Source organism: Beta vulgaris, chromosome 7, assembly GCF_026745355.1.
Source record: "Beta vulgaris subsp. vulgaris cultivar EL10 chromosome 7, EL10.2, whole genome shotgun sequence".
Lineage (NCBI taxonomy): Eukaryota > Viridiplantae > Streptophyta > Magnoliopsida > Caryophyllales > Amaranthaceae > Beta > Beta vulgaris.
The window spans coordinates 53254113-53390275 of record NC_079208.1 but is presented as its reverse complement, the minus strand read 5'-3'; the positions used below and the strand labels follow the sequence as shown (position 1 = coordinate 53390275).

General features: G+C 35.3%; 8 protein-coding genes and 1 long non-coding RNA gene across 17 annotated transcripts; 5 read left to right on the top strand and 4 right to left on the bottom strand.

Moving 5' to 3' along the window:
* The first annotated feature begins 32441 nt into the window (after positions 1–32441).
* On the top strand, positions 32442–37422 carry LOC104899764 (hypothetical protein). The gene is made up of 4 exons (XM_010687025.4): positions 32442–33353; positions 33773–34189; positions 34303–34353; positions 34936–37422. The coding sequence occupies exons 1-4, from the start codon at positions 32444–32446 to the stop codon at positions 36393–36395; spliced, it is 2838 nt and encodes a 945-aa protein (XP_010685327.2). The 5' UTR covers positions 32442–32443; the 3' UTR covers positions 36396–37422.
* A 14551-nt stretch (positions 37423–51973) lies between these two features.
* On the top strand, positions 51974–53667 carry LOC104891333 (uncharacterized). Of its 2 annotated transcripts, none has more exons than XM_048648237.2 (3): positions 51974–52136; positions 52860–52976; positions 53468–53667. In XM_048648237.2, the coding sequence occupies exons 1-3, from the start codon at positions 52064–52066 to the stop codon at positions 53524–53526; spliced, it is 249 nt and encodes an 82-aa protein (XP_048504194.1). In that variant the 5' UTR covers positions 51974–52063; the 3' UTR covers positions 53527–53667. The 2 variants fall into 2 exon arrangements, 1 of the variants encoding a protein (XP_048504194.1); XR_007276314.2 differs by having other exon boundaries at positions 52026–52136; positions 52881–52976.
* A 49-nt stretch (positions 53668–53716) lies between these two features.
* On the top strand, positions 53717–54544 carry LOC125499537 (uncharacterized). The gene is made up of 2 exons (XR_007276433.2): positions 53717–54190; positions 54314–54544. It is a non-coding gene; the product is annotated as an uncharacterized LOC125499537 (long non-coding RNA).
* A 6632-nt stretch (positions 54545–61176) lies between these two features.
* On the bottom strand, positions 61177–72689 carry LOC104899763 (developmentally-regulated G-protein 2). Of its 2 annotated transcripts, XM_048648083.2 has the most exons (13): positions 72501–72689; positions 72247–72343; positions 71837–71925; positions 71346–71413; positions 70563–70639; positions 69782–69962; positions 69601–69657; positions 69241–69315; positions 68522–68641; positions 63505–63675; positions 62706–62819; positions 61958–62128; positions 61177–61855 (listed from the first exon to the last, which is right to left on the bottom strand). In XM_048648083.2, exons 3-13 carry the CDS (start codon positions 71904–71906, stop codon positions 61760–61762), a joined length of 1200 nt encoding a protein of 399 aa, XP_048504040.1. In that variant the 5' UTR covers positions 71907–71925; positions 72247–72343; positions 72501–72689; the 3' UTR covers positions 61177–61759. The 2 variants fall into 2 exon arrangements, with proteins under 2 accessions (XP_048504040.1, XP_048504039.1); XM_048648082.1 differs by lacking the exon at positions 72247–72343.
* Positions 72690–79402: 6713 nt separating this feature from the next.
* On the bottom strand, positions 79403–80097 carry LOC104900410 (uncharacterized). Its single transcript, XM_048647811.2, has 2 exons — positions 79909–80097; positions 79403–79813 (listed from the first exon to the last, which is right to left on the bottom strand). The coding sequence occupies exons 1-2, from the start codon at positions 79915–79917 to the stop codon at positions 79490–79492; spliced, it is 333 nt and encodes a 110-aa protein (XP_048503768.2). The 5' UTR covers positions 79918–80097; the 3' UTR covers positions 79403–79489.
* A 928-nt stretch (positions 80098–81025) lies between these two features.
* On the bottom strand, positions 81026–92601 carry LOC104899762 (hypothetical protein). 4 transcript variants are annotated; one of them, XM_010687022.4, is made up of 9 exons: positions 91966–92600; positions 90903–91066; positions 86218–86392; positions 85794–85894; positions 83506–84294; positions 82916–83047; positions 81690–82004; positions 81514–81570; positions 81026–81421 (listed from the first exon to the last, which is right to left on the bottom strand). In XM_010687022.4, exons 2-9 carry the CDS (start codon positions 91029–91031, stop codon positions 81260–81262), a joined length of 1860 nt encoding a protein of 619 aa, XP_010685324.1. In that variant the 5' UTR covers positions 91032–91066; positions 91966–92600; the 3' UTR covers positions 81026–81259. The 4 variants fall into 4 exon arrangements, with proteins under 4 accessions (XP_010685324.1, XP_010685325.1, XP_048503767.1 ...); XM_010687023.4 differs by having other exon boundaries at positions 85824–85894; positions 91966–92597; XM_048647810.2 differs by lacking the exon at positions 90903–91066 and having other exon boundaries at positions 91966–92601.
* Positions 92602–99275: 6674 nt separating this feature from the next.
* Positions 99276–104167, top strand: LOC104899760 (hypothetical protein). Of its 3 annotated transcripts, none has more exons than XR_008970471.1 (9): positions 99276–99538; positions 100765–100848; positions 100938–100996; positions 101925–102020; positions 102133–102210; positions 102300–102362; positions 102854–103027; positions 103099–103368; positions 103827–103964. XR_008970471.1 is itself a non-coding variant. In XM_010687020.4 (9 exons), the coding sequence occupies exons 1-9, from the start codon at positions 99337–99339 to the stop codon at positions 103908–103910; spliced, it is 936 nt and encodes a 311-aa protein (XP_010685322.1). In that variant the 5' UTR covers positions 99281–99336; the 3' UTR covers positions 103911–104167. The 3 variants fall into 3 exon arrangements, 1 of the variants encoding a protein (XP_010685322.1); XR_790993.4 differs by having other exon boundaries at positions 99279–99538; positions 103231–103368; XM_010687020.4 differs by having other exon boundaries at positions 99281–99538; positions 103273–103368; positions 103827–104167.
* An 830-nt stretch (positions 104168–104997) lies between these two features.
* Positions 104998–121095, bottom strand: LOC104899759 (serine/threonine-protein kinase GRIK2). The gene is made up of 12 exons (XM_010687019.4): positions 120791–121095; positions 120285–120615; positions 119444–119518; positions 119315–119359; positions 118539–118613; positions 109545–109632; positions 109329–109453; positions 108221–108316; positions 106011–106077; positions 105795–105910; positions 105620–105698; positions 104998–105448 (listed from the first exon to the last, which is right to left on the bottom strand). The coding sequence occupies exons 2-12, from the start codon at positions 120609–120611 to the stop codon at positions 105258–105260; spliced, it is 1284 nt and encodes a 427-aa protein (XP_010685321.1). The 5' UTR covers positions 120612–120615; positions 120791–121095; the 3' UTR covers positions 104998–105257.
* Positions 121096–129309: 8214 nt separating this feature from the next.
* On the top strand, positions 129310–133552 carry LOC104899758 (ubiquitin-like protein ATG12). Of its 2 annotated transcripts, XM_010687017.4 has the most exons (6): positions 129310–129445; positions 129585–129643; positions 130660–130728; positions 130821–130883; positions 133033–133127; positions 133231–133552. In XM_010687017.4, the coding sequence occupies exons 1-5, from the start codon at positions 129412–129414 to the stop codon at positions 133090–133092; spliced, it is 285 nt and encodes a 94-aa protein (XP_010685319.1). In that variant the 5' UTR covers positions 129310–129411; the 3' UTR covers positions 133093–133127; positions 133231–133552. The 2 variants fall into 2 exon arrangements, with proteins under 2 accessions (XP_010685319.1, XP_048504435.1); XM_048648478.2 differs by lacking the exons at positions 130660–130728; positions 130821–130883.
* Positions 133553–136163: the final 2611 nt, after the last annotated feature.

Sequence of the window (136163 nt, the reverse complement as noted above, 5' to 3'; positions counted from 1 at the left end):
TGTACGTTCTAATTAGAGTTATAGGAATATTTGATTAGAGTTATATGAATTACTAATTAGAGTTACATGAGTATTTGACTAGTCATAAGAGTTCCAATTATAGTTATGTCATTACTAATTACAATTATGGCAACACTTTCTTAGAGTTAGTGAATAGTTAGAGTTATATGAAATAATTATTATAGTTATAGACACTCTTGATTAGCGTTATATGAATTTTATATTTTGCAAACTAATGTTCACCTTATAATTAGAGTTGTAGCAGTATTTAATAAGAGTTACACGAATTACTAATTAGAGTACAGGGGTATTTTGAGTAGTCATAAGAGTTATAATTATAGTTATAGCATTATTTGGTATGTACGTCTTATTTAGAGTTATAGATTATAGTTAATGTTCACCTTGTTGATGTGTGCATTTTCAGGGGTTTGTGTTTTGTGTTCGATGTAGAGAGAGGATAAAGAGGAGCTCTTGTTGATGGGTGGTAGCGATAACTTTGACATAGACGTTGAATTTGTTTAGTGTTGTATTCAATATTGACATTCTTAGCATTAATTACTTCACCATTGTTTGTATAATTTTTTACCAGTTTGGAGCTTGAGACTTTTTTTTACCTCCTGTATATACTCTCTGGAGCTTGTAATTATCAATCATCTTAATGATAATTGATTATAACTTTTAAACTGTATTAGCATCACTCTAATAGGTTTTCTGTAAAGTTAACTATTCATTCGTATAACTCTAAAGAGGATTGCCATAATTCTAATCTGTACATCCTATAACTCTTAACAAGCATTGTTATAACTCTTAACTCTTAAATACTACTACCTACTACTCTAATTAATTGTTGTCAGTACTCTAAATAGTATTTCTTATAATTTTAAATAAGTATTGGTGTACTTCTTCACTATTATATCCTACAACTCTAATCAAGTGTTGCCATAATCGCAAATGATAATTGATGTATACACGTGGGGGTTACTTAATGTCATGATGTTTTAGTGATGGTTTAATTTGTGTTTTATCTATGTGTTACTCTTAACTTGGACACCTGTGGCAAACATGATTATATGATATCACTATAATCGATATTTTATGTTTTGAATATTCAATTCTGGTTGTATGAATGTGTGATTAGTTTATGTATGTGTATGTAGATATGAACATTGTCGAGGTTGGTAATGTGAACGGTAAGCGTAGTGCATGTCAAAGTATGGATTTGGTTGATAAGAAAGGGGCCAAATTACTTAAAAAGGATAGTACATCACATGTACCGAAACAGAAAAAAAAGCCATCAGAGTTGTCTACTCAATGTAGACCGAATGAGTTGGTAAAGCTTATAAAGGACTTATCTTCACAACAAGTCCAAGATGTGAATGACATTGGTTTTGGAGGTCTTTGCAGTTTGCATTTGACTCAAAGTCCTACTACCATGATCCCTTTTTTAATAAAGTCTTTTAATCCTGGCAGTTGGGTTTTAGAATCGATGCGGTGAATAAATTTGTGGTAAGTAAGTTTGATGTGCATGAGGTCTTTTTGCTTCCCATGGGTGATTATGAGGTTGAGGAGATTTCCACTGGTAGAGGATCTAAGGAATCTGATAATATCTTGAAAAGAGAGTTTCGATTTAAGTTTGATGTTGTTGATGACAGACAAGGAATTTCTTTGAAGGATGTAGCTGCTAAGATTCGATCGAATGAGATGCAGGCGGGTGGAGATGAATTTAAAAGTTTGTTTGTCCTTTATGCTATGGGTAGGTTTCTTGCTCCTACGTCGAACAATAAAGTGGATTTGAAACTTTTAAAAGCCGTTTCTCAAGTATGTAAAATTAAAGAATTTGATTGGTGCTCATATGTGCTGGAGAAACTTTCTAATGGATTTGGAAATATCATGTAGATAGTTTGGCTAATCTTGGAGGTTGTGTTATCATGTTAGAAATTATATACTTCCATAGGTTAGTTTTCAAATCTCAGCGTTACCTAGAGATCCCCCACTTGTTCAATTTTGGACAGATAAAAATTCCAAAAACGTATTCATGATGAGTTAGGTTCTGGAAGTTTTGGGAATGGGATTTTGGATTTGGAGAGTCATCTCTCTTCGCGTCTTCGATGTAATTCAGTACCTTCAGTCCAGGATATCCAAAGGAAGTGTTTGGCTGATATTTCTCACTGCAAGAAGGTAATTAGCTTTGAGATTCCAGATAGCTTGCCTTCTGACGAGGAGATACATAAAACTGCAACAGATGTATGTCCTCCTATAACTCTTATCATATATTTTTATTGCTTTTTCATGATATCCTATTATGTTTTTAATCATTATTCATGATATCCTGCAGCAGATGAAATGTATTTATTGGAAAATAAATATTATAGTTTAGATATTTTCGTCCAAACTAACTAAATACAACTAGAAGTCCCCCTCACAAAAAAAAAATACAACTATAAGTCTATAACGGAAATGTAACACATGTTATCAACTCTAATAAAATACTCTTATAACTCTAATTAGTAATTGCTATAACTCTAATCAAATACTTCTATAACTCTAATCAAATACTTCTATAACTCTAATTAGTAATTGTTATAACTCTAATCAAATACTTCTATAACTCTAATCAAATACTTTTATAACTCTAATCAATAATTGCTATAACTCTAATTAAATACTTCTATAACTCTAATCAAATACTTCTATAACTCTAATTAGTAATTGCTATAACTCTAATCAAATACTTCTATAACTCTAATCAAATACTTTTATAACTCTAATTAGTAATTGCTATAACTCTAATCAAATACTTCTATAACTCTAATTAGTAATTGCTATAACTCTAATCAAATACTTCTATAACTCTAATCAAATACTTCTATAACTCTAATTAGTAATTGCTATAACTCTAATCAAATACTTCTATAACTCTAATCAAATACTTTTATAACTCTAATTAGTAATTGCTATAACTCTAATCAAATACTTCTATAACTCTAATTAGTAATTGCTATAACTCTAATCAATACTTCTATAACTCTAATCAAATAATTTATATAACTCTAATCAAATACTTCTATAACTCTAATTAGTAATTGCTATAACTCTAATCAAATACTTCTATAACTCTAATCAATAATTTATATAACTCTAATCAAATACTCTTGTAACTTTAATTAGTAATGTATATAACTCTAATTAGATACTCCTGTAATTATAATTTCTCAGTCTAGTCTATCATATATGTATCTTCATATATTTTAAGATTTTTTCCTTTCCTTTTCACAGGGCCTGCATGAGATTTTGTTGTTAATGAAAAGAGACTTGGACGTTGTGTCTTCCCATTATATTGATCGATTGTCAAAAGCAAAGAGTATGATCAATAACACAGAAAATAAAGGGAAAGATAATACATGTTTCCGATTCTCCTACTTTGTCTCCTACTCCGGCTTTTGTTCATGAAGATGCATGGCAAGTATATATCGATAATGTCACAAATTCTATTTCTGCTATGAAAAAAGCTGCTGATGATATGCCAACTTTCCAATTACTCTCTCAGTCTGAAAACGAGTTATTAATTGGTGCCAAGGGTCCAGATGTTTCTTCCCCATCCTTTGTTGACATTTCAATTATTGGAGATGAGTGTGTTAAGTCGTGTTCTCATGTGGACGAAATCAACAAAGAGAAAGATGGTTGCGTTAGATCTCCAATGTCTTGGTTGCGTACATCTTCTAATAGCCATAATGTCAACAATGATGGTCTTGGTTCTACATATAATTGTGGGATTCAAAATGTCCCTGTCACTTTGGTTTCAAAATTTATGCGCCAAAATGTAGCACTATTATCATACATGCCATCCTTCCGGAAACATGTAGTTGATTATTGTATGGTAGATCACAATGAAACTTTGGCACAGAGGTAAACATTATTACCTACATCATACTTCATTATTTTCTTTATTTTATATTATTTTTGTTAACTTTCTATATATACTTTTTACAGTCAAATTATTGCGTCTTTTGGAGAAAACCACTTTGTTACGCGAGAGGATTTTTTAAGTTTGGCAACCAATGAAATGATCACCACAACTGTTATTGAGGGTTGGAGTTTGTTGATGAACTATGTGGAGTCAACCGAAGATTCTTCACCTCGACGCATATTTTTCGGCCTTAATCATGTGGTAATCTCTTCAATATTCTCCTTTTAAAATCCTTAATTAGAGTTATAGGTTTATTTGATAAGAGTTATAGGAATTACTAATTAGAGTTATAAGTTTAATTGACAAGTTTTATGTGATATTTTTAGGGTCCTTTGATAAATATTACGGAGAAACATGACGAAATTGAAGATGTTGCATTATTGAGTGAGCTATTTTCTTCATGGGATATTTGGATCTCATGTAACAAAGTCAAATGTGATCTTCATAATGTTGATTTGGTATGTCTTTCGTACTTCTTTTTATAATGTTCTTTCTATATTTAATTATCTAATAACTCAACTTGTTCAATTTGTGGGTCGCAGATATTCGTTCCACTCTTGTACATGGAACACTACTTTATTGTTGTGATCAACTTCATACAAAAAAGAGTGGATTATCTGGATAATAGAGTCTACGGAAATTGGGATGATTCTCACTTCAAGAAGCTTGCCATTAGTATAGTAAGATTTACAATATTTATAGGTCTTTTGTTCTTATTTGTTTTTAGTACTTTTAAGCTTTATTGGTTCGTTATTTTTCTCTATAGTTATTTATCTTTTTTTTTTTTGCAGCGCTATAACATGAGTGATTATTTGGATAGATTTGAGCATCCATTGGCTGCTGATTTAGTTTCATATGATATCATTAATGTCAAGTTTCCATGGCAAACAAGTAAGCCAACCTTGGATTGTGGTGTTTTTGCAATGGTTCACATGTTGAACTATGATGGAGAAATATTTGAGTCTCAGCTTGACAACGCCAAGATAAGGCGTACAATGAGAGCTGAAATCTGTGCAGCCCTTGTTTTGTGTGATATCAATAATATTAGGAAGGAGATCATCCAAAAGATTCATGAGTTCAATGAGATAAAGGCTTCTATTCGAGACAAGTTGTGGATGATTTACAAGGAACAAGACAATATACGGAAAGAAACAGCTCGTTTAAAGGTGTAGAGTAAACATATAATTCATGAAGTTGCAGCTAAATAATTCTCACATATTTACAAGTATTTTTTTCCACTTTTGTAGAGGGATAGTGTTAGGGAGGATTTATTAGAATCAAAACTACTATGTGCTGATATTAGTATTTACTTATTTCAACTTTTACTAGCATTATTTTTTATATATGTGCTGATCACATGTGCTATTTCGCTCGCAATGTTTCCCTAATTAGTAATTTATATAACCCTAATAAAATACTAACGTACGTAACAAGTAATGCCATAACTATAATTAGAATTCTTATGACTAGTTAAATACTCCTGTAACTCTAAGTAGTAATGCATATCAACTCTAATAAAATACTCTTATAACTCTAATTAGTAATTGCTATAACTCTAATCAAATACTTTTATAACTCTAATCAAATACTTCTATAACTCTAATTAGTAATTGCTATAACTCTAATCAAATACTTCTATAACTCTAATCAAATACTTTTATAATCTAATCTAATAATTCTATAACTCTAATCAAATACTTCTATAACTCTAATATAATTGCTATAACTCTAATCAAATACTTCTATAACTCTAAATTAGTAATTGCTATAACTCTAATCAAATACTTTATAACTCTAATCAAATACTTCTATAACTCTAATTAGTAATTGCTATAACTCTAATCAAATACTTCTATAACTCTAATCAAATACTTTTATAACTCTAATTAATAATTGTATAACTCTAATCAAATACTTTATAACTCTAATATAATTGCTATAACTCTAATCAAATACTTCTATAACTCTAATTAGTAATTGCTATAACTCTAATCAAATACTTCTATAACTCTAATCAAATACTTCTATAACTCTAATTAGTAATTGCTATAACTCTAATCAAATACTTCTATAACTCTAATTAAATACTTCTATAACTCTAATTAGTAATTGCTATAACTCTAATCAAATACTTCTATAACTCTAATCAAATACTTCTATAACTCTAATTAGTAATTGCTATAACTCTAATCAAATACTTCTATAACTCTAATTAGTAATTGCTATAATCTAATCAAATACTTCTATAACTCTAATCAAATACTTTATAACTCTAATCAAATACTTCTATAACTCTAATAGTAATTGTATAACTCTAATCAAATACTTCTATAACTCTAATCAAATACTTCTATAACTCTAATCAAATACTCTATAACTTAATTAGAACTTACATAAGAATATCATAACAATAATTAAAACTCTTATAACTATCAAAACTTCTATAACTCTAATTAGTAATTGCTATAACTCTAATCAAATACTTCTATAACTCTAATTAGCATTCTTAATAATAATTCATAATTAGTATTCATATCTCTAATCAAATACTCTATAACTCTAATTAGTAATTGCTATAATCTAATCAAATACTTCTATAACTCTAATCAAATACTTTTATAACTCTAATTAATAATTGCTATAACTCTAATCAAATACTTCTATAACTCTAAGTAGTAATTGCTATAACTCTAATCAAATACTTCTATAACTCTAATTAGTAATTGCTATAATCTAATCAAATACTTCTATAACTCTAATCAAATACTTCTATAACTCTAATTAGTAATTGCTATAACTCTAATCAAATATATCTATAACTCTAATTAAATACTTCTATAACTCTAATTAAATACTTCTATAACTCTAATTAGTAATTGCTATAACTCTAATAGAATACTTCTATAACTCTAATCAAATACTTCTATAACTCTAATTAGTAATTGCTATAACTCTAATCAAATACTTCTATAACTCTAATCAAATACTTTTATAACTCTAATCAAATACTTCTATAACTCTAATTAGTAATTGCTATAACTCTAATCAAATACTTCTATAACTCTAATCAAATACTTCTATAACTTTAATCAAATACTCCTATAACTGTAATTAGAACGTACATAAGAAGTAATGCCATAACAATAATTAAAACTCTTATGACTAGTCAACAACTTCTATAACTCTAATTAGTAATTGCTATAACTCTAATCAAATACTTCTATAACTCTAATTAGCATTCTTAATAAGTAATGTCATAATTAGTAATTCATATAACTCTAATAAAATACTCTTATAACTCTAATTAAGTAATCTTATAACTCTAATTAAGTACTCTTATAACTCTAATCAAGCTTGGAGTTCTTCATGCAACAACAACAACAATAAAAGAGAAGGGTAAGAATGATTTTACTTTCATAATAATAAAGTTTGCAACATCCTATTTCATTTTTATTCTAATTATAATAACAATAATACATTAATATGTAAAAAAACACCGACTATCTATATTAGCTATTAGTTCTTCACCACTTTCAGCTGTGTGAGCTATCATTCCCACACCGCGCAACTTGTTTAACTGCATCACCTTGGCAACTCGAGCAGTATCTCCTCTGTCACATGCATATCACCATTATTCCTGCGCCATGAAGTGCATGCATGTAAATAAAAATGGTGCAGGTATTCAAAGAAATTGACACTGCAGAGATTAAAAGACAAGACCTTTATACAATTTCTGCATTCTCATATGAACTCACTTCGTCTTTCCCAATTTTTTCATGTATTTCCTATAACTCTAATTAGTAATTCCTATAACTCTTATCAAATAAACCTATAACTCTATATAAGACGTACATAGCAAATTATGCTACAACTATAATTTTTCTTATGACTACTCAAAATACCCCTATAACTCTAATTAGTAATTCGTATAACTTTATTAAATACTACTACAACTCTAATTAAAAGGTGAACATGAGTCTGTAAAATATGAATTTCCTATAACTCTAATTGGACATATCATGTTATGAAGACTACTGTTTTTTGTGCATTAAGGTTTTGTTTTCTTGAACTTAAACTTATTTTGCTGAACCTGGCCCTTTCTTTTGCGAAGTTAGTTGCTGAACAGAACTTACATCTTCACTTAAGCTTATTTTTAAAAGTCTAATTAAAAGAAAAATATTCTAATTGTTACCCAATGTTCTCAGGTCACTTGTATATGAACAGTGATGTATATGGATTAGGAGTTGTGCTGCTTGATGCTAACTGACGAATACACAATATGCGTAGCATTGAACTGAGAGGCATCATCGATCCAAGAAATACTCCTAACATGCGTGGAGCATTGAAGAGTAACTGATGAAATCCTCCACGAATACACAATATGAATTATGCAGCGAATTTTAATTTAACTTTTTTTAAGAAGCGAATTTCGTTCCCATGAAGCGAGTTTCCTTATATAATTATTAACTAATTTTCGAAAAAAAAAAGCATACATGTTCATGAATATAGACTAACCTTCATGCGATGCGGTAATGGATTCCATGAAATTTCTTGACAAAAAGAATATCACAGGAGAGATATGTAGTTGGAGATGGGAGGGATCATACAGACGTTTTTGGAAGAGAGAGAAAAGAGGAGAGAGAAAAAAAATTAGGTTTTGCATGGAAAGGATGAAAACAGGTAGTTTAAAGTTAACATTAGTTACTTAATCTTGGCCCTTGACAGGATCTAATCTAAGGGTAGTTATTCTTTCTCATTTCTCACCTAATTTCCTTTCTCACCTGATCCTGCCTCTATATATATACATATATATATATATATATATATATATATATATATATATATATATATATATATATATATATACATATATATATGTATATATATACATATATATATGTATATATATACATATATATATGTATATATATACATATATATATATATATATACATATACATATATATATATATATACTATCATAATATATATATATACATATATATATACATATACATATATATACATATACATATATATATATATACATTATATATATACATATTATATATATATATATATATATAATATTATTATATATATATATATATATATAATATATATATATATATATATATATATACATATATATATATATATATGAGAAATGAGAATGAATTTTACACGCTATAACTCTTATGAATAACTTATGTAACTCTAATGAAAAAGTGATGTAACTCCAAAAACAAAATATTTGAAAAAAAAAATTCAAAAAAAATAAATTTTTTTTTGAATTCAAAATTTTTTAGAGGGATATAACTCTAATAAAAAAGTGTTGTAACTCTAATATATGTATATATATATATATGTATATATATATATATATATATATATATATTTATATATATATTATATATATATATATATATATATTAATCTCTCATATGAATTAATACAATAAAGTTCCCAAATTCCCATATGCTTGCATCAATCTTCCATACAAGCATAATATAAATCTCATAATCAACATGTTCCACACAAGAACATAAAAGATGCAAATCCAACTTAATAGTAATTACATATGAACTGAAAATAGTTCCCTGTACATGATACTACATAATTTTCATCCTTAAAATCATGATACTAATCTAATCAGCACATAGTTATGTACGTACCTTGTATAGGCAAATCAGGTGGCCACTTTCACAACCTTAAAAGTCGCCTAAAGAGAATTTTTCGCCTAAAACAACCAATATAAATTCACAATCAATCCTTTATGAATTTAAAATAAAAATAAAATACTTTAAGTCCTTCTTAAAAGTAAAAATCTTTCCCATCGTCAAAACTTTAGCATTAAAGCCTCCTAGTATAGTAGTGTTATACTAGTTGTTAAAAACTCTCAAAACTCATGTTTAAAATCATAAATCTCCATCAAAAAATACTCTATTCAAATTTCCAGTAACGTATAATATATTAAAAATCTTTTCAAACATGATTAAACATATTTAAAATCATAAGAATAATCAATTTCATAAATTATAATACACTAATATAATTTTCCAATCTTTAGAACCCTAAAAATCCATGCTTTGATAATTAAAAATCCAATTCAAGCCTAATATGTAAATCTAAATTTTTATTTCTTCAATACATAAATTATATAAACTTAGATTCATAAATAAATCATCAAACTAAAGCTTTTAAACATAATCATACTAAAAACATAAACCTTGAAAACTTAAGGAAGAAAAGTAATCAAATCCAAGGAAAATGGAATGCCGCCGGGAATCAGCGACTTGAAAACATAATACAATTTAGGATTTTTTTTTTTTTGAAAAACCACCTTGTATAACTTTTTTTTTTGCAAAAACAAACCTTAAATAAAAAAATTTGTCAGAACAAACCTCCCCCCCCCCCCTCCTTTGTTTCATCCCCTTCACCTCCTGCATGTCTCTCTTTCGTATCTCTCTCCTGCAAGATATTGAGGATATGATCAATCCAATAAAATCTGTTGCAATTCTTCAATTCATCCCATGGAGTAATTGAAATCCAACCATTGCTCTAATTACAACGTAACTTCAACTAGGTAATTATTTTGTTATTTTAATTTAGTAGAGTAAAGCTAGGACGATCTAATTTGAGCAGCCGCCCTCCTTCTGCTCCAACTAAAGGGGTGTATTAGAATACATATATTGTAAATATGTTTAATATCTCTTATACTCTAGTATATACTCCTTAAGAGAGCTGTATTTTCCAATCTTATACTAGATCTTCTACTTTTTGCAAGCTCATGCGCTTCAGTCACGCCAATTCTATCAACCTTTGTAATTCAGCACCATTTAAAAGTATAAGCTGTCTCGAATTTCCAAGATGGTGTGGCGAATAGAAATGTCCATAAATCGCTGAGATTGTAAATGTTGCACCATTAATGTAGAACATGTCTTAACTGCAACTCTCAAAACCTGAACACTTTAGGCCCATTGTAGCACCCCAAAGGCAAGCTTGAGCCACAAACCAAGGAAGATTCATTGTGTGGGGTGTGGGGTGGGTAAAGTAGGAGAGATAATGGGAGTAAAATTGAATTAATAATGTAATGGTGGACCATATGATAGTGACATTAGAGGGTAAAAAGGGAAAAAAATCTAAATAAGGAATAAAGTAAAAGAGAAAAGATCTTTTTGAAACGCACTCAAATGGAAAGAAGGAAGATCTTTAAGAAACGAATGTAGTACAAAATATATTGGAGTCAAAAGCTTGAATTATTATTATTATTAAATCTAATTTAGGTAGGACTAGGAAAACATATTATCGTAAAGTAAGTATAACACGTATCATAAAAGATTATTTCTCATAAGGTCTAACAAAACTAATTTTAGGTCTAATAAGTACAGATAGGTTTAGATAAATTCAAATAAGAATTATGTTGGAACACAAGGTGACACTCAAGAAAGGGAAGTTTGAATTGAGTGACGAAATCTAATCGATTTTCGCAAAACCTTGGTTATGGCACTGTGCCAAGCACTGTGCGAATTGCTCGTAAATCACTGATTCGTATTTTGCGAAAACTAAAACGTAACAAAATGTGAAATTGAAGATCAAACACAAGATATAACGTAGTTCAATCTCACCTCTGAGATCTACGTCCACACAAACCAAACTCTTTTATCATTTGAATCTAAAATATCAAACCCTTGATACAATAAGATTCCCCCACTACTAACCCTAGTAGCGCTCCCCAACACTTAACTCTAAGTGTTGCCACTCTCTATAATGATGAAATTGCAGAAAGAAAAGATCCTCAAAAGTGTGCTTATTATTCAAGCAAATTAGAGGACAATTACAAACGTTATTTAGTTTCCTGACCTGACTAGAACTATGCCATACTATGTGCCTTAGGAAATTGTTTTCAGCTCTTATAATCTCCGATTTTTTTCTCTCTGAAAACGTGAGTTATGAATCTAATTTTCAATCCCTTTATAGCATATATTCTGATTGAAAATCCTTCTCTAAGTTATGATTATCTTTTACTCCTAAGATTAAGGGATAAAACCTTTTCTTTTTAGAAAACAAACTTTATCCTATTTATCTTTATCCTTATTTCAAAAAGATAAGTTTTCCTTAAATCAATGTTTATCCATAATCTTGATAACCAATTTGATTTCCTTTTTATCTCATATTCCTCATTTATTTCGAAATCCTTTTTATCAAAATAGTTTATCACAAACTAGTTTTCCTTCTTTCTTTTTCTTGAAAATCCTTTTGCTTTCGAAATTCTTTTATAAAATATTTTTTCTTAAAATCGATTTTTACAAAATATTTTTGAACTTGGTTTTTCTAAAATTCTTTTGTAAAATCTATTTTTATAAAATCCTTTTTAAAAACATTTTCTTTAATATCTTATATTCGAAACTAAGATTTCCTTTTTACATAGATCAGATATATGAAATTAATATGCTTACCTATTTTCTTAACTCTAAGAAAATGAATAACCATTCTAATTTCATATTTCTAATTTTTAGTACAAAGTTTAGCACAAGGTTCCAATACTTTACATTACATAATTAAGAGTACAACAAAATCGTCTAAGCTTCCATATCTTCAAGTTAATTCTTCAATCTTTCACGAACGTCCAGTCTTCATGGCTTTCTTAGATCACTGTTACACTCATACAAGTTATGGCACAATTCGTTTATCATCAAAATAACATGTGTTTATCATCATCAAAATAACATTGAGTTAGAGTCACAACAAATTAATAAGTTATAGTAAGTTCAAATAAGTTTAAATAAATTCATATGAGCAACAATAAGTTAAATAACACATGCATGCCTATATAGATTATGAGGTGTGTAAATTTGTAAGTTTGAATGGAAAGTTTACATATTTATGTTTTTTTTTAGTAAGTTAAAACTTGTTAATAGTTAGTGAATTATAATATGTGAACTAGTGAGTAATATACGAGTCATGATACTATAAATTTGTAAAGGAGTTGTGAAGTTCCTTTTCTTAATCTTTATTTATATTTGTCTTCTCCTAACTTCTTGTACACATTCGACCTTTCGACTGTTACAAATGAAGGAAGTATTTAAACTTTCCTTCTACTGGACCACCATGTTGTTACAGATGCAATTAAGGATAGCAAAAATAATAAATAATCGACACAAGAATTAACGTGGTTCACTAATAATGTGTTAGTTACGTCCATAGGTAGAGGAGAAACAATTTTATTAGATTTAGGAGATAGTACAAAATAAATAATAATGAGGCGGGGGTTAATAATAGGGTGTATATATTACCATACTAATTAACGTAAACAGATGGGCCTAAACCCGGCCCGAAACGAGAACAAACCCGATATATTAAATAACTTAAACAGATTCCGTGCAAGGTTATTCCTAACACCAGATAAATAATTCAAGCATATTTCAACACACCTAGACAACGTAATTCCTCTCTACAAGCCATACGACTCCATCTTAAAATTGGTACAAAAATATGAGAACTTGTCATTGATAATTAATTGTAATTTTGCTTTTTTTAAAGTACCATTTAGTTGTATTTGGATTTTTTTTATGTTTTGGTTATAGTACTCATGTATTAGTTTTTTTTCGTATTTGATACTGTTTTAGTATTTCGCTATCCCTGATTGGAAATCCTAGATCCGTTCCGAAATGAGAATTTGAGACATGATATCGGTGATCTCTATTATATAAGCCAAGGGAGGAAGTGTGGTGTCCCCATTTGAAATGATTAGAATACCCTCCAATAACTTAAAACATTATTTTGTTATAATAAATTTAAAAATGAGAATCAATGCAACTTGCCATATGGAATAATTCAAAAATGGAATATGCGATCACCATTAATAACTTGATTAGATTGACACAATCATCAATTCACGAAATTAATTAGAGTCTTCAATTTAAAAAAAAGTTAGTGATGATATATCTTGACAACATAGTACTTCGTATTTAGAAAGTTCAAACAATATGGTTTATTAACATTTACAATCGTTAAAAAACTATACTAAAGCCGCTGACAAATAATTATTTAATCTCGACCAAAATTTTCTAACAATTAAAAATCGGTCACCTTTAGTTCAAAGGCTAATAACATCTACAAGAAAACCTCAATAATTTAAATCACTATCAAAATCATTTTAGATTAAAAAAATATATATCTATTCGTACATAATATTGTCGACGCACGCATCAAGTGCATATACGGCTAGTTTTAATAAGATAATCGTACGCTTGAACAATCTCTTCTCTTTCTTACTCAAATGTAGTGAAAAGTGAATAAATAATGAATGTTTTTTTATCTTTCTTTTCATGGCATGGTTTTAAATACACCTTCCGTACGTCTCTATTTTCCATTTACTTCCTATCCTTCCTAACAATCCTTTTTGAATATATATATTGAGGGTGTATTTTCTAACTATAGTTTCTGTTTATTTGGCTGGTTTTCTATGAGATGCATGCAAAAAGACAATGAAAGAGGACATTCATATATGTACAGGGCTATGTATAAAGTTAAGTGATCTGATTGACATATCAGATCTTATTTATTGCATGAAATGTATTTGCAAAAACCTAACGGTTTTCTGAAATTTAAGGGCGTTTCTGGGCAAAACGACAATGATCGAGAAAGGAACGTTTGACCATGAAAGAAAGGTTACGTACAGAAAATTATGTGAAATTTAAGGGTGCTTCTATGCAAAAGGACAATGAGAAAGGAACGATTGATAATGAAAGAAGATTACCTACAGAATTAATTTTTTCGTCTTTTCAAACAGTTGATCTACATGCATTTTGCAAGAATCAAAAGCTGTTTTTTTCTGCAATCTGTGTATGATATTGTTGAAGCTATAATGTATACCCACAGTGCCACAATACATGTAAGTGTTCCACATCGATAAAAGAAAAGATATGGGCTTATTTTATATGCACAGGGGTTACTCCGCTTAATGGTCATATGGTTTTAAGGTGGGACCTACTTACGCCTTATTCTTTTGAAATGAACTGAATTTTAGAGAGAAACTGAAATGAATTAAAAATAAGTCCAAAAAAACATGACCTAAAGTCTTGTGAAGTGGACTTTCTCTACTCCCATATTTAACAAATATACTACCTCTTAAGACACTTTATGAATCCATACTTTAAAAAGTTTGAATTAGGTATTGACTTCATTTAATAATTAAAGATGTGTTTTCTTCATCATTTTATAATTTCGCTAAAATGGGTTACTGGTTGATTAAAATGGATTATAACAATGCAAAGTGCTCTTATATTCTCATATAAGGATTATTCTCATGGGAATCCAATGGCCAATAATATATAGAGAGATATTAAGTGTGCTAGAGATATAGATGGTATAAAAGCGAATTTGTTATATTTATTTTTGCTACACATAGAGTGACTTGAAGTAATTTTGTTAAGCTTAAAATGGCAATACAGGCTCAAGACTGATTGATAGTACAGAGAAATTGAAGAGTTTATACTCTGCGAGAAAGGATCATTTGGGCTAATTAAAATTGTCTGAATTATTAGGTATTCTCATAAAGATTCATTAGCTATTTTAGGCATTTGGCAGCCACAATGTACCGCATCTAGCTTCTATGTACTTTTCATTCTATTCATCTTTTAATTAGAAATAGAATAAAAACCCCCTAAAAAAATGAAACAAAGTATAACTCTGAACAAATAGGAAATACTTCCTCAGTTTTATGTTACTTGAAATATTTCACTGGACACGTTAGTCGATGTATAACTTTAATTAATTCATATGATTTTTTATAAATATTATAATTTAATTGATATTTTGAAATTTAGATATCGAGGTGAAACTAACAAGCTAAAATTCCACAAAAATATATTTTTTATAATTCACAAAATACGATCAAAGATCAGATAGAGTGTAAAAGTTAAAATACTTCATATTTTTTAAAATAGAAGAATAAGTGCATGGTTTGATTACCAGAAATAAGTATTATTCAGTTGATCTGTATAGGTTACAAGGCTATATGTCCATCAAGTTTAGCTCCTATAGATTTCAATGGTCCTTACTCCTTACTCCTTTCTACTTCCAAGTACTTCCTACTGTAGAAGGTTGTACAAATGTTGATTTTCTGAATACACCTCAAAATTAATCAACAAAACTAGAAAGGCAAGAAAGAAGAAAGAAGAACTAGGAAGTATTTTCCGTACTCCATGAGTCCATATTACCTTTTTTTTTACGCCTTATTACGTGGTCGTGTCATGTGACAGGTATCTGTGCATGCTTCATTGCTTCTCCTTAGTAGCCAAAATGTCATTGGGTAGAAAAAGCGATTCTGAACATGTGGATAGTGAAAACCAAGGACAATTACTACCCCTGAAATAGTGATAATACCTCCGTTTTTAATATATGAAATATTGACACTATTTCAGTACTACTACTAACTTTCACTGCATATTGAAACTAATAACTATATAAACACAAATGTTGTTATATAGTAATAAAATAATTATTAAATGAATCCCAAAATGTACTTTTGACTGTATATTCAGACTACGGTTTTTTCACCAAGTATCCCGAGTTTTCAGAATATTCATTCACAAGATACCCCCAACTTTTCAAAATATACACGAAATACCTTTAAGTTTTATAATAATACAAATGCCCTTAATGACTAATAATGGCGTTAACTACCGTTAGTCTTAACCCTAAACCCTAAAACCTAACTCCTAAATTAAACTTCAACCTCTAACTTCTAACCCTAAACCTAACCCCCTTCCCCCACCCTCCCACTACCCCCCGAAATCCCCCGCCCCAGCAGGCCCCCCTCCCCCCACCCTCCTTCCACCTCGTGGCAGCCCCTCCCCCACCCTCGAATTACCCACCTCCTCCCCCCGCCCCCGACGAATATGGCACCCCTCCCCCACCCTCGAAGAATTCCGCACCCTTGACGAATTCTGCACCCCATCCCCCACCCTCAAAAAATTCCGCACCCCATCCCCCACCTTCGACGAATTTCGCACCACTTCCCCAACCCCCGTCGAATTCCTCAACTATGCTCTACTCCAGTTCGAAGTTGAAGGCAAGAAGGGTGTCAGGTCTGATATCACTGCCTAGAGAGATTGTAAGGTCGAAGGCGGTTAGGAAGGGTGTCTGGGAGCGCACGCCACAGCGGGAAGCCTAATTGGATTTGAAGCTCGCCGGCGACTAGGTTGTTCAAGGCTCGCGAGGGGAGGTGGGGTTCTAGGCTCGCGACGGCAGATGGAGGAGGGGGGGTTGCAGGGGTGGGGGGTTGTTAGGGTGGTGGGAGGATTAGGGTTTAGGGTTAGGGTTAATGGCTTGGGGCCTGGTTAGGGTTAGGGTTAGGGTTAAGAGTTTGGAGCCAGGTTAGGGTTAGAAATAGGGGCTATGATTAAGGTTAGTATTAGGAGATTAATTAGGATCTAAAACAGAAAATTAGAGTTAATGACTAACAATGGTTAACACCGTTAGTCATCAAGGATATCTGAGTATATTAGTTTGAAACTTAGTGGTACCCTGTGTATTTTGAAAACTTGTGCGGTACCAGGTGAATTTTTTGAAAACTCGGGGGTACCAGGTGAAAAAATAGTTGTAACTACAACATATAAATACAAATGGTATCATGTTATATACTGTTAGATAAGTTTGAAAACAATTTTTTAAAACACTAATTTTTTTAAGTTTTACTAATCGGCAGTTAATGATATTCATAGTGAAAATAGCGTATTACATGTGAAAAATCGATATGATGTATATATTTAGAAAGGGAGGAAATATATGAAACCAAGCTAAACTCGAATGTGTGGAAATGATTGTACCTTTCAACCTCAAGGTTAGGTTTAATCTCCACTCGAGATACTTTTGAGGAGGAGTTTAGCCTCCGATTCCTAAGTCTATTTAAGGATAGATATCTAAGACAGAGACAATTGTGTAAATAAAAAAAAATAGTTTGGTTGTATTTTAAAATGGAATTTTTTTGGATAATAATATCTTATGTAGGATTTTTTATACTGTTAACTTATACATTGTGGTATAGGTTAGAAAAATCTTTCATATATATGCATCTTTTTACATATTTTTAACTCATGTCTTGCCCACGTTTAAACGCTAATATATGATAGAATTAGCAAACAGAATCTAACTTAGATTGCCCGATTAAAAAAGACTTGAATAAGAGTAATCTATATTTGACTCCATTTTGTATATATATATGACTATAATTCAACAATGAAACTGAATTGTTGTGATCAGATTACACTCGGTTCACCCCTAAAAGTGAACAAAATAACTTGTTACTTATTAAAATATGTGTTGTGCATATGCATGTTAAGTTTTGATGATGAAAAAATAATATAATATGTTATAGTATGAAAGTTTGTAACAGATGGTTGAGAAAGGAATAAATAAATGAAGACTTTGAAGAAATGAAGAATCAAGATTGAAGTCCAAGTTTATATTCCAAAGTGTAGTTACTTTATGCAAAGTTGAACTAGGTGATATATTATGTGCTAAATATAGAAATATAAAATTAGTATAATTATTATTTTCTTAGAGTTAAGGAAATAAATAATTATGTTAATTCTGTATATCTATATAAAAGGAGATTGAAATTCGAAAAGCAAGTTTATTAAAAATGATAAAGTTTTAATAAAAACGTTTTATAAAAGAATTTTCATTAAAACGTGGTTTTAGTAAAAAAACCGAGTTAAAAAATGTTTTTATAAAATATAAGATTTTCGAAAATTGTTTTTAAGAAAAAAGAATTTGAGATAATAAAAGAGTATGAGATAAAAAAAAAAATCTATTGGTTATCCAAGATATAGATAAACATTGATTTAAGAAAAACTTATCCTTTTAGAATTGAAGATAAAGATGAAAAGGATAAAGTTTATTTTCTAAAAGAAAAAGGTTTTATCCATTAAATTAAGGAGTAAAAGATAAATATTTTTGAAGGATTTTCGACCAGTCCATGTACTATAAAAGGGATTATAATTCAGTTTTATAATTCACGTTTTCAAAGAGAAAAAATCGGAGATTTTAAGAGCTGAAAACAGTTTCCTAAGGCACAGAGCATAGCACAGTCCTAGTCAAGTCAGGAAACTAAATAACGTTTGTAATTGTCCTCTAATTTGCTTGAATAAGAAGCACGCTTTTGATTATCTTTTCATCCTGTAATTTCATCATTATAGAGAGTGGCAACACTTAGAGTTAAGTGTTGGGGAGCACTACTAGGGTTAGTAGTGGGGGAATCTTATTGTATCAAGGGTTTGATATTTTAAGATTCAAATAATAAAAGAGTTTGGTTTGTGTGGACGTAGATCTCAGAGGTGAGATTGAACCACATTATATCTTGTGTTTGATCTTCAATTTCACATTTTGTTACGTTTTTGTTTTCGCAAAATACGAATCAGAGATTTACGATCGATTCGCACAGTGCCTGGCACAGTGCCATAACCAAGGTTTTGCAAAAATCGATTAGATTTCGTCACTCAATTCAAACCCCTCCTTCTTGAGTGTCACCTTGTGTTCCAACAATATGACCTACAGAAAAATAAACCATTATTACTTACCTAGTTCAAGTCGATCGCATTACCAGTTCGGAATATCTTTAAACCAGATTCAGCTCTACAAGGGAAAGGATAAGGGGAATCCACAGCCGCAAGAACCGCCGTTCGTAGGAATCGAACTTGTGACCTCAAAGAAATGAGAAGAAGCTCCAACCAACTACACAAAATACAACTTGTATAGTTCTCTATGTAATATTGGTAATATGTAAAAGAAATATTAGAGACGGTTTCAAAAATCCGTCCCTAATTTAGAGACAAATTTTTAAATCCGTCCCTAATTTAAAGACGGATTTTTAAATCCGTCTCTAATGTAGAGACGGATTTTTAAATCCGTCTCTAATGTAGAGACGGATTTTCAAAATCCGTCCCTAAATTAAAGATGTGCAATAAAATAATCATATCTAAATTTAGAGACAAATCCGTCCCTAAATTAAAGATGTGCAATAAAATAATCATATCTAAATTTAGAGACGGATTTTTTAAATCCGTCCCTAAATTAGAAACGGATTTTTAAAATCCGTCTCTAAATTAAAGAAGTGCAATAAAATATATGTATTTAAATTTAGAGACGGATTTTAAAAATCCGTCCCTAAATTAGAGACAGATTTCAAAATCCATCTCTAAATTAGAGACGGGTTTTAAAATCCGTCTCTAAATTAAAGAAGTGCAATACAATATTCGTATTTAAATTTATAGACGGATTTTAAGAATCCGTCCCTAAATTAGAGACGGATTTTGAAAATTCGTCCCTAAATTAGAGTCGAATTTTCAAAATCCGTCTCTAAATTAAATAATTACAATAAAATATTCATATTTAAATTTAGATACGGATTTAAAATACCCGTCCTTAAATTAGGGCCTGTTCTCCCCAGCTTATTTTCAGTTCAGTTCAGTTCAGTTCAGCTCCAATAAGTTCAGTTTAATTCAGTTCAGTTCAGTTCAGCTCCATCCTTTTATAATTATTTTGTTAAATATTATTATTATGTTGGTATAATTTATTTTACTTATTATTATTATTATTATTATTATTATTATTATTATTATTATCATTATTATTATTATTATTATCATTATTATCATTATTATTATCATTATTATTATTATTATTATTTAAATATATATCATTACTATTAAGTATTATTATTATTATTATTGTTGTTGTTGTTGTTGTTGTTTCTATATATTATTTTGTTTATTATAGCTTTACTCATTATTATTACTATTATTATTAAGAGGAACATGATTTAGGTCAAAGCACAAATAAACCCACTTTTTTTAGCCCATAAACCAATCAAATCGCGTCAAGACGGTTTATGATGTAATTTTTGCGGTCCAACCCAATCATTATTATTGTTACTAAATATTTTTATATCATTAAATCTAATTATTAAAATAGTAATATTAATTTACTTATTAGATATTATTGTTATTATATATCATCATCAAGTATTAATATATTAACACAAATAATATAAAATAATAATTATTAATTATCATTATTATCATTAATTATTATTATTATTAATTTATGATTATTAATATTATTTATTTATAATTATCATTTAAAAATATCCAAAATACTATTATTATTATTATTATTATTATTATTCATTATTATTACTTATCTTTATAATTATTATTTAATATTCATATTATTCTTGTTTAAAATATTATTTATATATTTATTACATTCAGTTTATTTCAATTCAATTCAATTCAATTCAGTCCAGTTCAGTTCAGTTCAGCTCCAATAAGTTCAGTTCAGTTCAGCTGTTTTATGCCGAAGAGAACAGGCCCTTAGAGTCGGATTTTTAAAATCCGTCTCTAAACTAAAGAAGCGCAATAAAATATTTATATTTAAATGTAGAGACATATTTTTAAAATCCGTTCCTAAATTTAGAGACGGATTTAAAGATCCGTCTCTAATTTAGAGACGGGACTGAAAATCCGTCTCTAATTTGATTAGCAATATTCCGTCTCTAAATTAGAAACGGATATATATCCGTTGCCAAAAATCCGTCGCTATATGAGCTTTTTTTTGTAGTGCAAGTATATACATTTCTAACACTCTTATTATGTCACTTACAAGAGAATATTGATGTCATATTCTCTTACCATAACCTTTCAAATTTTTTTACTTATCAAGTCGTGACGTGAATTTTTCAATTTATTAATGGACAAAAAATACGAAAAGTAGCTAAATAAATTATAAAATTTAAAAATAATAACATATTTGTTTATTATAACTGACTCGAGGTATCGCTGGGAAAAAAAAACTAATTATATACCAATAGAACTTCAATCACATGGTGTTTGCTTTTGTCTTTGCATTGTCAGCTCCAGATTTGAGGAGAGTATTGCCACTGATTATTCATCGAGTCTACATCTTTTTCAATCATCGACCTGGAGAAGAAATAGACCTAGCTAACTAAAAATAAAATATGCATTGTTTGAAAAAGATTTTTGAGTCCATAGTTTGGATATACACAGTACAAAACTAGAACAGTCATATTCAGTACTGTTTCCACAAACTTTGTCGACAAATTTATTGTGCCAAAATATAACGGGTTACACATATTTGCGTAATTTGGGGGGAAAGCCGTTTATGAGGGCGCGCAAAGAGGTATGTAGGCTACAACACAAGGCCTACTAGCCTTTTGTGCACGCGATACGTGCGATGATATTTTTTGGCCTAATACTAAGTAGTAAACAAACTGAAAATGCAAGTTAGTATTTAAGTTCACCTCCATTTTGTGAATAAGATTCTTTCATGTTCTTTTTATGTTGTTATTCATTTTTGTGATTTTGAATAGTTTTTTGTTTCTCAAGTCTTATATGCGCATGTTCTTTTATAATGAGTATGATGTTCTTTACTAAATATCGTCATGTTTCTTTTTTTTGGTTTTATTCATTTTTGTATTTATAATAGTTTTTTATATGGATTTCAGTAATTTCTCTATGATCCCAAAATTGTAACCGAAAAGTATAAGACAATTTCAGTTTTTTTTTCCTTGTCTAACTTCTAAATTATGATTTCACAAATTGATATTTAAAAATTTTTATCATTTTTATTTTTCTCCTTTTCTAAATGTTCACACTTTGAGTTTTAATTATATTTGAAATGAAAATTTAAGTTTTTCAAAAGTTGTTCGCAAAAAGGTTTGATATTGTTTTGTTTTTCAAAATTTATTTCTGAACATGGATATTTTGCAAAAGTTTTGAGCAAACATTTATATTGGAATTTTAAAAAAAGAACTAAATTTGTAACCTTTTCATCAGTGTCATAAATTAATCAAATTTCATACACATCTTGTTTTCAGATTTTATATGAAAATGAATCAAATTTAAGTCTAATTATATAAAAGCCCTTTTCAACTAATTCCTATTATCTCTATTTTTTCAACTACATAACAGTCGACTAATGTGAAATAACTTTGAAGATTAAAAGAATTATGTACATGTTTGAAAGTTCGCAAATTGCCGATGGACGAATGTGTGATGTCACTGTCAAAATCTTATGTTTTTCTCAAATTTATGTTTATAGGTAATTTTTGTGAGTATGTAATTGTGAATGGTTATTGAGAACAATGATTTGTAAGTGAAATTTGTGAATGTTTTTGTATGTATTGACGTCCTAGTATATTAGTTTTAGTTTGTAAGTTAATGTTTAGTTTTTGTAAAGTTTCCTGATCATTTGAGTGATTTGCGTGATTTTTACAACGTGATTTTCTCAATTCTATGAGTGATTTGTTAATTTTCCTCATATAAGTGATTCCTGAGTGATTGTTGAAATTAATTTTCAGTGGCTTTGTTTGACCCCCATTTTGGTATTGAGATTCCTTTTGTAATTTAGAAAGGGAAGGGGGTAAAATAGTCAATTCAAAAGAGGACACCGTTGCTCCCCCCTTCCCTTATGTAATAGAGATGAAGAGGAATTTTTTCCTTCAATAATGTTAAAATGGGTATTAATTTCTCACATGTATCAAAGTTCAAATTAATTTCATAGATACCGTTTAGAACAGCTCGCGAGAAAATATTTTTTCCGTTTTCGGCCAAATAAACCGCTACTCAGAGTAGTGGTCCACTTTAAAATTAACCGCTACATGAATTAAGTAGCGGTTTTACTTAAGTACAAAAACAAAACAAAACAAAATTATAGCGTGCTGGCCTACCTGGAAGGTACTCATGGAATTAATATCAACTTTGGCACATGTGAGGAATTAATACTCATTTTAAAATTATTCATGGAAAAAAATTCATGTTAAGAGATTCCCAAAATTTAAAATTTATTATCTATTTTAGTCATATTATTCTTGTACTCAAAGTTATTAAAATCGCGATTCACATCTTAAAATCTTACGGTTTTACAATTCAAAATATGGTAGATGATTCGATTCGCGATTCTAGACGATTCTATACATTTCTGTTGACTAGCGAAAACCTCGCAAGTTTAAATCATGCTAACAAAGAAAATAAGATATATATATATATATATATATATATATATATATATATATATATATATATTGTTAGTTATTGCCAATATAGTGGGTAAACAACTATTTTTTCCAATTTTTAGGTCTTTTAACTTATAATTTTAGCATATTCAATTGAGATTGAGTGCAATATCTTGATTATACATGTTTGTAGAATCTTACGATTCTACGATTCGATTTTACGATTCGATTCTAAAGGTTGTTTCCGATTCAAACTAGAATCTCAATTTTAACAACATTGCTTGTACTCTTCTAATTATTAGTATTATATGATAATTTTATATAAACACTTATATAATAATTATACGTAATAATGTCAATAATTAGCATTGACCCCCAACAATTTAAGACGGTCCTAAGAAACACTACAGGTATTAGGTATTTGGAGATTTTCCAAATTAAATAAGTAGGCGGGAGTTTTGGATAATTTTCTTCATTTTCAACAAAAAAAAAATCACAAAATTGTTATCATGATATGTTCTTGCCGCTGCTCTCGTCTCCGGTCTTGGCTCTTTCCGGCGCTTTTGGGGCCGGGGCCATTTTCTAAGAGAAAAAGGCATTCGAATAGCGAACGAAAGACCAGAAGATTGTATCTAGGCACTGCACTTAAAAGGGGTTGACGGCTGTGTGGCCCTCATTCAGCTGGAAATAGGAAATCAATCCCGGCACGACCGATGACTTAGTCTCCTTCTACGCTTCGAAAAAACCACCTTTTTTTTTATATAAGTTGAGGATGTTATTATTAAGAGGCATGAAAGTTTGCTTATTCAGTACATGGGGAGCTGATTTGAGTTACATAAGTCTTGACTATCAAGTACCAAGGTGAAAATGAGCCACTAATGAGGACTTAATACACTGACGCTATGTTACATCCATGCCAAGAATTCATTTTCCCTCCTCAAGCCTTGCTTAGCAAGCGCATCAGCCACCGCATTTGATCCTCTCCCCTTATGAATGATTTCTATTTGGAGATGTGAATGGAGAATTTCCCTGATGGAGTTCAAAACGAAGTTCAGATTCCATGGCCCCGCTTTGCTTGCATTGCACCAGTGGACTGCGTTCTTAGAATCAGATTCGATGATGATCGGGCGAGATTTAGTTTCCTCGCATGAAAGGGAGATCTTTAGCGCACGACGGCACGATGGATGGCGTGAACCTCAGCTGAGTTTATCTCCATTGTCGGGATGGGGCTTGAGAAAACACATAGGAACACTCCCTTGTCATCCCGAAGGACGCCCCCAATAGCACTAAAATTAGAAATTGGATCCATTGAAGCATCAACGTTCCATTTTATCCTTGTTGAGGGAGGGGGTCCCCATATATCAATTTTTCGAGAGCCTGGACATTTCAGTTGAGCGGAGCCAGACCATTTGAGGCACATGGGGTTTCGGCTAATATCTTCCGAGGTGTATGGGAAAGTATCCCCCTACTCTTTTATCCATCAACTCAGACGCAATTAAATGAGATCACACAATTGAGAGAGAGAGAGAGAGAGAGAGCAGGAAGTGTTGCTGAAGAACTTGGAGTTACGTTCCTTCCATATTGTCCAGATGATGATGAAGAAGGCTGCCATCCATACTTTCTTGAAAAAAGGAGAGGCACCGTGGAATTTCCACTGGAAGAAAGCTTCCTTCAGAGTATGGGGCATGATCCAATGGAGGTCCCATAATGAGAGCCACCATGCCCATATTTTGCATGAGAGATCGCAGTGGAGAAATAAATGATCATTTGTCTCTAGCATTTCACAGAATGAGCATTGAGACGCAGATAGAGTGATGATACCCAGCTTGAGTAATTTTTCTCGTGTGTTGATTTTGCCCAGTAAAGCAAACCAGACAAAAATTTCAATACGATGGGGGATTTAGCCTTGCCATATTTTCACCAAGCTCTCATCTTGCTTGAAGGGGGATAATTTATCGAGCTCCATCGTGAAGGATTTTACAGAAAATAACCCAGATTTTACCGGGGTCCATACGAGTTTGTCAGTCCCATTGGAATCAAGAGTGGCCTGTTGAAGTACACCCATTAATTGGGTCAATTCGCAGCAGTCCTTGGGCCTGAGATCCCGCTCCACGCAGGCCTCCAGATCCATGCCAGCCCATCCCAAAACCCCATTGATGATATACAGGTGTTTGGGCTGACTGATAAAAGAAAGAGGCGAGGGAATGATGCTTAGAGGGGTATGGGCCCAGCCCAAAGATCGTGCCAAAAAAGGGTCGAGTCTCCATTTCCAACCAATTTCCTCACACATGATTTAGCGATTCGTTTGGCACTTGGATTGAGCAGAATACTTGAGCAAATTTGTTTCCAAGGTCCCCCCATTGATGGGATTGAGAAATCACTCCAAGAAAAGGGGGAGTGGTACCCATACTTCCCTTGAATAATCTTTCGCCACAAAGCATTGGGCTCAGAGAAGAATCTCCACCACCATTTAATCAGGAGAGATAAATTTGGATTGAGCAGGTTGCCCACGCCTAACCCCCCCAATTTTTTGGGGAGTTCTATTGTGTCCCACGAAACCAAAGGGAAGGACTTCTTTTCATTATTCTCACGCCAAAAAAATTGCAGTTGAATTCTTTTTATTTGTTCTGCAATTCCTTTTGGAATTGGGAACAAAGACATATAATAGAGAGGAAGGCTCGATAGCGAGGCTTTGATGAGAATTAAACGCCCCCCAATGGACAGCATCCTCCCCTTCCAAGATGCCAGCTTCTTCCTCATTTTCTCAAGGATCGGTTCCCACGATTTTAGGCGAGAAGCATTGCTACCAATAGGTAGCCCTAAGTACATGAAAGGCAGTTCACCTATTCTGCGTTGGAGGGATTTTGCAGCAAATTTAATCCAATCCGGTTCCAAATTCATCCCTATGATTGAGCTTTTAAAGAAGTTTACTTGTAATCCCCAAGCGAGATTAAAAAGTAACAATATCTTCTTTATGTTCATGAGATAATCAATGTTTTGAGGGCAAAACATAACGGTGTCATCCGTGTATTGTAGGTGAGTGAGCTTGAAACCACCCCTTGATACTTCGATGCCTTCCCATAATTTCATGGATGTTGCTTGTTGAATCAGCAAGTTCAGTGGTTCGACCGCAAGGTCGAAAAGGAAGGGGGAGAGGGGATCCCCCTGCCTAAGCCCCCTTTGTAATCTTAAAATACTCGTTGGGGAACCGTTGATGAGAACTGACGTAGAGGCAGACATGATACATGATTTGATCCAATTCATCCAAAGCTTCGGGAAGCCCATTTGGGTAAGAACCCAGTCCAGATAACTCCAGGATATACAGTCAAAGGCTTTATTGAAATCCAGTTTAAGAATAACCGCTTTCGTCTTCAATCTCTTACATGTATCTATAAGCTCGCCCGCAATAAGGGCCCCACCCAAGATTTGCCGGCCCTTTATAAAAGAGGTTTGAAAGGGGCTTATAAGGGAGTCCATGACTCTTTACAGCCGACGAGCAAGGATTTTGCCACAATCTTGTAAAGACAGCCCACCATGCTGATGGGCCTGAACTCTTTGAGGTGCTTTGGATGGTCAACTTTTGGGATGAGCGTAATAAAAGTACTGTTACAACCACGGGGAAGTCGGCTGCTCATCCAAAATTCCTCAACCATTGCATAAATATCTTCCTTTATAATCTCCCAGGAGCTTTTGATAAAACTGAAGTTGAAGCCGTCTGGCCCAGGGGCTTTCTGTCCGTCGCATGAGTTTACTGCTTCATCAATTTCCTCTCTTGAGCAGGGAGCAATAAGAGCAATACTATCTTCTTCTGATAGTTTCCGAAAATTCAGATTATCAAAGGTGGGACGATGAGGAAATTCTTCCTTGAAGATGTTTTGGAAGTAATTTACAGCCTCGTCTTTGATTTCGTTGGGCTTTTCAATTGCGGCCCCATCAATGATTATTTGCTCCAGTTGGTTTTTCCTCCTTCTTATATTGGCAAGAGTATGGAAGAACCTTGTATTTTTGTCGCCAGCTTCGATCCATTTTGCTCGTGACACTTGGGCCTAATAAGATTCTCGCCGTTTTTGCCAGTCCCATACCTCAACTTGGGCAGTTTTGCACTCCTGCAATTCATTAGTAGACAATAAGCATGAATTAGCAATATTATCAAAGAAGGATACTTTATTCTCACAAAGTTTGATCTTATCATCAATATGGCCGTATTCGTTTGAATTCCAGATTTTTAGATCTTCTTTTAGTACTATCAGCTTATCAGGGATAGAGAGACCGTGCACTTTGACCCAGGCGCCTTTGATAGTCTTCAAGCAATGGGGGTGTGACAGCCAGCAGTTGAGGAAACGCAAGGGTTTAGCCCCCCAATTTTGATCCTTTGAGGAGACCAAGAGGGGATGGTGATCGGAAAGATTCTTGTTTAGAAGGGAGGTTTTTATTGACGGGAAGGGAGTAAGACAGTCAGGGTGAATGAGCACTCGGTCCAGTTTGGTCTTGGACTGGCCTCTAAATCATGTGAATTTCCCATTGGTTGGAGATATCTCAATTAAGCCGAGGTTGTGAATGAATTCTTGGAAGTCACTGCTTCCTTGGGAAGATATAATACCGCTGCCCCTGTCAAGAGGGCTAAGAACCTCGTTGAAATCTCCCATGATAAAACATAGGTATTTTTCTTTAGAGCAGAAATCAACAATTTCATTCCAAACTATGGCTCGATGGTCAGTCAAGTACGAGTTGTAGATGTTGATGAGGACACATTTGAAGTTGATTGGTAAAATACTGCCACCCAAACCAATCCAATGTCGTTCAATATGATAGGATGAGATCTGGAAATAATCGGGTTTCCAAAATGAAAGCAGTCCACCTGAGTTCCCATTAGCAGGACTATGGAGCCATTCAAGGTTTGCATCCCCCCATAGTGTATTCAGGGATTTCTTGTGAATAGCTCCTAGCTTGGTTTCCTGAATAAATACAAAGGAAGGTTGATGAAGGAAGATGAGTTTACGAATCGTGCTTCTTTTTGGTCTAGCACCGAGACCTCTAATGTTCCACGAAAAGGCTATCATTGATCACGATTGTGGGGGTTCATGATTTATAATCACTGGCTTAAGCCTCTCTAGATTGGGCCTCCACCCAGTCTGATTGTTGTCTTTTGAGAATGGAGATGACCCTGCTGTGAAATTCTGACAAGGGACCATTGAAACTTATCCCCAATTTAGTTGCTAGTTTGATGGTGTCTGCTGCTGTTATTGATAGAGGGTTTGGCAGGTCAGTGTTCTCTTATGGAGGACAAAGGTACTTTTGGTGGGATTTTTTTGAAACTTGGTGGGCTTTTTTGAGGTGGGAGGTTTTTTTATTTTTGCCGAATTTTTTCTTAGCGTGGGATTGGGCCTAACTAGAGGGGCGAACTTGTTGTGGATAGGAATTTTTAAAAGTGATGAGGGCTTGGGCTCAGGGGAAATTTCTTCAGTTGGGCTGAGAGATTGCGGCAGTATTTTAACTGGGGAGGGCCCATTGGTGGTGGAAATGGGTGAGGGAGATGGGGTTTTTTTTTTTTGAGTGGGTAGATAGAGTAGGCGAAAAAAAGCCAGCTAGACTTTTAATGATTGATGTTGGGGAAAGGTAATTTTGGTTCTTGGATTGAGGCATTTTTTAAGTGGCACTGGTCTCAAGGTTATTGGGACTTACTGGTGTTTTAATGATTGGTTGATGATTGGGAGAGGATTGGGCTTTTTTTTCGAGGTTAGTTTGACAGTGGCTTTCCGGATTCGAGTCTGCGTCGTCTGAAAAATTTTCAGGGAATGTTTCTGGTGGAGCAGATTTTTGATTGATTTTTTTGTCTTTATCTGACAAGTTGCCATTGGATGGCCCATCTTCAAAGGTGAAGATTTTGAATTTCTGTCCTTCCACATCGAGGAATAAGGAGGTATTTATTCTGAACAGACAATCCGTGTATACTAAGACACTTGCATGGTCGAAATTTGAGTGCTCAATTGATAAGACCCTGCCATATATGCATCCAATGTTATAAAAATTTTCATAGCTCCATGCTGCTAGCGGGCATCCGTAAATTTTCATAGTTGTTTCCCTCCATAGAGGCGAGCATGTTTCATTGACCTCATGTATCTTGATGAACCAATTATCCAACCATTTGCTTGCGAGCATTGCTTCTTTGTCTTCTAGGGATTCAAAAATGACTAGGTGGAGCATCCCACCCATTGGTCGCATTGTTAGGCAATGAACTCCAGCTGCTAGTATTCCATCAAGGATAATATGTGAGGGTGAGGACGATAAAGCTAGGGCCACAATACTTCGGCTGAACAGTTCTTTATTTTCCGGATTTTTCTTTCCCTTTATTATGGCAAAGCATTCTTCCTCAATCTCTGTTGCAAATATATTATCTCTCATGTTTTCAGTGTCTGGACCCAGTGCTCTAGAGCTCATCCTTCTGCGATATGATGGTTCAAAGTGAAAGAAATCCGGTTGGGGGTCAGGTTCATTGGCGATGGGGTGGGATATGATTTCTAGTTTAAGTAGGTTTTGGTCTATGGCCATCTTTTTTGCCGCTTCAGGCTTGGGAGTATGATCTTTCTGAGGTGAACTGGGAGGCACGTGAAAAGGATTGGTACGCTAGGTTTATTGACGCTATGTTACATCCATGCCAAGAAAAAACCACCTGCCCAACCTCTTAGAAAAGATTCGATAGAAATATGCACTATTCACGTATCAATCCTTTTCAATCCGCTATTTTTCTTGGCTTGCATTTCGTGACCTTCGAAGAATTATTAATAATTTTTCCCAATGATTACTACATTTATTTTGACGTTCACACTTTATTGTAACCTTAACCATATACGTACTTCCTCCTCCTCTACTTCAAAAAGAATGCAATACTTACCTTTTCAATAAAGGTGGCTATCAGGTCGTCTTGCCTTTATTGCCTTTTCAAATGAATAAATTAGCCACCGGCTTGAAATTAAGAAATGGTATTGGTCCTATATAAGTTTATAATTAGGACATAGGTGGCATAAGTCATAAAAAGTTGGATTAATTTCATGTTGACCCAATCCGAACCTAACCCAAATAAAATCTAGTTGTTTGATTATTTTCGGCTTCAAAAAGTCAACTTAAACCTAACCCGTTAAGGTTTTAGGTCGGGTTGGGTAAACCCATTTTCAATTTCAGGTCAAAAATATATCAACCCAAACTCAGAAATTTCAAATTAGATTCAGATCGAGATATCAGGTTGGGTCAGTTTTGTCAGCCCTAATTTTATTTCAAAGTCAAACTTTGACCATGATTTTCCAGTTCTATATACTTTCTCTTTTCTATTATACTTCCAACACTTTAACAAAAAAACTCTCACATTTGTGGTCAAAGTGTTGCGGGCTAATTGACCAAATTGGTAAGGAAAAGTAACCCTCAATGACAATTTGATAGAAAAAACTTGCTCAAACGGTAACTTGGTAACAAAAAATTGAGCCCAGATGACATTTAGGTAAATAAAATGAGTTTTGACGATAATTTGGTAAATAAAATGAATTGCTAACAACATTTAAGCCATATTTTTTAAAAAAATTTCAGCTTGATCAACATTCAATGCGTGCATTTACATGCCTTTTATATAAAAAAATTTGTGTTGTTATCTATTTAACTCCTCTTGTCACTACATACTATTTGGTATTTACCCAATTTGAAATAAAATCTTGTAAAGTGCACGTTTTGATCAAATTCGAAAATTATAGAAAAAATTGGCTTAAATGTCGCCGGAGCTCAATTTTTTTTATCAATTTGTTGTTAGTGGAATTTTTTTTTTACCAAATTATCGTTGAAGGTCACTTTTTTTTTATCAATTTCATTAACTGGCCAAGTGTTACAAGTAATCCAAAACAGAGGAAGTAAATAATAACATGATCATGTGAAATTTTGTTAAATTTATGTTAATGTATAGTTTCAAAATATAGCCTTTTTACCATTTTTACTGATCTAATATGTATGGTCAATGTTCTGTAATAGCAAACATGAAGTAAAATCATTTCGATTATAAAAATAAAACGAAGCAAGCTTTACAAGCAAACCTCTTCCGAACCCTAGTGGAAGAAAAACATCCCCCAAAAAGAGTGGAAGAAGAAAAAAGCTTACTCCCTCCATTTCACAATATAAGGCACGCACGAGGTTCGAGGTCGAACTTTGACCGTTAATTACTCTCAATTTATGTTGATAAAAAAATTTTAAAAATAATATTATTATATTATTTTTCAAGACGAATACAACGGTATAATTTTTATAATTTTTACTTATCGTATTTGAGAGATATTTGTGGTCAAAGCAAATTTTCGTAAAGCGTGAATGCCTTATATTTTGAAACAGAGGGAGTACTTTCTTTTGTATATATTTTCTTGAAAGTTGAATAATAATAGCAATATAATCATCATAGAATAATGAGTGACAGCAAAGATGAGAGAGAAACATTATCAGCAACATCCCAGAAAATCAGGGAAACTTCTCCACCTCCATTATTTCTTCCCACCACTACAACTTCACCTTGTTTCTCACCTTTTGAGTTCGAAGCACAAGCAGTGAGTAGTACTAGTAACACTATAAAAAGAATAAGGTACACAACAACACCAACTTCAGTTTCTCAAGTTCATCAATGGAAGCAGCAAAACCCAATGGGCCAGGCCCTACAAAACCCAGTATCAAGCCCATCTAATCTTTCTAGCCCACAAGCTCATCAATTGATTACTTCACCAGACTCTTCTTCTTCCCCTTCTCTCTCTACTATCCCATCATCATCGGCTGGGAAAGAAGATCAAGTACAGCAGGTGATCAGAAAAGGGAAGTATGTAAGCCCAGTTTGGAAGCCTGATGAAATGCTTTTGCTTGCAAAGGGTTGGAGGATCCAATTCCAAGGAGATGATCCGGGTTCGGGTTCGAGTTCGAGTTTCGATGTCGAAAAAGGGAGAGGGAAGAATAGGGCAGACAAGGATAGAGAAGTGGCAGAGTTCTTAAACAAGCATGGAGTATATAGGGATGCTAAAACAGCAGCAACAAAATGGGATAATATGTTGGGGGAATTTAGAAAAGTGTATGAGTGGGAAAGAGGGAGTGAAAGACTACAAGTTGGGAAGAGTTATTTTAGGCTTTCACCTTATGAAAGAAAGATTCATAGATTACCTGCTTCTTTTGATGAACAAGTTTTTAAGGAATTATCTCAATTTATGGGTCCCAAGATGAGACATTCTCATATTTATTCTCCTCTTCATCATATTCCAAATTCAAGATCATCATTACCTGCTTCTTTGCTTCCTCCTCACCCTTCTAAGGATGATAATTCAAGTATCTTTGTAGGTATGCATTTTTTTAGATCTCTTATTTCCATGTAGCACGAAAACAGTTAAGATCCCGAAACATAAACATTTCTATACAAAATATAGCAACCCTATAGCTTCTAGCCACTTATAGGCTTCATTAGCCTGTAAATGGCTAGCGGATTTTTTTTTAAACGAAAACGTTTCAGAATCAAGGTTACTTCAATTCTCAAAGGTCTCTGTATTTCATAGGTATTAATATTAGTCCATTTGTCTTAAAGTTACTCCATCTATCCGTTTTCTTTTGTTGTTCTTATCTGGAATATTATGAGAGGAAATTGGTCAAAATAGTAAGAACTTTTGAAAATGGATAGAGTATTTTATTAACATGAAACGCATGTTAAATTGGTAATGTAACAATTGATGAATTTTTTTTATTATTATTATATGTCTTTTTAGAAAGAACGAGGCAAATGCATTCTTACTTGATGCATAACCTAAGAAACCCTTCTCTTGGACTTGAGCCTCATTCATCACCATTGAATGTGGGGAGCTCGATAGGCGGTGGATCGCCGAGAACGGAGCTCCGAAGGATAGGGAGAGCAAAGATGACATGGGAGGAGTGGGTAAGCTTGTGGGCGGAGGAAGGTGAGTACCATAAAGGAAGAGTAAAAGTACAAGGCTCTAGTTTCTTAAATGTGGATGAGCTCCTTTACTTAGATGATTCTATGGTGGCCTCATCTTTAGAAGCCTTTGGAGAAGGCCAACTTAAGGGTTTTTCCGTCGATCGATTCGCCCCGGAACAACAGCTCAAGGTGTTTGGAAGGAGAAAACTTACTTCTTTTTCACCACCTTCACCTCCTCTCCCTTCTTCTGGTATTGTTAATTATGATATTCCCTATGAAATTTTTAGTTTTAGTCTAATGTTTCTTAACATGCATTATGTATCATAATGCATATGATCATGTGTCTTTTTCTTTGTTCCCTAGATCTTAATGAGAGAATCCTTATTGCAATGGCAGCAGAATCCTCTATGAGATGTAAGTTCTTGATCAAAATATTCCGCTGTTTTTATATATGAAATCAATGTGTCAAAGCATTAATCTCAAGGTTGGTTGTTGTTTTAACATTTAGAAAATTGAAAGCCTTAAATAATTCTGGCTAGTTTACCTCCTTCCAATTATGAATAAGTATGAAAGCATTTACTGATAGACGCTAGTATCAACTCCTCATTGCGTATTGCTACTTATCGGGTATAGAATAGATTTGTTAGTCTTTGTTCCTACAAACCTAATTGTTCCATTATTACCAACAGAATAAAACAAATATTAACACTTGTTTCGAGATAATATATGGAACAAAAGGGATCCATTGCATAATCATGGTCTTTTCCAATGCAATAAAGTTACATAGTGTCATTTTCTTTGATAAAAGGGAATTTCCATGGGTTTGCCTTGGTATCGTGCTCATACCGTCGTATTGAATGATCCCTAAGTTATAGTAGTATAATATATTCTCTACTTCTGATATTTTGTCATATCAAATTTATAGCTATATACATACACCTCCTTTAAATTAAACATATCTTTGCTAATTTAATTTGTTTGCTTCTTTATTACCAGGGGAATTCCAAGATCCGACAGAGTACTACCTTGGATGCTTAAGAGCTCCACCAGCAACACCACCAACCTTACCTGAGCTCTCATGGTACGTACAAGAACCTCCACCAAAAGAATTTCGGCTTCCCCTTCGTAAGGACATATACCGCGATTTACCCCAAGGGAGAGAGCTCTTCTTCACCACATCCTTGAATGAGCCATTAGACTGCAAAGCCTTCACCATAGACATCCTTAGCTCGCTCATTCGATCGATCCCGAGTTTGACTACATCAACCTCCTCTAACCGGGATTCCTACATTGCCCTATGGGATGATTGCATCAACCGTGTCATATCAAAATTCTGTCCCTTTGAGATGATGTTCATAAGAAAACAATCTTTCAAGTCATTTTCTTCTGAATCAATTCAAGAGCAATGGCCTAACTTGACCGGTATGGTGAAGAATCTTTGCTTATGGAGAGGTGAGGAAACTGATCAACTAAGAGAATCACAATCCTTTATTGTTCCTTCATCTTCTATAACAAAAAAAATATCATGGACCTACAATGGTATTCCCTATGTTTTAGGGTACTATGCTATAGGACATAATATCACATTTTGTGCATTAAGTCCATCATCATTATCATCTTCATCTCAAGACACTCAAATCACTCGAACCGATGTTTATTCCTTAGATCTTTCAAACCCTTCCGAAAGAATCAAATTGCTAGTACCATGTTGGAGAATTGGGATCTTATTAGCCACTTTAGCTGAGAAATGCGTCAAAAATGGATGTCATAGCGACTACGAACGACAAGATTTAGGTGTTGGAAACATAAATGAGATGACACCAAAGACGACGACACGATTCTACCCTAACAAGCAAAGATGGCAAACAACCAAAGAAATCTACTCAGTGCTACACCAAAGAGTAGTCCCCCACGTTGAGCAACTAATTTCCTACGACGAAGACGAATTAGCCTTGGTGTTTAAACCAAGAGGAGTTAAAACAAAGCCAAAAAACATGGAACAACTTGTTTTAGCCCTAAAACAAGTAGCTAAAGCATTAGTAGCATTACATGACTTAAGTTTCATGCATAGAGACTTATCATGGGACAAAGTGTTATTGGTGATAGATATGGATGTTGAGGCGAAGGAGTGGTTTGTGACAGGGTTCGAGGAGGCGGTGGGAGCTCCACAGATAAACCCCGTGGTGGCGGTGGCCGTGGCCGAGGATAGAGAAAAGTATGCGCCGGAGATGGTAAGAGGAGTGCATGGAGTGAAAGTAGATGTATGGGGAATAGGGTGTTTGATAAAAACAAGTGAAGTAAGATATGAAGGACTAGTAGGGAAACAGGTAAAAGAGTTGGAACAAAAATGCATGGAGATAAATCCAGAACAACGCCCAACAGCAGCTGATTGTTACCATCATCTGTTGCAGATTCAGTTGTCGCTATCATCCGTGGCTTCCATATGCTGCTCTTGATTTGCGGTGAAATTTTACTGTGAGGCTAAATACATTACTATTTTTCTCTTGTTCACTAGTGAACAACTGAACATGTTCTTGGAATAAAGTTTTTCTCTTAGAGTGAGGTTATGGATTTCTGACATTTATCATGAGTTTGTGTAGAAGATAAAATTGATCATTGTTCAATGGGGGTTATTCCAGCTTACTTATGCTAGGGTTTAACTCAAAAGCATGTTGCAGTATGATATCTACAACATTGAATATTTTTACTTCATAATACTTCTCTAGTTTATACATAATAAATACAACAATTTGACTTTCATGTTGATGAACATATTGCAAGTACAATTTGACTTTCATGTGGATGAACATATTGCAAGTCATGTGTATCGTCATAGGTTGTTTTAATATATAATTGCAATAATAAAAAAAAAAAATATTACATTTGTTTCTTATTAATCTACTCATGTTGTAATTTGACACAGTTCTTAACTCTGACTATCATTTATGATTTATATATCTAAGAACAACATATTCATGTGGAATCTTGTTAAACTAGTCTCAATGTAAAATTTTCTAATATAAAAAATATTATAACTTTTACTTATCGTAAATATAGATATCAATAGTCAATGCTTTGCATTTGCAAGTATGAAAGTCAAATAGTATCTCTATTATATAAGGCAATTAGTGGAAACACCAAAATATTAAAACCCTCATTTTACCCTGTAAAATTTATGAACTTAGAGCAAAAGAACACAAAGAATTATCTCTATCACTACTCCCATTTCAGAGCTCAGGACTTAGAACTACTTCATTGAAAAATGTAGAGAATTCTGAGAGAGTTATTACAATAATACTACTCTTAGCTACTCTGGAAAGAATACAAGAAGAAGCATGAAAGATTAAATTAGAAAATAACAACTTGTAACAAACTTGCTGAGCTGAAATTACTATATACTCAACATACACCTAACAAATTAAGCATATACATCACATAGAACAAGAAAAAGGGGAAAAAGGAAAAAAAAAAAAAAAAAAGAAATGAAGATTTTCAAATCAATAACCTCCCCAATATCAAAACCGTATTTTTTGAAATATACAAATTAAACCCCTTAAGGAAACCTGGAGTTAAGCATAAAAGAGGGTACTAAACTTTGCAAAATATTGCAGTTTACTCACCCAAGTTCTAAAAGTTGTACTTCGCTCACTCAACTACAACTTTGTTAACTAATTTGTTAACTTCAAATAAAATCAATAAAAAAGGCTGATTTGGCACTGAAAACGAGAATAACAATCTTTCTCTCTCATCCTCTCAAAATCAGATTCACCACCTTCCATCCACCACTCCACCTCTTGTCTTTCACCACATTGCAAAATCACCAAATTAAAATCGAACTCAAAACCCACCATTGATGTTGCCCAAAAGTAAAACAACATGAAATCACCAAAATCTGAGACACTTAGAAAGCTCAAACAAAACCCTAATAACTACAGTACTATATTTGATTTTAAGAAAGAGGAGATAGAAAGAAAGAGAGAAAAGAAGTTAAGCAAGTACCAAATGTGTGAGCAACTTGGTGGGTAAATTAGATGAAGCATTAAAAGTTACAATTAAAACTTATTTCCCAACTTTTCTCATTTAACCTTTTTCTTCACTTTTTTTTCTCAATTCGATTTTCTTGTTTTTGTCGTTGAAGATTATTTGTTGTTGAAGATGATTTCTGGTGTTGGAGTTTGATTTTTCTGGGTTTTGGGTTCGATTTTGGGGATTTTTGTTCGTTTTGGTGGTTGTGGGGGTTGCGATGCTCGAATTTTTTGTGTTTCTCTTAGATCTGTTGTTGGGTTTTTAATTTGGGGTTAGGATGCTCGAATTCTAATTTTTGTGATTGGTTCTTAGATCTGATTTTGTAGTTTGGTTTGAATTTTCTGGTTGGTTTTTTTATTTGGTTGGTGGTGGTAGGTGTGGTGGCCAGTGAACGGACAGTGGTGGTGGCCAGTGAACGGACAGTGGTGGTGGCCAGTGAACGGACAGTGGTGAAGGCGGGTGGTTGGTGGTGAAGGTGGTGGCGGGTGTGGTGGACGGGGGTGAAAGTGGTGGTTGTGTGATTGTCGATGGTGAAGGTGGTGGTGAGTGTGGTGGACGGTGGGGAAGGTGGTGGATGGTGTGCTAATCAGCGGTGAAGGTGGTGGTTGGTGTAGGTGGTGGGCTGGTGGCCTCGTGGGGGGAAGGAGAGAGGAAGACATAAAATTCCTTTTACAAAGAGAAATGAAGATTTTATGCAAAAATAATTTTTTATTATTATTTTATTAAAGTTAACAGCAAATATAACAGAATTTAGGTTTGATACCCAAACTGCAACTTTTGCAACCTACGTGAGTAAGCTGCAACTTTTGGGACAAAGTTGAGTACCCACTATTATGCTTAACTCAGGAAACCAATAAGCGGATATATAGAAGCCTTTCAACCCTAAACATCATCCTCCATTGTTATTTTTTCGAAATTGAAGATTTGCAAAGTTCCAAAATTTCGAGTGGAGTATAAGTGGCGCATTTTCAAAAATAAATTCTTAATACTGAATTAGCGTTTTTCCCCGTGTTATCTCAATCTCTCTCCTATTTCCTTTACAGTTGCACTCTGAAATGACGAAAACTACCACCGCACCACCGCTCACGAGTCCACCACAGCACTCTGAATTTCAAACTCCAAATTTGGTGTAACACCCCGATAATTCTCTCTTTCTAGAAAATACTTATAATATAAACTTAGAGAATTACCCAGGCATTATCGCCCGTGTGATAACGTTTCGGCTTACTCAGAATTTTGCAGCGGAAAACTTACTAAAACAAAACCAACTTTATTAAACTTATGAAATAAGAGTCAAACAATGTTTGAACTGAAGCACACCAACTTAAAGCTAAAGTCTGAAAATATAAATTCCTAAAAACAACTTAAATACTACTAATGTCACAAAAGCCTCTCCATTCCAGATTCCCCAATGATATGCATCTTCGAACCTGTAATGTCAATGCTTTCTTGACTCTGCTCCCCCGAAGGATCACCACAGGATCAATAGGCAAAGCCATGATCACAAACACAGACAAGCACGTAATCAGCAAAGCTGAGTACTACATATCAGACAACAATAATCCTAAACATGATACTACAACACAACTTGTAGAATAAAATATAATAACATAACAACTGCAGATGACTCTTACTGAACTAGACTCTAACTTTTATTTCTTCTTTAAATGGAATAGTTATTGGGACGAGTTGACTTTACTGAAATAGGAAATACGGTCATGACTCCGTAAACCAAATTGACCTACGATATCGAGGAACCTTTGAACTAAAGAGGATTGGTGATCAATCCAACCTCGAAGATACATATCACGGCGGACTATGTACCCCAATGCTTAGTGTCCAACTCTAGACGTGCACCAGTCTAAAGTCTATAACCTATTCTCGTTTCACTTTACGTTGCATTCATTTTATACTTGTGTTGACACCAACCAAGCACATAATACTCACAACTACTAATCACATAACATCACAAAACTCCTTTTTAATCTTAGAATTAATAAGTGTTCACAACTTAGCATTCAAGACTCTTTTAACTTCTTTTATTCTTTACTAACTTGCCTGTTGAACCTAGCCAACAGTAAACTGTACCTTTATAGGTATAACTCAAAATTACCAAATAAGATCCTCGGTTCTTATAAGATAAATAGATAAACTCAAAGAATCCATGATTCCAATTTACTTACATTAATTCACTCACGAATTAATACCAAACTAAACTTAATTGCTTGCATCAAACTTCCATACAAACAATCTTACTTATACATATTCTTAGTTTACATGTAGCATACAAGCAAATAACATGTAAAGCCATCTCAGTAAATCATATATATGAACTACAAGGTCCTATACATGATACTACAAATTAAAAACATCCCTAAGCATGTTTCTAACCATTTAGCACGTAGACTATGTACGTACCTGTCGTATAAACGTAACGGTAGGCCACTTTTAAGCACTAAAAGTCCCCTACAGTGAATTCTCCGCCTAAAACAACAAGAATCAAGTAAATACTTGTACTAAAAAAATAACAGCAACTTTAAAACGTCCCAAACCCTTTTAAACTTTTTAAAAATCGTTTTTATAATTTAAACCTCATTATTTTTAATCCCTAGTATAGATCAACTATTCTAGTGATTAAAAACCATTAAAAACCTTAAAATATTAACTTTCTGAATTTCCAGCATCTATAAAATTTTCTAAACCTTCTGAAAATATTTTAAATGAATATAAAAATCGTATTCCAATCAAAATTCATATTCATACTTTAAATATACGATTTCTAGTGATTTAAAACCCTAAAATCACATCTTTCATGATTAAAACTAAAAATAATAAATCTGAAATTTTTCTTTTATACATATGAATCCGAAAAATACTTTCATAAAAAATAATAACTCAAATCGTAATCATGCAAATAATAATAAAATAACAATAAAAATTAGAACTTTAATGGAATCTTAAAGGAGAAGTAAAGAAAACAACCAAAACAATAAGGAGGAAAAGAATCAAAAGGAAAAGGAAAAGGAAGAAAAAGAGCAATATACCGAATTCGCGAGTGAAATATGGCAGCAGAATTGCGAAACTTGTAGAGGCCATAACTAATAGAATAAGAATCGGAATTGAGTGATTCTTGAGCCTAACTTCAATAACTTTTCGAGATCTACAACTTTCAAGAAGGAAGTTTTGGCTAAAAATTAACGGAACTATGAGAAATCTGGCCAATCAGATTCGGGTGAAAGAAAAAAACGAGTGAAGAGAGGAAAAAGAAAACCATGAAAAGAGAGAGAATAGAAAGTGGCGTGATTCTGAAAAAATAAGTGTGTAGGGTGAAATAATTGGGTTTTAGGATATTTACATAAAGGCTAATCCTTTTAGGTTTAGGAAAAGAGATAAGATTTAAAAAGATTTGATGACTAATAAGATGATCAACTTAGGACTTTAATCATCAATAGAACTCTTTTCCTTTTTATCCTTTTAGGAGTTTCGATTCCATTAAACTTCTTTTTAAATATACTTTTAATAATTAAACTCTTATTTAAAACACGCTTAATTAAAATATTACAATTTATTAACTTAGAAAAATATTTTTAGTTGACTTTTAAAATAGTCAACCCTTTTTAAAAGTCAAATCATTTTCCAAACTCATTTGGATTTAAATATAATTACATAAATACTTAAATATATTTATGAAAATCCTTTAAAAATGTGGGGGATTACAGTCTACCCCCCTTAAAAGAAGTTTCGTCCCGAAACTTAACACAAAACCCTCGTACTTTCAAAAGTTTAACTAACATTTCGAAAACTTTTGGGAAAAGGTAGTGCCTCTCGTGCACTTTCCCATTTTTAAAACACTTGTGTTACTTACGAACACTTTTCTTATGCGGAGACTCTACTTCTTTTGCACTAACATGTGCAAATTGCCCAACATAGGCATACATATATATGAAAATGTCATAAAAATAGACAAAAAGCGCGAAATTTATCGCATTCTACCCCCCTTAAAGAAAACGAGTTACGCCCTCGTAACTCACCTCAAGGAATAGGTCTGGATACTTTTTCTTCATATCCTCTTCGGCTTCCCACGTTGCCTCTTCTGACTCGTGGTTAGACCAAAGAACTTTGACAATATGAACATCCTTGTTACGCGTACTACGCACTTTCCTGTCGAGAATCTTGACAGGTCTTTCCTCATAAGTGAGGCTACTATCTATCTGCACTCGTTCAGGCTCTAACACATGGCGCTCATCAGGGATATAGCGCTTCAATTGGGATATATGAAATACATCATGCATCTTTTCAAATTCCATTGGCAAGCCAATCTATAAGCTACTTTCCCAATGCGCTCCAAAATCTCATATGGGCCTACATATTTAGCACTCAGCTTGCCCTTTTTCCCAAATCTCATAACGCCTTTGGTGGGTGATACTTTCAGGAATACTTTATCACCTACAGCGAACTCATCTTCGCGCCGTTTTAAGTCTGCATAATCTTCTGCCTATCTTGCGCAGCTTGAATTCTAGCCTGAATCAATCTAACGTTCTTGACGGTCTCCTCAATGAATTCTGTCCCCAAAACTACATTCTCACTATAGTCATTCCAGCAAATGGGACTTCTACACTTCCGTCCATATAACGCCTCAAAAGGTGCCATCTTTATACTCGCATGGTAACTATTATTGTAAGAGAACTCAATCAAATCTAATTGGTCCTCCCAACTTCCTTGAAAATCTATAGCACAAGCTCGCAACATGTCCTCCATAGTTTGGTTAGTCCTCTTAGTCTGACCATCGGTCGCAGGGTGAAAGGCGGTACTCATCTTTAATGTTGTCCCAAGGTTTGATTGACCTTCTTCCAAAACTTAGATAGAAATCTAGAGTCACGTCTGAAATAATGTCCTTTGGACTCCGTGCAATCTCACTACATGCTTGATATAGGTTGTAGCGAGTTGCTTCTTCTTCCATGTCTCCTTAATAGGTATGAAAACAGCGGACTTGGTCAGTCTATCCACTATAACCCAAATGGTATCATTTCCACTCCTCGACTTGGGTAAGGCAGTCACAAATCCATAGAAATCGAATCCCACTTCCATCCAGGAACCTCTAGTGGTTGGACTTTCCCCATGGGCCTCTTATGGTCTATCTTCACTTTCTGACAGGTTAGACACTTAGACACATACTCGCTACCTCTCGTTCATGTTCGGCCACCAATATTCACCTTAAGATCCTTATACAACTTGTCACCCCCAGGGTGCACAGAATACGGAGTATTATGCCCCTCATCCATAAGACGTCTTTTAGGTCGTACACTTCTGTGGTAACACCACCTCCCTTTAAACCTTAGACTCCCATCATCATGAATCTTGAAGTCTATTCCTTACCTTGCTTCATTTTCTCTTTATCTTATCTAGATGCTCATCCCCAACTTGACCCTCAATATCTCATCGAAAACTGACACTCCCAAAGAAAGATTACTAAGTCTAGCCTCACTTTCCCCAGGATTTAAAATTTCTAGGTTCAACCTTTGCATATCTCTACACAACTCCTCAGGGACTATCAAAGCACTCAAGCTATGACTCGATTTCCGACTCAAGGCGTCAGCCACCACATTGGCTTTCCCTCATGATATTGGATGTCTAGATCGTAATCCTTAATCAACTCTAGCCATCTCCTTTGTCTCATATTCAAGTCTTTTTGGGTAAATATGTATTCAAGCTCTTATGGTCTGTGAAATATCTTGCAAGTTGCCCATAAAGATAATGTCTCCAAATCTTCAATGCAAACACTATGGCAGCTAACTCTAGATCATGGGTAGGGTAATTAGCCTCATAAGGTTTCAGTTGACGCGATCATAAGCTATTACCTTCCATTCTGTTGCACAAACAACCCAAACCATTCTTTGAAGCATCACTATAGACCTCAAATCCCTCATTCCATCAGGTAGGGTTAAGACAGGTGCAGTGGTTAAACGATCTTCAAGATCTGGAAAGCTTCCTCACACTTCTCATTCCACTCAAACTTGGACTCCTTTTTCATTAAATTTCATAGGTCTCGCTATCTTCGAGAAATCCTCACAAATCTCCTATAATAGCCAGCTAAACCCAAGAAACTTCTAATGTCAGTCACACTCTTTGGAGTTGGCCACTCACTCACAGCTTGAATCTTAGCAGGATCTACAGAACTCCTTCCTTAGACACAAAATGACCCAAGAATGCTACTTTCTCCAAACGAAACTCACACTTAGAGAACTTGGCATATAATTGGTTCTTCCTCAAGGTTTCCAAGATAATCCTCAAATGTTCATCATGCTCGGTTTCATTCCTCGAATAATCAAAATGTCATCAATGAAAACCACTACGAACTTATCTAAAAACTCATGAAAGATTCTATTCATCAGTCCATAAATATAGCAGGAGCATTGTTAACCCAAATGGCATTACAGTGAACTCGTAGTGACCATAACGCGTTCTAAAGGCAGTCTTAGGTACATCCTTATCAGCTACCCTCAATTGATTCCTGAACGTAAGTCAATCTTCGAGAACACCTACTCGCTCCATTAAGTTGATCGAATAGGTCATCTATTCTAGGCAAAGGGTACTTGTTCTTGGTAACATTATTCAACTCCCTATAGTCTATACATAATTCATACTCCCATCCTTTTTCTTCACGAACAAAACAGGAGCTCCCCAAGGCGATGCACTAGGTCTGATATAACCTTATCCAAAAGTTCTTGCAATTGCGTCTTTAACTCACTCATCTCAGGAGGTGCCATTCTATAAGGTGCCTTAGATATAGGTGCAGTTCCAGGAACTAAGTCTATGGTAAACTCAACACTCTTGCAGGCGGCATACCTGAAATTTCACTCGGAAATACGTCCATAAACTCATTACTATCGGAACATCCTCAAGTTTCAACTCAGCTTCCTTACTCATATCTTGCACGCTACAGAAAAACAGTTCACAACCCTTTCTCATCAACTTCTGCACTTGCATAGCAGAGGTCACTCCAAAGTTCTTAGGTTTCCCAAATCGTCTATATGAGGTCAATTTTCCCGAAGGTTTTTCAACACTACTTTTTGAACTTCGCAATCAATGTTAGCCTTGTAAAGACTCAACCAGTTCATCCCAAGAATCACATCTAGGTCTCCCAAATTAAATTCTATTAAGTCAGACGGAAATACAAAGTCTCCTATCTTTAAAGGCAATTTCTAAACAACTCGGTATACCTTATGATTTCTCCAATAGGTATGCTAATAGGCAAATCAAACACTTCAAAATCTACTAAACCCAATTGAATTTCCTCAATCAAAGCTTGCTCAAATCATTGAGCCTTTAACTCCTCAGTGGCTATTACCTCAAATGCAAACCTAGCTATGAACTTTCTATAATACTCAGAGATGGTCATGCTCTCCATCCTAAGGTTGATAAACTTCTGGGCTTTTAGTTTCCTCATAAAAGCAGGGTAAAACTTTTCTCTTAAAGCAGCAATAAAGGATTCCCAAATAAACTCTTTCATAATACTGAGTCTAGTCTCATTCTCTTTCTACTATATAGAGTCAGTCTCATCTTTCAGATATACAATATAACTTGATCTACTTTCATACTCTCTAGACAGTTTATAGCCCAAAAATCTTTTTAAACTCCCTAATCCAACTCTCTAAGAGGATAGGGTCAGCTTACCCTTAAGGTACGACATTTATCTTAGCTAGTCTCTCCAACATGTCCCAGCAGAATCGGGACTCAACTTTTTTCGAGTCAAACTCGCCAATAGGCGAATAGCGAAAGCTAAGGCATCATTATTGTTTGACACTCTACTTCGCACTGAAACTTAACGTAACTCTACTTTGGTTCCGATCAACTTACTGTCCATTCTACGAAGGTAACATTTGATTTGATCATTAAAGATCGCATCAACAACAATTTCACTAAGTTCCAACATGAAATGTTCTCTAATAATCACATAATCGTTCATGTAAAATATATTCACATCAACGTGCAAGTAGAAACAAGCAAGCAAGAATATAATCACATGATGAAAAGTATAATAATAAAATAAAAAAAAATATTCCCATCACGTGCCCAGAATAAATTCTCTCACTCACTATAAATAAATAATAGCTTTATTCCTCAATCGATAATAAGAATATTTTCCCAATCCAAAATAACCAACTTATTCCTCAATAATATAAGAATCTCAATAAGGAAATTTAAACCATTGTAGCTTGACTACTTTCCAACAACTAATCTTAAGCATAAATAAATACTCGATGGAGTTACATCATTCTCATCCTTATTTCCTTTATATGGAGTAAACATTTCATCTCCAAAGTCTCCAAATCTTCACTACAATAATAATAATAGTAACAATAATAATATTGATTCCTAGATCTAGTATCTTCAAATCTTTTGGATGATGTCCATTTCATCCATCTCTAAAACATCACATCGCTCAGATAAAGTCTCCAAATAACATTGTAGATGTCCTTTCAAGTTTGCACTCTAGTACAATCAAACTCTTCATATATCACTAACAAGGATGCCTACTTTTAACACATAATGCATAATGCTCCTAAGCTAGTGTAACTATAACTTCAAGGCTCATAATCGAACATTCTCATCATCACTCAATATAATTGGGTTATGATGGCTCCTACTCTATTAACTTTGCCTGACAATTCTATTAACTTGTCTGGCAGACATGGTTAGGGATCTACAACAAATAAACCATAATGGTTTAGCACACTCTCTAACGTGTTCCCACAAGAAATCAAAAGGTAAACAAAAACAAAGGCATGCAACTATAACACCTTAGCAGGCAAGAAGGATATAACAGTTAGCAGGGAAGAAAAACATTCATGCATCATTAGTAGGGAAGAAAAATAATAATGCACTTATTTGCAGGGAAGAAAATAATGATGATGCTGAACTAACTTTTTAATGCAGGCATATAATATTTCTATCATATATGCCCTTCTTATACTACCCATTCTCACAATGCAATACTATACCTTAAAGGCATGAAACTAACGCAGACACTTTTTATAAATCACATTACCTTTGTGCCTAAAAAAAAAATTTTCGAAAAGATTTTTTTTTTTTTTTTTTCCGGACTTTGCACGATACCACTTTGTAACACCCCGATAATTCTCTCTTTCTAGAAAATACTTATAATATAAACTTAGAGAATTACCCAGGCATTATCGCCCGTGTGATAACGTTTCGGCTTACTCAGAATTTTGCAGCGGAAAACTTACTAAAACAAAACCAACTTTATTAAACTTATGAAATAAGAGTCAAACAATGTTTGAACTGAAGCACACCAACTTAAAGCTAAAGTCTGAAAATATAAATTCCTAAAAACAACTTAAATACTACTAATGTCACAAAAGCCTCTCCATTCCAGATTCCCAATATATGCATCTTCGAACCTGTAATGTCAATGCTTTCTTGACTCTGCTCCCCCGAAGGATCACCACAGGATCAATAGGCAAAGCCATGATCACCAAACACAGACAAGCACGTAATCAGCAAAGCTGAGTACTACATATCAGACAACAATAATCCTAAACATGATACTACAACACAACTTGTAGAATAAAATAATAATAACATAACAACTGCAGATGACTCTTACTGAACTAGACTCTAACTTTTATTTCTTCTTTAAATGGAATAGTTATTGGGACGAGTTGACTTTACTGAAATAGGAAATACGGTCATGACTCCGTAAACCAAATTGACCTACGATATCGAGGAACCTTTGAACTAAAGAGGATTGGTGATCAATCCAACCTCGAAGATACATATCACGGCGGACTATGTACCCCAATGCTTAGTGTCCAACTCTAGACGTGCACCAGTCTAAAGTCTATAACCTATTCTCGTTTCACTTTACGTTGCATTCATTTTATACTTGTGTTGACACCAACCAAGCACATAATACTCACAACTACTAATCACATAACATCACAAAACTCCTTTTTAATCTTAGAATTAATAAGTGTTCACAACTTAGCATTCAAGACTCTTTTAACTTCTTTTATTCTTTACTAACTTGCCTGTTGAACCTAGCCAACAGTAAACTGTACCTTTATAGGTATAACTCAAAATTACCAAATAAGATCCTCGGTTCTTATAAGATAAATAGATAAACTCAAAGAATCCATGATTCCAATTTACTTACATTAATTCACTCACGAATTAATACCAAACTAAACTTAATTGCTTGCATCAAACTTCCATACAAACAATCTTACTTATACATATTCTTAGTTTACATGTAGCATACAAGCAAATAACATGTAAAGCCATCTCAGTAAATCATATATTATGAACTACAAGGTCCTATACATGATACTACAAATTAAAAACATCCCTAGAGCATGTTTCTAACCATTTAGCACGTAGACTATGTACGTACCTCGTATAAACGTAACGGTAGGCCACTTTTAAGCACTAAAAGTCCCCTACAGTGAATTCTCCGCCTAAAACAACCAAGAAATCAAGTAAATACTTGTACTAAAAAAAATACAGCAACTTTAAAATTTCCCAAACCCTTTTAAACTTCTTAAAAATCGTTTTATAATTTAAACTCTCATTATTTTTAATCCCTAGTATAGATCAACTATTCTAGTGATTAAAAACCAAAAACCTTAAAATATTAACTTTCTGAATTTCCAGCATCTATAAAATTTTCTAAACCTTCTGAAAATATTTTAAATGAATATTTAAAAATCGATTCCAATCAAAATTCATATTCATACTTTAAATATACGATTTCTAGTGATTTAAAACCCTAAAAATCACATCTTTCATGATTAAAACTAAAAATAATAAATCTGAATTTTTCTTTTATACATATGATCGAAAAATACATATTTCATAATAAAATAATAACTCAAATCGTAATCATGCAAATAATAATAAAATAACAATAAAAATTAGAACTTTAATGGAATCTTAAAGGAGAAGTAAAGAAAACAACCAAAATAAGAGGAGGAAAAGAATCAAAAGGAAAAAGGAAAAAGGAAGAAAAAGAGCAATATACCGAATTCGCGAGTGAAATATGGCAGCAGAATTGCGAAACTTGTAGAGGCCATAACTAATAGAATAAGAATGGAATTGAGTGATTCTTGAGCCTAACTTCAATAACTTTTCGAGATCTACAACTTTCAAGAAGGAAGTTTTGGCTAAAAATTAACGGAACTATGAGAAATCTGGCCAATCAGATTCGGGTGAAAGAAAAAAACGAGTGAAGAGAGGAAAAAGAAAACCATGAAAAGAGAGAGAATAGAAAGTGGCGTGATTCTGAAAAAAATAAGTGTGTAGGGTGAAATAATTGGGTTTTAGGATATTTACAAAAGGCTAATCCTTTTAGGTTTAGGAAAAGAGATAAGATTTAAAAAGATTTGATGACTAATAAGATGATCAACTTAGGACTTTAATCATCAATAGGACTCTTTTCCTTTTTATCCTTTTAGGAGTTTCGATTCCATTAAACTTCTTTTTAAATAACTTTTAATAATAACTCTTATTTAAAACACGCTTAAAAAAATATTACAAACTTTATTAATCTTAGAAAAATATTTTTAGTTGACTTTTAAAATAGTCAACCCTTTAAAAGTCAAATCATTTTCCAAACTCATTTGGATTTAATATAATTACATAAATAGCTTAATATATTTATGAAAATCCTTTAAAAATGTGGGGGATTACATTTGGAGAGAAGACAATTGAAGTCGAGGTTTGTGGTTTTTCATATTTGGGAATTTTGTTGTGTTGTTGAGTTTTTGTAGTAGATGTTAAAGTTTGGTTCTTTTGTTGTTGAAATGTGCGGGTTAGTTGGATGAGTTTTGGTAAAAAGTCATAATTTTTTTGTTCTTTACAAAGATTATCAGCAGTGAGGATCTAGAAAATATACTTAGTGGCCGGGGTTCTAAAATAAAATTGAAGAAATTTAAAGGGATCATATAATTAAATTTATAAGGAAACACATCAAAATCTCAAAAAAAAATTAGGAGAAAATTCCATACTTTTTAGTTTGAGTGGCCCCATCACTAATTATCAGACTGATCAAAGTTCAACATCACTACCTACTCTACTACTGGTGTTGTAAGTGCTACATCAGAATTTTAGATCTTTTTCTTTTTTATTGCTAATTACATAATTTTCTATTTTGTTAAAAAAAATTAGTCAAACAGTTTTCTTAATAATTAGTACTAGTTGTTAATAATTAGTTAGTGAGCTAAAGATAGTGGTCTACATAATGGTCTGTTTAGTAGGATAGCAAGTAGTACTGTAGTAGGCTACGTAGTAGACATGTTCCTAATTTCTCTCTTTAGTGGCTCATAATGAAGAAGTGAAGATGTTATTAGTAACGCTTTATATATCTATTTAAAAGTTTTTTTTTGTATACTTATTTATGTGTCAAAAATACATAAAAATGTAGTGGTTTTAATTTTTCCAAATTTTATATATTCTCCTCTAAAAATTACAATGCGTAGATGGTGCACCAAGGTGTAGGATGAGCATCATGCACCTTGTCCAAAACGCAAGCAGCGAAAAAAAAAAAGCACCATTCAACATGCAAAAAGTAATGATTTGACAGTCAATGTACATTCCCCTTACCTCCAATGTACAAAATCGAAAATTCAAAAAGAAATGATTTGACATTTACTGTTCACATTTAATAACTGATTTATGTCAACTGCCATCATTTTCCCCCATATACTGTTCACCATTTCTCTCTTTTCCACACTCAACCTCCTTCCATGTTTAATGATTTTGTTTTTTAAATTTCATCCTCTAGTTACTAATATTTTTTGAGTTGCAAGAACACAAAGTGAAGAAATACCATTGGCCACCCTTTGAAACAAAAGGAAAAAATCTGAAGAAATACCTGAACCTCTATTTTGAATGTCTGTTATTGTTTATTGTGTGTTATCACATTGTTCACTATATCACAAGGATTGTACTTTGATGTCTATTATGTTCATTGTGTGTTATTGACGATTTTATGGGGGATGTCATTGTACATTTTGATTTCGTTAATGAACAACCACGAAGCAAGAATGTACAAAGAAACTAATAAAAAAAGTAACCCAATTCCTAAAGCTGATGTCAAGTGAGTAATTTGCAATCTTTGTGCACTGGTGTGTTGATGTTTGTTCACTAATGAAATTCAATATGTACAATTACTATCCTATACCTCATAGTGCTCCAGGTGCCACAAAAAAAAAATCAATATGGGTATTAAAACAAAAGGTCAACATATAACAAGATGATTATAACCCAGTTAATGTACATGAATGTCAACAAAGTTTACATGCAAGGTACGTGCATGTACATGCAACTGTATGTGGAGCTAATAATAAAAAAAAAGGTGCCGCAACCAACGTAAATAAGGATAAATTACAATATACACTGATGGTCATTACTTTGATCACTGAAAATAAGGATACATTATTTGATTGAATTTCACTGGATATGACTCAATGTACAAATTTTCTAGCAAGATTGTTCAACTACTAAGCCTGAATGTACAATTTTGTTATGACTGGACACTACAAGAAAATGTCAAATCAACGACGGCTTCGCAGCGACTGCCGTAAAAACAGATGTTGTTCTTCCAATTAGCGACGGTTTTAAGTCGTCGGCACCGGCGTCGGCTTTTAAATGCAACAGCAACGGCATAAACGCACGCTAATTTCAACGACAGTCTAAAGCGGTCGGTGCCCTAACTAATTTAAATTTTAGATTTATTAGGGTTTAGGCGTCGGCTCTTACCCGACGCTGATTAGTAGAAGCGGTCGTTGATTATTTACCACTTACATTTAAAACTCACAAGTCACAACTTCTTTCTCAAAACTTCCTCCCACTTAGATTTATTAGGGTTTTTGAGAAGGTTTTTGCGAACCGGCGAAACACGCACCACCACCACTGAACTGCATTGAAGGAATTCCGGCGACCGGCGACAGGCGACAGGCGACCTAGACCACCCTACCGGCGGTAATTTCTACCCCTCTTTGTTTATTAATTTTTTAAAAAAATTTTGTTACCCTAAAAAGTGGGTTTTTGGATATAGGTGGCCAACACTCACCACCTTATGCCGGCGCCGCGAAATTCATTACTCCCTCCGCCGCGTCTTCTTTCCGTCCAGTCCATACATTCTCTCTTTGGTAATTGTTGTTTTTTAATTTGTTGATGTTGTTTTGTTCTTTATCGAGAATACGGTATCTTGTTCTCTTGATCTTCTTCTTAAAATCACCATATTGTTTTCTTAGTTTTCTAAATCTTGAAGAACTGACAGGCTTCATTTTCCAGCCACATCCTGCGTCCAGTTAATTTCATTTTCTTGTGAAGTTGTGGTATCAAGTTTATACTGCTTATCTTAAATGAGAATTATGGACATATAAAAAGAAAGCTGTTTATTTGGGTAGCATGTTTAAAGTCCTCTTATTTTAAGTTAACGTAAAGATTGCCAACTATTTAGTTCATTATTCTGGTTCGTAACATTCAAGTTCTTTGAAAAAAATTGACTCAATTGAAGACATACCTCGAACCTGCTGTTCGTTATCATCTTCATCTAGGTCTGGCTGATGCAAGATCTACAACCGACAATGAAAAAATCATTGATTTTTCTCTATGGAGTGCCTTGTTGATTTTTCTCTATTTAGTTCATTATTCTGGTTCGTAAAATAGTAATGTGATATGTAGTTGTCGAATTCATCTGTGGAGTGCCTTGTTGATTTTTATGCTTACTCTTTACTCTTAGAGTTGCCTCGTGGGGTGGTATTATCCTATTTTCAACATTGAAGATCTGATTACTCATTATTGAGGCACTTTTGAGCCTCCTAATTTTTTTTCTGTTTGTGTCACTCGTTGTCTCCTAACTTCTTCAGCTTTGGTGCTTATTTTCCTAGCCTGGATGAGGTTGAAGCTACTCTTGGCTGAGATTGTCAGTATTGTTGGTGGAAGATTCCAACATAGTGATAGTGATAGTGATAGTCATATAGAAGGTAAGACATTTAAGACGATAAAAAACGAATGAATGTGTTTCCAGATCTTCAATGTTTTAGGATTGTTATAGTTTCCTTGTCATGTTCAGTTTTAGTGTTACCATCTAAGGAAATTGAAGCATTTAGCATATTAACACTTCTTGGTTTCATTACATGGAGATAGAGATCATAATTGCAAATAAAATACTATGAGTTTTCCTGTGCTCTTATTCTCCTTGTCTCTAATACACTCTTTCTCGTAATACCTATAATTTTTCCACCCCTTTTACCTTCCTATTTCTCTCCCAACTTAGTATGCTTTAATGGAGATTAGAATCTAGCATGTGTGCATTAAAACCTAAAGAGCCACTTTCGTGTGCTATGGAACACAGTGAGATCTTATCACCAATCAAATTTAATTGGATTGTGAACGTGTGTTATCTGTAAGGCTAACTGGGAGTCAAGGACACTTTTGATTGGTTGGTCTAACTTCAAAATCTTACCTCTTACAGGCTACCGTATCTGTCAATGCAAAAAGCAGAGTCATTGCTTCAGAAAAGTGTTAAATTAGCTACTGACGCCCATGATGAGTTCTGGAATGCTGTTGATAATAAGGCACAAAATGGTTATAATAGGGCTTTGGTGGTAGCATCTGTTGGCTCTCTATGGAGCTTATCTCGCTGATGGCTTAGAGTACAGGTGATCTTTTTGACAGTTGATTGTTCATAAATTAATACTATTGTTTACCCTTACATCGCAGACATATCTAGGTCCACCACTTCCAAATAGGGGTCATATTGAGGATTAAAAATATTACATGAACAACATAGGTTTATAAATTGTTATAACCTGACGATTATCTATGTGGGCCGATCTTGGAATTTGATGTATTTATGTAAACTGAAAGATGCTTGTTGGCTTTATATGATAAAAATGGTAGGCAATAACCCCGCTTAAACCTGTGCTTTGGTGAATTTATTTTTTGGGGCAAATGTGGTAAAGATAGACTAACAAATCATTTGTATGACAGAAATAATTTGGCACTCTTGTACAGGGAGGCCACGGGATGAAGTATCATTGACTTTGAAGAATGTATCAATGTTATCAACGAGACTAAAAGAATTGCGATGGTAGGAATAAATTGTGCATCACCACACTATGTCGTGACAGACAAGATGATAGTAGTTTATCCCAACAGTGGTGAGATATGGGATGGCAAAGCAAAGAGATGGCTGGTGAGTCACTAGCTTCCTCTACTTTATGCACGATTCTGATTCGTGTTAACATAAACTGGTATTGGAATCCCAAAGTGATGTTGCTAAATGATGTTCATCGTGTTGTTCGATTGAATGCCGCAGCTACCTGGATGTGTACATGCAACCCTTAATTGAGGAATTGAAGCAATGATGGGATGTTGGAGCAACGACTTGATTTCCCGACACCGGGATCTATTTTATTACTTTTTAGATTTGTCGATATATATTTTTGTAGAACTCGACTTCAATTTTATTCCTCGATATTGGGATGTATTTTGTGTATATAAATCTAATTTATTTCATGTTTAAATTGAATATTTTTTTAGTTTAAAATATAGAATGCAAAAGAGACGATGTAGGAACAAGTTTAATGTAGTATATATCGGTGTTGCCGTGCAGGTGTAGCAGGTATAGGTTTAATTATATTTCGGAAGATTATCATATTATTTAATGTAATTAAAAATAACGACGGCTTAATATCAAAACAACGACGGATAAATAGTCGTTGTACAAGAAAGTAGTGCTGCCACGAAATTTTTAGACAACGATGGCTTTAGAAAATGGCGACGGTTTACAGCAGTCGCTAATAAACCGACCGCTTCCAAACGTCGTTGCTTCAACGACGGTTTAAAACCGTTGGTGATCTTTCGACTGCTTTAAACGGTCGGTGTTACATAATCAACGACGGCTAGGGAAGCAGTCGGTGATGAGTGAGCAAAACGGTCGTTGATATGGCACCGACGGCTTGACGGTCGTTAATTCCTAAATTAGCGACTAAATCAACAACGTCCGTCAATCAACGACGGCTGGCCGTCGGTGCTGTTATTAGCGACGGCTTCGAGCAGTCGTTGATTGTATATTTTCTTGTAGTGGGATGTTCAAGTTATTTTATAAAACTGACTTTGTTCTGTGTACATTAAAGTTGCGTTAATGATCACTGTGTATGACTAAATATACATTAGCTTCACTAACATGCATGCATAACATATTCTATAGACACAAATAAAACAAAACAAAAAAAAAAAAACTCAATATGGGTACTAGAAAAAAAGGTCAACACATAACAACATGATTGTAACCCAGTTGATGTACATGAATGTCAACAAAGTGTACATGCAACTGTAGGTGCATGTACATGCAACTGTAGGTGGAGCTAATAATAAAAAAAGAAACTGCAACCAACGTAAATATAGATAAACCACAATGTACACTGATGGTTATTACTTTGATCACTGAAAATCCCTAAATGTACACTCGTATATTATTGTACATCAAACCATATGCATTTGTACATTAAAAAAAAGTTTTAAAAATGCAAAACAGAATATAAAATCAAATATCAACATTTGGAAATTTATAATAGAAATGAATGAAAATAAGGGAGAAATAAATGAAGAACAAAATAAATGAGAGAGAGAATTGAACCGCAACCAACGTAAATAAGGATAAACCACAATGTACACTGATGATCATTATTTTGATCACTGAAAATCCCTAAATGTACACTCGTATATTATTGTACATCAAACCATATGCATTTGTACATTAAAAAAAGTTTTAAAAATGCAAAACAGAATATAAAATCAAATATCAACATTTAAAAATTTATAATAGAAATGAATGAAAATAAGGGAGAAATAAATGAAGAACAAAATAAATGAGAGAGAGAATTGAAATGGTTCTTGAAAAATAAATGAGAGAGAAAGAGAAGGAATGAGTGAGTGATGAGAGAGAAAGAGCTGACCCACTTTCAAAAATACTGCCAAAAGTCTGCCAAATTTTGGCTCTCTTAAAACCATCAAAACGACGTAGTTTTGCACAAGGTGCAGGATGCTCATCCTACACCTCGATGCAGGATCTAAATTGCGTAAAAATTATACAGTCTTGTGGAAATGCTGAATAAAGTAGCTTTTATTAAGGGAGATGTAGCTTGTGGAGCAGAAAATAATTGTTTTCTCTTTGCTCTTCTACTAATCCAACTGCTAATTTATAGCTTACACTCATTTCTTGAATCTGACAGCTAACCTAACCTTTAATCTAGTACGACGGCGCTACTACGACAACTAACAAGGTGATGTCAAAACTTAAAGATCAGATGTACTGTACCCCATCTTGCGAGGACCCTGAATGAGATTTTAGAAATGTCCTTCAACAATAGTACTGTAGTAGAAAGGACAAATCCTTCAAAAGTTGGCCAAAAGCAATATTTTATAGTACGTTTCCAATCAAAGGACACAAAGTAATGCAAGTCTTCAGTCTTGCAACTGGTAGAGTTAAGGGTACAAAGAGGACCCAAACTATCAGGTTTTTCACCATTCAGGACCTACAACTATTTTTTCACCCTTTGGGACCTGATGACAAGAATCCGGCAAGTTAACTCAACTTTAACTCACCTGAGGTTAACTAGAGCAAAAAAAAAGCAAAATTAAATTGAAAAAGTAACCGTTGGAATTTTTGGAACTTTAGTTCCTGAAATACAGCTATAAAAACAAACAAACACAAAAAAAAACAATTAAGATAAAATAAATAATACTTAATATCCAAAAAGTACAAGAACACCACAAAAATAAACTCCATTAAAAGTTCAATCTCCATTCTCATCTTCTCCAAAGCTTAAAAAAAATGATAATTAAAACCCCAAATGAACAAGACTAATTAGATTTTTTTTTTTAGTTTTCTGAATGAAAATGAAAAACCCCATTTGCCAAATTCACATTTATCACAAGCCCATTAGAAAAATTCGAATTTGTTGCTCCATTCTTGAAGATCTAAAGAATTCGAACAACAATACAAAACAATATGACCCAAAAATAAAAACAATTCAAACAAAAAAATCAAAACAATTCGAAAGAAAACCCAAAAAAATCTAAACAATTCCAACTGAAAAATAAGAACAACCCCAACAAAAAATCACAACAAAAAATCAAAACAAAAATCATACCACAAAAATCAAACATACCCATAAAAATTCGAACAATACAACAAATCCAAAAAAAAAAAAATCCACAAGAAAAAGAGAGTTCAAGAGTGAGAAAGATAGACCATACGACGAAGACCAACTTCGAGATTCATCCACATTGAACATATCTTGTGCTAAAAAAACCCAAAGAAACGAATTTTTGGGTTTGAAACATCTAGATTCAAACTGAAAAATTCGATTTTTGGGTTTGAACATCTTCTTCTTCCAATTTGAATGATTTCAGATGTTTTTTCCCAAAAAAAAATGAAATCGTAAACCATAAATGGTTCAAACCCACAAAATAATGATCCCATTAACTCGAAAAAAACATAAATAAGCGAATTTGTAGTAAATTTTGGTAGAAATTGGTGAAGAAATGAGGAAGATCTGGGAAGAACGAATAACGGAGGAGAGAGAAAAAAAAATTGGGTTAGGGTTCTTGAGTTCTTATTTTTTTTTTTTTGGAAAAACAACAAATGATAGCTTTTTGGGTTTTAATTGTCAACTGGGCCACAAGTTAACCAAGGTTAACATTTATGCTCAGAATCTCATTTTAGGTCCCAAACGGTGTACAAAAAAGGATCAGGTCCCAAACGGTGAAAAATCTGATAGTTTGGGTCCTCTTTGTACCCTTAACTCCAACTGGTAACTTCATAAAGTATTGGCATTTCATAGTGAGATATCAAAATGACATTTCATAGTGAGATATCAAAGTGATATCTTATAGTGAGATATTAAAATAGTATCTCACACAAAAACTTAAAAAAAAATTGGTACAAAAGTGAAGTCAAAGTGGTACCAAAAATAACTCTATTTTGATACCAACTTTTAGTTTTGTATTGATATAATATTTTGATACTGTGACTTTATTTTGATACCACATTGACTTAGCTTTGGTACCAATTTTTTTTATCTTTTTGTTTTGGCATCTTAGTATGAGATGTCTATAACACCTCTAAGTCTTCTACTTCTAAATAATTGCATAACATTACAAGCAGAAACATTTGCAAAGTGTACAAAGGACAGCAAAAGGAACAGTTTTGTTTTCTCTCTTTTTGACTGAAAAGCAATATAAGCTAACGTTTACAACGTAAATTGATACTGTGAAGCTGTACTAAGAATGCACAAGTGGGGTTACAAGTTAAAACAATGCATATATAATAAGGTTGTTGATAAGCATTAGTTGTGTTATAATGGTGTTAATCTTAAAACATCAATGGCCAATCGGGATATCAATGAAGTTATACAAAATATCATTGATAAGGTTGTAATAGGGTCACTGATAATATTACACTATCATTTGAGCGTGCGACATATCATTAGAGCGTGCGACATATCACGTAGCATGCAAACCGCCTTTAGGAGTTTATTGCAAAGATGAAGATAGTACCTCTGCATTGTGAATCTTATACTCGTGAAAAATCTGATAGCAAAGCTTCTCATCCACATGTATTAAAGTGTTAACCGTAGATTTGGTGAAAGATCACAAAAGCAAGATGAACTAAGATGAGGCATCTAAGTAGGCTGACATCCCAAATGAAATTTACCAAGAAAAAGAATCAAATATCCAAAGTTTCTATACCTCCATTGTGTAGAGTGTAGACACTGTATAATGGACCCAAATTATTTTCTTTGCTGCAGAACTTTATGCACAAATGTAGGTGACATGAGTCCAAATTAATCGTTCTTTATTTGATCCAAAGGATCATGACTCATGAGTCCTCTTCACACTTTTGGTGGGCCGTGGGTGACATGATGGGACTAACATCATGAATTTACTTTTCCAGTTTACAGTTAGTTGCAAGTGATTTTTTTTTACAAAATCAAGTGATTATATTTCTTTATGTTCTTATCATCATCTTTCCTCATTTGTTTTGCAGAGTTAGCACTTAGCACATGCTTGATGCTTCCTCCCTACTTTTAAATGCTATGTTTGCATAATAATTACTATTTACCAACTAACCTTGTTTAATTTGGTATTTCTTATGTACATAAATTAACAGTCAAGCAGAATCTTCTTTGATTCATTTTAAAACATACTCCCTCTCTATTTTTTTTTATCTTTCTCACTTAGAATCTTGACACTATTCACAAGTAGAGAGAATCTTTTAGATTTCTCTCGATATATAAGAAAAAAATATAGTCATGTGGGGTCTTATTTGATTCGTCTCAATGAGTACTTTATTAATATTCAATTATTATAATTTTTACTAATATGTAATGGAAGATATTTAACGTAGAATAAGTGCATTGGCAAACGTGCAAAGTCAAAATAGGAAAGATAAAAAAATACAGAGGGAGTACTTTTATAATATTAAATTTTTGTATTTTTTCACTATGCTCAATTAAAGATGTTTTTTTTATCAAAGTAATGTATTAGATGATATAAAAACTATTAGTGTAGCAACTAAAAAATACAGACGAAGTATCTTACTTATTTGGTAGGATGAAAATTGAAGTTGATGAGAGAATAAGATGATGAAACGATATAACATCTGTTATTTTCAGTTGCAACAATTTTCATTTTTTGATGCAACAATTTTCAATTTTTGATGCAATTTGGCTATTTTAGAACTTCTATTTATCAGCCCACAATCACTTAAAATCGCCTGAAAAAAATTGAAATTACAATTATAACCTTTCCTTTTCCTTCAACCACCACCAGCCACCTCACTCCACCACCATCCACCTCCTGCCACCACCACTCCCATTGCCACAGCCACCCACCAGGCCACCACCAAAACACACACCACAAATCACAAATTTCCAAAATGTCCAACTCTCAAAATTTTCTCTCCACCATTCCATTCATGTTGAACAATTTATCATCACACTGTCTTTACCCCCCAACAAACCCATCTCACGAAACAACATTTACAATCCCAAATCTGTCTTCTCCCCCAACAAACCCATCTCAAAATGGACAACCATCAAATTGAGAAAGTGTAAATTATGTAGATCTGTTTGATGATGTTCAATTACGATGGAGTAGAAGAGAGAGAATCAAGAGGAAGAAGATGAAACATACCACACAATCAACAGCTGCTCAGCCACCTCTCGAATTTTTTTTATTAAGGGTACATAGGTGATGATCTGAGCCTTTCTCTTACCTCCTGCCCATCGTTCTCTCTCTCTCACCACCGTTGCCAACCATGGCCAAATCTCTCGAAGCGCACATCTTTCGAACGCCATGGCCAATCTTTCGAACACCATGGCCATAAATCTCGAATTTTTTTTGGATTTTGGGGACGAACGTTTCGCCTCGAAGTTCGCCCCATGGCCCGAACATCGAGGTCCAGGCGAGACATTCGTCCCCAAAATCCAAAAAAAAATCAATTTTGTTGGTAGGTGGGTGGTGATGGAGGTGGCGGGTGACAAGAGGACGTAGATGATGGCGGGTGGTGGGAGGTGGTGGTGGGGGTGGTGGGTGGTGAAAAAAAAGAGAAGGGTAAAACAGTCCAATAAAATAGTGTCAGGACAATTTTAAGTAATTTCGGGGCGATGTTTAACAATCCCCACTTCACCTACCCTCACATGCAAAAAGCATATATAATTGGACAAAAAGACATTTGTTATATATATATATATATATATATATATATATATATATATATATATATATATATATATATATTCTTCTTTTTTTTACTTGCAACATTAAAGTATGAAAGAGAGATTTTTCTTTTAAAAGGAACATGTGCTAGGAAAGAGAAAAGGATAATTTCTTGTCAAAAATATCAATGTTATAAGTAATATGTAACACCTAAAATGAAAAATGTTGCAAACACACACAAAAAAAAAAAAAAAAAAAAAAAAAAAAAAAAAAAAACCGATAAAGCATATATTGATAAGGAAAAAAATTAAAAGTCCAGAGAAAATGAGAAAAATTCAAAAATTTGAGAAATGTTCAGAAAGAACGAGGTGAATAGCACAGACCCTAGGATATTTAGACCATACAATAATACGGCAGTAAATGAAATGAGCCACAATAAATTTTAAGATCTAATTGGCAAATGGAACACAAATATTAGAGATGGATGAATTTGTACAATAGTGAGTGATCCCATTCTTCCTGAAATCAACAGCAGCTTCAAAGACTTGAGACCCTTTCAACTCTTGAGGGCCAAAAGTATACAATTTTGTTGTCTGTTTAAAATACAAGCTAACAAAAAAGAGGCTAAACACAAGTATTAGGAATAATGAAGGACATAATCCTCGATAGTTCTGAACAAAGAACTATGCCGGTTTTCAAGACCGGAGCTATCAATCACTCAGCCATAGAATTGTTCTTTTCAACCCGCTTCAAGTTATGAGGACTAATTATCCAATCTTGGGGAAACAAACAACCTTGACTAAAACCGCGCAAGATAATATCCAGGAAATTCCGTTTTAATCCATAGCTATAGCATGAGTCAAAGTTACAACAAATGAAACACTAAACTGATGAGAACAAAAATGCGTAATCCAGTTACAGTGACCGAAAACTTAGCTGAGGGTCTTCAAAATATATCCTTCATTTGCACCACAAGCTCAAGCTTGTATCTTGAAACCTTGATGGAATACAATCACACCAGTATCCCACAGACAATCTATTGTTTCAGCGGCGCCTTCTTCTCTCTGTCTGCTATTCTGGCTGGGGCGTTTGAGTGAGATTTGAACCGCCCTTTCCCTCCTTCCTCTTTCTCCTGGAGAAAACAAGATTATTATAAATTAATCAACTGAATAGAACTAAATGTAGGGAGAAAATAAACTAACAACTGGGGATGACATGTAAAAGAAAAACCCACCTTCTTTTTGACAACCTGGACCACATCCTCATCCTGAAGAGCATGTGACTGTCCACAATGCTGAGGATAGTGCCTTGCACTTGTTCCCCAAACAAGTGCATACTTCAACTCCTTCAACAATGTTCTGTGTATATGGTTGCAGAAGTCCTCCACTGTGCAACCACCCCGATCCTAGATAGCAAAACGCAGTCACAAACAGAACAGAAAATTAAAGTTGGGTTCAAGTTCTTTATAACGATATATAGCTCTAACAAGAATTTATGTACAGTGTTATATGCTACTCGGACCCCTCATTTTACCTAAAGTACCTAACTCAGATCCTCGATACTCCGACATGGGTATGGACACTATGACACTTCATTTGAGCCACAGAAATAGAAATCTTTAATATTCTAGTTTGAAATGTACCATGTCCAGCATGAGTTTCCCAATCCAAGTAACATAGATCAGATGTTCAGCGAGAAAGAGAGAGAGCGCATAATACTTACTCCCTCGGTTTCTTTCTAATTGCTACATTGTTTGGGCACGTATTTCAAGATGTTTTTAAACCCTTAATATCTCTTATTCATATTAAGTAAAAATTACAAAATTTGATATTATAAATTTACACATCAAGATGAATCTAACAAGACCACACATGACTATATTTTTACTTATTAAAAAATCACAATAACTGGTCAAGTTAATGCTTTGATTTCCTAAAATAGAAATGTAGCAATTAAAAAGAAACGGAGGGAGTATTACATACAGCAGAGAGAACCACAGGCTCAGAAAAATCTGGTTGCTGGCCTTGAGGCTTCGTATACACTCTAACTAGTCCCATCTCCTCCCACATTCTTGCCAGTAATCTGTCTAGATTGAGCTGTTCGAGCAACAAAAATGTATAGCAGGAAGATATGTTAAGGAGATATACAGAGTATTTGCACAATATATATAGTACTTAGATTAAAGAAATAGTATAATATTTTGCGAACACATTGCAAGCATTTGTTTGTCTTATCTAATTTAGACACCAGAAGGACAATTAGAGCAATAAGTCTAGTCTAATCTAGTCTAATCTACTTATCTACTTATACTATATAAAATCAAATAGAGTCACCTAGGAATCTACACTTGGCGCCTCTTCGAATGCTTAGATGTCCCAAAATTTTTTAGTAAACTATATATCATATGGAAATTGGAAAATATTTGAGACCATTATCCATATAATAACATTTATAGGTAACCACAGTATATAAGAATCTTTAGAGAATACGAAAAGTAGTTGAAACTACTAATCACATAACTTTTTCCATAATATTAATTTTGGATCAATTGTTGTATTTGTAAAACCTTTTAATTATTTTATGTAAAGCTTTTTGTAAATTTTTCAATGAAGAAACATAATAATTATTTAACCGGTCCCAAATCTAGTTAAACCTAAAAGATAGAAGTGCTGTATCGCAAGTGCCTCAACACTTCAGCTATCTAACAAAGTGAACGACTCTTTTGATCCTGCTGTGCTAACAATGGTAGCAAGCTACCAATATATGTTAGCTAAAAGGTACCTTCAAGTTGGCACTAATGACGATAGAATTCGGCAGTCTTGCAAGCCTATCAACATCATCAATACCAACGACATCTATCTTGTTGTATACATATACACATTTTATGTATTTACGGTTCCCTTCAATCACATCAATCAGATCATCAACTGTTGCATCCTCACGAAACAACACCTGCAGCCAATGGAAACAAGTCAGCTTGTCAAAAAGAAGGCCAAAACAACTCTTTACAGAGTTCAATTCATGCAGGTAGTAGCATGAACTTTTATAGTACAGGAAAATTTTACAAAAATTAATCGAACTTCTAATTTGGTGGTCCTACAAATATAACCTGACTACAGAAAAATAAAAAAGCAATTAAAGTCTAACTCCTGACTATGCTACCAAATTGTATATTATGAAACTGATGGTGAAAATTCCGGTAAATATAACACACCAAAATAACGGAAAGCCCGAGATGACAAAAAATGAGCCAATAGTTTTTAAGGCTATACTTGATCTTGCAAGAATCTCCATGTCCTCATTAATTCAATTCTGTCAGCAAAAATCAATAGCTGGGATTACTTTTGTATATTTTTACAGTTGGGGTTATTTTTGTTGGATAACCAATAGTTGGATCTATTGGTGTTAGATTTTCCAACTCTCCTTACGAACTATCAATAATCTATTAGCTACTTGGGAGATAAATAGTGATTCCAAGTCCTGAGTTACATGTTGCAATATACTAGTCCTTAATTAGGAGTAAGGGGCGGCAATAAAACGAGACAACTCACGAGCTACTCGGGTCCGACTCAGTCAAGTAAACACTCAACTCAAAGTGAGCTTGAATCGAACTCGAGCTCGACTAGAAATGTTGTCATGTTGAGTTATTCGGTACATGATTCGAAAACTCGTGAGAACCCCAAAAGCACATTTATCATTTACAATCAAAAATAGAATGCTTAAATCCAACATGATTTCTACCCTAAAGGCACTAATCAGATGAGAGTTGCTCGAGATCAACTCAATTACTCCCTCTGAACTTTATTAGTTTACCCCTTTCTTTGGGGCACATTTGCCGAGACACTAATTTGAATCTTAATATCTCTAAATTTCGATAAGCAAAAATTACAAAAAGTTGATATTTAGATAATACACATTGAGACGAATCCAACAAGATCTCAATTCTCACATAACTATATTTTTCCTTAAATATAAATTACAAGAGATAGTCAAAGTCATGTATATGAATAGTGTCAAATATCAAAACGGGTGAACTAATACAGACCGAAGGGAGTAAAACTCAACTCAAGAGAGCCCAACTCGTTCATACTAGACTCGAGTGAGCTCAAACTGAACTCGAAATCGAATCAAGAAGTTAGCGGGTCGAACTCGACTCGCATCATTGCCACCTCTAATTAGGATTACAGACTGTATAAGTACGCATGTCAACATCATCACCTTAAATGAGATCGAAAAGTGTAGATTTAGTGAACCTATAGACTATTGATATCTGAAACCCTACGAGTCTTTATTCCATCAGTATAATGTTCAACATTTAAGAACAACCTTAAATATATAAACCATTGAACTTACGAATCGGGTCATAATCGGGTCCACTTTGTGTTAGGGTCGAGTACGGTGTCCGTCTAGGGTCCATGAGATTTCGGGTCGGGTTAAATCAGGTTTTCAATCTCGGAAATAAATAAACAAATAACACTAATGGGAGTAAGTTAAATAATTAATGGACACTGGCTAAATCATACCTAGTATTTCATGACATTTTTTCCTTAAATTTGTTTAAAAAATAACTAATATGACAACTTTTCGATTCGGGTTCGGGTGACCATTATCGTGTCAATTTTGGGTCGGGTCACTTCCGAGTCAAATAGATTCGAATTCGGGTCATATTCGAGTCTATTTTGCTTTCAAGTCGGATTATTTCGAGTCTCGGTTCTATTCCGATTCATTATTTTTCGAGTGGAAAACGGGTCTCGGATCGGGTATTTTAGGTCGTGTCAACTAGTACGAGTCTATTTTACCGGCTATAATTAAACTCGTTTGCTTTCATCTAATATTATGTACTTGTTGATCTTTTTGCCCTATACTAGAAAAAGAGATGTATGATGTACCTAATTTGAGGGACTTCTGAGGATGCTTTCTATTCACCTGAATAACCTTGAACTGAATTGAACTTATATTAACTAAATTTATTGGACCTGATTGAAACTTATTGACCTAATTGAAACTTATTAGACTCGATTGGAACTTACTAGACCTTATTGAACCTGATTGGAACTTATTTGACCTTATTTAACAAAAAAAATTGATGAGTAATAACATAAATATTATCCCTCAAAATTTATTATAATATAATAATCATTAAAATTTATCCTTCAAAAAAATAGTAATTATTAGCTATCTCTTATGATTAACATTTTAACAAAAAAAATATTATTTATATACTTGCCTATACACAATTTTCACCATTAATATATCTAATAGTGTTGCTTTGATTTCATAAAGCAATATTAGGAAATCAATTAACACATTTATATATTTCATTGTTATTAGTAACGAAAACATGTTATATCCAGCTATTTAACAACGAATTGCAAAATATTATAATTATGATGATTATTATTGTTAACCTTATATGACCATGATTATAATATTTTTTAATAATAACATAATCAGCCAATAGTAATATGAGTATTAAAATAATAGATAATAATGCAAATATAATAAGTACTATTTAATCATAACGGTACTATAATTAAATTTTTGAATGATAACATATCAGTTAATCGTAATATGAGTAATAAAATAACACACAATATTACAAATATAATACTAATATAATAATCATAGTAGGACTTTAATTCAAATTTATTGATCATTGACTATTTGGACTTTATTGGGCCTGATTAAAACTTATTACACATGATTGAAACTTACTTTGGTATGTCGTTTGCAATTATAATTCGTAATAGTATATTATGTGATTTGCTGATAGATTTAATATATGTATAATTAATTTCAGTTGGTAACTTCTAGAAACTATCAATTTCTTATTCACTTACAACTAGCAAATGGAATTTATGATTTCTAGCAATAATAATTAGCAACAGTCTTCGCACTGAAGTTAAATGAGGTAGACACATTTCAGCTTTCGGTACCTACTGGCTATTGCTCCTTTCTTGAAGACAGGTAACTCATTTGAGAAAAGTCAATAAGAGCAAGTGAGAATCAAAAAGAATAAGATGAAAAGCAGTACTTCATATAACAACCCTTTCTTTCACCCACGTGACTCTCAAAACAGCATAACCTCTCCAAATCTACCAGTTACAGCCTGCTCTTGTCGGAGAAGATTGTGGGCAGCCTGGCACTCATCAATCACACAAACCAACTTGGCTCACCCTTCTAAATTAAATCCCCAACAGGCAACAAGTAACATCTTCATGTAGTGATACTCTATACCTAACATTTAAAGGTGTAGTGTTTACCATTTGAACCCTAAATCTAACAGGTTTCTGACGTGTTGCATTTCACATTGCAACTTCAACCATTGACACGGGTATGAGTTTAGTATGCCGACTTTGCTGTTCCAACTTGCAGATCACATTGATTTGGCACACAAACATACCACAAGTTCGAACAAGTGATGCAACCGAGGTTTGTGGGCAGCAAAGCGAATTAGGTAACACTGGTTAAGCCTATTTAAGCCTAAAAGTCCACATAAAATCAAGGTAAACATTCGTCAAGTAAACTACCACATCACAAAGCTTTGATTGAACCTTTTTTCGGATTCAGAGTGTAGCAAGCACCAACTATAGAGCTCATGACTGTGACAACATTTAAGAAACTCGTTTCTTTGATTTATTCTGGTTGAGCCCTCCATGCAAAACAGAGAGAGAATGCGTTGAAAAGAGAGATAGAGATAGAGAAAGAGGGGGCGGGGGCGGGGGGGAGATGGAGATGGATCATGGAAGACAGGCCACCTTCAGCTCCCCCTATTTTCTCTAGAGTCTGAATTCAGAAAGAAGAAACAAAACGAGACTCTTCTCAATGCACAGTTTAAGTAAGATTTTACAATATCGGCCATGAAGTCCAATCTAAAGGTGGCCGCTCAATTGCTGCCATTGACCAATTTGTATAAACTATAAGAAAAAGAATAGCAGGCTATCCTTGGTATTCTAAACCTTTTATACTCAAATTACATTACTAAAGGTGGAAGGTAGTGTCCTGAAATAGTATTTAGGGGTAGCATTGTTGTGGAAATGCTAAAAGAAGTAAGCTTTTGGAGCAGAAAATAACTGTTTTTCTTTGCTCTTCTACTAATCCAACTGTTAATTTTTACCTTAACAATAATTTCTTAACAGCTAACCTCTAATCTAGTACCTCTCGGAAAAAAAACCTCTAATCTAGTACAACGACGCTACTCAACAGCTAAAGATATGCTGTCAAAAGATATGTACCCTGTCTTGCGAGGACCCTGAATGAGAGTTTAGAAATGTCCTCGAACCAATTGTAGAAGAAAGGACAAATCCTTCAAGAGTTGGTCACAAGCAACATTTCATCACACATTTCCAATCAAAGGACAAAGTTATGTAAATCTTGCAACTGGTAAATCTTCTACTTCTCAATTATTTTATAAGCATAAAAATTTGCATATTGTACAAAGAACAGCAAAAGGAACATTTTGTTTTCTTGTGACTGAAATGCAGCATAAGCACAAAACATAACACACACACATATATATATAACGTCCCACATATATTTGATGATATGACTCTGTACTAACATTGCACAAATGGGGTTACAATAATGCAATATACTGTTGCTAACAAGATCTCAAGCAGTGATAGTTTATATGGTGTCAATCTTAAAGCACCAATGCCCAATGGGGATATCAATGAGGTTATAGAGCAATTTTTGATAATATCACACCATCAATTGAGCGTGCGACGTCCACATAGGAGAAAATCTACATAATATACAAATCTCCTTTAAGAGCTTAGTGCAAAGTTTAAGCTAGTACCTCTGCATTGTGAATTTTATACTCGTGAAGAATCTGATAGCAAAGCTTCTCATCCACATGTGTTAACTGCATTGTGCTGTTGAAAGAAATGCCCCCAGTCTTCTTCTTTTTAAAGTAGATCTGGTAAAGAGCACTGTGTGAGAACCAAAAGTAAGAAAAACTAAGATGAAGAGGCATCTAAGTAAGTGACATCCCAAATGAAATTTTCCAAGGAAAAGAATCAAATATCAAAAGTTCCATTGCATAGACAGTGTATAATGGACCCATAAGGGAAAGATAAGGCCGGAGGGATTGAGCATTTTCTCCCTAATCTACACATTTCAAAACAATAAGCTAACCGCCTAAGAGGTATAACAGATCAAGCAGTTAAAAATTGCATATAGGGAAAATTCAGGGAAGTGAGGGCAAAAAAAGGAAGAGCAACATATTCAGGAAGAGATACTCTAACAAACTTGCAAACTGAAGAGCAACATATTCAGGAAGAGATACTCTAGAAAAACTTGCAAACTTCCACAACACAGCTTAGTTAGCCAGAAAGGCAAAAGGAAAAATAGCAGAGCAAATTACAGCAGAATAGGCAAACAAGGAATCCTGGAAAAGGTTGGCTCCGAATTATCTAGTGGTAATTCATTGTTCACAAGTTCATCAGTAGTATGCATAGAAGTCCAAATATGAGACATAAAACTCACTTGAAATTGCTTTTTACAAGAGAGCCTTACCTGAGGTGGTTTCTTATTGAGACGTAATCCCACAGCTTCCAGTTCTCTGGTCAATATTTGTCGATGTCCCTCACTCTAAAACATTTTGCCAACAGTCAACAAACAGATGAATCAGGAAACACATGAAGAAATTTGACATGACTTGCAAATGAAACAGCTGACTGCCAAGTACACGATTTGTGAGATACAAAGGTGAGAATGAAAAACTCAGACAAGCCATTTGGACATTCTGAAATGCTTTCTCAAGATGCTGCCGATAGAAATGCAATAATGCAGATAATGTTCCATTTCATTTAGAAGACAGTATGAGATAGACATGCTCCAAGGAATTGTGTGCATGTCAAAGTTTCAATTACTCACTTTTGAGGCATCGAGGACCATTAGTACCAGATCTGATGATTTGGCCACAGCAATGACCTGAAGAAGATAAGTAGTTAAATCAGATTGAAATTCTAGAACAGAAACACCAACAATAACTATCAGAAGCAGCGGCTGACGATCAAATGTAAAAAATTGTGGTCTTATGTGAGTCATATGTTACCTGCCTTCCACGCCCCTTCCCTTCAGAAGCACCCTCAATAATTCCAGGAAGATCAAGAAGTTGAATCTTAGTATCGTTATAGTGTATTATTCCAGGAATGCAGGTAAGTGTTGTAAACTCGTATGATGCAGCTTCTGAATGAGTTCCAGTAAGTGTGGTTAGGAGCGTTGACTTACCCACACTGCAGCAAGAACATATAGTAAGCATTAATCCACCATAAGATTTAATACTCTATAAAAAATTTGTAAACTTCAAAATATGCTAACATAATTTTGCTGCAAATAGCTACAACTTTTGTATAAAGCACCATGACAAGCCATTAGATTTTCCACATTGGCATATCTAATCTAATCTAATAATATATATATATAGCCGAATAGATTAATCGGGGAATCGGCACTTCACACCTCTTCTAGATGCCAAGTTTCCCTAAAATGTTTGATACTGCTAACCATATAATATTTGTATAATTTATAGGTAACTATACAATCATAGAACATAAGAATTTCTAGAGAATATGAAAAGTAGTTGATAGTACCAAATACATAGACTCGTTTTATAATATTTTGGATCAATTTTTGTATTATATAATGACTTATTATGTAACGATGTTTGTACTTTTATCAACAAAGAAATATAATAATTATCTAACCAATTTTAACCTGTGTATGACACGGTCCCAAAGTCTAGTCTAAGAAAAATGAATACCATTATATTGTTTTAGAAAAGCTAAAAATTGACAATGTTTAACAGCAATAAATAGGTCCTGAAGATGGAAAACCTTGGGAATCCAATAAGTGCAACACGCCCATGCCCAAACTTCGTGACTTCAAAACCATCTCCTCCTCCACTAGAACCCTGATACATGGTTCAAATAACATTTAAAACCAAATGCAAACAAACTCAATAGCAAACTATCTAGAAAGTAAGGACCAAAGGAAAAAAGGAACAGTTCATCTAGAAATCTACAAAGTGTATACGAACAATCCCTTCTTGGAGGACATGTTTACTTAAGAAAAAGAGAAATGTAGTATTGATATCCAAGAAAGCAATTGTGTTTCAACTTAAAACATTATAAATATAGCAATGCCCATGCCGGAAGAGCCTAATTTTACATCTGTCGTCTCAAGATTAATAGAGATAGACTAAGTCTCTTTCAATGATATTTAATACTCCATCAAACCCCCCCCCCCTAAAAAAAATGAAAAATCAAGAACTAATTGAGGCACAAATAAAGTCACAAGCACTAGGACGGCCTGAGAAACTTGGTAGGAGAAGCTTTACTCCATCAACCCCCCCCCCCCTAAAAAAAATGAAAAATCAAGAACTAATTGAGGCACAAATAAAGTCACAAGCACTAGGACGGCCTGAGAAACTTGGTAGGAGAAGCTTTGTAAGTCAAATTCATAGGAAATAAAAGTAACAAGGTAGACTTGAAAATTTTAAATAGTACGGAGAGGCACTCAGATTTTTGTGGCAATCGGTGGTGAACAGAAAATTTAACAGGATATCCAGAATACTCAAACGTCAGAAAAAAGGGAGGAATTCTCAGGAAATTACATACTTTAGGAGGCTCCAACAGTTGTGTCCTGAGCTTTGCGATCTTAGCTTTGAGTTGACCCAGATGGTATTCTAAAAACAAACAAATAGCAAGTTCTTAATACAACACAAGTTACACAACGGATAATCAAAATATATGTCAATAACAAATGGACCTGAAATAACAATTAACCTATTCAATAACCATCTTAAGAAACCAAACTCTAAACTTCCCCATAGCTTTCAACAGAACTTTACGAATAAAGTCGGAGTAACAGAACTAACTCAGCAGCATTAAATTAGGAAATGCAGCGCAAGATCCAAATCCAATTATGTACTTCCTCTTTCTTTTCTCAAGTATCAACAAATAAATAACTAATTAGTAAGTACCCACTCTACTAAGAAGGAAAAAAGCATAAAAATGTCATGTGCACCATCTGCTTCAATTCACAATATCTCTGAAAAGCTCATCACACACACACACACACACACACACACACACACACACACACACACCTGTGGCCTTATTCTTCTGTGTCCGAGCCATCTCGGCTTCAATTTCCTTGATCCTTTCTATGATCCCCATTGTTCCTAAACTTCAGTTACTGGTAACAAGGGTAAAAGGACAATTAGCATCATCAATTATATTTTGACAAAAGAGGGTATTTGCATTACACCAAATGAATGCAATACAACACTATCAACATGCATTAGATTGAAATTAAAAATCCTGCGTCATCAACCAACAGAACAATCAACCAGCTGAATTATTTAAAAAAAAAAATCGACATAATTCATTTGTGCAAGCACCTGGTGCAACCCTATACAATCTCCCAATAACTTTCAAGGGAATATAAACAAAAATTGAGGAAAATGAAAAAAAAAATCCATAAAATTATGATTGCTAATAAGCTCAAAATCACCACCTTTTAAAGTAAAAATGAATTAAAGTTAACAAAAGAGTTCCGAATTTTGGGGTAAGATAAAAGCATCCATCTTCGTTTTTCAGACCTCCAACTAACACTGATTGAGAACTATAAATTGTTAGATATAAATCTCCAAACAAACATAGAAATTTGACATTAATATGGATTGATGATATTAAACTTAAAAAACAAAATTGAGAAGCTCGACATGAACTACGAAACGAACAAACTGATGAAGGTCGAGAGAGCAAAACCTGTTGACTGTAAAAGAGATTGCAGGGAAATTGAGTGTCGATGAAGATTTGGGTTTAGGGTTTGCAACAATTTTGTATGCTTAGATTCTATTTTCTTTCTAGCTACTTCTGGTAATTTGGGATTTCTTCCGACTCCCCCAGCTCACTTAGAACAAACGATTAGATGGTGCTGGTATACGAAGTATGGTTTATACATGTATATTAATAAGAAGTTAAATGTATATAGATAACAAGTCGAATAAAACACATTTACATGGATATCAAGCCAAATGATATATACATTTGTGTTAGTACATATTCATTCGTCTTTATCGTAAGTATGGTTCTTATCATAAGAACGTGTGTATGTACTAATTTGAAAACACCTGAAATTTAATATATAAAAAATTTGTCTTAATTTTTACTTGATCTTGTGTGGTTTCACAAATTTCATTTTAGTATTTTGGGGTTATTGAGATTTTACGTTAACCTTATGTTTACTTTTATATTTTGGGATGAAAAAATATATGGAATCCTTCCTTCAAGGAAATTTTATTAAATGGTTTCACTTTTGTATTAAAAAAATTAAGATCAAGATTCACGTTGTAATTGTAAAGACTTTTTTTCACCCATGTGATAAGAGTTCAATTTGCACTCCTTGTAAGAATTATTCCTAATTTTCCACCTCTTTTGTAAGGAGTTCTTGTAAAAGTATTAAGTAAACATTTATGAGAAGAATTTCAGAGCAATTTTGAAGAAAAAGTGCATTAAGGTCTACATTTTTGCCACAATTTTTTTAAAACTCAATCGTATTACTTTTTGAAGGTGATAGTTCAATTCTTTTTCCTATAAATTTTTTTAAGGACATTTAATTACCCTTTTAAAAAAAGATGTTAGGTTACAATTTTATCTTACAAACATGTTTAAATGATTGGACACTTTTTGTGGGCATGGATAATAAGTTAAATTTGGGCTGAGTGATTTTAACCTATTTATTGTTAGCATGATACTAATCATCAATGCAAGTTATGGCCAACTCTAATATTTTGTTGATTTGAGTAGATAAGTAAAAATTGGCATGTGGCTAATTATATAAACATAGGACTAAGGAAAATGGCATAATACATTATTGCTTTGCTTCCTCCAAAAATAAGGTACCTAAGAAAAATTTCACAAAATTATGATCAACACATGTGTGATAGATGTTCTATTATTATATATGTGATTACCATAGCAATTCTATAGAAGGTGCGACTGCAATTCAAATAGTTCCTAGATGTCCTACTCATAATCAATTGTACAAAGATAAATTGCTTAGTAAGGGGACGCTTGATTAGCAAAGGAAATTATAGGAATTTTCATTTCGTACAAAGTAAGATGAGCTTATTATTTGGTTGACACAAAATGTAATTTCCTACACAAATAAGACAATAAATAGAAATTCATGGAAAATTCTACTTCTTTTTTTTTTTTTTGAAAGAGAAATTTCATTAATTGAAGGCCAAACGGCATCTACAATAGGTATTAAAGTAAAACAAGATACAATTAAACAAGACTAAATCAAATTCGTCTTCGAAGAAACTACAATGAATCAGATCGAACAATACAGCACAGCCCTCTTGTATTTGCTTAATCAAGCAGCTATTGATGAGGAAGTCTATCATTCTGATATAGTTTGGGAAGAACATTCTTGATCGAGTCAGGTTGACCGCATCCGAGATTCCAATACCTTCATGTTGCGTCTCGAACTTCAACCAATGAGAAAAATTTCTCACACCTAAAAACAAAAGAACCATACTCACAACTCCCATAGGGGAGAAGGAGATTTCCAAAACATAAACTAAAAACCCCATAACAGGGTTTGAGAAAATCTCATAAAGATAGACTAATTTATTGAACAAAACAAGAAAATGAATTAAAAACTGGAAATAAAAGGGGAAAAGGGGCTTACCATGGATGAAAACATCCATGACAGCTCCTAATTGATGAAGAAGGGGTAGGGGAGGCTAGGGTTTGAGAGAGAAAAAAAAAAAGGGGAGGCTAGGGTTTTTTTTTCGTGTATTCTTGGAAAATTCTACTTCTTTATAGACAAACAAACCAACACTTTTCAATTCTCATAAAAAAGATGAATTTGATAAATAAATTTTAATTCATGAAATCTTTTACATCCTATGATAAACAAAAGGAAAAATTGACAAGAGAGGTCTGAACTATGGCCGATAATTTTTAAAAGGTACCAACTTTGGATTAACCTGTGGAGGTCCTAACTATGTGGGGTCCTAACTTTTATAGGTCCTGTGTGACTTATAACTGGAAACATAGGTCATAAACAAGGGCCCACATGTGTTTAATGAAAGTAATTTTTTGGAGTTGGCCATTAACAGACCCATTAAAGTTTTTTCCCCTAAACTTAACACGCTCAACTGTTCATCTTCCTCCTCCATCTTCCTCCTCCATCGCCATTACTGTGCAGACAAGTTTTGCGATTTTGAAGCTGCTAAACCCTAGTAAGTGAATTTTCTTCAACTTCTTTGCTTATAAAGCTTGAATTTTTTTCCGATGGTGCTTAGTTTGAGCAACGAAGTAGAATTTTTGTGGTCTGGAAATTTTTCTGTTTAGTAAAGGTTGAATTTTTGTGGTTTGCATTTTTTTTTTTTATGCTCCATGAATTGAATTGTTAAAGCAAAATGTTGATTATTTTCTTGTTGTTTCATTTACTACTGTAGTTTGCAAGTGATGGAAGTTGTGACCTTAAGATTTTGGCATGGGGGAATTTTCAAAAAAACTGGTAAGGGTATGGAATACATTGGTGGAGGTGGGAGGACCTTCCCTGTTGATCTTGATGAACTGTGTTGGTTTTTTTAAGAAGATTTGGCCAAAAAATGTGGTACTTATAGGGTAATTGATAAAAAATTTTACCTTATTCCTGGGAAGACACTAGATGATGGTTTGAGAATTGTTTACAGAGATAAGGAGGTGTTAGAGATGGGAGAAATAGCAATGAAAAGCAGGTGTATTGACCTGTATGTATTACATGGGGTTGATGAACCTCAAGTGGTGGAAGGGAACCTTTTAGACTGGGCCACTAAGCAACCTGAACTCAGTGAGGGGTATGACCAAACTCAACCCAGTCAAGGGCCTGAAGCCAGTTTGTCAATACCTGGTCCTGAACCAGATGGGCCTGAACCAAATGGTCCTGAACTAAAATGGAAGGAGTGGGCCAGGATCAAAACTTGGGCCTGTTCAGCAAATAAAAACAGAAGTGCCCACAAGTAAACCCTCTCTCCCAAAACAAAGGCCAGAAAAACTCAAATGCTTTGGTAAGAAAAAGCCTCCCCCACTTAGGTCTAGTCTTAGGCTACAAGAAGTTCAGATACTCTCTGAGAACCCTTTTGAAGCAAAGTCTCCCCTAGAAAGACCTGCAGCTACAACTGTTAACTGTCCTCCCAACCCACTGTCAGCACAAGGTCCCTCACAAACCCCTTCAGCTACATCTGTAGACTGTCCTCCCACCTCACTGTCAGCACAGGCCCCCTCACAAACAGCTTCAGCTCCAACTGCCTTCTTTAATGAGTCCACCAAAGAACCTTTCATAGATGACCAGGAAACTCTTCCACATGATTACTATGACTGGTATGACAACAGGCCTGAGAGTCCTCATACAAGCAAGGAGTTAACTGGTGAAGAAGACAATAGTGACTCCTCTAGGTATGAACCTAGCACTGAAGGGTCAAATGAAAGTGATTCATCTGAGTATGTAGATGAATCTGAAATAGGTGAAGATGAGTTACATGATCTGTTGAATGAGGAGTATAAGGAGGTGCCTGAGGATGAAATTGAGACAATTGTTGATGGTGATTATCCTGAAACTAGTGATGATGAACTGAGGATTGCAAGAAGTAAAGTTAGAGGGACCAACACCAAACTGTTTGAAATTGCACAACAGTTGCAAAGGGAAGCTGCAGATGAAAAGATAAGAGGGGGAAATGAAAAACAACCACATAGTGAGAGTGGGTTTCTGAGTGAATATGAGGACAGTGAAGATGATATTCACACTCCTGAGAACAGTGATGTTGAAGGAGAGGAAAGAGGGCCTAGGAGGACAGGCGGGGGTTATTGATTCATGGAGACATTGATTACAAGAACTTTTTCTGGACAGTGGGGCAGAGATTTCCAAATAGGGAATGCTTTAGAGAAGCAGTAGCTATGTTTGCTGTGCAACAAGGTAGGAATTTGAGTTTTTCAAGTAGTAATAAAAAGAGGCAGCAGAGGATAGAAGTTAGATGCAAGAAAGGATGTCCATTTAGGTTGTATGGATCTTGGGATACTAGGAGGGCATGTTTTGTTGTCAAATCTGTTGACAGTGCACATAGTTGCACAAGGAACATGGATAGCAATAGGCAAATGAAGTCATCTTGGCTGGCAAAGCAACTGCTTGAAATCTTTAAGGCTAGGCCTCACTGGCCAGCTAAGGAGATTATGGATACTGTGAGGAAGGGTTACAAGGTTTTAATTAAGAGAGCCCTAGCTTATAAAGTCAAATACAGGGCTCATAGGCTCCTCCATGGATCCATGGTTGATCATTATGGGAAGCTGGGCAGATATATAGCTGCCATCAAAGCTAACTGCCCTGACACTGTAATTGAACTGGTTCATGCTCCTGCAAAAAAGAATGAGAAGGTCCCAGTATTTCAAAGGCTATTCATATGCTTTGATGGTGTTAGGAGAGGGTGGATTGAAGGTTGCAGAAAATTTTTAAGCATAGATGCTTGTTTCCTTAAAACATTTCTGGGTGGACAACTGTTGGCAGCTACTGGTAGGGATTCAAATGATCAGATGTACCCAGTTGCCTGGGCAATTGTGGAGGGGAAAACAATTCTTCTTGGGAGTGGTTTATGACTCAGCTTCAACATTCCCTAAATTTAGGTGAGGAGAGGATCTCACAGTTGTATCTGATGAACACTTGGTAAGTCTAACAATTTTTCTTCCTTTTTCTTTTCATGAAAAGGTTCAGTAATAATGTTATGATTAATCTCATGCTATGTTCAATCTACTTGCAGGCTATTATAAGTTCTGTGCCAAAAGTACTGCCAAAATGTGAGCACAGGCACTGTGCAAGACACATTTTTGCACATTGGCACAAGGACTTTAAAGGTGATGAGATGAAATTGATATTCTGGAAAGCTGCTAAAGCTTATAGTGTGGCTGATTTCAATGATGCAATGGAAGAGATGTCAGAGGTTAATAGTGATGCTGCTGCTGCATTTAGGAAACATAATCCAGATGTCTTTTGTAGGGCATTTCTGAAGACAGCTAGCAAGACAGATGTGATCACTAGCAATTTATCAGAGACATTCAATGGGTATATCATCAATGCAAGAACCAAACATCTCATTTACATGCTGGAGGATATCAGGACTGCCCTGATGCAAAGGTTGGTGGTTAAAAGACAGGAAATGGAGGCCAGCATGCAAAGTTGTGTCCTAGGATTCAAGCTAGATTGGAGATTGAAAAAAACCTAGCTGCCAACTGCACTCCAATTCCATCAACAAATACAATATTTCAGGTGAACTATCATATGGATAGTGTAACAGTTGACCTTGAAGCTAGATCTTGCACCTGCAGGAAGTGGGACCTCACTGGTATCCCTGTTGCATGTGTAGCCAGCATATTCTTCTGTAGAGGAGATGTTGAAGATTATGTGGACCAGTGTACACCAGAGAGAATTACCTGAGATCTTATGCTGGGTCAATCCCACCTCTAGTAAGTGAAAGACACTGGCCACTAGTCACTTCTCCTCTCATCCCACCACCCATTAAAGTTGGGCCTGGGAGACCAAGAATATGTAGGAGAAAAGACCCACATGAAAACCCTAAAAAACCTGGGAGATTAACCAAACATGGGGTTGAAATGACATGTACAGTATGCAAAGTTAAGGGCCATAACAAGAGGACTTGTCCAAATAAAGACAAAGCTCCTACTCATCCACCTCACAAGAAGGCCAAGACATCTGATGCTTCAACTCAGCATGTAGCTCACAATGACCCTCACTTGGATGCAACAGCAGAGCCAAGCAGAACTGGAAAAGGAGGAAGGGTCATCAGGGTAGGGAAGGGTTCAAGAGGAGGAAAGAGATCTACAAATGTTGATCCAAGCACCTCAGACCCACATCCAAGCACAGCAGGGAGAGGAGGGAAGGGTTCAAGAGGTGGTAAGGGTGGGAGAGGAGGTAAGGGTGGGAGAGGTGGGAAGAAAGCTACAACCACTGTAAGTTAACCATTTGACTTTCCCTCTGTTTTCTCAATATTTCCAACTTCACCATTTTCACCTATAATATTGTTGTTCATGTCCCAAAATAATAGGTGCCTAAAGGAGTGGGTGTTTTCATAGCTGATGATGGTTCTACTTATGTGGGGGTAAGAAGCTCACAATTGTTCAAGAGGTGTTATTTTTTTGTTGTTATCATTTTGAACTTACACTTTTTTGATGTCATGTGCACAGGAGGAAGAGTACCAAGAATCATTGGAGAAACTGTGGGTTCAAGTCAACCATCAACCCAAGCATCAACCCAAGCATCAACAAGCTAACTAACTAAAACTGTTATATGTCCAATTCTGTTTTGGGAACAATATTCTGTATTTTGGCAACACTTTGGTGGTTTTGGAACAAACTTGATCTATTTTGTGCAACTGTTGTTACAATCAATTTCTATGATACAATTGTCCATTGTTGACAGTTATTAATATTTAAATTACATGTTGTGTCAATCAATACACTTGAATTACTTTTGTTTTTTATATTTGCAAATACATGAAAGAGTAATACACAAAGTATGTCAGAATAGGATTCATTCATTCATCCAAAATGCATAATCATTCATAAGTTGTTACATTCTTGAAATTGAAGCCACACAAAATCCACAAAATAAGCCATCTATGGCACTTTAACCAGCCTAAACACCTACATAAAGATCCAACATACATGAAACATCTAACTTCCTAATGTCAATTTCACTCCTTACACATCCAAAAGTAAGCTAACAACATCCATGAAACAACCATCCCCATTATAGCATATCTCTGTCCCCTAGCTGTCTTCTGCATTTCCCCACGCATTATTATCATCTCAGCGTTCATTTGATGCATAGACACTGTCATGCTATCCTTCTTCAACTTCAGTTTTCCAAGCTTCTCTTCCAATATTTTAAAACCTAATTCGAGCTCAGAAACTGTTGTGTATTGTTCCATTAGCTGTGACTGCAAGTCATCACATTGGTTGCACCCTTTTGTAAACATTGCCCCACTCTCCCACAAGAAAAATTCACAATCATGCTTCTACAACAAAAAAGCGAAACAGTTTCATTAATCTTGAAACTGCAATTAAGAATCAAAAAAACACAGAAAACCCTAAAATGGGGAAGAATACTTACTGGCCACATTGAACAGCCGTAAAACCTTTTCCCATAGCTTCCACTGTTTTTCGATGTCCTCAATTTTGCAGGAATTCCATGGTTGCATCTTACAATTGCTTCACTTTTGGAGTTGATAGATCAAGAGTTGCCAGATTTTTGTGCTTCCATTGGAGATTAACACAGAGAAAGAAAAGAGATAGAGGAAGACAGAAAGAATGAAAAGAAAGAGAGAAAGAAAGATTTTAGGCTACAAGGCAACCTAACGTGCCTTTTTAATGAAGTCACGTGAGGGTTTACCGGTTTCTGCGGTTGGCAACCTGTAAGGACCTATAAAAGTTAGGACCCCACATAGTTAGGACCTCCACAGGTTAATCTAAAGTTGGTACCTTTTAAAAATTATCGGCCATAGTTTAAACCTCTCTTGTCAATTTTTCCACAACAAAACAAGCACTAATATTTTAGACGAAGTGATTGTAAACGAGCACTAAAACTTTTAAAACGCCCCCTAAAGCTTTTCTTCTTTTCTTTCCAAAAAAAAAATGCATCTGTCCATTATTTTTGCTCAAAGAATATTTACTAGGTTGCCTTCACAAAAAACAAAGAATATCCACCAAGTTGCAAGGTGTTGTGGTGACGAAATTTCATAATTATCTGGAACAATATTTACTAAATCTTATTTCATTACTTGAAATATATCTCCACTGTGAGTCTGTGACACCTCCCATTCCAAGAAAGTATTATTTGCAAAACTAACAATACTTTGGTTTAGAGCAGAAGTTGGGACCCACAAATTTAGCTCGGCTCGGCCCAATATTGGGCAAAAATTTTCGACCCGCGGTTGGGCCTGGCCCAATTTTTTTAGATTTTGGGCAGGTCTTGGATAAGTCAAAAATGACTTTTCAATCTATTTTTTTGGCCCAGCCCCACACAAACAATGGGAATTTTTTTGTCACGGCCCGGCCCGGCCCATGATTACCTCTAAAGTAAGCTTTAGATTGCATACTAAACACTTGAAATCAAAACTACAAAATACATTGAAGATCAAAGCACATTGGTGGTGTTATGGAGGAGGATTTTCGATACCCAATGAACTGACAATTTACTGAGATGATTAATAAACTGCTTCTACCAAAAATGTATCAAACTGTGAATGACACCTTTACTCAAAAGCCATGGAGCTGAAAGTGCAATGATCACTCACAAATGAAGACCTTGAAGCATATATCTCAGAAGTCTATCATTAACGACGACATTTAGATATCTATTACAGAAACTACATAGCAGTTGCAGGGTGAAGGTGATCACTCAGCAAGTCAGCAACATTATTTCTCTCTATATATTCTAGGTGACGAAAGTATATACAAAGATGTCACAAGTATTCTGATCTATTTTTATTTACACTTGACCCACTATCGCAATTACTACTGCGTTTAGCAACCTGCGGGGTCTGACCATTGAGTTCTGCAAGCTCTCGCACTTTCACCAGAATCGCTGCAGGGATTGGTAATGGCGCGTTCTTACGAGGATTCATCTGTGCATCATTTAGTACACCATTTACTTAAGATCATTGTGCTTAGTACCCAGCATTCATAACAATAGCAACAAATGATGTAAATTGCTTACCCCTTTATCTGCTTGAGAGTTAGCAAAGCTAGCCTTTAGAAGGTTTCTCCACTTATCCTGCAAGATCAACACAATTACTATAAGAAGAATACAATGTGGAGGTCGATAACAATTAGCAACCCATGGATCACAATGTGTACGTTGTGGCCAGAAATGCAACAGTCATTGATCCATACCTTCAGATCAACAGAGGTGCGGTGAGTATATGACGAGAAGGAAAGGCGTTTGATTTCAGACCAACGACCAGCTCCGAACTTGGCAACACCGTCAACAAGCTTCATAACTTCTGTCAAACTCCAAGCGCGGTGGTGCTTTCTTCTCATTCCACCCTTTGCAGTGGGAACAGTTGCTAGTTGATCATCAGAGTTGTTGCCGGACGCATTATCTAGAGGAGTACTATCTATTGAATCCACACTTTTTTGTTCCCTGCCTTGAGATATATCTGACATACTAGTCAAACATTGTTTCTCCCTCTCGTCTTCTGAAACAATCTGCAAGGAAACACCCAAACAGGAAATGCCACATTTCAAATATTTCTGCTAAAGGTTCGCCAACTGCAGATATAAATAACATTAACACAGTTCATGTAAGACTAACAAGACATAATCTAATAAAACGCAGATCAGAAAGATCAAACTTGGTGAAAGAATGAATTTTAAGCTTTGTACTAAGGTTCTGAAGGATACATGTTCCTTTGCAATATAAAGGTAAAGCTGTACATACCTAGACCTCCTCCCGCAGAGGCGTAGAAGTAATGGTGTCGAAGGATAGTGAACAGGCTTGCTAAATATACCCATGCGAATTCTACAATGCCTCAAGGATAAGGTTCAAAGATAGGATAATTGACAAAATTCCAGCATGATATCCTATGATCCTATCCTCTATAATCCAGTTAAAAGCGCAGAACCAGGTTTAAAAGCGGCTCCTTCAGGTCAAAGTTACAATCACTATCTATTCTGGTCACCCGGGTAATTCCAAACTTCATGATGATAAAATCAACAGGACTCATATTCCTATTACAGTTCACTATAGTTTTAGTCAAATAACATGGCCTGTCTGTAGTAAAGAATCAAGAATAGCATCGACTATCAACTCATTAGGCTTTGAACAGGTATTGAGTGTCAACATATATCCCAATATCCAGAAGAAGTCCATGACATCCACTCATAATGCCAGTGCGACCAATGAACACATGGGGATATACTACATAAGACAGCAAATTAGCCACACGAACATTCAGAAAATATGACACACATAAAACAGACCAGTCTGAGCTCAAGTATTTTTAGGGTTCATTAACAAAAGTACATAACCTTTTCAAAACCAGAAATGGAACAAGGAATAAGACAGACGTTTCTCAGCAAGTAATTATGTGACACGTCAGAATGAATAGTCTTCTTACCGGCTCCTCAGACTGGATAGATTTAGTTTCCTCAATTTTAACCCTACTATGATCATCAGATGGCGGCTTACTCACTGCAATGGAGCTCTCAACAATTTTCCTTGTCAAAACAACATCACTTGAATGGAACTTCTGCAAGACAGCATCAAGTAGATTATGAGAGACAAAAAAGAGGATAAAGCACAAACATATCTTGCTAGCTCACAAACAAGTTCTAATGCAAATAACTATGCATATACAAGTAAAGAGCATACTCCAATGAGACTCCATTAATTTAATCAAAGGAAAAGATTCACAAGGAAAAAAAAACAAGAAAAAACCCCACAAGGCACAAACACAACGATCAACGTGTCTTTCAAGTATTAGGGCGTCTACTGTCATCTGTAATATAACATAAGTAGAATCAAAGACCGATATTATGGACAACCTGTCGGGAAAACACAATGGTACCATAATCTATGACAGAATACTAATAAACAATAAAAGCATGGATCAATCACTACTCAAAAGCATATGCTTCAGATATGTAAACCATTTTTATCCAACAAACTAATGTGACCATAATGTTTATCTTTAGAAAATTGACATACCGTAAGGGCCGTTATACTTTTCCTTGGACGGCACCTACGAACCCGAGAGACGTATGGGACCTGAACTCCAGATCCTCCAATGGACTCAGGTCTAGTGACAAAATCACCTGAGTGAAAACCCAATGCACGTTTGACAGCTGACTTTGGAAAAGATTCATCCTGTCCAAAACGCTTGCATGAGGACAATGACTTTCCAGAAGAATCTTTTTCTTTATCAGATGATTCCTCAATATATCGCTTTGTAGGCTTCCTAACTCTTTTCACAGCTCTGTGCTCATGGTTATCATCACTGCCGCAACCAGATTCTGTTAAAGAATTTCTCAGTTCAACATCATCTACGATATCCTCCCTTAGATTTGAGCATGCAACTAAGTTCACTGGACCATCATCCCCAGCATTGCAGATCTCTCCAGCTACTGACTCTTCGCAATCCAACTTTTTGCTGAGTTCTTCCTCTTTTTTCAGAAGCTTCCCATCATTGATCTGAAAGCTTGTCACAGATACATCACATGAATTGGTCAGTCCCATTACAATTCTTCGTTTTAGCCACATCTTGTCTTTGGCTGAAGTTCTACGCCCAAATGTAGCTCTGAATGTTTCATGAAGTTCTCTAATACTTAAAGTGTCCAAATCTATCTCCCCCTTTATCAAAGAAAAGTCAGGTGTGGAACCAGGGGATCCACTTTTGCTTAATTCATCCTGTAGGCTTGAGCTTGATTCCTTGCCCGTATTTCCGGATGTCTCGACATGTCTGTTTTTTGAACTTGATGCAGATGTAGGCAAAGAGGCCTGCAACAGAATTCCAGATTGACGCCTCCCATCAATATTTGGGAAGAAATAGTCTCATGATTCTCATAGTTTAGCATGATGAGAGCAGAAAGAAAAAGATGTTCTACACGCTCACAGGTATCCAACTCCCTCTCGGACCACTAGTAACAATATCAAACTTGGTATGAAAGAGCATAAAAATGGTATATACAGCACAACTGAATTAATCACAGTTCTATACTCAATTGCAGGAAATTAAAACTGAGAAACTACAAGACTAGCATATGTCCTCTCTCAAATAGCAGAAATTAAAGAGGAAAAGCCAAAAAGAAGATTAAAAAAAACATCTACAAAGTTACTACAATTACTTAGCACAGGCAGTCAATACTCCATTACCCAGCAGTCTTCATATATATTAGCACTTAGCAGTATGATGGCAAGAATTACAGCCCTTTCAGTTAAAATATTTCATGATATTGAAATAGAAAGTAAATTTTGATTGATAAAGAAGATAACATAGAAGATAGAGAAAGGGAAATCGACGACCTCAGCAAAGTCTTCAAAGGAGAACATAAACTTTGTTGGTTTCTGTAAATGATAAATGTTCTATTGGGTTATCTGCCAGCCTATCTGTAAAAACATTAGTTAGGACAGCAAAAGCTTCAAAGTCTGTCTAAGATCGTGTTCTTCACCTTAAAATTATATCTCACGAGAAAGAAGGCTGGAATAGATTCCAACAAAGGTTACCCTAAGTTTAGGTGACCGCTAAAGTAGGTTAAGTACGTCAACTCTAGCTATAGAGAGCACACCCAAACAAGTAAACAAGAATTACTGGCAGTAATGTAATAAATAATGAATTTTGAATGTCATTTACTGAAGAAAATCTCATGCAAATTGCCATGGCAATGAAACTTCATTTTCAAACATATTTTTCTTGAAAATTTCGACCCTCAATCTAAAAATCACATCTACAAGTGATGATGGAAGGTCAATATAATTTGTGAAATACAACAATTTTTTTGGGAATGAACAGGCATTACCCAGGACATCGGCATGAAACTTTCTTCACAAAAATTCCAATAAGTTCATTACTATTACCACCATTCAGTATTATCTAAGAAACAGTCCATAAATTTACAATGAACACAATCCCTAACACTATAGCAAGCTCACAGAATTTCCCTTCTTCATAACATAAACCAAAGAGGATAAACTGACTGTAATAAACTGGATGTTTTCGCCGGAAAATAAAGGAAGAATACGATGATATTTGATTGATAGAAATGGAAATTACAGGAAATAAAAGATAGTTGCCGAGTTTTTGAGTGACTTGGTCACACTCCCAAAATAACCACTAAAATAAACTCTCCAAATTATTCTTCATACCCTCTTCTCTCCCTAATCTCCTCTATTTATAGTGTATTTGCCTTACTCCCCAAGCTAACATATCAACTAGTGTATATTACTAAAATACCCCTACCCCCCTAGGCTAGTCTAAAATCATTTGGCATTAGACATACGAAAATGCATAGTGGAAAGGTCGGTGCCACCTGCATTAATCCCTCAGCCTCAGCTCTTGAGTTTTCTTCATCAACTCCCGAGAACTTGATTTGTGACAAACCTAACAAACCACAATGTCAGAATTAGTGGCAAATTTCAATATGTACTGCCAACCACAACCTATGTAATTACAAACTACTACAAGAGGATCAAGAAGATTCAGGGAGGCAACAGTAATAGCCATAGCAAAACATTATCCTGAAATGAATATTTCAAAGTACAAACATATGAGGTAGTTCTGATGACGAACATTCTACAGAATAGCTGCAATAAATATGCCAAACTAATGGCATAATAACTGCAAAGGTTTTAGACTATTATCACCAAATTGAAGTTGATATGTCAAGACAAGGCAAAAATGTGGAGACAGTAAAATGTTCTAACCTTCATGATTCTCTAAGTCAGATTTATCACATGTATCATCTTTATTTGGAATATATCCTGCTGTCTCCATAACATCAGGTATAGAAAGCATTTCACTCTTCTCCATCCCCAACATATCCTCGACCTCCATAAGCTCATCATCAGTTGCAGGAACAAACCTTCCATCAAAATCAACCTAGAAAGCAGAAATAAAAGATCCTATCAGTTACAGAAATGGATTTTCACATTGCAGAAACAGAAATAGACTAAGGGAGAGCAGTAGAAATACAAAAATGCAGCTCAGCGAAGCAATATTGAGCATTAATTCATTAAACAGATATCATTCATTGCAGTGTTTAAGAGCACTGTACAAACTACAAAGGTTGGATAAACATGAATCTAAGAGCTTCAGCGATGGTGGGCAAGCCCATGATTTCTCTTTCCTTTCCTCCTTACTCCACCACATTTTCTCTTTCTCCGCCTCGCTTCTATGTAACCTTTTTTCTTCCCTCCCCAGAACACTTGTTGATCCCTAAAATGCTTTACAGCAACAAAAGACACTTACACTTTGTTTAGATAGCATTACAAGAGGGAAAGGAAGGCGAGGAATAGAGTAGGAAGGGGAGAGGTGATGCATAAGTGGTAGCACAAATGATCATGGTTAATTTCTTCAATGGTTCTTGAAAGTTCTTTAGTGCACAAATGAGAAAGGAAGGCGGGAAATATAGATGGGTAGCGGGAAGAATGAAGCTTCTTTTCCCCTCCAAATCTCTCTAATTTAAGAGGGGTGATGTCTATTAAAGAGGGAGAAGAAATGGAGAAGAAATTGATCCTTCTCCTTCCCCTTCCTTCCCTAATCCTTTATCCAAACAAGGAAACTCATTCCCCTCCCTTTAACTTCCTTCTCTTTTTCTCTAATTTCTCCTATCTAAACAAAGTGTTAATTCCAATTGGTTGAGGTCAGCTACATGAGTTAAGATTTTATTACTGGTGGTCATCCACGTATATCATCTACCTTTATTCTAAACTATCGAGAACAATATGCTCAACAAACCTACTTTTCTTAATATCATTGTAGCACCTTCTCTCCAAGACACCCTTGGCCTCCCGGATTCTTCTAATTCTCCGATATCCCAATTCAATTCTCAACTATCCTTAACCGATTATATCCTATCTTTATTCTTAATGTCAATAACTCCAACCCTTACCTGATCATCATTGTTCTAAACTTTATCACTTTAGCTTCTGTCACACATTCACCTAAACAAGTGCATTTATGCTACCTTGTCTTTCGAAGAATCCTTCCTAAATGTCCAACACTTGGAATAACAAATATAATAACATTGGACTAATTGTCGTCCTAGAAACTTACCTTTTATATTAAAGGTACGATGTAGTGGCACAAACCCCGATTAATCCTCACAATATAAGCCACCTTCATTGTAGCCTATGATTCACATCTTGATGGCTTGGTCAATGCCTTCATTCTTCTGTAAAATTCATCCCAAGTACTTACACTAAGTGATAGACAAATCATTTTCATCCCTTATCATCCTTAATATCATTAAAACTCCTCATGCTACCTTAAGTACTCAAGTCACTACAACATAGGTATGGATACTTTTAACACTTTGTTTCGAACCAAAATCATGGACACCTTTTATAAAATACACAAATCGGACACTTAGGAGTTTACCAAAGACCGAATAACACAATCACCAATCAAATCCCTCTAAAAATTAAAAATTACACTCCATGTACAATCATGCTCTTACTTCGATTTCGACTTTGACTAAACAATCAAGATTCTAATACTTGCCGCCGATGCTCCACTCTAGCAACAACTCAATCTCTAGTCTAGTTCACCAAACAACAAAAACCATAATATCTCATCTTGTATAGGATATTTAATTTCATAAACTATTGTTGTGTAGAAGACTGTGTTGCTCGGACTCGAATACTCGTGTCAACCCCAAGTTCGTGTGCAAGTATCCAACTTAGCTATTTTCTTAAAAAAAATCGTGATTTTGGCCCAAAATCAAGCGTCCAAGTGGCATACCTATGTCCAAATGTCAATGATATGTGAGGTAAAATGAAGAGTCCGAGTAAAATAGGTAGAAGAAAAAACCTAGAGGCGGATCCACATAAAATCCTGAGTTAAACCGTCGTTAACTAAATATCTTCACATCCTTATGTTTCCAATTGCATACATATTCTAAACTAAATAGATATATTCGCATAGTACACCCTTTCTCAACATTGCCCACTAAAGCATGACACTTTATACCTTATCATAGATCCTCTTAAAAAATAAGAAGCAATATCGTTCTTCATCACCATTTAGTATTTCATCGTCTATCTCATAAAGATGTATATCCCCTAAGGTAGAGAAACCACACAAAGATCAAATTGCTCGTACATTACCTCAATCCATAACTTCATAGTACAACTTAGTAATTTGAGCAATCTTGTGCATCTACATCTATTCATACTTCTTGCAAAAGTGTATTTAATTTGTGCTGCAGTTGATCCACTTTGAAAAGATAAGAGATGTTTATTATGCTTCTTCAATCATATACTAGCCAAGATAGAATCGTAAATAGGCAAAATTTACAAATGACTTCCCTCCATTCCTTCTTCCATATCAAATACCTTACTGAACACTTTCAAAATCATCATGACTTGCACCCATATGCTCTTTTGCATCTCCGACAGTAAATAAATAAATTATTTGTTGAAGTATTTGACTTTGAAAAGCTTCTTGTACACTGTCCTCAGGTGTATAAGCATTAACCATATGCACCAATTCTATCACATACGATATTTACTCATATAATCGAATTGCTTTCCCTATATATCTCAACTCAATCATTTACTAGCATATCATCTATGATATGACCACAACTTATATCCCTCTAAGAATTATACCTCTTTATCCTACCTAGTTAGTCTCTTGAAGACACATCATGTTCAAATTTCCTTTGCTTTATCAATTTTACCAACCCTACTAACTTTCATATAAGAGGCCGTGTTTCAAATCTTATCCTATATTCTAAATAGTCCTAACTTTCTTCCCTCGTCTCCCTTGCCTAATACCTAGGAAACCTTGCTCAATTAAGTATACAATGTTAGATTTGCCTTACAAGTTCTCTCTCCTACTTTTGATATACCTAGCCTTGTTTTCTCTCCTATTCCCCCCCCCCAAATAAAAAAAGAGAGAGAGAATTGTATGGGTCCGTTGCCCAGGTCTTCCCCTTGCGCTTTTTCCTTAAGGAGGTACTCAGAAAGTAGAACCCACACTAATGAGCAACCTCGAAAAATGATGGGGAAGCTCATAAAGTAGAGAGAAAAATCTTTGGAGAGCTTAGTTCCCCACCATCGCAAAAGTTCACCCTGCTAATAAACATTAACAAGGTATAGACAAAGCACGACAAAAACCCACATCTGTGCTCTATGATGAGCACAACTTTGTGAATGATGGAGCTATTATGTGTGAAAATTCATTGAAATTTCTGGCAACATGGAAACGTCTTTCTCACCCACTGATTGAAAAAAATTATGTCTGCAATCTCCTTTTATAAATATTCAGTTGTTGCATTCAAAAGTATAATCTTCTTGTGAATCTCACCCGGCATGAAAATTCAAAGAATTACATGAAACCATCCTTCTCCCCCACTGATTGACAAAAACTGAACGCAATCTCCTTTATAAACATTCAGTTGTTACATTCGAAAGAATAAGTTCATTGTGAATCTCACCCTAAAATTATAGGATAATGAAAATAGGGTAAAAACAGAGTTATTTGGCATTATTTTATCCATGAGCCAGAAAGGATAGAAGTTTGTTACCAAAATCAAGAAAACTTTGACAGCTTATACAAATTTCGAAAAAAAAAAACTTGAATGTTCAAATGCCCAAACGACGTGAAAGAAGGACAAGAAGCTGCAAATTCAAATAAGGGCCAACTGAGCTCTGCCTATGAAGGCTGCAAGCCATTCACTATGCCAGATTTCTGAGACATTAACGTAGAAATGTAGAATAGTATCAGTTCCTCTCCAAAGAGAACATATGCCTAACCGGGGGGGGGGGGGGGAGCCACACTGATGCAAGGTTGCAGATGAAACATCGAATCTAAAAACAAGCTTCAATTAAGAAGCACCCCATAAAAGTAGATTGCAAGCTCCACCTCCCCAAAAACATTACATTGACCTGGCCATCTGTTAGAACCATAAAGATTTGTTCAAAAAGTAGATAAGCACATATGGAGTCCAGGAACTTGAAGCATGAAGCATCAACTGGCCAGGCCAATAAACAAGCACTCAGTGAAACAAATATGCAACAGAATTTTATCAATATTACACAGGTATGCGTGAAATACTGACATGAAAGTTGCTTGGAGATATTTCGTTCACATTAGAACAGGTTCTATACCTAGACTTCAAGTTCAGGGCTTAGTTTACCTCAATTTAGATTATCTTTAATATTACAAAAGCAAACATTATAAGAATCCCAATAGAAATGTAGAATGTCATATATTCACCCACAAATTGAGATAGCAATTACACTTAATGCCGTCAAGACCATTCCCCACAATCAAAGTCATCACATTTTCGGTCCAATGAAAATAGAACTCCAGAAAATTAAAAAATATAGCTACAAACAACATATATATTTGACTAATAATCAGATTTGTGTTAGACATTTACCCGAACAAGCTTATAAACAACAGGATCAGCACCTTTCTTCAATGGAGCTAAATCAGAACTGAGTTTATCAGCTGCAACATCCTCAATAACTCCTTTCTCACTTCCCTTAACTCCAACCACCATTTCCATGGAAATCTCACCACATCCAACTCAAAACAGCCTTGCTGAAACCCAAAAGGACAACAAAAAAAGGGGGGAAATTGAAATTTTGGAGTCAGCATTTGTTTCCTACCACAACTACACTCAACAATTAAACTACATCCTTAATACAATAACAAAAAAAAACATAAAGTTCTTAAGAGTTCTGAGTGAAAAATTGAAGCAACCCATTAAAAATCATAATTCAAAGACTGCATTACAAAGATTATACCCCCAAAAGGTCTTTTTCGTAGGTATATCATAGCCATATATTCCACAATGTATCAATGCATCACCACCAAAACATAAGACAACCGAACTCAAAAATATCAAATGAAACCAACCTAAATTAAGGGATATTGTTGTCAGCCCAAAATTCACAAGTTCAGCCATCAAACACAAGATCTGTGCATCCATATTCTATACATCTCACAACACATGCAAAATGCAACCCAAAAAAAAAACACCAAATTTTGCCAAAGACTTCAAAGGAAGAAATTGATATATACTTATGCACTTAAATATGTGATCATGATGAAAGTGTCTTAATGCAAGTTCTCAGAAAATACCATAAAAATCATAAACAATACAGCAGTCATAAAAAACACTAAAAATCAAAACTTTCTAAATATAGCAAACAATAATTTCCCAGAAACTAAAAAGGGCAACTTTACTCAACCCCATATTCTTCAAAGTTCACACCTTTATTTCCCAGTATAGGAATTCAAATTAAATACTGAAAAACTCAATTCTACAATTAAATTACACATCACATTAAACTGGAAAATACATAAAACAATTAGACAAAAAAAACCCATTGAAACGTAGCAAACATCAACAAATTAACAAAAATTAACCCAAAAAGGAGCCAAATTTAAATCACCCACATGAAGAAATACCATAAAAGAGGAAAAATAAAACTAACCCATGAGAAAATTAAGGCCGAAATCGCAAAGGAGCACCATAATTTGCGATTTGAGTTCCAAAATGATCAGGACTTAACAGTGCGGTGCGCAAAGCAGAGAGGAGAGAGAAAGAGAAAAGTGAAATTAGCGGCAAAATAGAAAATGAAAGTGAGAGAAAAAGACTGACTTTGTTTTTGGGTTGTGAAATTTACCGGGTATTGCGTTGAAAGCTTAACAAGCAAGAAAAATTAAGGAATTTTTATCGAGCCAAGTAGAAAGAGGAGAGAGAAAATTTGTACTGGCTTTTTGACTATGGGCGGCTTTACAGTTCCGGATTTCAGAAGGGTTTTCTTAGCTGCAATTTATTCATATCATGTGGAGTCCGATTTTTTTTTTTGGGGAGTTGGCTACTTGCCAAATGTAAATAAGATTATGGTCACATTAAGAATTTACTATACTCCCCTCAAAAAAAAAAAAAAAAAAAAAATTTACTATACAATATTAATACTTCCTCCTTTCACATTCGCTCAACTTCTATACGTCGCCCCCATAATTACTTAAAATCGCCCAAAAAATAGTTGAAATTACCTCTATAACCTTCTTCTTTTTTTCTTAAATCATCGCTACCCACCACTTGCCAGGCTGCCACCACCACCACCACCACCCACCTCCTAACATACTGCCATCACCACCACCAACCTCTGATCCTGCCACGACAACCCTTAACCCTTGAGTTCTCTATCACCTTCTCAAGCCCTTAACCGTACCCCTGAGTTCTCTCTCTCCTTTTCACTCGCCGGCCATCTCCTGCTGTGGCGTTGTACTCGGACTTCCGACGGCCCCACTGGTCCACCACCCCCCGACGACCTGAGATCGAGACCACCAGTGGACGCTCTCCCTTGACCCTCAGTTGAGTTGAATTGCGTGAAATTTTTAGGCTTGGGCGAACGTCCGCGGTGGACGTTCGCTCCATGGCCAGAACGTCTGGCCTGGACGTTCCAGCCATGGGTGGAACGTCCACCGCGGACGATCGCCCCATGGCCGGAACGTCCAAGTCAGACGTTCCGTCCATGGGGCGAACGTCCACCGCGGACGTTCGGCCAAGCCTAAAAAAATTTCGCGACAATAGTAGTGGGTGATGGTGGTGGCTGGGGGACGTAGGTGACGGCGGTGGAGGGTCACAGTGGCAGTGGGGAGGTAGGGGTGGTGTGGAAAAGAGAAAAGGGTAAAATAGCCCGAAAAAAGAAATTTGGGCGAATTTAAGTAATTTTGGGGCGATAATTAACAAACCTCCAAATTCGTTGTGACACTTTTACTTTGCAATTTGCACGCATGTTAATATAAAATTTTCGGTACACATTAGGACAAATCTAAAAAGATCCAACATTACTATATTTTATGCACGTATAAATTACAAATGATGATCAAAATGGAATTTTTGAATAGTATAAAATGTCAAAGTGTCACATTTAATTTAAAATTGGGAAGTATTGCTTATTTCAAGATGGGAAGACTTGCTAAACTTGGATGATCCTATATAAATGAAAAAATTGAAGGGTTGTTCTCTTCAAATTGTTTTTTTTGAACTTATTTGGGCTTTATTTAGTTTGTTAGAGGTAATTTTGTAACTAATTTAAATTTATAATTGTTAGTAATTCTATTCAAAAAACACATGTTTATACTATATACTATTTCCTATGTTTCAAAGTATACGGCGCGCATGATATTCAAGGTTAAACTTTGACTATTTGTTACTCATGTTGGTAAATATTACAGTATAAGATAATAATATTTTTTGTATTTTTCAAGACAAATCTAATGATATAAATTTTTCGAATATTTATTTTTCATATTTTGACATATATTTATTATTAAAACAATCTTTTTGTGGCGCGTGCATGCCTTAAAATTTGAAATAGAGGGGAAAAAATAAAAGAAAAAAAAAACAAGTTTTCCATCCTAAAACTCCCTCCTAAACATATCAATTAATGATTGCAATCTCTTTTGAGGTTATATTGAGCCTCAATTAATAATGTGACTTGTAGAATTCATTTAAATCAATATCAATTATTTCAATAGTTTCATTGGAAATTAAATTTTAGTTCAAAATTACCCAAACAATTATTTCATATGTACATATATTAGAAAAATCAAGCAAAACTCAAAATATTAATCTTATAAGAGACCGTCTACTTTAGGCCCAGGCTACGCTCCGGACAAGGAAAGTTTTCATTTATTAAAATTATAATTTAAGATGATAACACTAAATATTATTTGGTATAGTGGTTAAGACTTTAGTGTATGTTCTTGAGGTCCTGGGATCAAACCTTACACTATGCAATTTCTAATTTTTTTTATTGTTGTGGATTACATGGAGTAAAACTCCCTTAGAGAGAGCGCCACGTGGCACCGTTTCTGACTTAGACACGCCTTTTGATATATTAGTATAGATTAGGCAACAACACAAGTCTAATACTAAGAAGAGAACGGAGCACCAAACTGAATACAATGACTAGTTTAATCTATTTAGTAACAATTATAATCCATCATTTAATCCATTCATTAACTAATTAAATTCATTTAGTGTGTGGTAAAATTGTGAGATTTTGGGTTTATATAGAGAGAGGGAGAAGAAAAGAAGAGGAGGGCTTGAAACTTAATTAGGGTGAGAGGAAGAGAGAAAATAAGTGTGTGGTAAAATTGTGAGATTTTGGGTTTATATAGCTATCCCCTTTTGGGCTTAGGAGAAGGTGTTGGGCTACAATAATATTTAATTGTTGGATGATTTGAGTAGTTGGGTTCCTCTAACCCAATTTAAAATCCTTTTTCCTAAACCAAAAGATGTTTTAAGCTATTTAAGTAATTTTCAAAGTATGACTATATAAAATATTTGACTACTTTAAATCATTAAATAATTCATTTGACTTTTAAATAGTCAACCTTTTAAGAAATAAATTATATAAATACTAAAGTATACTAATATATATATACTCCCCCTGGCTTTTTTTTATTTGCTACATTTTCCAAAAATGGTTGCTTTTTTTTATTTGCTACATTTCCTTATTAGAAGACTTGGCCCACCAAAAAGTAATAGTGTTATATATATATATATATATATATATATTATATATATATATTATAACTCCCTCTGCTTTTTTTTTATTTGCTACATTTTGGTTTGCACAAGTATTTAGGAGATGTCATTTTCATTCTTTAATATATATATATTATATATATATATATATATATATATAATATATATAGAAGTGAGTTCATATGAGAATGCATACTTATATGAGAAATGAGAATGAATTTTACATGCTATAACTCTTATGAATAAGTGATATAACTCTAATGAAAAAGTGATGTAACTCCAAAACCAAAATATTTGGAAAAAAAATTCAAAAAAAACAAAAAAAATTTTGAATTCAAAATTTTTTAGAGGGATATAACTCTAATGAATAAGTGTTGTAACTCTAAACCAATCGTGTGGTTGAGATTTATTCTCATTTCTCATGTAAGGAGCATTCTCATGTGATCCTGCCTCTCTCTCTCTCTATATATATATATATATATATATATATTACTATATAGGGGTAGGATCCGCTTAGTCTGAAAACTGAAAACGGGGTAACTTTTACCACTTTTAGGGTAACTTTATATACTTTAGGGGTAACTTTTGTCTGTTTTAGGGTAACTTCATTATCTTAAGGATAAATTTATATATTTCAAGGGAAACTTTATATATGATAAAGGGTAACTTTTAGTACGTTTAGGATAACTTTATTATGACAATTAATTTTCATCTTCCTAGGGTAACTTTGAGTATTATAAGAGTAACTTTAACTAATTGTATTACTAAACACACCATTATTGATACACATAACAAAGTGAATACATACGAAAACAAGAATTATAATTGATATTCCATATCTGAAAATATTGACTTTAAGTACAGTTAGCTTTGGTAGGTTTACTCATATTCATCAACAATCAATTTCTCTCTCTTCTTCTTTCTTTAAAAATATTGCCTTTCAAGTCACATTTCCCTCCTTTCTTTCTGTTTTCTCTGGTACATATTTCATACAACCCCACAACTCAAAAAAAAAAAAAGAAAGAAGATGAACACATATTAATTATATTACAGAGAGTTTTTAATTTTGGAAGATATATATTGTATCAGTATCTATTGACGGCCACAAATTGTTGATACACATAACAAATTGTAAAACCATAATTCAAATCCTAGATCGATGATGGCCAAATTGTCACCTGATTTTGCACCAACCGCATACGCGAAATCAAACCCGATAAACGAATCATCGAATTCACGCACCAACAAGATAATTGACAAACAATAATACATATCCAAATGAACAAAACTAAGCTGAAAATACCAAGAAACAACCTTTAAAAAATCAGAGGTATTGCAAAAGAAGGCAAAGAAAAAGATCGGTGAAGTGTAGATGCAACGATGTTGCCGACCGCCGTGCAAAGAGAGAGAAAGAAGTTGATGATTGTTTGAATTTCAATGACTGATGTACCGGTTTAAAAGCTTCTCATATTGGGAATATTTGCTTTCCTTTTTTTTAAAATAGAGGAGAGAGAAAAAGAGATTTTTTTAATAGAGGAAGGTGAAATGAGAAAAAAGAGTTGAGAGTGAGATGATAATAATGGTGAAATCCAGTTGAAGAAGAGTGGGGAGGAGAGAGGAGCAGGTGAGGAGAGAGAGTAAGAAACTCGGTGAAACTATGAAAGAAGGGAGGAAAGAGGAAAGAGAAAAGAGTGATTTTTACCCAAAAAACTGCAGCATCAATGTTGGCCACATGATAAAAAATCAATGATGTGGATCTTTGGTTTTCAGTTTTCAGGCTAAGAGTAGTTTTCACAAGATCCTATTACTCTATATATATATATATATATATAATATATTATATATATATATATATATATAATATATATATATATATATATATATATATATATATATATATTATATCAAAGTATATTTATAAAATTCATAAAATTATGGGGATTACAACAGCCCTATGCAAGTTTCAAAGGATGACATTGGTATACAAGCAAGGAAGGTTGCTGCTCTTAACAGGTGAACAAGTGTGTTGATAGCAGCCTCGATGTTGCAGTGGATTTGCGGTTAGATGTCCAATCGTATGCCACAAGTGACAAGCAACAAATGTAGTGCAAAATACTCGTGGTGGAAGAGCTCCCTGTTGACCATGTAAGCATAAATCCTCCTTTTCTTTACTCTGCTTGTAGTAAAAAGACACTAAAGGCCCAAGAAAAGTTAAGATATATAAGAAAGTCGTGCGGGATTTTAGAGGGGAAGAAGAAAAATGATGTTGATGATTCATAAAAATTCTGATGGTGACAAAAGAAAGTTCCCTGATAACACGATCACTTATGACAACATGAACATTACAAAGAGTGCTTTGGAGAAATGTCGTTTGAATTTAGATGCCCCGGTTAACAATACGTTGGGTATTATTGAGTTGGAGGTTGGCGAGATCGAATTCCGCCCGGCATTATGAATCTACTATATTGGAACTATCGGGGCTTGATCAACCCCCGGGCAGTTCGTATGCTCCATAATTGGAGTGTTGTAAATAGCCAGGATTTATTTTTTGTTTCTGAAACGATGATTAGTAGCCGTGCTACAGAAACGCTGAAGTTAATGGATTTCTCTTGTGGTGGTGGAGTTTACAGTGTTGGTACTTCGGGTGGCTTGTGTGTGTTTTGGAAGGGTGATAAAGTTGATTTTTCTTTGGTGCCACTCTCTAGTAATCATATTTGTGGGGACATCAAGTTGGAAATCGGTTTTGTTTGGAGGTTTGTTGGTATCTATGGGTGGCCGGAAACAACGCAAAAGTTCAAAACTTGGGAGCTCATGCGCACTTTCAGCTCTTTTGATGGCATGATGATTTTTGGTGGTGACTAATAAAGTTCTTAGTGCCAGTGAGTTAGAAGATGTTGTGGGTACGGAGCGGCAAGCTATGGAGGGTTTTAGGGAGGTGATGGATGAAATGAGGTTGCGTGATTTGGGCTATCTTGGTTCATGGTACACGTGGGAGCGTGGCAAAAATCCCTATACTAGAATACGAGAACGCTTAGATATTTTTGTAGCGAATTCTCTTTGGTGCAATCATTTTACGTCATCGGAGGTTGTGCAGATGGCTCGTTACATATCTGACCATACACCTTTGTTGTTGTTAGTGTGTGGGAAGCTACGCGTGAAAAAGGGAGACACAAACAAAAGCTATTAGAAACCGAGTGGCTGCTGGATCCCGAGTGTGAGGAGATTGTGCGGACAATGTGGGGGCTGCTGGGGTGTGTGTTTTGGTGGAGAGGGTGCATCAGGTGGCATCACAATTGGTGAGTTGGAGTGGCAGGAAGTTTACCAATTTTAGTAAACAGATTCAGGAGATCGAAAAAAGGCTAGTTGTGGCTCAAGTGGGGTATTTAATTGAGGAGCAAAATTTGGCTTTGAATATTCAGGGAGAGTTGGATGATTTGTTGATTAAACAAGAGGCTTACTGGCATCTTAGGTCCCGAGTTTCATAACTAAAAGATGGTGATAAAAATACTCAATATTTTCATTATAAAAGCCTCTCAAAGGAAAAAACGCAATTAATATTAATGGTTCGTTCGACAAAGATGGGTGTTGGAAGGAAGAAGAGGAGGATTTAGAGATAGTTATTTGTGACTATTATGAGACATTATTTTGCGACTTGCTCTCCGGATATATATTGAGGAGGTAAATGAAGTGCTCGAGTCGATTAATCAGATTGTTTCTCTTGAGATGAATGCAACCTTGTCCTGTCAATGAACAAAAGAAGAAGATCGTTTGTCCCGTTAAGGTTATGTGTTTTGCGACACGGTTGGCTCAAAACCATATTTTACCCCCAAATAATATTTGAAACAGATTGCGTCTCTAGTCTCTCGCCTCACAAAGGGAACATCCTTTCTTTCTGATCTTAATTCTATCATGGGGGATGTAATGTTTTTTAGTAGAAAATTTGTCTCTGTTTCATGGTTTCATGTGCGAAGGGATGACAATTATGTAGCGCATCACCTGACAAGACTAGTGCCTTTTGAAATTGAGCAAAGGTGGGAATATCGTATCCTCTTTAAAATTACTCCTTATCTACTGATAGACACCTTGTCTCTCCCTTACTCTATAATCTATAGTAATCTATAATCTATATAGTATTACATATCTTTTCCCCTCAGTAAAAAAAACCTCCCTTCGTTTGCCTATGTGTTACTATTTGAAACAAAAACATAAATGAATAAAGTATAAAGAGAGGGAGATTCTCCCAACAGCCATAAATTTTGCGGGAAAAGAAAGTAGGTCCAAAACAATAGACATAGAGATGGAGAGAATATTATCCACATTCCACATGGCTCCTGTTATCTCCTCATCTTTGTGTTCAACTCCCACATTCTTCCCACGAATTCCAACTAAAATTACTTCCATTTCTTTATGCTCTCATCACACTACTACCCCTCTTTGGCTATGCAATGCCAGCAAGAAAAAACCCGGATTTTTCGATCAAATTCTCGATTATATTGAAGGTAATTAAGTATTCTATATATGATGAGTTAAAAGGGTTTGATAAAAACACCCTCTTTTCATTCTTATAATTAGTAGGAGTAGGTAATTTTTACTAATGAATCTTGATGACATGTGTAAAATTTGGTGATTTTATATGTAGTACAAATATTCTTGATCAGGAGTATTATATGCAACCAACCTCATCAGATGACGAATTCCTAGCAGTGCTTTTTTATAAAGAAAATTAATAGGGTGGATGTTTACTACGTATGGATTTTGTCATTTGTCGCCCTTTTTTTTTCTTAGTAACGCAATGTATTATTATCCTCCAAAAGATTTCTCCCCCTCATTCCCCATTCCCCTCCTAGAGCTTATTGGGCGTATTGTTAAGTAACTTTAGGGAGCGTTTGATTCACATGATTCTGGTATCAAGTATGGGTTTAGAACGAGCAAAACCCATACTTAGTGAGCGTTTGATTCACATGATTCTGGTATCAAGTATGGGTTTAGAACGAGCAAAACCCATACTTAGTGTTTGTTTTATTATTTAATAGAACCCATACCTCAAATCCATAAGTTATGAGGTTTAGAAACCCGAGGGGAGGTGGGTTTGGCTCATACCTATACCTCTGGGTATTAAATAGAAGAAAAAATTTCATTCCCAAATAAAAACCAAACACATGGTATTAGATATCAAGTTCCAAACCTATACGACCTTGATTTCATTCCTCATTCCAAACCCATATTACTATGTGAACCAAACGCCCGTTTGATCAAATCAAAATTCTACATATGGTAGAAGTGGTAATTGATACACTAGTGTTTTAGGAGTGAAACTCCCTGCTTTTTTATGTGTAAACATCAAAGTGAAGTGGTTGACAATTTGACATAAATGTAGGAAATTTCACTTCCTAAGAATTTCTAGAAAGTTCTACATCTCACAAAACCTAGTCTCCATAACAATCAAATATCACACGAAGTTATACTTCCCACATCCAACCAAAAGATGACTAAAAATAATGATAAGTTAAATTAGTTTCATTTGTTTTACACCAATACAAAGTTATACTTTTCATGGAGTTCTACTTCCTAGGTAGTGATGATTGTTTGGTTGCATTTCATATGTTTTGGTTAACCAAACTACTATCTCAATTTTCTACTTTCCAAGTAGTACTTTCTATGTAATATCATGTCAACCAAAACTGCATGATATCATTATATGAAGATTCTAATAATAACTATGCAGGTGGGCCTAAATTAAGGAAATGGTATGGAGCCCCTGATCTCCTCCCAAAGGATGGATCAATAGCTGAAGAAGAGAATGATGATGGTATCATATATTATATATTAGGTATAATACCATAAGTTTTTTACATGATTTTCACTGTACTATATCTCCTTTTGCCTTACCTAAAACAGATGTAGAGGAAGCCAAAGATGCTGTTCTAGTAACTGATGGGGATAGTGAGATTGGCCAGGTATGGTCATTTCTTGCCCATATAGTAACATGACAATGAAGTTTATTCTTGGCAAAGAAATTATTTTTTTATCCATATGAGCCACGAAGGCAGTACAAAGTACAAAGAAGGGGAGGGGGATTCGAACTTGTGGCCTATCGTTCACACAACACCTCATTCTTAACCACTAGGCCAAGACATCTTTGGTATCTTGCCAAAGAAATTTGATTCAAAATGATTGGGTTTTTAGTGATTGTTTGGTTAGACGTAGGAAGTATCACTTCCCATGAAGTTGTAATTCCTAGCTGAGTTTCAATCCTTGGGAAGTGCCAGAAATTGTTGAGTGAGCATGGTGGCAAATTTGACTCACTTAGGGAACTAGATATTCAATTTAATTTCTTCCACTGGATGAAAGTTCACTTTGGATGACCAAACAACATCAGAGATTTCCACTTTGAGGCATTTGAACTTCATGTGTAATTTGTAAATCTATGTAGCCTAAACAATCACTTGTAATCACTTTGTTTTGCAAAACTAGATTGATTTTCCTAATTTACCTGAATTCTTCGAAGCCTTTCTAAATTTGTAAGCAGCATTATTACCTTGATGTTTGAACTAATATTAAATCTTAAAATTCTGTTTGGTTCTAATTATGTTTGCATTACTCACCTTTCTCTTCACTTCTTCCTTTTTTTTTTTTTTTTTTGATGTAGACCTTTCTCTTCACTTCTTCCTTTTTTTTTTATGAAACCTTTCTCTTCACTTTTTGTATTAGTGCTAGTATGTGACTATAAAGTATTAACATTGTGGATTTTGTAATGAACTTAAGTTCAATGAAGTTATGACAATGATTCAATTTCAATTTTTCTTGCTTACTTAAGGTCTATTTTAAATTTACCTTAGTTTGCCATGAATGAACCCTAAGCTTCTTGATTTCTAGCTTATTTAGATGGTGATTTTATCCTTGATTGTAAAACGGGCTCGAATCAAAACACTGGTTAAAGATAGGCGTGCTGCTCTAGAAGCCTTTGGAACCTACGTCGAGGTATGTTTGATATTTCTGTATGCCCTTCAATTTTTCTTAGTCTCTCTAGTGTAGATGTGTCCACAATTCCGGACATTTTCCATTTAACATGTTCTGGTTGTTTCACGGGAAGTCATTGGCTGGAAATGCAAGTGACAAGGTGTTCTTGAGCAAGGCCTTGAAAGGTGTTCGGGCAATTATATGCCCAAGTGTAAGTACACTAAGCTTCTATATCTGTTCTTAGCTTCCTTCCTAAAGCACCATTTACACTGGCTTAATTTGCTGATAATGCTTCTACAGGAAGGTTTCCTGTCCAAAGTTGGGAACTTGCAAGGTGTGCAACATGTTGTTCTCTTATCTCAGGTATATATATCTCTGGCCTTTTTAACCCTATAGATTAGGGTTGATTACTGGGTGCACTTGAAAGCATGTTTTTCGGATAATGATGTAGCAAGAAGTCGGAACATTGGATATGAACCCCTTAGTTTTCAACCTAGATTGTTGTTGCGTTTGTTGGTATCACATGCTCCCTGAGTGCACCTCAGTAAGTGCACATAAGTTGCATTCATGCTGTGTGTGATGAGTGAGAAGCAATACGATATACTAAATCAAAAGTATCAAATCAGGCGCATTTGGTAATAAGCGTAGTTGATATTAGGAGGAACGATAAACAAAGCCCAGTGTGTGTATTCACCCTTGTTTGGTCAGTGATATAACCATCCAGCCATCCTACACCACTGTATGTCAATAATATACGGGACATTTCAATACATGGATTTAGGTTTATACTTCCTCATTGTATCAGCATTATGGAAAATCTCTTTTCATGTCATGTTTGTTTGATAAGATTGCAGTTATCTGTGTATAAAGGTGCTGATGGCATTCAAGCTCTTATGACAAGCAATGCACGAAAGTTGGCTGAAGAAGATGAATCAATGGTAATGGCCTCAGGAATCCCATACACTATTATCAGAGCTGGCTCTCTGCAAAATATTTCCGGTGGAACACAAGGGTTTAGCTTTCAAGAGGTATCTACATTACACTATTACATTGTTACTTGGTTTCTATATTTCACCTTAACCATTCCAGTCTGATCCAGGACACTCACATTTCGCGCTATTCGACACTTCATTTTTGGGCCAAACCCCCAGAATTTTTGGAACATTCTCATGTCTGATATGAGTTCTTTAGTCCTAGTAACACAGATAACACACTTTTTCATGCCTGATAGTAAATCACTCTGAAGTCGAGAACATGGTCGAGTTGTTGACAGGGTGGTGCAGCAAAGGGAAGCCTAAGCAAGGAAGATGCCGCATTCATATGTGTCGAAGCACTTGACTTAGTGCCTGAGACTGGACTTGTAGTTGAGGTCAGTTACCATCAAACTTCATTTCCAGATTTTGTTTCTTTATTCATATAGTAGTAAATCAGCAACAGATAAAAGAAAAGGCTGAGAACTAAACAGAAACTCATACCCAATATACTGGAAATTATTGTCACAATATTAGTGTAAACTAAACTCTTAATGTGGCAATTCAATCCGAACAAAGGAAATATAAACTGAAAACGAAACCTCTTGCGCGAGAAGTAGGAGCTCAATCAAAAGAAAACATATACTACAAACTGTACATTGAGGATTCTTTTCAGTCTATCCCTGATTGTTTACAACAGCTATTATGTTTTTCTGCCGTGTGCACTGCTTTCTTTTCTATAATTGTGTCCCCTATATTTATCTTCCTAATGTGCCTTTGGTAAACTTTCTTTAAAGTACTATGTATTGAAAATTTATTATTGAGCATATCCTGGTTAATACCTTGAATATAACAGGTGATCAATGGCGAGGAGAAGGTTTCTGATTGGAAACAACGATTCGTAGAGTTGTTGGAGACGAAGGAGAAAGGTGAAGGGTGACGGCGAGCAAGGCCATGGCATTTCGAGCATTATACCAGAATTCCAGTAATTAGTTTCATGTTCCACTAATTTGTTTAGATATAAGTATTTTAAAAACCTTTGCTGTTTTTTATTTTCTTTTCCAATGCAAGTGAATATATATCAAGTACCTGAAGTCCTGAACGATTTTTACAAGCACTTTGTAAAAATTAACATGGAGCCTTGCAAACCAACAAGCAGGGGAATTTCTGACTAAAGATACAGATCCCAAATATCAACTCTTGTGCAGAGCACTATTTGTAAAATGTGAGCGTAAAAAGGTGGTACTGAACAGCTTGGATCGAGCTACATCACTACCCTCATAGCCCGTTTGGTTAGTGGTCGTAAATGGTGGTATGGTAATGTAAGTTAGTGTAAATTTGTAAAGGTCTCATATTACTGACCATGTCAATAAAACTCCCTCACAAAATATAAATTTTCCTATATAATCTAATACCACATTCCCAAGTGGTAATGGATGATAATAATATTTTCGAAAAAGAAAATGGATGTTTTGGGAACAAGTAACATTACCATGAGTAATGACATCGAATTTCCTTTACAAATTTACAATATAATGCATTATTATTACCACCATTTTATGAAATTTAATCAAACGAAAGTCAGTGGCTCAACATTGCCCAAAGAAAGGACTTAGATTACTAGTGTCGCTTCATTACCAAGCTCAGACTTTTTGTTTTGAGGGGAAAATTCATACTTCTTCCCTGCACCTATAATGGAGAGTTGCAACTTGCAACACCCTTTATGTAATCATATTAATATGGAGTATTAGTCGAAAATAACGGGTAGTGTTACTTGCATTTATGAGCTGCATACAATTTATAGTACTCCATTATCTTTTTAATAAGCTGCAGCTAAAGAGAAGAATCGGAGTAGTTGGTTCTTTTCTCCCACTTCCAGCTGTGGAATGTATTTTCACCAGGTTCATCTTGGAGTGATTTCTTCATTCCTCCAAATTTCTAGCCAAAACCTCAGTTGTAGATAAACCAACTTATAAAGCCAAAATAAGTATGCGTAGAAAAAAAAAACATAAACAATCCCAAAGGGGTAAAAGAAATTCATGCTATCATCAATATAAAGTAAAAAATAAAAAATATTTTCCTTTCGCACAAAAAAGCACCCCCATAAATCTACTCTCTTTCCTCCTTTTCCTCTTCTCCGCAATGTTAATTTCACTAATATTGTTCCTAGCATTTGCTACTGTACAACATACATAAACATCATTGATGTATAAGAAAAACAAACAAGCGCATACGAGCGAATAAATAGCACAAAACTGAACGTCTGCCAAAAACAAAAATGGGTTTGTCATAACGTTAAACTTTCCCCTTCTGCTTTTGAATCCAAATCTTGTGGAAGTACTTCAGTATCCACTTTATGCATATCCCCCTGCAAGCTATTTTGCTTGCACCAGCATAAAAACTCAGGGAGCGGCCCATCTTCCCCAATAACCCATGGATGCTCAGCAACCATTTCTAACGTCAGCCTTTCATCAGGATCTGTCGACAAAGGTTGTTTCAGAGTCAAAATAGTGGACAACTGGAATAACAGCTGATTTCTTGTACTAAAAAAACGAGAAAGATGGTGTCCTTGGAGAAAAAAATCTATAAATTTGTTAAAAGAGGTTAAGGCAGTGCAAGCAATGTATGAACTCATAATAGTTCACTCACCTTTGCATAGGAGTCCCTCTAATAAATTGCAGAGTTGTGAATTAAGATCATCGGGGACATAGATGGGATCATTAACAATCTGCCACGTCAAAAATAATTGTCAGAATATATAAGAGCGAACATAAAATAATAATATTGAAGCATGATGCCATTAGTGGATGAGCAACCAGCAAACCTTGTCATAGGTCTCTTGTAGTGTCTCTCCAATGAAGGGGAACTTTCCCATTATCATGCAATACAAGGTGATTCCCACGGCCCATGTATCAGCAGCTTTGCCATGATAAGTAAGACCTGTTTAACAAAGAAAAGCAAGAGGTTGTAGGCATATTACACCAGTCTCCACACCCTTCAAACCACTACTCTGGAGGGCCATTTGTAGCAAAACACTAACCTAAGCAACACTCTGGTGCAGTTATAACCGGTGTTCCAGGAGAGCGGCGTAGCTCATCATTATCACCCTGCAGATATGACTAATTAAGAAACAATTGAAGAAAAATACAAAGGCAAACAAACTAAAAGATATACATAATTTATTTTGAAAAGAAATTAATCTTGAAAGCAATAAATAGAATGTAAATCTGTCTTGGGATTCGAACATTCAGCTCGGAACTTATGTGAGAGTTCTTTCTAGTAAATGGTAATAATCAAGACTACTTCCGTCACAAACTCAACAATTCATAAGCAAAATGAAGAGAAAAAAGTGTGGAAACCAAGCATCAGGCCAAAAAACCTTTTACAAAGGGGATGTAATAACATTGCCCAAACAAATCTTAGGCCTCAACCCTCAATCAAGTACATCAGCTAATGATATCTGAGAAACTTGCTTCTCAAATATTGCCTCTGCATAATTTTCATTCTTCTTCTTGGAACTTTTTTAAGAGAGTATCCTAATTATAGATTCTCTTCAAATGCAATCCGAGCATTACTACACTAACAATTCTTCCTACAGATTATTAACTTCTCTCCATCTTTATGAAAGTTCAATTAAGACAAACATTTAAAAACGTTGGGCGTAACAAGAATTCCTCATCCATGACTTCGTTTTCAAGTTAGGTTTCTGCAAGCTCATTGCAACATACCCAACAGAGGAGAAAATATGAAAAAGAAAAGAGATAAATAATTCATTGGAGAGGAAACAAGAGATGAGTGATGACCAACAAACTCCGTGTATTGAAGTGTGTGAAAGATCATAACCAAGATCCTTGTCAAGGATAAAGAGAATTAAGGATAGATGGATATTAATAAAAACAAACATTAAGGAAATGTACAAGCATTTAGAAAAAACAATTTTGGTTTATTCTAACGATCTACCATATAAGCTATATATCTTATAAGTTGCAAGAAAAGAGAGAAAATATTAATTCGAGAAGAATAAGACACATGATTTGCTTGCAGATGACTTGACAAGGTGAGAAATATGACCAAAAAAGATATACCACATAAGTATTTGGAGTTTGGACCTACTTAAGGATATATAATAAGAAGCAAAAGCATTGTTTGGACATATGGAGGGTTAACGCAGGATTTTCCAATCACAATTAGACTACACTAAGGATCTGCATTAAGTCTTTTCAAATCGCAGCGATAATAAGTGAATTAAAACGGTCTATCCAGGATAAGGTATTGTGGTGTAGGGCTGTAAGCTGTTAAAAAACAATACTGTATAGCTGGATGAGACTAGGGCTTGCTTAATGCTATGTTAGAGTTATAAAAACAAAAATTAGAATACCAAGAGTTTAGACAAAGTACACGGGATGTCATGAATCATGATACCAAAGAGGGTCAAATGTGGATTTAGTGGGGCATAAGATGGTAAAAGATATTGTAATATCCCATCATTTTAAAAAACAAAGCAGATATTGTACAACTTTATTGTTTCAGTAAATAATTATTAAAAGGTTGTTAATTATTAAAAAGGCTTATTATGACTTTTATGAGGTATTTTACAAGATTAGCTGATGAAAGATGTTTTAATTGAAAAATATATAGAACAGGCCTAGATTTTATATATAAAAAAAAGATATCGTAATACTTCATTTTTTCAGTAAATAATTATTAAATGGTTGTTAATTAATAAAAAGGCTTATTTATGACTTTTACGAGGTATTTTACAAGATTAGCTTATTAAAGATGTTTTAACCGAAAAATAAATTAAATAGGCCTAGATTTTATCGCCAGATTAAAAATTAAGCTAATTTTCAATCCTAATGGGGAAAGACTTCAGTATGTGAATGAATCTGTGAATGCATCCTATTGAGCGTGTTGGGTTGCCGGAGGAAATAAGTTAAAATTTTCACTTATTGACCAGCTTTATAGAAAAAGAAAGGTATAATAAACGTCGTGAAAGGGTTTGTTGAAGATCTCATATTTAAAGTAAGCGAAGAAGATTTTAGTTTTCCCCTCCTGATACTTGTCTATGCACATCTTAATTTGTTCCCTCTACAAATATTAATCTGTACTTTATTTGCAACAGAATACGAATTGATGTTATATACTTATATGTGTACCCTGGAGCAGAAACCATAAGGAAAAAACACATGCATAAAAATTCCAAAAGCACATCCAGTTCATATTCAGCATAATGAGATATAATTCCTTTACCTCAAATACTTGGCTGACACTGAAGTCTGCAATCTTTACAGTGCCATTTTGTGTGACCAAAAGATTTTGAGGCTTGATATCCATATGTACTATATTCTGTTGCTCAAAAGAAAAAGAAAAATTGTCAAAATAAGTAAATGCTAGAAAATACATGTTAAAGAAGATATTTTTTAACTCCCTCTAGCACCATGCTTAGTATCTCATTTCTTCTCCCGTGAAAGTATGCCTCAATGAAGAAGACAAGAGAAAAATGCTACATATAAAATGAAGAAATCAATAGTGCATATGCACAAATTCCCTGTCCTATCCTTTTGTCTTCTTATTCCTTACTCGATATGCTCATGGAATAACATAAATAGACTTGTGTAATCTCATCTTTTAAATCTATTTCACTTTTCAATGCTTCAAGAGGTATCTATCAGACTTAATCTACTGCACACTATTAGCAGTAGATGAGAAAACCATGATTTACCAACTTCTAAAGTGATAGTCAATGCAGTAAATAAATAAATTTGTCTGATTCTAATGGAGAAAGATCCACTGTACTTTGCTCCAGATTATAAAGCTAAATCAATTGGCTAAGTAAATGCTGCATTTTTCCCCTATTGAGAAGTCGGAAATATTTTTTCTCCACCCAAACATATGTGTAGGATAATATGAGACGGTCATTCAGCTTTGAACCACACGTCAACTGTCAACCATCTTTCAACACAGGGAGAAGGCTGCATACATCAAATCCTACTTGACCATAAAAGGGACAGAGATATGTAGGTTGGGAGCCTCTACATGTTATTCCTTTAGTAATGGTTCAAAGCATATATATATGTAGGGTTGGGTTTCCATGAGAACAATTTTTATATAAAATCAATTCTTATACGAGAGCATGAGAACACTTTGTTATAATCTTTTTTAACCAATACCTAATCCATTTTGGCTAAATTATAACTTTTTTCCTTTTCGGGGCCAATCTTCCAAAATGATTATATTTTCAGAAAAAAAAAATTATCATGTTGTATCTTAAAAATGGATTAAGCATATTATCCAGGGCAACATAAAAATAAAAAACTTAACCAAAAAAAACATGAAAAAGGTGCTTGAGTGATCTTACATGTGAATGGAGATACATTAGCCCAGAAACAATATCTCGTAAATATTTTCTTGCAATAGCTTCCCCTAAGCCGCCAGGTGGTCCAGAACCATCACAATCCCATTTTCCCTCCACATACTCAAGAACTAAATAGAAAAGCAATGGACATTTCAATTATAAATTTAGATGATATATAAGAGAAGAGGCAGACAAATCAAAGGGAGTTGGCAATAATACCCATATAGAAGTGATCTGTGTCTGGGTCATCAATCACCTCAATAAGATTAACTATGTTGGGATGGCTCACGATTTTCATAATCAACACCTGAAAGTAATTTCTAATTAGATAAAAGCTTCAAACGTCAAAATGCACTGGCAATATGTAGCTCTGTGGAACAAAACATTATATTATACAGCACCATCTAACGTGAATACACAACTACTAGGGCTGAGGGAGATCACATATAGAAGGTTGTTTTTAGTACACTATACAATCATCTTAGCCCAGTGTTAAAATATTCTTTGTCATTGCCTCCATAAAACAATAAGCCTTGACAAGCTTTTGTTCTTCGGATATAAACAAAACCCACACAATTTCCTCCGCCACCATTTATTAATCATGAATTACCATCAGAAACAGGCTTTGATGTGATCATGTGATCCACTATGAGCACAGAGAATATAAAATGAAAAATCTAGACTACTAGTGAACCCGGCTGCAAAGTAACAAAAAATTGATGTCTTCTATCCACATACTTTTTATGACTTCAAGAGTGCAGTATTGAACTATTGATTACCGAAAGTCGATAATTTCCCTTTGCTTTCTCTATAATGTAAGATTCTCAGTCCCCACTCCCCACTGACTGTAACAAGTTCAAATTTCTACCAAAAAGGCATATTGATGTCCAATAAAAAAAATATTTTCATCAGCTAAATAGAAGCTGGAGCACCAATTTTCAGGGCAAAGGATGGGGATCTTACAAATCCAGAGCAAAATACTTATCAGCCATTAGCAACAAGAACATGAAAATAAAGACTTTGAGAAGATTGGAAGAACAAATAAGAGGGTGGGGGGATCCAACTCTACATTCAAAAAGTGTTGCGTACAACGTTCAGCACAATGTGAAAGATGCCAGTCGTAGCCAACTCTTTGCCACAGGAAAGAGGGGAAACTCTATCGCCAAAAAGTTAATGAAAGGCAAGCCGTAAATTAATTATTCAAGTGCAACTAGGAGATCCTATTAAGGGTGCTGGGAGGCTAAAACTACTTAAAAAAAGTGTCCTAGCTTAATTAGTAATAATCAATTGAATTCTTTTCTTCTACTCTCCACACACAATCTGTAAATTCAATCAATTTCTGTTGATGTAAGCTGGATTCTAGTTCAGTTGTCATTCAAAATTCTGGTTCTGTCCAGAGGAAACGGTTCTGACAACAGTAGCTCTGCTGTCTCTCTAAAAAAAAAAAAAACTAGCACCCAAAAACTGTGATAGACCAAGGTGGGTCACGTGAGGCAAGTCCGAATTTACAAGTCTATACTAGGAAGAAGAAGAAGGTCTTGGGTCAACTTTCCAATTTGATGATTTGCACATCCCAAGACTAAGGGAAAAGCTGGGAGCTAAAAGTGTTATGACATTTTCACAATAATAGTCATCAGTTAGTTTTGCCTAGTGCACTCTTTTGCTAGTTTTAGAAAGAGCTGTTGTGAATTCTTGTTTTAAGAAGGAGTTGGTCAGGTAGAGAGATCTATCCAGAAATATCTAGAGAGAACTTTAGAGAGTAATGGCCTCAAGTCATTAATGGAGAGTTATGGCCTGAAGCCATTTATTTTGTAGTCACATTTATTATCCTTCTATCAATCAATCAACAATCATTCCTCAGTAGTTATTGCTTGTGTCATTTCCTTTCAATTATTAGTAGATTATTATCCTTATGTCAATTATCCCAAAGGAACAGAGATTACTTGTTATAAGGAGGGTACGGACCAGGGGGTCCATTACATCTGGTATCAAAGCACGCACGGTCATGGTGCTGTCGAACACGCAACGTCTCGACGGCCTCGAGGAGAAGCTCGCAGAGGTGGAGTCGAGAATGTCGGCTATCGACGAAAAATTGGAGGCACAAGAAGGAACCCTTCGTAGAGTGGTGGCCGAAGCAGTGGGAAAGGCCATGGAAGAGAACCAGAGAGCCCTGAGAACCCAGTTGGCGGCATTGTTCGAGGAGGAAAGGAAGAGAGGTGAGGAACCGCGGCGGGAGCCGAGGAACGCTTACGATGATGTTAACATGAGGGCAGGCAACATGACCACCATGAGGAGGGAAATAGATGGAAACACCGGAGGCTCGATATGCCGAGTTTCGAAGGGAAGGAACCGGATAATTGGATTATGAGGGCAGAGATGTATTTCGATTTCTTTAGGCTGTCCGAAGAAGATAAAGTGACTGCTGCGGTCGTGGCCATGGATGGGCCAGCCCTACAGTGGTATCAATGGGAGAACCGGAGACGACTGGTGCTAGGATGAACGGATCTCAAGAGTAGAGTATTGAAAGAATTTCGGCCCAGCCACGCCGGATCATTACAAGAACAGTGGTTGGCGGTCACACAAGACGGCGCGGTGGAGGAATACCGCCGAAGATTCATTGAATTGGCTTTTCCATTGGAGGATGTACCAAAATCCCTCATGAAGGCTCAGTTTATAAATGGGTTGGAAGACGATATAAAGGCAGAATTGAGGTTATTGGACCCTGGCACATTGGAGCAGACCATGGAACTTGTTGGGCGCATTGAGGAAAGGAATCGGATTAGTAAAGGGAAAAAGAGTTTTGGGCCTTGGAGGAGCAGGCCGAATCCATCCAGCTGGAATACTACCAACCTGGTAGGACCCAAACAGAAAGGAGGAAGTGGGTAGATCTCCACTTATGGGCTTCCTTCGACGAGTGGGCCTAACAAACCATGGGTCAGACCCACAGAATCACAAGGCTCGGTGAGTGTAGCAAAGAATCCCACTGCCTCTCTTTCAAAGACGAGTGGGGACACGCGCCGGTTAACCGAAGCAGAATTACAGGAGCGACGGGCGAAGGGACTCTGTTTCCGGTGCGATGAACGGTGGGGGGCAGGGCATCGTTGTAAACGGAGAGAAATGAGCGTTTTGCTAGTAGCGGAGGAGGATGACGACGTTGAGGAAGACTGTCCCACCGGCGACGACGAGGCACATCCACCGGTGGAAATATCCTTGTGTTCGGTTATCGATATTTCCAAACCCAAAACCATGAAATTAAAGGGGGTCGTGAACGGAAAAGAGGTGGTGATAATGGTGGATCCGGGAGCCACCCACAATTTCCTATCGTCGGCCATGGTTGCGGAGGCCCAGATTCCGGTAACGGAGGGAAATGAGTTCGGGGTATCGCTTGGCAACGGCGAGGTGATACAAGGGCGAGGAGTCTGCAGGCGAGTGAGGGTTGAGCTAGGCGTCGGGGTCACCATCGTCGACGATTTTTTGCCGCTGGGGTTAGGCAACGCCGACATCATACTAGGGGTGCAGTGGCTGAGTCGTTTAGGCTGTGTCACCACCAACTGGAAAACCCACGTGATGAGTTTTAAGGTGGGTGGCAGAGAAGTGGTGTTAAGGGGGGACCCGAATCTTGAGAGCTCGCATATATCGTTAAAGGCCATGATCCGAACAATCAGTAAACAGCAAGGGGGAATTTGGGTGGAAATCAATAAAATGGAGGAGAGAGATGGCGAACTAGGGGGAGAGAGACCGCCGGAATTTTTGAAGGAAGTCTTAGAACTTTCCACGCTGTTTTTGAAATGCCCAGTGGGCTGCCGCCGGAAAGGGGACACGTGCACGCAATAACCTTGAGGACGGGGAGTGATCCCGTCAGCGTGCGACCCTATCGGTATCCCCAAATTCAGAAGGACGAGATTGAGCGACTCATACGCGATATGCTGGATGCCGGAATTATTGCACCATCTACAAGCCCATTTTCGAGTCCGGTTTTGCTAGTTAAGAAAAAAGATGGGTCACAGAGATTTTGTGTGGATTACCAGGCTCTCAACAAGGAAACGGTGCCGGATAAGTTTCCCATTCCGGTGATCGACGAGTTATTAGATGAACTTCACGGGGCTACCATTTTCACAAAGCTTGATTTGAAATTCGGGTACCATCAAATCCGGGTACGGGAGGAGGACACCCACAAAACCGCTTTTCGGACCCATGAAGGGCACTACGAGTTCTTGGTCATGCCGTTTGGGTTGACCAACGCCCCGGCCACTTTCCAATCCCTCATGAACAAGGTATTCCAACCCTTCTTGCGTAAATTTGTACCTCTGTGTTATGATGATATATCAATATATAGTAGAAATGAGGAAGAGCACAAGTCACATGTTTGGGCTGTGTTGGGGAAATTGGCAGAACATCAATTGTTTGCAAATTCAAAGAAGTGCGAGTTTGGTAAGCCCAAAGTGGCTTATTTGGGCCATGTCATATCCAGCCAAGGGGTGGCAATGGATGATGAGAAAATTAAGGCCGTGTTGAATTGGGCCTGCCCGTCCACCTTAAGAGAGTTGAGAGGCTTTTTGGGCCTAACAGGTTACTATAGAAAGTTTGTGGCCCACTATGCTCAAATCGCTGGGCCATTGACTTCTCAATTAAAAAAAGATTCGTTTGGATGGTCTGAGGAAGCAGAGAACGCCTTCCAACAGCTGAAGGTTGCTATGACTACGGCGCCGGTGCTAGTCATGCCCGATTTCCACAAGCCATTCGTGGTGGAAACCGACGCATCCGGGTTCGGGCTGGGCGCCGTGTTGATGCAAGAAGGAAGACCGGTGGCCTACTACAGTAAATTGATTGGGATTCGGGCTCAAGCTAAGTCCATTTATGAGAAGGAATTAATGGCGATTTGCTTGGCCGTGGTAAAATGGAAGCATTATTTGATGGGGAGACATTTCATCATCCGTACCGATCAACGGAGTTTGAGGTACATCACGAAACAAAGAGAAATTGGGAGTGACTATCAAAAGTGGATGAGGAAGCTTGTGGGCTTTGACTTCGAAGTGCAATACAAACCCGGGGCTTCAAATCGGGTTGCAGATGCTTTATCCCGCAAAGGAGAAGGCGAAGTGCATTTATGGGCAATGGTCCACACACAAGGAGTGGATTGGCAGGAATTAGAGAAGGAACTGATTAAGGATGAATGGTTGGCCAGCTAAGAGCAGAAATTGGGCCTAACTCAGAGGGGCCCAAGGGGTTTACTGTGGAAGGGAACAAGGTCCTCTATAAAGGGCGGATTGTATTACCAAAGAAATCCCAATTTATTCCACTATTACTCAAGGAATATCACGACACCCCAACTGGAGGTCACGACGGGGAAGTCAAGACTTATCTCCGGGCCGCCGGCGAATGGTACTGGCAGAGCATGCGCAAGGCCGTCGGCGATTATGTCAGAAAGTGCGAAACATGTCAGCGAAACAAAGGGGGGCAACAACAACCGCAAGCGCTGCTGCAACCCTTGCCCATTCCGACGGCAATTTTGGCGGATATCTCGATGGATTTCATTGAGGGATTACCGCCTTCCAAGGGGATCGATGCGATTCTCGTGGTGGTGGACCGGTTCTCTAAATATGCACACTTCATTGGGTTAAAACATCCATTCAATGCCCTTAAGGTGGCGGATCACTTTGTTAAGGAGGTCATTAAATTGCACGGGTTTCCCGAGTCCATCGTCTCCGATCGGGATAGGGTGTTTATGAGTAAGTTTTGGCGGGAGTTATTCCGATTACAGGGGACCCATCTGAAAAGAAGCACTGCATACCATCCGCAAACGGATGGTCAGTCCGAGATTGTTAACAAGGGGGTAGAGGCGTATATTCGTTGTTTCATCGCCGGCAAGCCTAAATCATGGGCCCAGTGGCTGGCATGGGCCGAGTATTCATATAACACATCCCCACACTCGGCAACCAAGATGTCGCCATTCAAAGTGGTGTATGGGCGAGAGCCGCCGAGGCTATTTAGGGTGGGCAAAGGGCAGACACCGGTGGATCAAGTGGAAGAATGGCTACAGGAGAGAGATTACATGTTAGATGAGCTGAGATTGAACTTGTTCCGGGCCCAGCAGGTGATGAGAAAATATGCTGATCAGAAACGCAGGCACGAGAATTTTGAGGTAGGCGAGAAGGTTTTCCTTAAGTTGCAGCCCTATCGTCAGAAATCATTGGCAATCCGACCGAATGAGAAGCTGGCAGCCCGGTTCTATGGACCCTTCACGGTGGTACAAAAGATTGGAAAAGTCGCTTACAAGTTAGACTTACCACCTTCTAGTAAAATTCATCCAGTGTTCCATATATCTCAACTCAAGCGCTCGGTGGGGGACATGGCCACCAATCCGACCATTCCCGAACAACTATCCAGTGAGTTGGAATTGCTGGTGGAACCGGAAGCAGTATTAGAGGTTCGCACAAGGCCCAGACGAGGAGTCATCAGGACCGAGGTCCTCATCAAATGGACCGGCCTTCCTCTTTTTGAAGCTACTTGGGAAGACGGAGAGATGCTGGCACAACGGTTTCCGGAGTTCCACCTTGAGGACAAGGTGAATCTGCAGCGGGGGAGTAATGTGATAGACCAAGGTGGGTCACGTGAGGCAAGTCCGAATTTACAAGTCTATACTAGGAAGAAGAAGAAGGTCTTGGGTCAACTTTCCAATTTGATGATTTGCACATCCCAAGACTAAGGGAAAAGCTGGGAGCTAAAAGTGTTATGACATTTTCACAATAATAGTTATCAGTTAGTTTTGCCTAGTGCACTCTTTTGCTAGTTTTAGAAAGAGCTGTTGTGAATTCTTGTTTTAAGAAGGAGTTGGTTGGGTAGAGAGATGTATCCAGAAATATCTAGAGAGAACTTTAGAGAATAATGGCCTCAAGTCATTAATGGAGAGTTATGGCCTGAAGCCATTTATTTTGTAGTCACATTTATTATCCTTCTATCAATCAATCAACAATCATTCCTCAGTAGTTATTGCTTGTGTCATTTCCTTTCAATTATTAGTAGATTATTATCCTTCTGTCAATTATCCCAAAGGAACAGAGATTACTTGTTATAAGGAGGGTGCGGACCAGGGGGTCCATTACAAAAACTATCCTAGAAATTCTAGCACCCAAGGAAAATCTGGAAATTTTGCACTGCAAAAACTTTCAATTCTGTTCCACTTATTCCAGCTTTTCCATCTCTTCTCATCTATTTCTGTCTTTTATAGGTTTGATGTCATTTAGCTCTTTGAAATTTCTCTGAAGTTGGTTTTGGGTTGAAGTAGCTAGTAGTCACTTGTCAATCTGATTCACCCCCCTCCCTAACCTTAAGTTCACCTCTTTCAGTGCATCAGCCACCACTTCATCATCATTACCGCTCCTGCTGCCATCCATGTCAAGCGGCAACACCCACATCTATCTCCTCATTGCACCACTGCAGTCAATTCTGCTCCAATTATATGTGACTTCCAACAGGATCTGATAACACCGACAGTCATTGAGGTTGAAGCCAACACTGACTTGCTGATCCTGTCCATATTGACCATTATTGTTCTTTCAATAATATGCTTTTTTTTCATAGTTTTGCTACCATTATTGCCAAAACTAATTAGCATTCCAAGCCTAGGAACAGGAAGTTATAAACTGGTTTCAAAACTTGTACAAAGCACAGAACTGAGATAATGTCAATTACCTTAAATCTTAACCCTACATGTTAATCATATGTAGCATAGTTGTCTGTCAAAGAGTCTTGTGACTTAGATAGGAAAGTGACTTAAATTGATTTGCATAGGGGTAGCTCACGCACTCTGTTTCTAGTGGAAAGATATCCTAGCAAGTTTGGCCTTCTTCCATAGGACAGCTCTTCAACTGAATCTGGGAAAAGCTATTGTATGCCAATGTGGGAATAGGGCTAGGATTTATAACTGCTTCTGTGATACTCAGACCAATTCCACCCTTTCATCCAAAAAGAGGACCAAGGTAGGTGCTTTTGAATGCACAACCTTGACTTCTTAGTTCTTACCACGTCCCCAAAAATAATATATAGAAACCAATTACAAAAATTCTTTCATATACTTGAATCCAGATTCATCCAGCACAATGGAGTAGGAAGAGTACATTATTACCCTCATCCTACAAACCAACCAAAAAAAGGGACACAAGGAGCGATTTTATATATCCATTGAAAAATAAGCGGGGAGGAACCAAAAGAGCGGGGCTGGTGAGGGATAGCCAAAACATATGCACTCCACAACTGGAACGGCGACATGTAAGTGGTGTCTATTGGAGATGTCTTAAGCATAACCGAAAGTAACAAACACAACCTATTCTTCATAGGAAACTCAACACATTCTTTAAATCTTGATACTGAAAATACTTTCGATCAAATGAACAAATTATTACAAAGATATCAGACTTCTAACTCTCCTCTTCTCCCCCATAAGCCTTTGAAATTACTACAAGCCACAACCAACACCAGTACACCAAAAATGTGGGGATCACACGCTCATAAGTACTAGTCTACGAATACCAAAGCTAAACTACATCAGGAAGGAATTTCTCATAAAAACCCCATCAAACATACCACAAAGGCACAAATATCATATCACGCCAAAAAAAAGGATGCCACTACCAATTGCAGTATCTAAATTCTAAACCAAGGAGATTTCACTTGTTTCATTCTTCATCACTCCTATATAAAACCCTTCAAAACATCTAGTCTCAAAATTCCACAAGAGAAGACCATCGATTTTCCTTTTTACTGAACTAACATAAATGTATATGAGCGTTTATGTGTCTCTTGTTAGCCAGTATTAAAACAGTAGTTTACACATCAATATAAAGGTTATGAAAATTTTCCCCACGGCTCCCCCCTGAACAATTAGAGGTAAAAATTTGTCAAAGTAGCCTTTTTTGTAGAAACTCTCCAAAGTTAGTCTAAAGTAGGACATATTTCGTGTATATCTTCCAGGTGCCAGGCACCAAAGTAAAGCTTCAAAAGTCAAGAACCTTCACATATACTTCTCAAATCCAGATGCCACACTTGATCAAAAAACTCTAATCTGAAGAGTGAAGAAGCTTTAGATAAATTCACTTAAGAAGCGGAAATTTTACTTGAAAAATTGGAAAACTTATGTGACATTTAGTAATTTCTATAATACGAATTGAAGCCTTAATTGTAGTACCAAAAACAAGTTTTGAACATTGTACATACCTCCCGAAAAACATCTGTCATAGCAGTCTCTGAAGGTGCAACCCGTTGCTTTAACAAATGGGACTTGTGAAAAGCCTACATAACAGATATAATAAGTAATTATTACTCTTGGCACGCTTAGTAAGAGAAGAAGAATAAAGTACTGTAAACACACGTAAAGGTATGTGACAGCACCAAAGTAAGCAATAAATTTATTACAGGAGTACTATCCACCTGCAGTAAAATTATGCTACTCAAACTTGGCTACGTCTACAAGTGTCCACTCAGATACGGTGTGTGAAGTGTCATACTTCGCCATTTCCCAGAAAAATGCCAAGTTAAATGGTGTATTTAAGTGCCATGTCGTGTCCGAACAAAGAGCCTGACACGGGTACGCGAACAAATTAGAAGAATCGGAGCAAAACTGAGTAGAAGTGTATACTCCCTCTGTCTTGCATTATGCGAGTTCAAAATTTTGTAACTTGCAATTGTAAATTACAGATTCCAAGTTTATAAACAATGTGGTACAGAGAGTATATACAGACAAGTAGCAACAACCACTTCCTTAAAAAAAAAAGTGCAAAAAATAGTAACTTTAAACACGTAGCCCCTTTTATTTTCTTGATTACTTGTAACTTCAGAAAGGAAAACCGCAGTTCCCAAATTCACCACTCAAAAGGAACTAGCTCAATAACTCGAGTTCCTTCCTTGATTCAATCTCACACAAAAAGAAGCCAATACGTAACTAACGAAAGCCTACAAGCATAGGAAAGAAGAGGATAAAAACGGAAAAAAACCTTTATTGCATAATGTTTTCCATCTTTGCTGCTTCGATAAAGAACCTGTTACATTACAAGATATACATCATATATAAATAAATCACATCACAATCAATAACGACCACAGCGAGTTCGCAACATTCTTACCACTTTTGCATAACTACCGGACCCAATTTTGAACTCGCGGATATACTCATTAATCATCTTGATTCCATTTTCATCCTAGGGACGCAAAGCTAGAATTAGTATCTTGTTCACTACCACAAAACAATGAAAAAAAAAGTACTTTATCGAAAAGATAAGTACTTGGCTTGCATTTAAAATGCACACATAATAACAAACACCAGCATTAGTTAAACATTTACGGCCCGTTTGGTAGTTGTTAATAAATTGCGGTAATGGTAATGAATTTTAAGTGTAATTTTATTAGGGAAGCACCCTTAAAATCTCCATGGGGAGGCATTTTTTCTCCATGGGCAAGCAATCTCACCCCTAAACTTGTGTTTTTGTCTCCAAATGGAAGCAATTTTCATTACCACTCATTACCACCCTACAAGGTGGTATTGGATGGGAATGAAAATTCAAGAAGGAAAGTGGACATTTTAGGATAAATTAGCATTACCATGGGAATGGACAATGATATTTTTCACAAATTTACACATGAATTCATTCCCATTACCACCATTTATGACCAACTACCAAACGGGCCGTTACAGTAATAAAAGAATACTACAAGACATCTTTTACTTAAAAAGCTTTGCTAAATTTTCCAAGTACAAAAACCTCACCACAAAAAAAAGGGACATTAAAAGGCAAACCCAAAAAGGTATAGCTTCAAGCATAGACGTTGCAGCAAATATAACTTGATACCAACTCAATAATCACTAGAAAAGAAGAAAAGAGGTTCTATTTTTCTGCACATTGAAATATACCATGAGGCACAATAATTTTATAAACCATCCTAAATTCTTATTCCCACACTGCTCACCTCTGAACGCACGAGTCTGCGCGTTTCCTTGACCTCGAATTGCCTACAAACCAACCCATTTCTAATCTTAAAATTGATAATCTCTTCTGATCGTTTCGCCCCAGTAGACACCTCACTTTCATCATACCCTTGTGTCATGTTAGTAGATTCCCCGTTATAAAAACTATCATCCACGTCATCCACATCATCAACATCATCTTCTCCTCCACCATCTAACAAAGGCTTCTGTGAAAGCACGCTCCTATAGCCGCCAATTCGAAACTCCGGCCTCGCAATAGCTTTACGCCGTCTCGAAAACCCAAAGCAACCACAGCAGCCCATCTCCATCAATCTGAAAGTACAATTACAAGCATTGTATAATCTCATTCACAATTACAAAACACAAAAGGATCATCATACACCTTCAACCTTGTCAAATTCAGGAATTCAATTACTATAAACACATAAAATCAACTCAATTTTATCTGCTATAAGTGAAATCGATAGAGAGATTAAAAAAAAAGTACCTGCTACCGATGTGTCATAACTTGCAATTTAACGGCAACGCCATGGAAATCTTTGTTTTATAGGTCGAAAAACGTCGGAAATTGAAAAGAAATTTGTATCAATCAACGAATTTTGAAGTGATTGATGTTCTCTTTGATTCTGTGTTATTCGAATTAGGGTTTCGATGGATGAGATGAGAGAGGAGGAAGAAAAAGATCAGAGAGAAAGAAATTGTGTTTTTTTTTTTTTTTTGACTTAAACCGTTAAACAAACGTGCCAAGTTGCCAACGTTTCGTCAAGTACAAGGGTTCTTGCCTCCGAAATCCTAATACACTCGAGTTTCTTCATATACTTGTGCGGTTGTGCCAATAATAATGTCACATAATGTTATCAACTTGTGAGTTAGGATCCATCATTTTTAGTCAAATTCAATGGATGGATATAGTTTATAGGAAAAAAAATCATGCATATAATAATTGAAGTATTTTATTATAATTTTTTTAGTTATATAAGCCATAAAGACAATACAAAGTATTGTGAGAATAATGATACGGCTTACCCTAATGAGGGTGTCTGGGCTCATATATACTATATGTTATCAATACAAACGTACAATGACGAGGATACCCTTAATATCTTCTATTACACCCCCTCGATCTGTGCAGGGGGAACCACGTACAGATTGGACCGTAAGAACTCGCTGACCAGGCAAACCTTTATTGAAAATGTCCGCAATTTGTAACTCAGTAGGTACATAACGAACAACTAAGTCATCATGAGCAACACGCTTCCGAACAAATAATAATCAATATTAATATGTTTACTACGATCATGATGAACTGGATTGACAGCAAGATAAGAAGCAGAGACATTATCACAAAACAGTTTCACGGGAGTACGAATGATGAGGCCCAACTCAGCGAGTACAGAACGAAGCCATAGCGTGTCCTGAATCGTATAAGCAACAGCACGATATTCGACCTTAGTGGAGGATTTAGAAAAAGTGGGTTGCTTCTTCGAGCGCTAGGAGATAAGGTTACCATCGAGGAAGATAGCATAACCAGTGGTAGAACGACAACTATCCGGACAACCAGCCCAATCAGCATCAGATAGGGATGGCAGATGGGTATAATTTGGCGGGTTTCGCACCGCATCCGTCCCAGTTGGGGCGGGTATGGATATAATTTTGGTGGGTAGTGGGTGGGTATGGATACGAAAAGTCAAATCCGTCATGGGTAGTGGGTAGGTGGTGGATATGAGGTCACATCCGCCCCAAATCCGCCCGCTCCGCCCCATATCCATCCGCCTCGTATAATATTTACTAATTTACCTTTTATAAAATAAAGAATTATGTTCATAAATCTAAAAAATTGTAAAATATAAAATTAAGAAATATGAATACTAAGCCCAATAGCCCAATAAGTCATTTGGAATAATTTCCAACTGTTCTTGAGGTTGAACTACTGCACTTTATGTATGACAAAAAAATTGTACTTTTTTTTCTTTGAAATGGGTGTTTCTAATAATTAATTTCTATAATAGGTTATATATAAAAAATAAATCAGGTGGGCCACCTGGGTAATGGGCGGGTATAAGTGGGTAATGGATATCCACTTGGGTGGTGGAGCGGGTGTGGGTATAACCTTATACCCACGTGGGCGGAGGTGGATATGGAAACTTGTACCCGCCATGGTTAGCGGGCAGGTGGCGGGTATGTAAATTTTAGGTGGAGGTGGGTGTGGATTTAGGGGTATCCGCATCCGCCCCGCCCATTTGCCATGCCTAGCATCAGAATAGGCAATCATGATGGACATGTGCCGAGAGGGCGAAGCTATAGTCAGATGTACCCTGTAAATACGCTTAACAACCAACAAGTGAGCAATGCGGGGAGCATGCATAAATTAGGAAACTAAATGTACACAATATGTAATATCAGGTCGAGTCATAGTCAAGTACTATAAAGCCTCAATCATATTGCGAAATTCAGTAGGATCTGATAAGAGATCATCATCTGTAAGCAAAAGAGTGGTCCGACTAGGAAGAGGAGTGCGAACAGGTTTGACAGTGTGCAGATGAAATTTGAGAAGAAGATCATGCACATACTTCTCTTGACACAGGAACAAACCTTTGGTAGAGCGAATCGCCTGCACACCCAAGAAATAGTGGAGGTCACCTAAGTATTTCATAGCAAACTCCGCAGACAAAAGAGAGATGAATTTGATGATCAGAGGAGCAGAGTTGCCAGTGACAAGAATATCGTCAACATATAGAAGAAGGTAGAGTATAAATTTGTCACGACGAAAGATAAACATAGAAGTATCAAATTGAGAATAAAAGAAGCCCTGTTGGAGCAAAAAACTATTGAAGCAAAGATGCCAAGCACGAGGAGCTTGTTTTATACCATAGATGGCTTTCCGGAGTCGACAAATGTGATTTGAAAATCAAGTTGAATAAAACCTGCAGGTTGTTTCATGTAAACCTCCTAAATGAGATCGCCATGTAAAAAGGCATTTTTAACATCTAATTAACGAATGATCCACTAATAGGAAATAGCTAAAGACAAAACCAACCGATTAGTAGTGGAGCGAACAATAGGGCTAAAAGTCTCAGAGTAATAAATACCTTCCTCCTGACCAAACCTACGAGCAACCAGACGAGCCCTAGCCTAATCACATGACCCTCTTCATCAGTTTTTATCGTATAAATCCATTTAATACTAACCAAGTTCTTTGTAGCATCAAACGGTACCAAATCCCATGTTTTGTTGACTAACATAGCATTAATCTCTTCCGCCATGGCTTGATGCCATTTTGGAATTTTATTAGTCTTAGAGAAACAAGTCGGAGAGAGTTGTCAAGCTTATTATAGTTTTGGGTTTAAAAATACCATCTTTAGCACGAGTTTTCATGTCATGAGTATTATGTGAGGATGGGACAACAAAAACACCGTGCGGAGGAGATGCCGACAAGGACTCGATATGCAATAGTGGAGAGGAAGAGGGGACTGACGCAGGCTCAGTGTAATATCCCAAATTTTTGTAACTATTTCATGAAATTTATTTTGTTATAATAAGATTTTATAAATATAAAATTCTAAAAAATAAATTATAATTATAGTAAATCAGATTTTTCTAGAAATTCGTTTTTTATAATACCGGATTTTTATCATTCAAAAATAAATAAATAAAATATAAAAATTTCGAAAATTGTTAGAAGAAAAAAAATAACATTTTATTTTATCATTTTTTCGTTCAAAAAGAAAGATAGAGAGAAAATAAAATTCTGAAATTGTAACTTGAGTTGGTTTTGAAAAAGGATTAGATTTATTTTGAATACTTATCTTTTTAGTGCAATCTAAATTTATATATATATATATATATATATATATATATATAGTAAACACCCAAAAATCTCCACGTAATACACTTTCTTCATCTTTTTTTAAGTTCTAAATATCAGATCTAGAATCACCATTGTTGTGTTTCGAAGGTTTCAACCAGAAAAAAATATATATTTTCAAAACCCGACACCACGACTCCGACGACTTGGCCGGATTTCGGCGCCTGTTTTCTTTTTTTTTCCCTCTATTTCTTCTGGTTTCTTGTATACAAGTGTTGTACAAAAATAAAAACTGGTTTTGTCATTATGCAGGCTTGTGTTAGTATACAAGTTGGTGTGTGTGATATCTATACTAATATATTAAAAGGCGTGCGTAAACCAGGAACGGTGCCACGTGGGCCACGTGGCGCTCTCCCTAGGGAGTTTTAGATCATGTAATCCATGTACAATTAAAATTAGAAATTACATAGTGTAGGTTTTGATCTCGTGACCTCAAGTTCATGTACTAAAGTTTTAACCACTAGATCAAGTAGTATTTAGTGCTATTATATCAAAGTACAATATTAATAAATGAAAATTTTTTTACCCGGGGCATAACCCGGACCTAATAACTAGTTATTTTGTAACAAAGAGTTTTAAATATTTTTTTGAGCATTGTGCACCTAGCACGTTTGTCTTCAATTTCTTTTTCTTTTTTTCCTTTTCTTTTTAACTTTGATTATTTAACCCATTGTTAATTATTTATCTTGTAAACTTTCGTTAATTATTTTTCGAGATATTATATTAAGTGACTAACTTTAGGTAATATTATTTGTTTTAGACGAAAACATCGTAAAAGACGACTTTTAGTTGATATTGCTATACTTGGGACGCGTTTGAGGTAATTCACAATGTCCATCAACATCTAGAATCCCGTTAGGAATTGTATGTGATATGTGTAATACATGTGGTTATGTGATTCTATGTTTATGTTAGATTTATATTATGTGTCATAAATAGTATTAGTACTTGTTATGACTAAAATTATTATTATATTTATAGTAACATACTATCCCTACGTATAATACATATGTATCTACTAGTATTTTGTTATTATTTTTGGATTTATAATGTACCTATTTATACCATCATGCTAAAAATTATACTAATGTTGGTAATGTAACTTAATGGGTACAACTAGTGAGTTAATGATATTTCGAATGGTATTATAAGTCGATATTGTGACTCTATGAGACTCTAATGACGGATGCATTGGTTATTATGAACTATAACATTGATTATTATGATTCTATAAATTGGTTAAGTTGTGAAATTTTTTTATTGAATTGGAGATGTTCCTGTTAATGTTAATGTGATGTTGATGTGTCACAACTTTTAGAATCTGTTAATCACGTAAAGTGGAAACATTATCGAGGGAATTATCCTGTGGACTTGGATCCTCCATAGGTCGGTGATAGAGATGTAAATGGATCGGGTTCGGGACGGGTGGAGCGTCACCCGCATCCACCTACTCCACCTGATTCATCCATTACCCGCATCCATCTCCACCCGAATCCATCCATCCATTTGTAACCGTGTTAAACGGATAGATCGGGTGATTAACGGGTGAAATCAAATAGTATTAGGAGAAGAAAGAAAAATTACTAACAAGAACCACTATCCATTTATATACTTCTACTTACTATGTAAAATCGTCTCCAAACTAACCCTAATCTACATTATTAACATTTATATACTTATATTATTATCTTGTAACTTTTGGGCTATAGATTAATAAAGCTGTAAAAATGAAAAAGCCCAAAATTGAAAAAATATATATTTTTTACTTTAAACGGGTGATGGATCGGGTGGCAAAACGGATGATGGGTCGGGTAATGGATGAAAAGTATCACCCGAACCCGACCCGATTATCCGTCACCCAGCTATCATCCGTTTAAACTGGGGTTTTCACCCACTTAATAAACCAGGTGGTGTGGATGGTCGGGTGATCCACTGGATATTGCCATCTCTAGTCGGTGATGAACAGTACTTGATTTTTATTCTGTTACAACTCTTTATTGTCTTCCTCATAATACTATTGGTGCGCATTGCAGATACCCATTAGATTAGCGAGGGGTGCGCACACTAGGGATATTCTGCAAAACGATATTGGTCATTACTCTTAATTTATCTGGGTGACGACCCATGTTGAAGTAGGTGGTTATTGGGATTAGTCCCGGCCTACTGGCGTTCAATTCCCCTCTAACAATTGAAGTTGTTGTTGTATGACTCATATAAACTTGAATAATAGAAATGGTTAATCATAAATTATATTATACTTGCCTGTACTACGTTATACTTGTTTGTATTATGCTATAAAAATTATTTTCAAAATATAACTATTATTATTATTATTTTACGGGATGGAGTTGTAATTACTTAGCTTTCGCTAATTTTTGTATTTTTGTTTTCCTTTGTTCTTTTCCTATTTATATTGTGCAGATTGGTGAAAAAGGACTACGTTGTAGGAATGAGTTAATTTATAGTTTTTAAGTTCACCCAGTTTAATAAACATTACAATACTGTTATTTGGGGATTGTTTAGTTTTAAATTGGTTTAAATTAGACAGCTTAGTTTGGTTTATTTTGATATTGTGGTTTGTAAGTTGAATTTTTATTTTTATTTTTAATAACTAGCCTTGAATTTAGTTTTAACAATCGGTGCGGCGGTAACACCCTAAAAGTTTGGTAAGATGCTTTAATGAAAAGTGAATGTTTTATAAGTTTTGAAACCAAAGTTTTGGGGTGTTACACTCGGGGGGAGGGTCGAGGTGCGGTGGTCGCTGGCGGGCCAGCGTTCTGGCCAGGCTCACGCAACAATGATGGTCACAGCCCAGTGGGCGCTGGGAGGCCAGCGAGCTGACCAGTAACAGGCGGCGAAGAAGTAGGCGAGCCATCTGGCGTTGGCGGGCCAGCGACCTGACCAACAGCCAGTGGCGAGCTAAAGCACGACCCATCTGCCGATGGATCTTGAGAGGGCGAGGCAGAATGCAAGCGATAGGGTATATGGTGAACAACCGTTTCTCTAATGACAACTTTTCCTCCTTTCCCCTGTCTTATCGCTCTTCGTTACGTGAAATAAGATAGGTTATATCCCACCCTCGTCCCTCTTTAAGGGCATGTTCTCTTCGGCTTAAAACAACTGAACTGAATTAAATTATAACTAATAGCAATGATGAAAAATAAAGGAGGAAATGAACTGATTCGAATTGAACTGAACTGATTGCAACTGAAGAGAACTGAACTGAACTAACATTGACATGAATTTAACAAGATCTCACATAAACATGTTATTCATGTAGTGGTGACTGTAAAATGTAGGTGTTGCTTTTTTCCGACACCGGATGGGGTTAAGATTGGAAAAAACTTTGTATACTCCTCGGGTAGACACCAATCACTAATAAATAATTATTGAGTTAGGGCCTGTTCTCCCCAACTTATTTTCAGTTCAGTTCAATTCAGTTCAATTCAGTTCAGATCAGTTTAGTTCAATTCAGTTCAGCTCTTGACAATACTTTTACTCTCACATATCACTATTCATTTCAGTTCAGTTCAATTCAGTTAAATTCAGTTCAGTTCAGTTCAGCTGTTTTATGCCGAAGAGAACAGGCCCTTAATGCTATAATAGATGTGGCATGTGGGGTCGTCTACCAAGTGGGGAGGTGTAAGTAGGACTGGTAAAAGTTGACCCAACTTGAGAACTCGACCCGAACCTAATTCAAAATAAGCGGTTTCGAGCTGAAGGTTTCGATCCGTTTAACTAAATGGGGCGGCCTGAATCCGACCTGAAAACTAAATGGGTTAGGTTTGGGTTGAAATTTTCAACTTGAAAATAACCCGCCTAACCCGTTTAAATTAATTGTAAATCATGACTCACGAAGAGAGAAAGAGAGTGTGAGAAAGAGAAAGTGAGAAGAAGAAACTCATAAATTAGCCTAATTCATATAATTGAAAATGTAACTTATTCTTGTCGTTTCAAGTACTAAAGAATCAGAAATAGAGACATGGAGACTATACAAAATGACTCAATAAATTATTGACAAAATTTATTGGAGTTGAATGACCCCAATTAATTCTATAGTTTCTTCTTACATAATCCTCACCATAGAGAACTTGTCCACCTATTCTTCAACCTCGTAAGAATTTTTTTAAAAATCAAATTAAACGGATCGGGTTCAAGACAACCCATTTATAAACATGTCGAGTTCGGGTTGGAATTTCAGAACTGTTTAGGTAAACCGATCGGGTTCGAGGATACTGGCTCATTTATGTAAACAGGGCAACCTGAATTTGATACTTACCCAACCTGATTGTCAGCCTAGGTGTAAGGGCAACAATTGTTGGAGTTTATAAGAGTATATAGTAGAAACTCAAAGTTTGTTTCAAAAGAATGCAAATAGTCCTTTTTACCTTTTGTCCCACATTGAAAGAATAAAAAAGAAGGGTAAGGTTTATAACCATTACTTTTCTCTACCCTTTGAGAGTTGTGTAGCACTGAGGCTTTCAGTGGGTACATGGTGATTGGAGTTACCTCACGCGCGCCGTCTGGCCTTGGGCCTTGGGGGAATAAACTCAACTTAACTATAATTTGTTTATGTTAGCGTTTTCCCCCTAATCTCTCCCTTAATGTTTTCGGTTTTTCTCTAATTTCTCTCCAAAACTGCTGCCATGATTCAAGATCGGTCTCAATCTATTTTTCTGTCAATACCAGAAACGCATTAACCATGTATCCTTGGAAGTTGATTGCTTTGAGTCCGCATGTTGTTACGAAGTAAATTCAACTTTAGGACAGTGATCTTTTTACACTGCAATTGTCAAATAAACTTATTTTAATTGTTACCAGTTCACGTTCCTACAAGAATCTCCGGTTAAAACTTTAAACCAAAACATAGGAGCAGTAGCTTTTGCTTTAGAGGTGATCATTTTGGCCCGGCCCGTTTTTGGGCAGAATTTTCGGCCCGCGGGCCGGGCCGTATTTTTTTTGACTTTGAGCAAGCTAAAAACAACTTTTTAGTCTATTTTTTGGCCCGACCGGTTTTGGCCCACAAAAGCTCGCTAATTTAGGTCCAAAATAGCGGGCTTTGGACACAAAAACTCGGCCCGAATATAGGCCCGACCCGACCAATGGGTAATTTTTTTTGCCGCGGTCCGGCCCATGATCACCTCACTTTTGCTTATCCCCATTTCCCGAGTTAATATTACCTTCCTCCTTTATCTCTCTTCACTTTTCAACGTTTTCTTGATCGAAGCTTCTTCCTACGGGCTATGGCTTCCGAATCACCAAGTGCTGTTCGAAAGGGTATATTCATCATTCATCAATTACCACTGCTAAATTAATTTTATACCAAGTACTTTAATTACTCCGTTTTATTCTAACAATTATCCCTAATTGAATCTCTCTTGTGTTTCTTTCTTGTTCATGATTTCGTAAAGTGCAGTTGTGATACACTTGAGGGCTACTGGTGATGCTCCCATTCTTAAGCAACAAAAATTCAAGGTTCTGCTCTAAATTTTAGGGTTTTGTAAAATCTCTCTAATATATTATCGATTGAATTACTTTTTGATTGATCTGAATACCCAAAATTTACCACATTTGTGCTAATTGGATAATTAGGACCTGCAATTTATTGTTCATAAGGATAAATTTTATTGTTTCTGGAATTAAAAGCGGAGATTGCGAGTGTGAATTTTGAGTTGCTGAAGTTCATGCTCAAGTTGAAATGATCATTCAGGATAATGGGCTGAATGTGCTTGTAAAAGTAGTAGAGTTTGAATAGTTAATAATTTATGGGTGTAATGGCATTTAGTATAGAGGAAACTACTACTTTATGAGACGAACTTGCTAGCTATTTGATCGTGCAATTAGCCAATTATTGATGTTATCTTAGGGAAATATTTAGAATAGCAATTTCATAAAGGAGTGAGGAGTATCGTTAAGGTTGTATTTTGATGATGTTGGAGTGAAGGAAGACAGAGGGAGGATAGGCATTATGTGTGAACATTGAATTAGCAGTGTGTAGGAGAACTAAGGAAGGCCACTCTTGAGAATTGAGATTGTTGGTTATCGGGTTTTGGGTTGACGGGAATATATTGTGATGAGACCAACACCCGAGGTGGTACTATAGGCTGTTCGCAAGGTGATATTTGGGGTATCAAGGGCGGAACCCTCAAATATATCCTTGGTTCCGTAATCTCAAAACAGATGGAGGGAAAAAGAGCGTCTCATTGCAATATTGCATACCCTCCCACCTTTCTTACTTAATGTCTCAAAATCAGACAAGTGCTGTACTGATAAATAGTTCTTGATATCAGCCGTAAATGAAGGACGATCTGTTCCTTGGACCCTTCTTTTTTGGAATTTAGAAATCATCTGCTATATTATCCTGTGTCAGTTTTATTGCTTGATATTTTTGTATTGATGAATTAAACATCTACCTGATCTATTTTTCTTGCTTAAGTTTATTGCACCATGTTTATTTTTTCTGAACTAGTGAACACTGCCTATCTTTTTAGGTCTCTGGCACTGACAGATTTGCTAGTGTTATTGATTTTTTACGACGTCAACTACATAGAGAAACTCTGGTAGGTGGCTTCTTGCGTCTCCATTTTCTTCTGCCAGAGTTTTTTTTTCTTTTTAAAAAAAGTATTGCTATTTTCTTTGTATCTTTGTGCAGTTTGTGTATATCAACAGTGCCTTTTCTCCTAATCCAGATGAATCGGTGATAGATCTCTATAATGTAAGTCATCTTTTTCTGGACGGGAGACTCTTAATCTGAGATATCGAAGGACTAGAGAGAGTGGGTTTTTTTGTTCGTTTTATGGTCTCTTGCACATAGAAAACCTAATAAATTATTAGAAAATTATGCAAGGTTATCCTGTAATATATATTTATTTTATAATGACTCGCTTATTGGACATTCTCTTATATAATCCAAAATTTTGAAGAACACTCTAGAGAATTATCCATAGTTACGCCGAAAAGGTCTTCTTGCGGTGGAAAAGGGTTGTTTTGGGAAATTATCTAAAGTATAGGGTTCCCATAGATGAAATCCTTAGATATTATTTATAATAGCTTACTATTAGTGTCGTGTTTCTACTCTATGTTTTGGTTTCGTTTCAATTTTGGAAGGTTTTTAATCATATTAAATTGTGGAGCAATGTTATAGATAATTACTTTATATAAAATCATGTGAAGTTGGATTGGACGCATTTTTTAAATATATTTTACAGATGTGTGTTGAATTATCTCTCTATAACTACGTTTGAATCCAAGATCTCCATCCTTTCCAGTGTTTTATTTTTTTCGTACTCAAATATATTCATATCCATGATTTCGATGCATTCTACTGTGTCAAAAGGATTTGTATACATAAATTAAATTTGATATGCTTGTAGGTTTTGATCAGTCACTTTTGTCCTGATGTGTAAAATCAGATCCTTTGTAGAGTGAGCCATGGTAGTATTCTGTCGGATTGCCTTAAGCAGTTAAGGTTTCATGGAATAGAACTCCATTTTCTGCCATTTTGGTAGGCCTAAATATTAACATTTTTTGCTGTCCTGCGCTCTTCGGTTCTGGAAAGCAATTGGTTTTAGAGTCAGTGATCTGAGGGTTAAATTGGTGCGTTTGTCAACCTTTCGGGCAATTTACTCGAAGCAAGTGTAAAACTTTGATGAAGCTTTGTTGTATGGATATTAATGAATTTCAGACTTTCACAGAGAGAAGATTGAGAGAAGAAAATAGAAAGAGAGAGAGAGAGAATAATTCTTGTATTGATAATTCTCTTATTACAGCATTGTGAGGATATATATAGTACACACTAACAGAATGGTGCTGAGGTGTAGATTCCTCTATCAAACTCTTAACAGCTATTGTAACTAACAATAACTAACTTGTTAATAACTAACTGCTAAGCTGAATTGTTGTTGCTGATGTGTGAGCTTCATTAGATATTGTGTTGCTTATGTTCTTCAGGAAATCTATGTAGGCATTGATCAGTTGGTTGGTTCCACCTCTTGCTTGATTGCATGTAGAGTTCATTTCAAAATGAAGAAGTTCTTTAAGTTTCTTGGCAGTGTAAAAACATGTAGGATCAACTCCTCTTTTGCCTACCTACTTGTGAAGCCTTATGTCACAGTGTGGCAACTCTGATGTCTTTAAGGCTCTTCTATTTTCCTTAATACTTTGCAGCTTAAATCAATCAGCTGTTTGGTCGTTTTTTTATTGAGACCATTACTAGATGCCGCAAATGTTCTTCCAATTGGGTAAGGTTTGGTACTGTGACTTTTGTTCCAAAGGGGGGGGGGGGGTTAGATCTGTCATTTACCCGGTACTGCTTAGTTTTATGGTTTAATAAGTAGGTAATTTTACTTCAATATGGTGTTTCTTCTGTATTATCACGCCTATGTCTTCTTGGACCAGCTGGCACTACGATTCACTTCCCCTCCCTACCCGAAAAAAGATTAGAAAATATGATACCAACAATTTTAACTATGTCTTATCTCTATTCAATAGTTCCAACTATTGATCAACTCAAAATAGTTGCAGCTTTGTGGATGTCTTTTTTGAAGCAGTTCCTGTTGACTTACTAGTAAACATGTAAAAAAAAAATCCTTCTTTTTGAATTTTTTTCTCTCTCTTTTGGCAATCTCCACCTATCTTTTTTTAATCTGTTTAATAGGGTACAAGTCATGCAAGACAGTTTTGGAAGACATCCCTTCAAACTTAGAACTATTCCAAGCTAATCCTTCTTTGGGACTGTTTAAGTAACAGAGCTTATATAGCTGACTGTTGGTGTCAATTTTTCCAAGAATATTATAAAGAATCTGTGTTATGCTGTTGAATAACTTTCATTTTCTCAAATAGCTAATTCTGGATTCTCATTGTAGAACTTTGGAATTGATGGTAAGCTGGTTGTAAATTATGCTTGTTCCATGGCGTGGGGATGACTTTAGTGCGATGTCTTTGTTGGGATAAATCATTGGTAAGATTTTGATTTCTATTTTCATATGGGAAAACCATGTTGATAATTTCGTGTGAAATATAGTTTCTGTATTGATTTATCATGACATGTTGAATTTGGTCAGAAATGTACATTCAGTTTGCTATATCAAGTTCTTCACTGCTACAAGGCCATGTACAGGACACTGCAGATTGTATAAATTTCAAGGAGCTGGTTAGCTGATAGATTGTTGAGTATTCTGGCTTTCTCTCCTAGATATGTCTTACAGCAGCAAAATTAATACATATGATTTCTCAGGATTTTATTTGTAAAGTTGATCTGATTCATGTTGATGTCTGTAGCAAGCAAAGAATTTGCTTAAAAACTCTGGTCCCGCATTGTGCTTGTTCTTCTATTTCACAGTCGACAAAGGTAACACGGAAATAAAATCGATAATTGAATTGAAATTGAGTTCAATTGAATTTTAAGCCAAGTACTGCACTGAAATGTACTTTGGGTCTGATTTTTTCACCTTATCTCCTATCCTTATAAGAAAAGTAAGTTTAGATAAGCAAAAATAAGGGTTGATACACTCACAAATAAGTTAAGCTATAGTAATTATAAATTCATCTAAGGTCTAATAAGTTTAGATAAGCAAAAAAGTTGAAAAGAACGGACCTTTTGTTGAGCTGTAGTACACTTCGTTTAAGTACGTGCTCACTAATGAGGTGCTGGGCTTGGGTAAGCTTATCACCACAAGAGGCCAGCTGCAAACCAGGCTATGCAGTTACAAGGGATCTAGGTGAGAATTGGGTTGGTCTGGTTTTGTGTTTAAAAACTATAACAGGATCTTCTGTAGTTTCAGATCCGGCCTATTATAGTACTCTGGGGCCTTTTATTACATCGCTATGGTTTTTCCAAGTCTACAAATCTCTTCTTTTTTAGTTTGGTTTGAGTTATTTCTGAAATATTTTGAGTTGGGTTGTGGTACAAGTTAGATAGAGTAACCGTTCAATTTATGTATCTGTTATTGGTTGATCTTTAATGTAAGTTTAACTTTTGGTTGTGCAAAAGTTCAACTATTCAATCCATTATTATTTTTATTAAGCATGCAAAAATGAGGAGTAGCCATTTAATCATTTAAGTTTTGATATTAACCAAACCACTTGATCTCATTTGTAGTTTTTCCATATGACAAAAAGTTGTATACAACACACCTTGCCTCTTTGTCCGATTCTAGTCCTATTTCCTGCTCGAGAAGGGTCGGAACTCGATTCAGGAATTTCATTAGACCTCGGATGCGCTCTATGTAAGAAGAAATGGAAGATTACATATCATTCCTAGTGTACAACACCTCAAAGAAAGCAGGCGGAGGTAACTCCGACTTTCAAAAATGAGTTTTGGATTCGTGGGATGGAAAGGATTTGAAATTTGAGTTCTTCACACATTTCCCTTTATTTTAATTGAAATTCTTTGCTACTTCTTGCCTCTACTTCAATGAAAGTCAAGATGAGATTTTTGCAGCAAGGTAGAGCTTCCATGGTGCCAACATTTACAATTAAGGCCCAATCCTCTGTTCACTGCGGTTAGGATTGGTTCAATTAGCCACGTTCCAGCTAAAAGCTAGTCGAAGCCTGCCTTACGAGGGAGAATTCCCACGGGTACTAGTGATTGTGCGCTTTCCTATTGCTAGAGCGCTTTCCCAGTGCCAGAGCCGACTCCTGAGCTCCGAGGGAACAAACTGTGTTTAGAACCTCAAACTAGTTATTAGGCCCGGGCTATGTCCCGAGTAAGAAAATTTTCATTTATTAATATTGTACTTTGATATGATAGTACTAAATACAACTTGGTCTAGTGGTTAAAATTTAAGTACATGAACTTGAGGTCACGGGATCAAAACCTATACTATGCACTTTCTAATTTTTTTTATTGTACATGGATTTCATGAACTAAAACTCTCTAGGGAGAGCGCCACGTGGCACCGTTCCTGGTTTACGCACGCCTTTTAATATATTAGTATAGATTGTACTTGAAGACAGGAAGCCAGAAATTGAAGATTCAAAGCCTCCAGATATTACATTAGTTGATGGTGTGACGTGAGTTACTGGTTAGCATAAATGAAGTTATTGATGTATAACCACACTATTAGTTGATAGTGCGACGTGAATTACTAGTTAGATATATGAAATTATTGATATATGAAGGCTATAATAGGAATATTGATATTACATATATGAAATTACAAACAACACAAAACAAAGTTTTTGATATAAACACCGTTACTTATAATACGATACCATCACATAAGCGTGACGCAACAAGAAAAAAAAAACGCAGTTAACATTATGCTAACCAATGATCCCATTTAATTCCCCATGCTAGAAACGAGTTGTTGGTTCTATATAAATATAATGAGTTGAGGAGGCAATCAGGCACCTCCTTAAGCCCCATATCTGTTCAGCTGATCCCTGACATCAAGGCCACCAACACCAATTTGCAACTCTTCATTGGCACCTTCTTTTGCTCACTAGTAACCTACGTTTTTTTTCCCTTTCGTTTTTGGCTTCTTTCTATTTAATATAATCCAAATTTGGCCTCTTTCTATTTAATATTATCCAAATTAAGGAAAAAAAGTGTGAAATAGTGGACCATCAAACATCAACACAATGCTAATTTGACCACTTCCTCGTTTTATTTTTTTATCTAAACTTTTATATACTTCTAATAAAAATAAAACTAAAATTGATTCTATTGTATGATTATGGATCACAATGACGGATCTTAGGCAAAAATCTAAAAGGGTCAAGTTCGAATATATGACTTCTAATATTTATTATTGCTATTATATTATATAACAAGTTTTTTTTACGCATGGTACACCTAATTTACCAGAACTTAGCTCCGACTATATCTAGATCGACTCAGGTCGCACACTTGTTTATGATAAACGAGTCTTTTTTCAATAAGATTTTCTGCATACAATATGCCTCAAACCCAAGAATTTCTTTAAGCGACGTTATGTTTGGTTGTTTGTCACCTAAGCCAACTCTTATGAAGTACTAGTATTTGGAATAAGTA

Excerpts from the sequence above, each read along its gene's own strand:
- LOC104899760 (XM_010687020.4), top strand. The coding sequence starts at position 99,337 with ATGGAGAGAATATTATCCACATTCCACATGGCTCCTGTTATCTCCTCA. Across the intron at positions 99,539-100,764 it reads AATTCTCGATTATATTGAAG|GTGGGCCTAAATTAAGGAAA; the intron begins GTAATTAAGTAT and ends ATAACTATGCAG. Across the intron at positions 102,363-102,853 it reads ATGTTGTTCTCTTATCTCAG|TTATCTGTGTATAAAGGTGC; the intron begins GTATATATATCT and ends ATAAGATTGCAG.
- LOC104899763 (XM_048648083.2), bottom strand. The coding sequence starts at position 71,906 with ATGGGGATCATAGAAAGGATCAAGGAAATTGAAGCCGAGATGGCTCGG. Across the intron at positions 70,640-71,345 it reads AACTGTTGGAGCCTCCTAAA|GGTTCTAGTGGAGGAGGAGA; the intron begins GTATGTAATTTC and ends ACCATGTATCAG. Across the intron at positions 69,658-69,781 it reads GGAAGGGGCGTGGAAGGCAG|GTCATTGCTGTGGCCAAATC; the intron begins GTAACATATGAC and ends TATCTTCTTCAG.
- LOC104891333 (XM_048648237.2), top strand. The coding sequence starts at position 52,064 with ATGCCGGCGCCGCGAAATTCATTACTCCCTCCGCCGCGTCTTCTTTCC. Across the intron at positions 52,137-52,859 it reads GTCCATACATTCTCTCTTTG|CTTTGGTGCTTATTTTCCTA; the intron begins GTAATTGTTGTT and ends TAACTTCTTCAG. Across the intron at positions 52,977-53,467 it reads TAGTGATAGTCATATAGAAG|GCTACCGTATCTGTCAATGC; the intron begins GTAAGACATTTA and ends TACCTCTTACAG.
- LOC104899759 (XM_010687019.4), bottom strand. The coding sequence starts at position 120,611 with ATGGAGATGGGCTGCTGTGGTTGCTTTGGGTTTTCGAGACGGCGTAAA. Across the intron at positions 106,078-108,220 it reads GTGTCAGCCAAGTATTTGAG|GGTGATAATGATGAGCTACG; the intron begins GTAAAGGAATTA and ends TCATATCTGCAG. Across the intron at positions 105,699-105,794 it reads TACAAGAGACCTATGACAAG|ATTGTTAATGATCCCATCTA; the intron begins GTTTGCTGGTTG and ends TTGACGTGGCAG.
- LOC104899764 (XM_010687025.4), top strand. The coding sequence starts at position 32,444 with ATGAGTGACAGCAAAGATGAGAGAGAAACATTATCAGCAACATCCCAG. Across the intron at positions 34,190-34,302 it reads ACCTCCTCTCCCTTCTTCTG|ATCTTAATGAGAGAATCCTT; the intron begins GTATTGTTAATT and ends TTTGTTCCCTAG. Across the intron at positions 34,354-34,935 it reads AGCAGAATCCTCTATGAGAT|GGGAATTCCAAGATCCGACA; the intron begins GTAAGTTCTTGA and ends CTTTATTACCAG.
- LOC104899762 (XM_010687022.4), bottom strand. The coding sequence starts at position 91,031 with ATGGAAATGGTGGTTGGAGTTAAGGGAAGTGAGAAAGGAGTTATTGAG. Across the intron at positions 86,393-90,902 it reads TTGTTTATAAGCTTGTTCGG|GTTGATTTTGATGGAAGGTT; the intron begins GTAAATGTCTAA and ends TCTGCTTTCTAG. Across the intron at positions 85,895-86,217 it reads TGACTTAGAGAATCATGAAG|GTTTGTCACAAATCAAGTTC; the intron begins GTTAGAACATTT and ends GTGGTTTGTTAG.
- LOC104899758 (XM_010687017.4), top strand. The coding sequence starts at position 129,412 with ATGGCTTCCGAATCACCAAGTGCTGTTCGAAAGG. Across the intron at positions 129,446-129,584 it reads ACCAAGTGCTGTTCGAAAGG|TTGTGATACACTTGAGGGCT; the intron begins GTATATTCATCA and ends CGTAAAGTGCAG. Across the intron at positions 130,884-133,032 it reads CGGTGATAGATCTCTATAAT|AACTTTGGAATTGATGGTAA; the intron begins GTAAGTCATCTT and ends TTCTCATTGTAG.